The 144179-nt window shown below is 43.3% G+C and overlaps 1 protein-coding gene across 2 annotated transcripts; it reads right to left on the bottom strand.

Annotated features, from left to right (window-relative positions):
* Positions 1–53744: 53744 nt before the first annotated feature.
* Positions 53745–105149, bottom strand: DUSP10 (dual specificity phosphatase 10). 2 transcript variants are annotated; one of them, XM_083733583.1, is made up of 4 exons: positions 105114–105149; positions 101408–102247; positions 61760–62140; positions 53745–57179 (listed from the first exon to the last, which is right to left on the bottom strand). In XM_083733583.1, exons 2-4 carry the CDS (start codon positions 102204–102206, stop codon positions 56914–56916), a joined length of 1446 nt encoding a protein of 481 aa, XP_083589709.1. In that variant the 5' UTR covers positions 102207–102247; positions 105114–105149; the 3' UTR covers positions 53745–56913. The 2 variants fall into 2 exon arrangements, with proteins under 2 accessions (XP_083589709.1, XP_083589708.1); XM_083733582.1 differs by having other exon boundaries at positions 105003–105139.
* Positions 105150–144179: the final 39030 nt, after the last annotated feature.

Genomic DNA, 144179 nt, shown 5'->3' with positions numbered 1-144179 from the left:
GTCCTGTTCTGGGCACATTTTAAGAAGGGCATTGACAAGCTGGAATGTGTGCAGAGGAGACCTATTATGATTAATGGATCCATCTTAGTCATAGTGATTGTTTTCAATAGGTCTGCTTTGAGTAAAGGCTAGTTTAATATTACCCAGCGTTTGGATGGAATTGTCTGATTGTCTTGTGGCTTATGCCATGATACATTTCTTACTCTTTAAGGTGCCACAAGACTATTTCTGATATCTATCTAATGTCTCCATTGGCCTTAACTAGAAATACAATGGAAAAACATATCTCCTGGATTCATAACCACCCTGAAGTAAACTGAGAGCATTTTATGTTTCCACTATAGTCATTGAGAGAGTGTTAGTATCCCCCCCCCCCAAGCAAAGTAATCAAAAAGTGTCTATTTCCCTTTTCACATACATGTGCCTCATCTTGGCAGGATAAAACCTACTGATATTGCATTGGGCATTCAGAAGGGTTTTACGATGGTGCAATCACATATGTTTGCTCTGTTATGGGCTCTGCCATACCATGTGATCAAGGAATAAAGGTACTTGTGAAAAGAGGGACACCTACTGGCCATATTTCAGAACATACTTATTGCTATCTATCAGAGGCCACCAGATTCTCAAAATACAAGGTGACCTTGTCAGGGGAAGTGAGCACACTTGTTGGTGGAGGCCTGTTATTTTTTATGAGCCTTTTCAATAATTATCTGTGCTTGGCCATGAAACAGCAAAAGATTAGACCATGGCAAGCAGTCAGGGGCCTTCGGAGAGGTGGTGTCCCAGGTTCACTGGTCTAACCTCCTCTTGGCACCAGCTAAAGATCTTATTTTCTCAGGCTATTAAACCTGAAGGATAATATTTCAATGATGTTTTATTGGTATGCCTAGTGTACAGTTTCGTAACACTGTCCACCACCATAGAAAAATTGTAATAGTTCTATAGAAGGGTTGTCTACAAATTTGCCTTCCAACTTCCAAACAGACTACTTGCATGGGATATCCAAGAGACGCACACATATTTTTGAAAACTAGTTGGTTGCCTAGCATTCCTCCTGCAGGAATATTAAAGCAGCTCCCATCATCCTATCATCCTTGACCATCGGCCCTGCTGGCTGGGGCCGATGGGAATTGTAGTCCAACAACACCTGCCACAACACAGGTTGCCCATCCCTGTGTCAAAGCATACTGTTTCAAAGCATTCCCACAGAGAGAGAGAGAGAGAGACTTTCACTGCATTTGCTTCTCTGCTATCCATGCCCAAGGGCAGAGGGGCTAATAAGGAGTCTGTTTTGGAGCTGGGTGGGTTGCAGACCAAGGGAGGTTTTTGAACTGCTGGATACCAAACCTACCTCTTCCCCAACTTGCCCCTGGGGGGGGGGTACAAGTATACCAACCCTGAACCTGACATACTTACAGTGGTACCTCGGGTTCCAAACACTTCGGATTACAGACTCTGCTAAGCTGGAAGTAGTACCTCGGGTTAAGAACTTTACCTCAGAAGGAGAATAGAAATAGCGAGGCAGTGGGAGGCCCCATTAGCTAAAGTGGTACCTCAGGTTAAGAACAGTTTCAGGTTAACAACGGACCTCTGGAACGAATTAAGTTCATAACCATAGGTGCCACTGTATTTCACCTTCCAGGGGAAATAACACACCTCCAGGGTTAGACTGGTGTGAGAAAACACTTGCTGCCTATCTCCTCAGAAAATGGAGCCCTTCTGGAGCTTCTGTTGTAGTTATACACAAGGTTTACACCTCATAGTGCTTCCCTGATGAAAGCAGGCCTTCGTTGCTAAAGCATAACAGACAGGCATTGGTAGCTGCCTTGCCCTCCCTCCACAAAACTATTTTAAGCAGAACAGAGAAGAAATCTAGGAGGATGGCGTGAATTGCCGTGTGTCACACCCACCCCACCACCATCTTAGAAACAGCACTAGAAACAGAATCCACCCAGGGGAGCAGAATGGTTATATTTAAAACACAGCCACTTTCAAACCGTATTGTATCTCTCCCTACGTGCCAGAAATGGTAATGAGCTAATGACTTGCAGCCCCTTTCCACCACCAAGTAGTCGAGCTGATGCAGTTGGATGTGAATCCATTTGGACCCATGGAACGGGCTTTGCTCCAGCCAGTTTTCAGGTTAGCTAGCAGAAACCTAGAGATATAAATGTCAAACTCTCTTGCGGGGCAGGTATGTCATCGTATGTGTTTGTCCTCTTTGGTTTCTGTTAAATTAAATCAGAAAAAGACACTAAAAAGGAAGCAGAGAAGCTTATTGAAGTCTTCATGGAGGAGAGGGCTATTGATGGCTGCTTGCAACAATGGCTATGTTCTGCCTCCATAGTTGGAAGTAGTAATGCTTCTGAATACTAATTGCCAGGAACCACTGGAGGGAGAGAGTGCTCTTGTGCTCAGGTCTGGCTTCCGGCTTCCCCACAGGCATTTGAGACCAGGATGCTCGATTAGGTGGGCCATTGGCCTGATCCAGCAGACTCTTCTTATGTCAGGCACAACAGAGCTTTCTTTACTATATCAGTTAAAGATTTGTTGAATAACCCCGAAGGTATCATTGATGACTCTCTTAAATTGCCCAGATGTGACAAGCAGGCATTTGGGATAACATGGATTCTTTGCGAATTTTGCAAAAGAGGTTGAGAGTGATATCCAATCTGGGTGTCCCACTGGTGCATGAAGCTTTCACTCACACAAACGGGACTCTCCCTTCCTCTCTTCTCCCCTGCATCCCCCATCACCCATCACTTCTCCTCCAGAGGGCCAGAGATCTTCCGGAGCAGATTGATGTAAATAAAAATAAATAAATGAGAGAAGCTGACAGAATTAGCCTTTCTGCACTGACTTTATCAACACAGAAAACCCTGTAAAGTTGGCATTGGTGGTTCCATGTCAGGGCTGGATCTTGGTTTTTCTAATTTCAGTGGTGACCTTTGCAAGGCCAAAATTTGGCATCCCCCCAATTTCTGTTTTGCTCAATTCACTATGTAATAGTTGCAACACCCTGTCTCCCCGTGCCCCCAAGTACTGCCTATCACCTTCCTCCTCCTTTGTCTCTGTGTTTCCCTTGCAGAACTCAGCGAGGGGGAGAATGGGGATGAAACTTGAATTGATTGGCTCTGCTTGTCATTGTTTTTGGCTCCACCTGTCATTGACTCTGGCACCCCCTACTGTTGGTCTCCCTTCCTTCCACCTACCATTCCCAATGGGCACCAGCTCTAGGTTGTAGTAACCATTATATAGAAGCATGTCCCATTAGACATAATGGAAATTCTTTCCAAATGACGGCTACGGTTCAACACAGAGCTAAACATATTTGAGCTCCCTGACTGCATTGGGCTTCAGTGTGCCCAACTCTGTGTCAGATTTTAAGTGCAAGGGTCTCTTCTTCTTTTTTGGGGAAGATTTTGGAATACATTTGGCCTTGTATTGCCATCACTTTTATAACCCACCCAGCCAATTTCTCCAATTTCATCTTGGGGTGTTTCCTTTCATCTAAAGCTAAAGTCATCTAACCAAAAAGTATAAGGTTGCTCTTTGTGCATGGAAAAACCAACAGCTCCATGCGGTGAGCCCCGGGTAGCTGTCAATTATGATATAGCAAAAGCCTTGGCACTTAAGGAACACAGAAAAAAAACCGAGGCCATATTTAGCCTTGGCAAAGCGGGTGCCATTCCCAGTGGGAGTTATAGCTGCTGACTTTAGAACTGGATTTGGCTCATGCAACTCGCAGGGTGGTCGGGTAATTAAATTCAATGGCGGTTCAGTTTGTTTCTTGAACGCTTAGCAATGTGTCATTTGCTTCTTCCTCAAAGAAGAAATGTGTTGCGTAAACAAACTGGTGCATTTTTTTATTACCAAACCTTTTTTATGAGTCTGTGCATGTCTTGAAGCATCACTGATGCATCTGAAGCTGTTGGAGGGGACAGGCAATTGGAATTATTTGCTGCTTCCTCCTTATTAAACTGTACCTGTACACACACACACACACACACGCACACAGCCACTGTGGTCTCCCATTCAATGAATTCCATTGTAAATGCCCCAGTATAGCATAAACCTCCTTAAAACACATAAAATTATTGGCTTCCAAGACTAGTTTTAGTGAATGAGAACTCTGTCTTTTTAGTCTTTGCTTAAAACACAGGTATTTGGCTTGGAATCCAAACTCCCAACTCAATTTTAAAAGGCTAGGACCAAGGAAAGTTGACACGGGCCGTGTCATGTTAATTAAAGAAAGATTTTGCTCCTTTACAGCCAACAGGGGTATTGTAATGTTGACATACAGATGCTAAATAATTACGAGCCCATAAATAATATGGCATATTAGAATGTTTGGTCTGTGATGCCAGAGAACGGGGCAGCGGCGGGTGGGGTGGGGTGGGGAACCAGGGTAAGAGGCATGCCTCCAGGTCACCTCCACAATAGCAGGAGATAGTCTGGCAATTGCTGCCCACCACCTATCCAAATAGTTGAGGCTGGGTTGATTTGTACCCACAAACACTTGAAAGGAGGATGTCTGGAGTGATCCAGTTTTGACACGTTGGTATTTTATTTAGCCATAAATGGGGATCAACTTAAGAGTGCTTACTCTCCCTCGAGACTAGACCAAGGAAAATTAGACAGATGTGCATGGAAAAATGGCTTATTGATGAACTTGGGTTGAGCAAATACCGCACAGCCATATTTCCATGAATATTTGATCAAATGGAAAGAAAGAAAGAAAGAAAGAAAAGAAAAGAAAAGAAAAGAAAAGAAAAGAAAAGAAAAGAAAAGAAAAGAAAAGAATTTTCTTTGGAATTGTTTGCGGCCTTTTCAGATCACTGGCCATGAACATTCCAGTGGTAGAGTTTGTCACAACAAGCAAATCATGCACTTGGATGTTCCCACCAGATATGCCATATTGGGTACATAATTAAAAACACAAAAAGGGTCCTGCTGGATCCGGCCAAAGGCCCATCTAGTCCAACGATCTGTTCTCAAAGTGGCCAACCAGATATCTACAGGCAGTACTTATTTCTGTGGGGGACGCAGGGGGACGCATACCCCTAAACATTTTGTGAATCTAAGTTTGGCCTCATCAAGGGGCAGTATTTCAATATGAGTAGGGAAATGAAAGAACAGTGGTACCTCGGGTTAAGTACTTAACCTCAAGCACCACTTTAGCTAATGGGGCCTCCTGCTGCTGCCACTCCGCCGGAGCCCGATTTCTGTTCTTATCCTGAAGCAAAGTTCTTAACCTGAAGCACTATTTCTGGGTTAGCGGAGTCTGTAACCTGAAGCGTATGTAACCTGAAGCGTATGTAACCTGAGGTACCACTGTACCACCAAACTTTTTTTAAGCAAAAAGCACTGCCTATGGGAACCTTGTCCTTCTCTGGTTTTGTCCTCTTCTCCGAAACTGGCGTTCTCTGAACCTGGATGTTCTAGTTGGGGAGCGCAGACACACGGACATGTCATTAACAGACCCATCCTCTGTTAATTTGTCTAACCCCAACTCCACCCCTGCCTGCCTTTTGAGCGTGTCATGGAAACATAGCTTTATGCCTCCTCAGCTGAAATGTCTGATTTAAACAATGTTTGCTTTTATTATTTTTTAAAAAAAACTACAGCATGATATTTTGCTGTAGTTTTATTTACTACTTTCTTACTAATATTTTAAGCTTTCACTGTTGTTTTATATTTATATTTATAATATATTTTATATTTCTCATTCTGCTTTAAACTGTAGGTTATGAGTCGATGAAAAAACGAGAGAGAGATTATTCAATTAATATCCCACCCTTCCTCCCTAAAGGAGCCCAGGGTGGCAAACACATCATTAAAAATATCATTAAAATTGTTTTTTTTTTTTTAAAGAAAAGTTTAAAACATTCTAAAAAGCACCTTAATTCACATTCTGTAAACTAATGATGTCATATGGGACTCCTGGTTGCACAAGGAGGGATTGTTTTCGTGGTTTCCATGGACTCGCTTCCTGTGCCATATTCCAAACCATTCCCAGGCATCCTCCTGACCATCAGAATTGGCGGGATTGGATGGAGAGGGGCTCAGAAGGCTCAGAAGGAAGAAGGTGGCAAGAAAGCCCTGCTTCAGCAGAACCCAGTCCATAGTATTTGAATGAACATAAAACATTAAAAAGCCTGCTGGGTCAGGACAAAGACACATCTAGTCCAGCATCCTGTTCTCAGTGGCCAACCAGGTGCCTATGGGAAGCCCACAAGCAAGATCTGAGCACATAAGCACCCACTTAAGATTTCCAGCAACCTCCAATGCCAATTATTACTACTACTGCTGCCTGTTGTTCTTGTTTAGTCGTTTAGTCGTGTCCGACTCTGCGTGACCCCATGGACTCCATGGCACTCCAGGCACTCCTGTCTTCCACTGCCTCCCTCAGTTTGGTCAGACTCATGTTTGTAGCTTCGAGAACACAATCCAACCATCTTGTCCTCTGTCATCCCCTTCTCCTTGTGCCCTCCATCTTTCCCAACATCAGGGTCTTTTCCAGGGAGTCTTCTCTTCTCATGAGGTGGCCAAAGTTTTGGAGCCTCAGGTTCACGATCTGTCCTTCCAGTGAGCACTCAGGGCTGATTTCCTTCAGAATGGATAGGTTTGATCTTCTTGCAGTCCATGGGACTCTCAAGAGTCTCCTCCAGCACCATAATTCAAAAGCATCAATTCTTTGGCGATCAGCTTTCTTAATGGTCCAGCTCTCACTTCCATACATCACTACCATAGCTTTAACTATACGGATCTTTGTTGGTAAGGTGATGTCTCTGCTACTGATTCATAAACCGCCTTCTAAATGATATACTGTATAAAATTTTTATTTGGTTTTACATATTTAGGTTTACAAACATCCCACAACACATCCAAAGTTACAAGATTCCCCTGAATCTCTGAACTTCCCCCCTCCCCCTCCATGGGTTCTGTTATTAAACCTTTTCTACTGCATTTTTTTAAATAATCAAGTTTTTTATAACTCCATTGTAGCCATAGTTCTCCTTACATTACAAGTGTTATTGCAGTCCTGCTATTGTTTTCAACTGTTTACAGTGGTTTTTAAGATAAATGGTAAAATTTTCCCATTCCTTATTCAAGTTTTGGTCTTCCTGGTTCTGAGCTTTCCGGTCAGTTTTGCCATTTCGACATAGTCCAACAACTTCATTTGCCATTCTTCTCTGGCAGAGACTTTATCTTCTTTCCATCTCTGAGCTAACAGCACCTGTGCAGCTGTTGTCGCATACATAAAAAGTCTTTTCTTTTTATCCCTAATAGAAAAGCCTCTGCGTTTTTTAAAATAACAGTTATTTTAAACATTTTTTTTTAATTCATTGTATATCATTTCCCAGAATACTTTTATTACCTTACACGTCCACCACACATAAATCACCTTCTAAACCACTGTCTCAAGGTGATTTACACATAGTTTAATAAATAATATGTAGGGGTGTTATTGTGTTCAATTTGGTTGTGTACTTTTTAATGGTATGCTTATTGTTTATGACTACGTTTGTCATGTTTGTAGTTATGTAATTCTTTAAAAATTATACGTCACCTTGAGCATGGTTTTAACTCTGAAATGCAGCATACCAATAAAATGATTGCTTGCTTGCTTGCTTTTAGCTGAGAATCCTGCATTGCAGGGGATTGAACTAGATGACCTTTGAGGTCCCTTCCAATTCTACAATTCTATGATTGACTGAGTGATCTGCACTTAACTCTGCCTGGTATTTCAGCCCACATGTCTATTGGCCTTTGAATCACTTGCTTGTGACACAAACATTCTGTCTAAATTACTTTAATTTGCAGGAAAATATTCTGTTGAGAGAAGAGTTACATTCACCTTAACATATTTACTGGTGGTCTTGTACCTGGTGTTGGTCAGGAGAGAAAAAAAGTCAGTACAGTTTTGAAAGGGTCAGTCTGCAATCTTTTTTTGGGAAAAGTTTTTATTGTTAAAATAATTCAGCATTAATGCACACATATTGTGAATATACAAACATACAAACATACATTTCATACAATCCTTTAAAATGTTCAAACATACCTACACTCAATCCCACAGATAATTCCTTTTCCCATCACCATCCACCACCCCTCACCCCACCTTTGTGTTAGACTTCCAATCTACTCAATTGCAATTTCTTTCCACTTCTATTACTTTCTTTCACACACCTTTAACCTAATTTCATGCTTCTTTTTCTATTACACATTGTTATCCATCTTATTTAGTATTCCAGTATTTAAAACGGAACTTGTTTATTCTAATAGGAGTTCTAATTTTTCGATATGGTTTTGCAAGTATCATTTAAACACCTTCCAGTCCCTGTCTATCTTATCTTTTGAGATCCTTTGTTTTGGATATATTGTAGTACTCCAATAATTTGGCAAGCCACTCTATTTTTGTCGGTATCTGCCATCTTGATTCAACATGGCACCCAATTGTACCGAAGCACAGAAAACAACCTGCCCCTTGATCTCAGGAGCCACCATGCAAAATTTGGTTAAAACGTCTGAAGAGGTATCCAAATGCATAGAGAACACGACAGAGAAGCAACTTCGCTCTTCCCCAGAAGAATATGAATATCGTGGCATTCTGCATCTGAGTCACCAGTGTCTCTATTTCTTCACCAGTCTCTTATGCAAAAATCATTCTCGGCTCGAGAAGCAGCTGACGTTTCCCAGCCTGCTGTGTGTGGCCTGGCTCCCATACTTAGTCTCCAGAACCGTTTAATTACTGCGCCTCCAAGGGTCAATGCTTGGCTAATGAATCCTCAGCACCAAGGTATCCCTTGCCCTAATGAGCGGTAATAAAAAGCATTGAGTTGACAAATGCAACCTAAAACTCTGCATCATTTCACTGCATCTGCTTAATAAGGGCCCCATCTGAGATCAAGTTACCGCTTGCTCAGCCAAAGCGTTGGGTTTGCATGTGAGGTGGGAGTATCGAGAGCCATAATATGGAAATTCCTCGCTCATATTCCTTGCGATATTGTGCGATTACTTAATTCGTTTAGCTGAGCGAGGCCGATCACTCTGCCAACTGTTTTCAGAAAATATACCACGACGCTAAGCAACCGGCCCCCTCACAAGGGCGACGCAAACAGTATCGCTTTTCCTGTAACTGAGCTATTAACAGTTGCTTTGGGGATTTCAAAGAGAGCCCCAGATAATGTTACCCAGAGAGATGGCTTTGATACACACTTTGTCCCCAACAAATGAACACGATAGCCGAGTTCTGAATACCAGCATTTGTTCAAACGTGGTCGGAAGAGTGATGGAAGCAAGCATGGTTTTTCCTTCAAGTACCAGCAAGGCACGCTATATAATTTCCAGAGATGCTTCAGGTTGACCGCAACTCTATTAAATAGCTGGGTCTGATTCTCAATTTGGTTTTTTTTATTGGGGTATGGAAACCAGGCTATAAAATATGCACGCAGGGTTGGCTCCAGACGTTGGCAAGGCTAGGCATTTGCCTGGACCCTGAGATCTGCAGGGGGTCCACTGCCTTAACTATACTATCATTGCCACTTTGCACAGAGTACCTGGGAAAATAAGATGCAGCCTAAGAGAGTTCACAGCTTGGATGTCCTACTTCTAAGCACAGTGGCTATGCTTCTGAATAGCAGCAGGCTCTTCTGATGTGCCGATGTACCAAAAGCATAATTTCGAAAGGAGCTAAGGACCACAAGAGAGGGAAAAGAAACACAATTAGGCAGAGACTGAATGGAAGAAATTAGTCGTAACACATCACAGGAATTTTTTAAAGGGGGATAACTGAATTAATCTTGGCTAGCAAAGAGTTACACAGACAGGAAACAATAAGAGGAAGAAGTGAGTAGATGGGAAACCGAGGAAGAAATATGAGGCTTTACAAGCAGCAGAGAATGAGAGGAATGCAAAGACCGCAGGAGAAATTGGAGAAGAAAGATAAGCAGGAGGTAGAGAAGGCATATATTTTAAGGAAGGTAAGGAACAGGATCTAAAACTGGATGTGCAAAGCAACAGATAACTACTGAACAGCAGAGGTGCTGACAGGTTTTAGGGAGCTCTAGACCAGGGGTTTTCCAGCCCCTGCTTCGCCCCCAACCAGGCTACTCTATTTTTATTTTATTTTACTTTATTTAACAAAAAATTATATACCGCTCCAATGCAAAATCATCCAAGTGGATCGCCTAAAATAAAATATACATTAACATTATTGATAAAAGTCAGAGTTTAAAATGTGTTCACCTAAAAATAATACCAAAGTACACAGAAAACCAGCAGTTAAAAATATGCATTATGAAATAAAACTGCGCATTAAAATACGTAAACGCCAGCTTTACATATCTGAATGGACTTGCTTATGGACAATTCAAAGTGTTGGTGCTGACCTTTAAAGCCCTAATGGCCTTGTGCCCAGTATACCTGAAGGAGCATTTCCACCCCCATTGTTCAGCCAGGACACTGAGGTCCAGTGCTGAGAGCCTTCTGGTGCTGCGAGAAGTGAGGTTACAGGGAACCAGGCAGAGGGCCTTCTCGGTAGTGGCACCCTCCCCGTGGAACACCCTTCCTTCCAATGTCAAGGAAGTAAACAACTATCTGGCCTGAAGGCATCCCTATTTAGGGAAGTTTTTAATGTTCGATGTTTTATCGTGTTTTTAATATTCTGTCAGGAGATGCCCAGAGTGGCTGGGGAAACCCAGCCAGATGGGGGGGGGGGGGAAATAATAAATTATTATTATTATTATTAAGAAAGGTTTTAGTGAGCAGCAGAAACAGGAAAGCAGAGGCACCTGCTTAATGCCAAAGGGCAGGGAGTTCCAGAGTGTAACTGCTGCCACACCAAAAGACCAGTTCCTTATAAGTGAGGAACCAACGTTAGTAAGAGTGCAGATCAAGGTGGTCGAGTGAGCATATATGGGATAAGGTGATCCTTCAGACGCTACTCTTCTCCCTGCCTGCTGTCGAGGAAGGATGGGTGTGCTAGGAATTGTTGCCAAGCTCCATACAGTTGTGAGTGTGGGCCCCTCTGGACTGCACACATCACAGACCTGCAGCCACAATCCACCCCTCACGGCATCCTTGGTGAAGAAAAACTAAAAGTGGAGAAATAGGATCATATTTGCATGAAGATTATATATATATTCATTGGGGTACCCATATATATGGGGTATTCATATATATATATATATGAATGCAAAGCAGAAACAAGAGCCTTAAAGCTCAAATACATTCTACATTTTGTACAGTACCTGGCTAAATAAATGACAGCAGAATGAGAAGACTGAACAGACATACATTATTGCCAACAGCTATGAATCTCATGCAATCAAAAATATTGCCCTACTTTCTGTCTCTCCTTTGGCTACATACAACTGGAACAGTATTAGCCAATATTTCATATGAGTTACTTGCAGTCAAAATGGATTTATTGAAAATAAATCATGCCAGACCATTCTAGTTTCCTGATTAGATAAAGTGTCTGGCTTTGTAGACAAGGAAAATGGTCTTGATATATAGGCTTGAACAAAAGTATTGACCTACTGGCTTATGTCTGGCTCATAGATAGACTCCTTCCATGACTTGCTGACCACTGCCTCATGTGGTGAAGAGAGTAACTGCAGTCTCTTGGGGAAGAACCTTCTTGGTTCCACCTGCCAGTTTGGTCATTGGCCCCTTCTAAGTGGGAAGGGTCATAAGAGGACTTCTTGTCTCCTTAGTGCTTGAGCAACATGGTCTACCTATCTGGTATGTCTTGTGTTGGGGAAAGTTGTATCTCACTGGTAGAACATCTGCTTTGCGAACAGACAGTCCTAGGTTCAGTTCTCAGCCTCCCAAGGGACCCTTGTGTGAAGCCCTGGAAAGCTGCAACCAGTCAGCAGTGATGCCATGTGTTAGGTTGCCATATTTCAAAAAGTGAAAATCTGGACACAAAAGTTGGTGAGCTTTTTTTTTGGGGGGGGGTGGGATTTTTGAGCTTTTTTTTGGCAAAATCTAAAAAAAGAAGAATTTCTTTGAGCTATTTTTTTAGGAAATTCACCCCCTCCCAAAAAAATAACCAACACTTCTGACATGGGTTGCCCGGACATTTTTAATGATTTTTGAAAATTCCATCTGGACGCTATTTCCGATGGATGAATCCCGGATATGTCCAGGAAATTCCGGGTGTATGGCAGCCCTACCATGTGCCCTCTTTTTCCAGGACATGTCTTCGTTTTCAGAGGTAACGTTTCTGTCCGGGTGGATTTTTAAAATTTGCCAAAATGTCTCTGGCTACACTTTCTGGATGAGACATAGACATAAATGGTGGCTGAAGACTTGCTTTCCTCTTTTCTTCTCCTGCCCCCTCAGCAATATATCACAGCTTCTATAGCCTATGTATAGTAGGGGTATTTAAAATGAGAGTCCTCATAGCATCCTCTGTTTTGCTCTTGAAAATATGGCAACCCTAGATAGATGATACAGATCTTGGTGGGCCAACGATCTGACTTGGTATATAAAGGCATCTACCTATGTTCCTATGCAGGGCTTTTTTCCAGCCGGAACTTGGCAGAACTAAGTTCTGGCACCTCTCAGATTGGTGCCATGAGGGAGGTGTTCATGGTGAGTTCCAGCACCTCTTTTTCTAGAAAAATAGCATTGTCCCAATGTGTATCTGATCTTGCTCTTTGATCATGAATTCTCTGTTTTGGCCAACCCTTTTGCACCCTGATTCTGATTGCTCTTTAGTTTGGACTCCTTCCTTGTTCTGCCCCTGTCTTCTGGTTCATTCTCTGATCCTGACTGCTCTTTGGCCTGATTCCTGGTACCCAGTTCCTGACTTGCTCCAGACAGCTGCCCAGCCCTGATAATTGTTTTAGAGCAGTGAGCTGCAGTAGGTGGAGCTCAGGGGTCCTCCTAACTCTAGAATTCTGTGATGATGGAAATAGCTCTGAGCGTCAGCGACTATTTTCCAGAAACAGGAAGACGTTTCTCTCATGTGTAGAGCAAAGCTGGCAATCCTATTAAGACATAGCAGTAGAAAATAACTGAAACCAACCTATACAGCCCCTATATTCCTCACGGAGATATTTTATTACATGGATGAAAAATTGGTATATGGTGTTTCATTACCAATAACCCTGAACTTCTGGTGAGACCTTATTTTTCAGAATGACACATTTGTTTTTCTAGTAATACTTATTATGCTATGCTTCAAGGACTTTTCTTAGTCTAGTTTGTTTTCCAGTGCAGTAAAACTGTGAACTGCCACTTTCCAAATGCCTCTTAGAACTTTTCAGAAAGCTGGATGCAGAAGTCAAGCTAAGGCTGTGCACAGGCTGTAAGATCCCCCTTGCATCTCTTCCTGTGTCACTCTTTACTCTCTTCTGCTTCAACCTGCAAAATCTTTGGTCACACCAAAAATGGCCTGACTTCCCACACCCTTGGCAGGCCATTTTGAAGGGTGAGGAACGGCTGTGCAGACCAAATAGGGACCCTATTAGGCAGCGGGACAGAGGTTCCCCACGCCTAATTTGGAAGGTACAAAATGAGAAAGTGGTATCTGCAGAACTCATAGTATTTATACTGATGGCAGCTCATGGGGTGATAACTAAAAACTAGGAAACTGTAGAACTTTTGACTTTTTATTGCTACAGTAAGCTGTGGCATATATCCATTGCAGAGAAATTGACTTACCAACTTAAATTACCTACAGACAGAGCTGAAAAATTTGATTTTTATTTCGTGCAGCATGTTTTTTTATCTCAGAGACATATGCAGCCAAATTTATGAAAGCCATTCCTCACGTTATGGAAAATACATTAAAGTATAGAATAATGATTAAAGTGTGGTTTAATGATGACATATAAAGAAAATCCCCATAAGCATATATGCTTATGTGCCTGTAAAGAGGGGAAATATGTTAAAGACACCACCTTCTGTTAGTATTATATGATATAACGCTTTTTATTGGTTTTCATCTTGTTTGTTTTTGTATTGGGCGGAGAATTTTTTATTTTTATTTTTGCTTTAAAACTATGTAAGACTAACATAAGGATTTCCTTTTTCTAAACTGGCCGCTAGAAGCACCTTCAAATGGATCCATCTGCAATCTCATCCTTCACACCAGCCCTGGAGGCCCATGTCCCCTGCATCCACAGCAGTGTGCAAATTCCCCAGCCGCCCTCAGATAATCACTACCTAAAAAGCTGCATTATGGCTCCACCTCCTGGTCTCCAAATGCACACAGAACATTTCGGAAAATCCACAGAGCCTAGGAAACTGGGGTGGGGAAGCATGAGTATGGCACCAGTACACAGGGAAAAAGCAACCACCTTGAGAGATTGTAGAAAATGACAGGAGACGGGCCTGGCAGCAACAGGAAGCAGGACACAAATCTATTTGCTCCTTGGGCCAGCCATGCATCAGGCACAGCACAGCATCCAAGGGAGCCTTGTAGACCATGATGCAAAATCGTATGACAATCAGAAGATCTCTGGGGGGCTCTGGATGTTGTTGGACCCCAATTCCCATCAGGCCCAGCCAGCATGGCCAATGGTCAGGGATGATGGGAGTTGTAGTGCAGCAACATCTTAGATACTCCTACACTAGTGGTGCAGTAGTAAATAATATACCCTTTGTTCATGCAAGTCTATCCAAACTGACATGTGTTCTAATCTGTTTCTGACTTAATTGTTGGTTTTAATTTGATTTGAACTTTTAAAATACCTCTTCTTAACATTGTTTTTTCTTTTATTGACCGTTTTAACTTGCTGTGTGAACAGCTCAGAGGTTCCATTTACGGTACAGTGGTCTATAAATTCTGTTAAATAATAATAATAAAAACAATACATAAATCAACCTGGAGTTACAGATATCTATATAATTACATGTGTATAGAAAGCCACATGAATGGATTCCTGTCTTTCTATCTTGCATGGATTTTAGTTTGATGAATAAGTGTCACACACCTCCTGCTGACCTTTATATTTCATTAACTTTGGCCCACACTACGTACAAACTTTTTTGTTTCTTTCTACATATGTTGCGTGTGTGTCAATATAATCAAGAGGAGGCTGTTTCCCAGATCTGTTGGCATGGGCCCTGTTTCACAGAAGCTTATGCCACAAAGGAATGGTTGGTCTTTAAGGTACCACAGGTCTCTTTGTCTTTCAAATTAACACAGCTTCCCCTCTGAAATGTATTGTGTATTGCACTGTTACAAATTGCCCAGCAGGTGGTAATATTAGTCAAACCTTTTACAGACATCGCCTCCCGGAGCAGTGATACATTGCTTCTGATTTTTATTAAGCACTTCCATTGAAAACCAACATTGGGAAGTATTTGGTCACATTTGACCAATTGTCGCCCAGGTTTTCAAATCATTAATCTGCCCGCGGGGTTTTGGTGATGCTTGTTCTGCAGATGGAAGCAAGACCCATTGTCCTTATGAGGTCTTTCCAGTATATAACAGAGCCAGGAAAGATGCCAAAAGTAACTTCTGAATGAGAAAAGTTCTGAAAATTCAAACCTTTCCTTCGTCTTTTTCAAAGATGGATGCACACCAAAGTTGATGTGGGGTGTTTTTTTTGGGGGGGGTTTAATATTTATTGTGATCAGTAATACCATCTGCTGAAAGCTGAATGTCTTAAGTGTCATTGAAATGATTGAAATTTAAAGATACCCTTCACAGTTAAACTCATAAAGGCCTGTTTAGAGATGCCATTTTGCAACCTGTATATTTGGTTCATTTCCTTTAAAACAGCATTCCAGGCTGCAGTTGGGACAGTTCTCAACTAAAGAATTATGCTGGCAAAAATAAAAAAATAAACTTTTATCTGCACTATGTAACTTCCCTGACCTCTCCCCTCCCCACCTTCCCCATAAATCTGCTCCACAGATTCCTTCAAGTCTCCAGAGCAGATTTAGGGGCCACACAGGAGGCGAACAAGGAGAGGGGAGAGCAGGAAGTTACATTGCAGTTAGAAGTCACGGCTAGTGCAACTCCTAAGTTGAATTTACGCATTACAGTGGTACCTTGGGTTACATATGCTTCAGGATACATACGCTTCAGGTTACAGACTCCTCTAACCCAGAAAAAGTGCTTCAGGTTAAGAACTTTGCTTCAGGATGAGAACAAAAATAGTGCTCCAGCGGCACAGCAGCAGCAGGAGGCCCCATTAGCTAAAGTGGTGCTTCAGGTTAAGAACAGTTTCAGGTTAAGTATGGACCTCCGGAATGAATTAAGTACTTAACCCGAGGTACCACTGTATTAAATTTCTAGCCTGCTCTTCCCAGGGCAGCAAACACCAAAGTGACAAAATAATACAATTAAAAATACTTGTCAGCTGCCTCTTTAGTAGGTCTACCCAGGTTTGATATCTATGAGCCAAACTGGGAGAGGCAGCAGTTCTGCCTTCTTTTGCCTTTTCCCTCCGTTGTCTCCTCTGCCGCCACTCGCTGCCTCTTCCTCTGTGCCCGCCTGCCCCCTTTGCCATGGAATCTGCCTCCTCAGTGCCCGCCTGCTGCTTCATCCGCCTGCTCTGAACTAAGCAACAGGTGGGTGTGGCAGGTGGTGGTAGAGGAGGGGGGGTGAAATGGCCAGCAAGCATAGAAGGGGGTGGAGCAAAATTGGGCCACCCCTGCTTGATATAAACATGTGGGAAGTACAGTGGTACCTCAGGTTACATACGCTTCAGGTTACATACGCTTCAGGTTACAGACTCCGCTAACCCAGAAATAGTGCTTCAGGTTAAGAACTTTGCTTCAGGATGAGAACAGAAATCGTGCTCCGGCGGCATGGCAGCAGTGGGAGGCCCCATTAGCTAAAGTGGTGCTTCAGGTTACGAACAGTTTCAGGTTAAGTACGGACCTCCGGAACGAATTAAGTACTTAACCTGAGGTACCACTGTAGTAGGAGAATACAACTAACTACAAAGAATACAGTGAACTATGCATAACTATGCATAATAGGAGCCAAATCCACCAAATGAATATAGGCTAGAGCCACTATGTAAATAACAATACAGTTCTCGAAATAATATAGGACGAGTTCGAGAAGATTTTACCTTGTTTCATTGTTCTTAAAACACCAATTGACGAATATGCATGGGTGGTTGCTAATAACTCCCTATTGTCCCAATTATTCTTACTTGAGCTTTCTTCCATTTGGGAAAAATATCATTCCTGTAAATCCTGCTCAGATTCTGTAGCATACCACTAGGCATATAAGTCCAAAAATCAGGAGTTTTTCATTCCTAGAGGAGGGGTGAAAAGCAACTTCAGATGCTCTTCTCTGATTTCCCTACTCCAATCAAGTTGATGACCACTGTTTAGCTTCTCAGATCACCCTAGATTCCAAAACAAAGGCACATTTATTTTTTTTATGTGAGAGACCTTTCCCTAGTGATTCTCCTGGCTACCTTGCTTCTCCCATTCTCCTGCCACCGCCTTGTACTCTCACTCTCTCTTGCCTACACAACGTTTGCACATTCGACATAAAAAGACTGGCTTGTTTAGACAACTGACTTCAGTGTCTAAAGATGGGGAGTTGAATTATTTACTAGATGACTCAGTGCTTGATGACTAAATTGGTACTTGGTTCTGCACCTTAGGGATGGAAAAAGAACAAGAAATCTAATAGATATGGTGCCTTGCCATGCTCAGCTTGGGGACTGCATTATTGCAAGGCACATATAGTTCACTAATAAAGGAATGTGGAAAGCAGACGCATGTGGCTGATAGGATTACTGGAAGGCATTTTTGAAATAAATGCATAGGGTGGAAATTGGCCTATGCTGTAGATAGAACATTGCATGGCATAGTGGTTTATTAACTTCCTGGTTAATAAAGTTCCTGGTTCCTGAAACACTGCCATACCAGGGGAATGGAGGAGGAGGAGGAGGAGGAGGAGTGGATAATGCCAATGAGAGATCTGTTGCCTTTGCCTATTACCTTTGCTATGCTGTGACCTTCGGTCAGGTTCCATTGCTGGTCTAAGGGAAGCAACTGGTGTTTCTTTTTTATAGACTGGGGGAGAGGCATCCATCTTTTTTTTTGCACTCTGCCATCCCAGGGCTGCTGTGTTAGCCAAAGCAACCTTGTTTCCGAGGCTCTGAGCCACCACACATATATTCCCCATGTGTGAAGCAATCCTCAAGGCAGTGTGTCAGACAAGAGTACTCTAGCTTAGTGCAGTCAAGAAGGAGGCAAAATGTCTCATAAGCTTTTACACAGTTCACCAGTTTGGCAATCCTTATTCATGCCTGGCTACCCATCCACTCCTCGACCAGAGCTGCACAAGTTGGCCAAGCCTTCAGGGAATGGAGATGCCATTTTAAAAGGTCATTCAAAGGGCACAATGGCCATTTGAGTTCCTGTTGACTGTACTTCCTCCTGAGGTCAGAGCAGACAGATGGAAATATTGCTGGAACTATATTATTCTTTTTAAAACAGGGTGGGCATTTACAGATACCTAAACATTTGACCACTTGCTCCTTCGCTGTTCTCCCATTTCTGTTCTTAAGTTTTCTTCCTCTGTTTCTGATTTTCTTAATATATCAGGGACCTGATACAACCAGTATGGTACATTGGTACTTACTGCAGAAATAAAAGAATGTCAGGCAATACTGAAAACCTTGAATCTATGGCCAGTTTATTCTTTGCACCTCCCAAACAAGAGAGCTCTACAAGGACTAAACTGATCCACCAATAGACTTCTCATCTTCCAGATGATAGTAATAATAATGACTATTTATTTCATTTAGTAATATTTTAACAAGCTAAACACCCATTATTAATATGAAAAACATTTTAAAGCAATAACAGCATATGCAAAACATAAAAAAGATTATCACAACAACTCACTAGTCTTATGTGGAAATTATTAAGAATCATTCCAATTAAGCGCAGCTGCCAAGAACAAATAAAATGTTTACAAACCCATTCCTACTTTTGGAAACTATGCTTTTTACTGTTTCCAAATTTCCATTTTTAGTGTTTTCTCCTATTTTGGAATTGAATTTGTATCTCTGAAATCTCTCTCTTCTGCTCTGCAAGTTTGCAGTAGCTATCAGCTGAAAGTAATAAAAGTTTGCTGTACTGCTCTCTACTTCCCCTTCTGTGTTATCACTAGGTTTTGGTCCACTGTATTATGCAGACTGTGCGGCACAGAGATTCAATAGGTTAAGATCACTGTATGCAGCCCCTTTCCACAGCTAATGTAGCAGTCCATGGCAACCCCACCTAATAAGTCCCACCTGACCTTGGCTGAACCGTCTGACAGAAACAGTGTTCACCTCTGCCCGTAGATATCCATCCATCAGATACTTCTTCCATCTCTTGCAAAGGCACAGCAACAGCTAGCAAGTGACTTTGTGAAAAGAGATAAGCACTTCCCTTTCATTTGCTACAGAGGGGGCATGCATAATTCTCTGAACATTAAAAACAACAGCACACCAGAGTTACATCAGCCGTGCCTTTTGTAGGAAAGTCAAATACTTTGGCTAGTGGTTTGACTTCTGAGCCCTTTCTATCCTATTGATTTAGGTAATATGGAATATTTGAAGCAACTCAGCAGGGATTTTCCAAGCTCCCTTCTTGCTGTACTGAAACTTTGTTTTAAACTGACACACACACACACACATACACACACACACACACACACACAACCCCATGCCACCTCCTACCCACACCTCTGCCATTGTTTAAAATCACTTTTCCTCACCCCTTTTTCAAACCTCTGATGCTGTTTAAAATTGCCATTTTAAAACCTGCCTTCTTTTTTATGTTCCTCTTCCTCACCCTGACTTCTTGCAAATGCAGGATTTGTGATGCGACGCTACAAATCCTCCAATGGGGGGGGGGGAGACTATGTGTGATGACGGCCTTACATTTTTATGGCTATAGGAAGAAACAACTAGGTCACACCTCAGGCAAAGCCTTTTTAAACAAAAAAGGTAAACACCAGGTGCCTAGACACCATTATGCTAGGTGCCTGCGGAATTTTAGATGTCAGTTGATTCCAAAGGGCTCACACTGCAACACGAAAAGCATAATTGATTACCAAATATGTTCAGGAGGAAGTGTAACTGGAGCCCTTGCGCCTTCAGCAGTTTTCTGCAGGGTTTATGCACCTTCAGCAGGGTTTATGCACCCTGACACATTCCAGTACTTGCTTTCTGAAGCAGTTCAATAATGTCATTCTTATATTATACTTAATATTTATAGCTCTTTTTTCTATTAAAACAATGCTTAAGAGCAGATTACAATACAAAACAAGGAAGATACAATGTGAAACAACAAATACAAAATATAAAATACTAAAAATGATTCCACATTTTGGCATCATGGCTGTTGTCTTTTTGTGTGTGTTCCTTAACATCTCATTATGCTGATGGAATGGTTTTTCCTTCTAAGGTTATCAGCATCCAAGATGTCAAGGTCTCACATGACTGTCACTGGGAATCAGCAAAAAGCTCTAAGCAGCTTACACAAAACTGGCACGGGGTTGCGTCTTGCACTCCTCCTCCTCCTCCTTCTTCTTATCCCACCTTTCCCCACTCAAAGTGACTTATACAAATTAAAACAACACACATGAAATTCAGAAATCTAACAAGTTAAGGATAAAACGTAATTGAACTATAATAGAATTAAAACAATATGACAACAAATTATTAAAATACAGATAGTAAAAACAGCACAGCACTGTTAAAATCCCTTTCCTTAAAATACCCCGGACAGTTCCCCAAACCTTCAGTCGACTTACCGGTAAGTTAGCCATGCCTATTGATTTCAATGCACCTAACTCAGGGTGTGATTTAGTTGGATACAAACCTGAGATAATATAAAGAAGGCCTCTTAGAACTACAGATAGTAAAAATCAAAAGTACAAAGTCACTGTAACTAAGAGTTTACTTTTCCACCCTCCTCCTGTGCAATCATTATTTTTTTTTGTGAGGGAGGAGACTGTCTTTATAATGTGGTTTGGTGGCCTTTTTCAAATATGAAAAATAGAACAAATAAATAGGTTTTGGTACCTTTTTTTGAAGAGCACGAGCAAGATTTTCCTCCATACCAATGGTAATTCCCTTCTATTACATTAGTGTGGAATTATTATTATTATTTTGATACACATATGGAATCAGAGCAAGGAGAGTCCTAGGGGAAGATTCACTCCTATTCAATCATAATCACTGTTTTCTTTACAAATCCTAAAGGCGAAAAAGGTGCATTGTCCCTGAAATGCCACAAAGCCCACACCATGTTACTTCCTTCCCAGCTAGAAGAGATGTTTAAAAGAAGCAGAAAACCATATATATCACATAGAGAAATCTGCAATCTGGCCAAGACGGTAGCAGAGAGGAGAGACAAAGATCTATAGTCGACTGCATTCACCAGCACAGGGGAGAGATAGTGCCTCCTATTTGTGTCATCATTAAGCTTTCATGTGCAGTGGACCAATGAATGGAGAGCAGTGCCACAAACCCATCCGCCTCAGACACACCACTGATGTTTATCAAAGTCTTAGCCTTTTCCAAACACGGGTAATGAGACAGAGCAAAATAGTTCAAGCTGAAATGTTCTCTAGGACTAGCATTTGTTTAAACACACCCTTCCTCTCACACACATCACCAAATAAAAGAGGACCAAAAGTGATACCGATTTGCATATCATTTGCATGTGCAATTTCCATGTCTAAAATGCACACTTAGAAATAATTGCTAACTATTATTTCTATCATACAATATCTCTCGCTATACTGTGGAAGGTTGCTGGTCTTTGTAGCTGTTCAGTCAACTGAGCTACTTGTAATGGGCAATTTCAAGGTCCCTGAGATTCACACTTTCCATAGCTCTCTACTTTTAAGTAGAATCGTAGAATTGTAGAGTTGGAAAGGATACCAATGGTCATTTAGTTCACCCCCCCCCCCCGCTAAAGCATCCATGACAGATGCAGTCATCAAATAGAGGACTGTCCTCTGTAAAGGAGGATGCATGGTCCCTCAAAGTGTGTGTGGATATGTGCACCACATACGTATGGGTGGATAACGAAAACTTGCAACTGCTCGGTGAGAGGCTGGATTAAATGAAGCACAGCTTGCTCATTAACAGGCTGATGAACTTCTCGTCAAAAGCAGATCTGACCTATGGTTTTGCTGTCTGAGACTGAGCAACAAATGGCCCCTCTGCATGTCAATATACAGAGGTCTGTATCCAATACTGCCGATCCATTCACACAACAAGCTTCCTCTCCTTTCCCTGCAGCCCAACTGCATCATCAAAATTGGCTCCACAGAGTGGAGGGAAACAGTGGAACAGGTTTGGGGGCCTGTGGAGGAGAGAAGAGGAAAAGAAAGTCCCACTGCATGAGTAGAACTCCTCTTGTGCAGTGTAGGATACAACCTATAGTTCCCAAAGCCTTAGGCAGGTGCTTCATCTACCTAATGGTAGGGCCAGTCTTGTAATGGGCTTTCCCCCCTGCTGCTGAATATATTTACAGCTGCAGTTAGCTCACTCATGAAGACTGCAATAGCAAGTGGTGAACTTGTTTAGGGGAAGTTTTTAATGCTTGATGTTTTATTGTGCTTTTAATATTCTGTTGGGAGCCACCCAGAGTGGCTGGGGAAACCCAGGCAGATGGATGGGGTATTGTAATGGTTGTATGGGGCCACTCCTGGCTAGGTTGCCTGGTTAAACCTTTTCCTGGCTGGACAGCCCTTCACTTCGTGGCTGTTTCAGTCGCTAGCAGAATCTGTCAGTGGGCGTTTCTTGAACTTCTTCCAGTAAAGAAGTTCTTTGATGCCAAGTCTACGCCTACTTTCCCTGCGCGGAGGTCTTCTGCGCAGGGTGGGTGTGGGCAGCGGAGGACCCGTGCTCTCCTCCGCTGGTCTCCGGTGAGGAGTCCTGGAGCCCCCTCGCCAATTCCCCCATCTGCCCCCCTTTATCCCTGGTGTTACGCTGATTTCCTTCCCCAGCCGATGAGCTCCCTCTCTCCCTGCTGGGCCCTTCTCCAGCATCGCTTGGGAGCCTTGCCTCCACCTCTGGCTCCGATGTCAGTTCCCTGACAGGTATAATAAATAATAATAATAATAATAATAATAATAATTATTATTATTATTATTATTATTATTATTATTATTATTATTATTTACTACTACTACTATTACTACTACATTGATCCACAAACCACCCAGGGTCAAACACCACAGCTGGAACTTCTTTGTGACATCACATAGAAACTTTATTAATGGTCTGTCCATACATTCAGCTTTCTGTTATCAACTGAGTAACCAAGTTATAAAAACTCATGTGTGAACCACATTCAGTGCAACACCACTGAGAAAGCCGACTCTCACATCACTGCGCCATTCCTGGTCGCAGGACAATGGGAACTGTAGTTTTGTTAAGGGTTGTTGAAAGTTGTTCAGGCCCCTATTGTTCTCGCAGAGCTATAATTTCCAGAGATCCCTGCAAAGAGGGATTGATTGTTAAACCACTCTGGGAATAGGGTTCTCCTAACAACTCTCAGCACCCTGAACAAATGCCCAGAATTCTTTGCTGGAAACATGACTGATTAAGATAGTATCATAACACTGTTACGCGCCACCCGCAGCAGTGTGAGATTCTACGAGTTGTTGGCATGCTTACCAGGGTCTGTATTTACTTTTGGAAAAACAAGGCACAGCGGAGACCCTGTGGTGTCTTTAGATATATGGCGTATTTACACATATATACAACCTGAGCCTAGGATGGAAGGGTGCACAAGATTGTACCCCAAGAGCGCCCTTTGCTTCTCCAGTCGGCGCAACAGGCTTGGGTCTTCAAACAGAGAAATCAGCCACGTTCTCAGTGTCCCTTTGTCCCAGCCAAACCATGTGGTGCTCTGACCTCACTTCCTCCCACTTGCCAAACCAACCCGCCCCCCCCCCCCCAGCTTACTTCATCCACCCTGAAATCCTAACCTCATTTGGCCCCTGCCCACCAACACACAACTGGAGGAAAGGCTCCTCGCTCTTCGTCTGGTACCTCTCCGCCTTCTTGATGGCTTCCTTGATAGATAAACAACTGGCCATCACTGGCCTTTGTTCTTCCAGTGACTTCCATCCAGCTAGCTCTACCAAACTGGCCTGGCTCATTAACATAAACTAAACCCAGAGGTTTCCATGTTTGGCTCAGTGTAATCAAACCTTGATTAATTCTAAATTTTACTCATTCCGGGATTTATGGGTGACTTGCAGCCATAGACTCTGACCCCCAAATTAATCAAACCTTGATGAATTCTAACTTTTACTCATTCTTGGATTTATGGGTGACCTGCACCCACAGACTCTATCCCCCAAAACTTATAACAGTACTTTAAATATTTGGAGCGAATTGAGGCTAAGTAACACTTTTCTTTCATACACATATATTCAGATAGAGTCTCTTAGGAGGCATAGGAGACCCTGAGTGGCTCTTCTCATGCACTTAATTCCATATGACCAAAAATCAAGGATCTCATGAAGGAAATAATACTCAGCTGTGTTGCAATATATTTTAAAATACGGTCTGCTGGTGGTTATACAATCCTGAGCCTTTCTGCTTCTTGCAGCTTGCTGATGATGAATGCCCTACATTCTGAAGCTTCTCAGAGCCCTCGTCCAAAAAACGACTAATGCAATCATCTGTACAAAATGCACCTTTTCATCATCTGGCCGGGAGCCCCAGTAATTTTTGTCCTGATTCACAATGACAACTCAGAACAAGTGACCCATTTACAGGGGTTTTCTGAGGTTTACTGCCAGCAAGCAGATTGCTCTGGAAAGCATATGTGAACGTGGCGTGATGACATTTTGCTTCGCAACACAGAGCGGGGCTGAACCATCTGAAAGCAGGGCTGTTGAACTCCCTTGTTTCCCTCCACCGCATAAAGCAAAGATGGACTCCTTTGAAAGTCTATATTTACTCACAGTTACAAGAGCGGTGAGTGGAAGAATAGTTCTGTGATTCAAGCAAACTTCTCGTTAATATAAAAGGGCCTGTTTTCTTAGATTTCAAACAGTTGCTAGTCTTCAATAGCTTTATGGGAAATGATTACATTTTTAAAGAAATTGTAGCAGGAGCAATGTTCCAGTTGCTTCTTAATGGCTTTGCCTGCCATAATTGATTTTGGGAAAACTCGACTGTACCACCCCACCACCCCATTTCTCCTGGGTGAATTATTTTCAGCTTTATCTTACCTTGCTGGGGGTAGGAAAATAACTGCAGGAAACAGGCAGTGACAGAGGTAGGTGGAAGATGGCAGGAATCTTTCTTCTTCAGTATTATATTTTTAAGACATTTAGCCAATACAGAGGATTGAAGATAAGATGAGAGTTAGGAAACTGAATCGTATTGCAATAACCTTTCCTTCATCACTATTTGACCATGGCTGAGGAAACTGGTGGGCCTTCAGATGTTGTGGGACTCCAACTCCCACCAGCCCCAGCCAGCATGGCCAATGGTCAGGGATGATGGGGGCTGCAGTCCATCAACATCTGGAGGGCCACAGGTTCCCTATTTCTGGCTTTAACCACCTTCCTTGTACTGTCATAAAGGCCTTGAAGAGGCTTTTTTGGTGGCGGAGCATCAGAGAGGCTCAGAGAGGTGGTCTTTTATATTCCTGCCACCATGGCTACCATCTTTAGGGGCCTGTGATGAGAGCTCTGATGGATCAGGTCCACGGTCCATCTATTCCAGCCACTGAAAGGACTCTGACACATGACAGAAATTTGAATGAAATTCTTATCAATGAAATATTAAGGTGGCTGGTGGATGGGGGTCTTATCAGTACTGTACTTTATAGTGTACCCAGATGTGACGTACAAGCAAAGGATGCAATCATTTTTAAAAAGTTTTTTAAAAGGAAGGACAACAGATCCCGAGGCTGAAGCAAAGACCCAGGGTTGAGGCCTTGCCTTAATGCCCCTGAAAGTTATGATATAAAGCTGCCAAATAATTAAAACAAGTCACTGCAGCTTGTCTTTGCAAAAGGCCAAAGTAAACACACCATGAAAAATGTGTTACAAGGAATCCTTAGAGACCCTCTAAGAAACACCTGCCATTAATTTCAATAACTACCCAATTAGGAGTTTTGCAGATTGTTCATCAATCAAGCAGAGAAATGGGTCATTTCAAAATATATGGGCATGCACTAAATTTCAATAGTATTATAATTTATATCTGAGCAGTCCTGTGAGTTACTATTAATTTTAATTTCCTGTTCCTTTGCACTGTCAACAATGAAGTGGAGGGGTTTTTTTTGTCTCTCTAAGACCCCCTTTCATTTTTGAAATGGCTGAAAACCCAATACTGGGGTTATTTTAATTAAAATACAAAATAGATTGGGCATCTGCTGGCCATAGTATGCTCACTATACTTCAAAGTGTCTGGCAAATACAGTTTGCACTTGTGAGCGTTGATTAAAGTAATGGAAAAGAAGGTGCAATACTCTTGGTCACAGGCTGACACTTTTAGGGATGTATTAAGAGGTGGCTTGCCTGGACTCTGATGAGCCGTAGAGTTAAACTTGATAAAAAGCACATTGATGGCTGAAGCTCTGCCTCCACAGTGAGAGCAGAAATACAGTTGCTGGAAACTGCAAGAAGGAAGAAACTGTTGTGCTTGGGTCCTGGTTGGCCACTGTGAGAGAGGATGGTGGACTAGGTGAGTCATTGCCTGATCTAGTAGGTTCTTACGTTCTTTGGTCTGCATCACTATTTATTTTTGTGTTTTTTTAAAAAAAACTATTTATGAGAATGCAAATTTTAAGGGTTCCACGGGCTTACTTAGGACACTTCCAGACTGCTGCTACTTTGAGTGGGGTTCAGTCCTGGCAAATTCAGGTTGCGCAATTATCGTTGATCGGGGGTTGTATTCAACAAACTCACCTCCTTAAAGGAATATATATATATATATATATATATTTGCTTTCGTAGATTTTCACGGGTACAGGAATGCAGGTTTTGGTGTCCTCGGGTGTCTTCCCGTGTAAAAGTTGGGGTGTCTAGGCGACGTTTCGACGAGGTCTCACTCGTCATCTTCAGGCTGGTGCTTTCGGCTTCTTGTTACTGGAACAGAGCGGGATCTCAATGTTTGAGTTCCTATAAATACTGTAGAGGGGGTGTGGTGTCTAGCCTCCAATGTTCTGGGCAGAGAGGAAGTTCCCAGGCTAGTGTGCCTTTTCTTCTTTTGTTCCTTAATTACTTGAGAGATACCTTGAGTGATTTCTTGAGTGATATCCTGAGTACCACTTAGGTGGGTCATTAGGTGTGGATTAGTTGCTAAAGTCTTTGTGTCTTGACCTCTTGAACTTTGTGAAGAGTTTTCCTGAGAAGATGGCTGTATTGCACTTAGTTGTGCTTTGGCTTGGCTTCGTGTATAGGGGCGAGCTGTGGTTTTGTGGCTTGTGTCAGCCAGATCTGTGTAGGGATTGCAGGGGGGTGCAGCATCCGGAGGTGCCACCATGGATTGGCTACTGGATGGTGTCAGTAATTCATCTGTGGAGAGGGTCTGGGTTTGGGTCTGGTGTGGTTGATTGGTGTTGGCGTTCTGTGTGCCTCTGGATCTGGTGTCAGTTTTTGTGGGGAGGGCTAATTTCCAGATGTCTGGCAAGCGGGATGTGTCGTCACGCTTGTTCATGTTGTGAGGGTGTTTCTCTATCTCGATGGCTTCCATGATTATTCTCTTGTGGTGATGTTCCGTGTTAAAGAGCAATTTGGAATCTGCAAAATTAATTTCGTGTCCTGTTTCTTTCATGTGTTGGAAAAGAGAGGAAGTTTTTTCTTCTTTTTTGACGGCATTCTTGTGTTCTGCGATACGTGCATTTATTCGTCTGTTTGTTTGTCCAATGTACGTGGCTGGGCAGACTTTGAAATACCCTGCAAAGTCTGCCCAGCCACGTACATTGGACAAACAAACAGACGAATAAATGCACGTATCGCAGAACACAAGAATGCCGTCAAAAAAGAAGAAAAAACTTCCTCTCTTTTCCAACACATGAAAGAAACAGGACACGAAATTAATTTTGCAGATTCCAAATTGCTCTTTAACACGGAACATCACCACAAGAGAATAATCATGGAAGCCATCGAGATAGAGAAACACCCTCACAACATGAACAAGCGTGACGACACATCCCGCTTGCCAGACATCTGGAAATTAGCCCTCCCCACAAAAACTGACACCAGATCCAGAGGCACACAGAACGCCAACACCAATCAACCACACCAGACCCAAACCCAGACCCTCTCCACAGATGAATTACTGACACCATCCAGTAGCCAATCCATGGTGGCACCTCCGGATGCTGCACCCCCCTGCAATCCCTACACAGATCTGGCTGACACAAGCCACAAAACCACAGCTCGCCCCTATACACGAAGCCAAGCCAAAGCACAACTAAGTGCAATACAGCCATCTTCTCAGGAAAACTCTTCACAAAGTTCAAGAGGTCAAGACACAAAGACTTTAGCAACTAATCCACACCTAATGACCCACCTAAGTGGTACTCAGGATATCACTCAAGAAATCACTCAAGGTATCTCTCAAGTAATTAAGGAACAAAAGAAGAAAAGGCACACTAGCCTGGGAACTTCCTCTCTGCCCAGAACATTGGAGGCTAGACACCACACCCCCTCTACAGTATTTATAGGAACTCAAACATTGAGATCCCGCTCTGTTCCAGTAACAAGAAGCCGAAAGCACCAGCCTGAAGATGACGAGTGAGACCTCGTCGAAACGTCGCCTAGACACCCCAACTTTTACACGGGAAGACACCCGAGGACACCAAAACCTGCATATATATATATATATATATATATATATATATATAAATAATATATAGCAATAAGGAAAGTGGAAGGAAAATGCACTTGAAGATTTGGGAAAACTCTTGCTTTGATACCCCATTATCTAACCTCCCCACAAACAATCAGTATGAATGCTCATTGAATAACCCAAATCAACTGATCTCTCTAAAAACAAATGAGGAGGAATACTCAGTAAACTGGTTACTGAGAAACTATTTACTCTTCTAAAAAAAAAACTTTTTTTTAAAAAAAAGATCAAAATGTCTAGTTACTTCAAAAATAAATAAATCTGAGAATGCAAACTTGCACTGAAAAGCATTTACAATTTTATTTCCCATGTGCTCAAATCTGGAGTGATCCTTTCGGAGCTCTTTGCAACCCCCACCCTTTTTTAGTAAGTTTTTATCACTGTGTATAATTTAAACCAAATTACATCAGCAAACACTGCCCTTAGTTGAAAGCACAGAACAGCAGTCTGGATACCAATCCCAGAGAAGACTCCCCTTCTCACATCTTATATCACAACGATAATTCCTTCATGTGTGGATTGTGTAAAGAGAATATCATACAATTACTAAGGAGTAAGAGGAAGGACACGATGCAATTGCCTGTGCAGATGACTCCAGCCCCTAATAGCCACACATTAACATGGACACCAGCAGTGAAGAACCCAATGAGAGATAACAGGTCTCTTGGACACTTTGGCCAAAAGTGTCCCACCTCCCTGCCCCCCCCCCCCGGGGTCTTAAGCAGAGGTCTAACACATCACCTCCTCCCTAATCATTTAAACTGTGGATGGCAAGGATTGAACCCTTGGACCTTCTCTGGGTGAACCATATCCTGCTCTAGATTTTACTTCAAACTGAATTCAGTACTAGACAGGTTCCAAAGTCTCAACTGGAACATCTCCAGCATAAAGAAGGATGCAGACTTTTGCTTGCACTTACATTTTATGATTCCCTGGATGAGCCATAACATAACCTTTGCTGATTTAAACCAAAATAGACAGCAAATGACTACAGCATCCCCAGAAGTCTAAAACAGGTCATGCTATTATTATTATTCTTTATTGCAGATTTCAACTTCTACATTTCCAGGAACAGGTCTTTGGTTTTGGTTTTGGTTTTTTTTTTGTTTAAACTAGGGATGGAATCCAGCCCTAAATGTGCAGATAATGACCTGCCACATAAAAATAATCACTTGACTCGTTATGGCTGGAAATTTCATTTATGTAAAATGAGAAATAATTTAATTAAATCTGAACTGCGAGCCCCATATGTTTAATTGGATCCAAGCTGCATGTCTCTGGGTGGATTCTCAGGGCACTTCCTAGGGAGCATTTAGAAGAATAATTATTTGGCTGCAATGACATTCTGTGACAATGACCACATTCTTGAATATCGTTATAAATCCAAGGAACATGCTCTCATGAGGACAGACACATCAGATCTCAGCACTGCAAATATGTAGTCATTTCAAGAGAGTCCAAGTTTCAAGGTCTGTCTCTCAAATCCACACAGGCAATATTGTAATGTGGGATTATGCCTCTATTAATCCCACTTGTATATTGGCTTTCATTCAGGATTCGAAGGGTAGAATACATGCAGCTATTTTGTGTTATCCACACAACAACCCTGTGAGGTAGGTTTGGCCGTAAGGGCTCATCCAGACTTCCTTCCATGGGTAAATAAAAAATAAACAAATGGTGAGCCCTAAATTGGGCAAAGTCAGTTATGAAGCTTCGTAGATGAGTTGGGAATAGAAGAGAGCCTTAAATAGCATCTCATATCCTGAAAAGACAGAAGTTTGGTGGTATTGCTCAGTGACAGAGCATGTGCTTTCCATGCAGAAGGTCTCAAATTCAATCCCTGGGGTCTCCGGGTAAGGCTGAAGGAGACGCTTTCCTGAAATGCTGGAGAGCTGCTGCCGGTCAGTGCAAATGACACTGAGTTAGCTGAACCAATGGCATGACTTGGCATAAGGCTAAATGACCAAATAAACAAACAAATGATAGAGAGCCCCTGGTAGGGCAGGTTAATCATAGCTAATGAATGAATTGGTTGGGGTGGGATGAAGTGTTGCAAGGGTGGACTTGTGCTCATGGAAGAGAATGTCTCCTTCATCTACTTCCCCCTGCAGCCCCACTCCTCTGGGTGCCTCCAAAATATGCTTTGCAGAGTCCCCCCAAACCCCTGGGGCAAATTTCAAGGGCAGGTGGGGAGGAGAGGAAGGTGACAGCATTGCATACAACACTGGGAAAGGCCCTAGAGCAGGCTGCCTCAACCTCAGCCCTCCAGATGTTTTGGGACTACAACTCCCATCATCCCTGACCACTGGTTCTGCTAGCTAGGGATCATGGGAGTTGTAGGCCAAAAACATCTGGAGGGCTGAGGTTGAGGAAGCCTGCCCTAGAGCATGTGTGGGGAATCTTTGGTCCATCAGATGTTGCTGAACTACAACTTCCCTCAGCCCTGGCAAGCATGGCCAATGGCCAGGGATGATGTAAATTGTATTTCAGCAACATCTGGTGGGTCTGAGGTTTCCCATTCCTGGGAATAAAACTAGAGAGTGCCTGCCATTGAGCTGATGTAGACAATACTGAGTGAGATGGACCAATGGTCTGGTTCAGGTCCATTAAGGGGATTCAACTTTTACCAATTCCCCTCTATCCAGTCACCACATGGTTTCGCCCCGGTGACATGGGAGCCCACAGGAGAGCCTCTGGATCAGGGTTTCCCAAACTTGTGTCTCTAGCTGTTTTTTTGGACTACGGTTCCCATCATTCATGACTACTGGCCCCCCTAGCTAGGGATGATGGGAGTTGTAGTCTGAAAACAGCAAGAGAAGCAAGTTTGGGAAAACCTGCTCTGGATGATTCAGTGGCTTGGTCGGTTGATCAGTGACCCAAGAATTGGTTCTCAAGCCATGAAGACATCTGAATTCCCTTTCCCTCACATTCATTACAAAAGAGAACTTCAGTTTAGTAGTGCCTGAAGACACAATAAATGGAGGGACTGGGATTTAAATGTTTTGAACAACTTTTTAAAAAAAATAATTGTCGCTGTGCATGCAATGAATTGTGACCCTGAATGAATGTGAGGGAAAGGAATCCACATGGCAGGGGATAAATTCTTAGCCAGTTCCAACCCCTCTGGCATGTTCTCTCTTCTCAGAACTGCGGGAGCCACCATTTCCACTCCTGGGGCAGGTGGGTGGGGAAGAACTTGGCTGATAGCAGAGTTACACAATCATCACCTGCTGCTAGTAAATCTATATCATATTCTCCTGGCCGGTGACATTTTTTAAAAAAAACCTTCCTGGATAACAATAAAACTGTTTGGGGTATCGAAGCCAGGAACCAGTGCTTAAGGAGATGTAAGTTAGAAGGAACATCAGCAGCGTTGGCTTGCAGTTGAAATGAGATGTGAATATGGTGGCCATGTGCCCTACTTTACAAAGAGCAGTCCTCTATCTGAAGGTGCTTTCTGCTTGAAGGGCTGTCCAAGTGTGGTTTCAAGATAAAGAAATGTAAGAAGGGACAGCAGGAGGGGCCTTGAAGTTGTCCATCAGCAGTTACAACCTGGACAGCGGACTGAGCAGTAATACAAGTGACCACAGGTCAAAGCATAGGCATATTGTAAGAACCCCAGCTAAAATTATCCTAATTCTGCAAGCTACGGCTAGCTGGAACCAACTCTTTTTTGGCTTCCTCCCAAAATAGCACTTTTGGGGGGCAAGGTGCTCAAATACACACGTTTTTGAGAACCACACAAAATCATGGCCCCAAAATCACGCCGAAAAATCACACAAGATCATGGCAACCAAAATGGCTGCCGTTCTCTTCCAATAAAAAATGAAATGTCTTGGTTCTTCCCCTGATCAGCCTTCCTTTTTTTATTTCTCTTCACTAGCCTAGGCTCTTGGATAAGGCCTGAGAGCCTTATCCAAAGTGGAAGGCAAACAATACTGTAAACAAAGAGAGGTAGTGACTGATTTTCAAGGGAGCAGTAAATACTCAGAGTTCAACACCATTCAAACAATTATGCTTTTGTCTGCTGTGATGTGAAGCCTTCTCATGTAGAACATATTGTATCACGTGGCCTTGGCTGCTTATTCTTAGCTTCCACGACATGGAGATGATGCCTTCAGGGCAGCTCTTTTCAAAAAGAGAAGGTTGGATTTCATATGTAAAACTGTCAATCTGACCTTTGGGCTGTGGTAGTGAGCTGTGAGAAAACAAAACAGGACCTGTGTCCTGGGATGCATGTGAAAGTGAAAAGTGTATTGCTGGTCGGGGGCATCACAAGGAACATGTCTTGAAGCTACCCAATGATCAAGAATCTAGATGGCGGATCGCTGGCATCACCTACATATGTATAGGCAGCAGGTTTCCCTGTCTTCCAGCCTGAAGTGAAAGGCCAATGCAGGCACAAGATATGCCTTGAAACAGGCACCCTGGGCAACCAAGCTGAAAAAGGACCTGGAAACCAAGCCTTATGAGGAACAGTTGAGGGAGAAGAGAAGATTGAGAGATGACATGATAGCCAGGCAAAAATGTTTCTCTACAACCAGGCTTTTGGTTGATTGAACATTCAGTGGCCTTTTAAATGTCTTTGTCTTTAAATGTCTTTGCGGGGTTATTGGTTCACTTTTCTTGTTTTAGTATGCATTTTGTATTTTTATGTTGTGAAGCACCTTGGGATCTTCAGATACAAATTTAATCAACAACAGTCATCTTCAAATATCTGAAGGTCCTTCATATGGAAAATGGAGCTAAGAGCTAAATCTTAAATCTTATCATACTTCACGTGTGGTGTTTTCTGTGCTTTTGTTTTGCCCCCCACCCCAATGGGATTAAAAAAGCTTTGAGTAACGACAATAGAAAGAAAACACTTTTTTCTGAAGGTCTTCCTCTTGCAGCTCTTTATGGCTCATTCCTCTTATATAGCTTTGCAGCTTGAGTCTATTTTAAAAGTATTAGGATTGTGCACCAAATTCCTGAGGAGTTCCAGGAGTGGTTCATAGAATCATCTAGTACAACCCTTTGCAATGCAGGTATCTCAACTAAAGCATCCATTACAGATGGGCATCCCATCTCTCCTTAAAAACCTCCAAGGAAGGAGACTCCCCCACCTTCCAATGGAGTCTGTTCCACTATTGAAGTTCTTCCTGATGTTTAGTTGGAATCTCATTTCTTGTAACTTGAAGCCATTGGTTTGAGCCCTACCCTCCAGAACAGGAGAAAACAAGCCCATTAGATACTTGAAGATGGCTGTCACAGCTCCTCCCAGTCTCCTCTTTTCCAAGCTAAACATACCCAACTTCCTCAACTGTTCCTCATAAGGCTTAGGACAGCTTAACCGGTAAAGCAGGAAACTCTTAATATCAGGGTCATGGGTTCAAGCCCACGTTGGGCAAATGTTTCCTGAGTCGCAGGGGGTTTGACTAGATGACTACATGAACTCTATGGTTCTGTCATTGCCCTCCTCTGCACTCATTCCAGCTTGTCAATATGCTTCTTAAATTGTGGTGTCCAGAACTGGACATAGTACTCCAGATGTGGTCTGACCAAGGCAGAATACAGCAGAACTATTAATACCCTTGGTTGAGGCACTATGCTTCTGTTCATGTAGCTGCTTCCTTCTTGTAGTTTCCTGACCTTTAGCAGGCTTCTGTAGCACCACATCAGTTTCCTGAGTATCAGAGTGGTTAATTCCACCCTGCCTATCAAGATTAATAATGAGGGAGCTGTTACCTTCCTGTGGTCTTTCCATTGCCCACTATAGAAAACAAAATGCTAGACTGTTGGTTAGATCCAGCAGGACTCTTCCTATATTCTTGGAGGTCTTTCAAGCTGGTTCCTAACTCAGAAAAGTTTATTTTTCCCTACCTCTTCCGCTAACTTGACTCTGGCATATGGGTTGTCTTACACTGTTGGGGTTTCATGAAGGGTAGCAATGCAGCAGCTATTCTATTCCCTTGGTCATCTGTGACCTACTTATAAGAAGCCCAGATACAAGGCACTTGAAGCCCTTTCTACATGTATTCTATTTTTAGAGAGCGCTCACTTTATGCAGGCACTTCTGTCTGTCATCAACAGATCAATGGCCAACGTCTTATTTCTGCTACTGTACCGCGACACAATGTCAAGCCTAAAATTTCGGTGGTCCATTGAAGGTCAACACTTTTCTCGCATTTTGACAAGCACTGCAAGCTGATCAGAAAGAACTCCAGAACTTCATCGAGCCCAAACTTGCGGTGTAAAACAAGAGTGAATAATACCTACCATGCCAACAGCAGCTGTCTTGTTCACAACACAAAGAAGAAGGTGAAAGCCAAGGCGCTTTATGGCTGTGGTGTCCTTCAGAACAACAAAATCTGGAGAGAGAGATAGGCAGTTGCTTTCTACCAAGCCAGATCTATGCAGTTCAGTATTGTTTCCTCATATGGTTGGCTGCTGTGAGAAGAGGAGGCTGAACTAGATGAGCCATTGGCCTGATCTAGCAGGCTCTTCTTATGCTCAAACATCTCTGGCAGATCTTTCTCATTGTCCATTACCCGTTCTTTTTTAAAAACTGGATATTAGTGATGGGAGAGAAAGTTGATTCAATTTCCGTTAAGCTGAATTTGCGTGGCGAGTTCCCGCCTCCCCCCAGAGAAATAAAGACACAGGACACCAGAATTCAGGTTAATGGGTCGAGTTAGGCCACAACCTTATTGATTACAGGAATTGAGCGGTATTGGCCTTAGGCATTGGTCCTATCTAAAAGCCAGCTAAAAGCCGGAAGGGTTAATCACCAGTGGGAGGAGTCCTGTTGAGGCACGTCAACTAGGACCTCACCCACGTGTCACCGTGTGGGGGCATGCCATGGGCCCACACCTCTTTAGGATTAGGACAAGGCCACACACCCCAGAATCCTTTACCGCACTACCCTTGTTTGCATAACAATAGAACTGTACCCCCACCAATGCCTAACCGCCATACCGAGGAGTTGTGACGGTTTGCTACGAGGTAGGCGAAAACCAAATGGCCGGTGCCAATCTGCCAATTGGGAAAATTCCTACCAGGCCCCTTGACGGTGACCAACCGTAGTTCATAGCAACGTCAGGGAACCTAGCCAAAAGGGTGGGATGGGAGGGAAAAACCGGTCAGCTGTAGGGAAGAAAAGAGGAGGGGCCTCGGCTGCAGCCGGGTTAAATAGCCAAGGCCCTGCCCCCGGTGCCAGCCGATTGGCTGGCCCGGGTATGAGATGGACGGGGATTCCCTTGCTATCGCGGGGGCTGGAGCCAGCCCCTGCGCATGTGGGGGAGGGGCGTGGAGCCCGCAACCCCACCTCCTTGCCAGCTCGGAAGTGGCTTTACAAAATTTGCAGTTTCTGAGTGCTGCCGTGGCTGCATTTGATTTTTTTTTATAATAATATTTATTAAATTTTTGTTTAAACAATAAAAGATATGTATAATAACATAGTATTTTCCAATATCCACATTTCATTCTCATCTTTGGACTTCCTCACATCTCTTGTTCCTGCATTCTAAACTCATAAATTTTACTAGCAAATTATTAACTTGTTTCAATTCATATAATATATTTTTCCAATATTAAATCTCAAATTTTAGAATTTAAATCACTCTTTTGGAGACTTAATTATAACATACTATTTATCCAAAATTTATCTTTTCTTTCAGTTACATTTAGATTTGTATTCCTTATAACTAATTTGTTGGAGCCATTCTATTTCTAATCTTACATCTTTCTTAACATTCATACAATTTACAATATTTTTGTAGATAGTCCTTAAATTTCTTCCAGTCCTCCTCCACCAGTTCTTCTCCCAGGTCTCGTGGCCGCATTTGAGTGGCTAAACCCCGCCCCCAAGCCTCAACCTGATTGGTTGGCTGCCCGGGGGCGTGGCACGGCAGCCGGGATAGCTGGGCAGGGTCCGAAACACCCCCTGCCAATGCGGGAAATGGCTCCCGCTCACAACTGCTCCCCTCTGCAAGGAGCAGAGGCTTTTCTGAAACAAGATGAGAAACACTTCTCTGACCAAACAATTGCTGCATTGAGCAACCATATTGTCCTACCCTGGAAACTGACCCCCCTCCTGCCCCAGGCCGAGCCTATATTTGGCTATATCACATGCCTCAGGCCTTTTTGAGCATCATTTGTTTGTGCAAGCCCCCGACTCCAGCCTGTGCTGGAGCTTGGCCAAGATCTGACAGGTCTTTTTTGGCTTGTATTTGCTGCAGCTGAAGAGAGGAATAGGATCAGATTGTGAGTCTATTTATACTTTCCCTCATTCATCAGCTTGACTTCAGATACCTGATTATCTACTTACAGAAAAGACATTGTCATTTGCAATCCTCCGTCCAAGCGATCTTCCTACTACCATCGCTGTGGACTTTGTGCTTTTATACAATATGGCTGGGATAGCAGCTTTGTTTAGATTTGTGTTCTTTAGGTTGATGCACTCCTCATAACAAAGTTAACAGCTGGTGGATAGCATGGTTCTCATGGTGAAAATAACCCTGGGTTAAAAAAATGGCTGTTTTGTCCCATTTTAGGAAACAACACAGTCCCGTTTAGCCATGGCAATTATTTGTGTAGACAGAAGGTTTCTGGTGTCAGGATTGTGGGTGAGTGTATGGGCCAAAATGGGGATTAAAATATACTGTTTCCTGGATTCCAGCGTTAAGCATAATTTTAGCATGTCCATCCCTGTTGTGCAAATATAGTACAATCAAAATTCCTTATACTTATTATCAATGGACAGTTGGTTAGCAGCTTCATATAACTTTCTTGATTTAGTTTCTCATTAAAATCTTCCCAGGTAATCAGGGGCATCATATAAGTGTGGAGATACACAAGAGAAGCAAAATTGTTCTTTTGTTATTCATATCAAGAGAAACATTAAACTGTGCTTCATAGAATTGTAGAGTTAGAAGGAACCCTGAGGATCATCTAGTCGAACCCCCTTCAATGCAGGAATATGCAGCTGCCCCATATAGGGATTGAACCTTCAACCTTGCCATTATCAGCACTGCACTCTAACCAACTGAGCTATCCAGTGCTCAGTTAGAAGCAAACATTTGATGTCCACATCAAAATGGCAAGATACAATACACAGCAAAAGCCACACTGGACAGAAATGTCAAAATTGATCTAATGGTGGTGCATGTCTTATTTCTGGAGGAGGGCAGGTGCCACCACAGAAAAGGTCCTCTTCCTGGTTGTGGCCAGATGGATGTCTACAGGATGCTGCATAACCATGATCTTAATGATCTGCATAAGTAAGTCTGTATGGGAGAAGGTGTTCTCTCAGATATGTGGTACTTTTATAAGATTGTGTATAAAAATATAGTATAGGCATACTTTTAGTAGCATAGAATAGTGAATTGATGGAAAGTTTTGCTTGGTCATTGACAGGCAACAAAGACCTATGGATAAAGCCAGTATTCAGGCACAAAGAGTCAAGGCTGAATGATGATTCAAGGGAGAGGCTCAAGAAGCAAGTTAGAAGTCAGAATTAAAGGATAGCTAAGGATACTGAAATACACCATAGCTCAGGAAAACAACTTATACACCTTCCTGCCCATTCTCAGCTGGAATAGGGAGCACCAATGGCCACTCTGGGAGGACAGTCAATCCAGAGTTTAAGAGTATTCCATTGAGAAGTTGCCACCTACATTTGTGTAGCTTAGCACATGGGGCAGCTGCCCCCAGTTCCCAACTCTTTGATTCTGAAGACCCTCTAGGAATAGAGTTTTAAAAGAAACAAGCAAATTAATATCCTTGCCATTATGACCACTGCCACTGACTTCTAGCGGTAGACAATTGTGAGCGTAAAATACCTGTAAACAATAGCTTGTACTTTATTGTTCATCCGATAGAGCAAATACTTCCAAGGTTAGGTGTGTTATGCAATGTATTTTTGATGGTATCTGCATTCTGTTATCAACACTGAATGCTGACATTGCACCTGCTGTTTCTAAAAAGTGGCAGAGGAAATCCTATAATATACTCTGCGATTGCATTACAGATCCTGAGGCATGTAGCTAAGAGCTCCATAAAGCCCCCAATGACAGATTGCCGAGTTAAAAATAGACTGAAAACCCACATAACCTGTCCAACTTGTAGGTTGCAAATGAAAGACATTTATGAAGTTCGTGTCTATGATTGGTTTGGCTGATAGTGGATGTCTGGCTGACCTTGCCGACTCAGCTGCAACTTACTTTCAAGGAGTCAGCAGGCAAAGAAAACAAGCTAATAATGAACCAAAACCAGCAATCTTTTTACTCTGTTTGTCTTCACAGAAGCTCCTGAGCTGATGCCTCAGTGTGCAACCCAAGGTATATGAAAGAAGGGAAGATGTGTGCTGGGTTGCATGTGGATTTTATACACTTGGAATCCAAACAAGGACTTCCCATGTCCATCAAGAAAAGCCATTGAGAATCATGCCTTGTGTTTTCTGAGCCTCATATATGCTGGATCAATTAACTGGAGAAACACACCCTGCCCTGCAATAAAATAAATCCCAGTTGAATATGCCTTAATACTTGAGTTTCATGGCGTTTCCCCCTCAAAATCCGACCCAAGATAGCTAAAATGACCCCTTTTTTATAGGCTCCAAATGGGGGGCATATTTTCTCAACGATGGATAAAAGTGTAAGTCTACAAGTTGTATCAACCAAATTACACAATAGGCATGACTGCAGCAGGTAGGCCGAGAAGCAGAAAAACAGTCTAGATCAGCAATCCCCAACCTGCGGACCTCCAGATGTTTTGGCCTACAACTCCCATGATCCCTAGCTAACAGGATCAGTGGTCAGGGATGATAGGAATTGTAGTCCAAAACATATGGAGGGCCAAAGGAAATGGATAGAACACATGTGGGACTCACACAGTTGCTTTAGGATGGAGTGCTGCTGTTCAGAATCCAGACCACTCCGCTTGATTCCTCATGCCCCCCACCCATTTTCCATTCACCTCCTACACATAGTTAGCATCTGGTGCCACAGAGCATACTCAATCCTCATGAGAGTGTTTTTAGGGCTCCCTCCAAATTTAGGAATAGCTTTCTGATATTTTATTTTGTTTGCATTTCTGTAAAACTTGGAGTTCTACAATTTATCTACTGATAAATTTATTGTTCTAAGCGGTCTAGTCATGCTGGCCACATGACCCAGAAAAGTTGTCTGTGGACCAATGCTGGCTCCCTTTGTCTGAAAGTAGAGATGAGCGCCGTACCCCATGGTCGAATTCGACTGGACTTAACCATCATGGGATCCTTTCCCTTTCCCTTTTATCTACTGTTTGGGCTACAGAAACAATGTAACTCCTCCTGAACATCATCCTCATTCACAGCAGGTCTCAGGGCAGGTTACAACAATTTATAATTAAAAACAGTTAAAACAAATGACAGTCACAGGAATAGGGTGGGTCCTATACATCAGAAACACAGGGAACAATGAAGAACGTGACTCACGCTTCCTGTTTTCTGTGCGTCTTTGCAGCATCCACAGAGGAGCTCTAATTTCTTCCCCTGCGGTGAGACATCTGAATTGTTCACGCATTAGGACCTTGTGTACATCACCATCAGGGGAAGTTGCAAGATTTGCATGGATGTCAGATATTACAAAGAAGTACAGAGAACAGGAAGCACTTGCCACTCACGCACTCTTATTTCCATGCAGCCTTTATGTGGGGATGACAAACCGCAGATTCCTCACAACTAACATACAGATCCCTAGGAACCTCCCTTGGTCACCAAGCCTTATGTGACTTGATATCTGTGTCTCTTTCATTCCAGTCCTGGCCATGATAAATGATGTAATCCCATTACCTAAGTGATTTGTAAGTCGTTATTGTGCAGGCAGGATCTTGCTCCAGGGCAGGAAGCTGTACTAGAAAACCTTCAAGTCTCTTCTAGACCAGGATTCTGCCAGCCCCAGTTCTTATTGGACTCCACAGCCAAGATGGCTGCTCCCAAAGATTGGAGCTCCCTTCCTAGAGAAGTTAGACTGGCTCCTTCCTTATTGTCCTTTCACCGGCAGGTGGAGACGATTTTATTTCGAAAGGATTTTGGGAACTGAATGTTTTTGGGGGTTTTTAAGGAAAGGACTTTAATAGTGCTGCGCTGATTTTATTATCTGTGTTTTAAAAGATTCATTTTCATGCTGTTTTAATTCTATTACAGTTTATCCATTTATTTTATTTATTAAGCTGATATACCGCCCCTTCATCAGCAGATCAAAGGGCAGTTTACAGTAGGAATTACTTTCTATGGAGTTTAATTACCTTTTAACAACGATATATGATTACCTTTTATATATACTTCTCTTTTGTATTTTTCTCTCTTCTTTTAATTTGCATAAGGCACCTTGAGTCCTGGGCTAGGAAAAAGGCAGGATCTAAATAAATATAGTAACAACAACAACAACTTGGTCAATGGTCAGGGGTGATGCAAGTTGCCTTCCAAAATATTTGCAGGATGTTTCCAGTTGGAGAAAGCTACTCTGCTATAACATGATGGTTATCCAGAAACATTTGGTGAACTTCCACGTTCTTATTCTACTTCTTTTTCTATGATTACTGTATTTTTTGCTCTATAAGACTCACTTTTTCCCTCCTAAAAAGTAAGGGGAAATGTGTGGTCGTCTTATGGAGCGAATGTAGGCTGCACAGCTATCCCAGAAGGCAGAACAGCAAGAGGGATTGCTGCTTTCACTGCGCAGCGATCCCTCTTGCTGTTCTGGCTTCTGAGATTCAGAATTTTATTTTATTTTTGTTTTCCTCCCCCAAAAACTAGGTGCGTCTTATAGAGCGAAAAATACGGTACGTACCATTTCCCCTTATGACTATGGCTTTCACTCTCCTTCGTATCCAGCGCCCCTCTTGAATCATAGCTGACTTTTTCTCTGATGACACACTGGCTTTCTATAGCTGCCTATAAGGGAGGTGTCTGTGAGGAAGCCAGTTAAGGCCAGTCGAAACCCTTTGGAAAGCCTTGCCTCTCTTAACCTTTGACAGCAGAGAGAGTTCCTCTGATGATACAGGTTACTAAGTACAAGGAGGGCACTGTTGCTATGTATTACACAAGGGTCCATCTGGGGATAAGTAGACAACAGGTTACATTACAGCAGACCTTGGCCTTAAATCCCAGTGACTATACTTGAAAAGAGTTCGACTAATTTGCCAGACTGGCCCAGGAATGGAGCGTATTAATCCAATTACTTGACCTAGCTTCTCAAGCCAACACACAACCAATTGTCAGAAGAGTTTACACTCCCGCTGTTGGGATGAAAAGTTAGACTTTGTGTGTTTATGGCAGGCCTAAAAATACATGAGAAAGAATTCAGAGCACCTGACATCATTATGAGGCCCTTCTATTTCAACCAAGCCCAATTACGCATTTGCTAAAATTTGCAGTTTGTCAGTGGTGCAGGCCAGACTGTTTTAGCTCTCCCCAAGATTATATCAGACATGTTTTGCTCACTATGATGGAACAAGAATACATCCCCCCCACCCCAAATATTTACACTAGGGAGAGTGGGGGCAGGGGAGGATGTGGAGGTATTTCAGGTAGATATTGCAAGTGACCCATAATTCAGCACCTGCTATAGTTTCTTCTTCTTGATTCCCAGTGTCAACCTAAAAAAAAAAAATCAGGTTGTTTGTGATTTTCAGAGGGATAGGCAACTGGTGGCTAGAGTACTCTGAGATGCCAGGGGGTAAAAAAGAGTTCTTCTTTAACCCGGCCTTTCGCTGAGTGACAGCCAATGTCCTTTTTAAATGTGTTGGGGGTTTATTGGGTTGGTTTCGTTTTCATTTTTATTACTGTATTTTTTGCTGTATAAGACTCACTTTTTCCCTCCTAAAAAGTAAGGGGAAATGTGTGTGCGTCTTATGGAGCGAATGCAGGCTGCACAGCTATCCCAGAAGCCAGAACAGCAAGAGGGATTGCTGCTTTCACTGTGCAGCGATCCCTCTTGCTTTTCTGTCTTCTGAGATTCAGAATATTTTTTTTCTCGTTTTCCTCCTCCAAAAACTAGGTGCGTCTTGTGGTCTGGTGCGTCTTATAGAGCGAAAAATACGGTATGTATTTTGCGTTTTTATATTGTGATTTTATGTTTTAACCTCCCTGAGACCTGCGGGCATAGAACAGTATACAAATCTAATTAATTAATTAATTAATTAATTAATTAATTAATTAATTGAAATAATAGTATTGTTCTAGATCACAAGTGCATCTTTCTACCATCATGGACCTAAGTCATACACACTTTTAAACAGTGGTACCTCTAGTTACGAACTTAATTCGTTCCGGAGGTCCATTCTTAACCTGAAACTGTTCTTTATTAGAGACGTGCTTTTGCTAATGGGGCCTCTTGCTGCTGCTGCGCTGCTGGCACATGATTTCCATTCTCATCCTGGGGCAAAGTTCTCAACGCGAGGTAACTCTTTCAGGTTAGCAGAGTTTGTAACCTGAAGCGTTTGTAACTCGAGGTACCACTGTACACGCTTTCTGCAAAGCAATTTCCCCAATAGAATACATTTTATATGCTATTTTCACAAATATATACACGAATATATACTTTTTTACATACACTTTATTCCAGTACCTGCATTTTTGTGCATATCACTTTGGGCTGTAGAGATGCATCACAATATTCAGAAAAGGAGGGTTATTTCAAAGGAGGGCTGTGTTTCAGTTCATATATTGTTCTGGAAAGTGTGTGAATCACGTAGGTTTGCCTTTAGATGCAAATTGAATGGAATTCCTAGGGAAGGAGACCTTGGGAAATGCTGTTCAAAGTAAGAGCCACCCACCATTTTGTGTCCCTCAGTTCTGTCTATGGAGTCTTGTCTTTTTTTGTAGATGCCCATAGCATTACATTCACTGTTTTCAAAACATAGATCCATCTGTCTATGCTGAGAGCTGTTTGTTCTCAAGTGAGAACACAAACATTTAGAAAAGGGCCTGCGTTTGTCTGAAGTTTGTAACATCTCAATGGCTGAGATATACAGCATGATATCCTTCAGTCTGATGGAGCTATAAAAGTGAATTTTGTAAATTCCCATCTAATGAGCTAGCTGCTATTTTATAAGAAGCCCCCTCATGAGATCCTTGGGGACTATGTGGCAAAAAGAGGGGGAGCATTATAATCAGGAAACCAGAGTGATCTCATGCAGTAGAGTGGTACCTCGGGTTAAGTACTTAATTCGTTCCGGAGGTCCGTTCTTAACCTGAAGCACCACTTTAGCTAATGGGGCCTCCTGCTGCTGCCGCACCGCCGGAGCACAATTTCTGTTCTCATCATGAAGCAAAGTTCTTAACCTGAAGCACTATTTCTGGGTTAGCGGAATCTGTAACCTGAAGCGTATGTAACCTGAAGCGTATGTAACCTGAGGTACCACTGTAGTGTTTCAGGCATGCAGTTCCTTTTAACTACTAGTTATCATTCTTCCTTCCTTCTTGGATATACACAAATTTATATATTTATTGCCTACAGGGTCTACCTTTAGCTTGGAGAAAGGCCTGAACAATATAGTTAGCCAGGTCCTTCTTTTTTACTCAACCCTAATAAGTCTCAGTAGGAGAAATATCTACCACACCAAAAGCTGGCCAAGAAAATGAGCCTTAAACCAGGAGTGGGCAACCTGTGGACCTCCAGATGCTATAGGACTACAACTCCCATAATCCCCAGCTGTTGGCTATGCTGCCTGGGGATGATGGGAGTTGGGAGTCCAATGACATCTGTAGGGCCACAGGATCCTCATCCGTGACTTAATTGCAGCTAGAATCTCATCACATCTCAGTGAATTTCCACTGACAGTGGTGAGGGTGAAGGGAATCTAACTGCCATCAAATCAGCCACCTAAGAGAATAATTGTGTGGTGTAAATTGCTCTCATCTCTTGGCCAGGCCATTGACACCAGCTCTGCTGGTGATGTAGTGGGGAAAGTCCTTCTGGGACAGGGCTGCTCTTTGTCAAGAGCAAGAGAGCCAGAACCACCCCTGATCTTGGCAGGGAGTTGTTGCTTTGCTAGGCAGCCAGAATCTGCTGAAGAAAACTATATAATTGCACAGTAAGAACTGTAGCTTTAAGAATTTATGCTTGAGCTTGCTTTTTCCTCTTCCCTCCCATTCCATTTTTCTTGTGTGCCATGACTTGTTCAATTGTGAGCCTGAATGCAGGAAGCATCTTAAGTACTGATTTTTGAAAGCCATTCTGAGTACCTTTTGGCTAAGGGGCAGGGTATAAATGCACAAATTAAATAAACAAAGCTTTACACTTGCGCTTGTTCTGGCAGATTCCTGCTCACCTTTGTCAGAGAAAGGTGAATATATCCTCAGCCCTCTGTTCTGATATTTGCCATCTTCTCTTCTTCTTTCTTTTTTTGCCATTAAAAACTTAATATCAGCATGAAAAAACCCCTATGTGGAATTAATCAAAGGAAGGCAACCCCCACCCCATTTCCAAGTTATCATTCAGCCAAAACCACATATATAGTACTATGCATTTTTCATCGTCTTGCCTTTGTGTTGCTATTAAAAATGATGTGTGATGTTTTAATGTTGCTGGAATGATGCAGCGCCCTGTGAATGCTGCGAGCCTGCCAAAACTATTATTCATTCAAAACCAACCAGTCATAATAGTCCTAATGTGTGTGCATTAATGCATTAGCCTCTCTCTCTCTCTCTCTCTCTGTGTGTGTGTGTGCGTGTGTCAGAGGAATAAATGGACCCACACACAAGCCACATTCAGCCCCGATGCTGAGATCATCTAGAGTGGCCTCACAGGTGAACCCCCTCCCTCAATGATTACTATAACTTAAAAAGAAATGCAATACATCTCACCACAGTGGGGAAGACTGAACAAGTGACCTGGGTGCTTGCCGAGTCTGCTTGTTTAGGTGTTAATTCTTGATGGGTAACTTCAAGGCCCTTGCCATCCCTTCTCCTGGTTCTTTTATCTTTAATTCAGACAGCACATCAAATAGAGGGCTGTCCTCTGTACAGTAGGATGCATTGTCGCACTGTCGCACTGGTTTCACAGAGGATTTCTGCATGATTACAGCATGGCCATGATATATTGGATTTGAAAAATATATGGAATCCTGCACCCAAACATCCTCCGGAACAGAGAGAAAGCAGATGCCATCTATCAAAACTGTGCAGTGCAGTCAGCAGTTCATTCCATAATTGCTTTGTCAAGGCCAGGACTTAAGGAGGCCCCCATCTGATGCCCGTGTAATTCAGACTGCAACTGTCAGCCAGTCAAGGAGAAGTACTGCAGTTGGCACAAGTTTCTTCTCTCTAACAAAAGTTTGCTTGCAATGTGTTGACTGTTTACTCCAGAGAAGTCCTACTAACTGAAGGCAGCTGAAGAAGTGATTAGAACAAGCTCGTACCCAGACCCACAAAGATTGCACAGGTGAACCGGAAGGTGGTTATTTTGCAAATCACCATGTCTTTTTTTAAAAAAAAAATCATTGAAAGCATAGTTAGAATAGCAACAAATTGTGATTTCAGTGATGGCATAGGGTTTCCCTTTTCTTTGTTTTAAAAATGAAGCTCGCTTGAAAAGGAGAGTCCCAAGCTTAGAGGTGGAGCGTGCCCATTGGATGCAGAAGACCCCCCCCCCCCAGGTATCCTGATAGCTAGGGAAAACACTAATGGCAAGGTGTAGTCAGTGAAAGAGACTTGAATGATAACATGGAAAGCTATTTTGGCGCTTGAAAGGAACTTGAAAGGCAACCTATTGGCACATGGGAAAAAGGCTTCATTGCATGTGCTTTGAAATGAACGGTGTGGAATTATGTAGCTGATTATTTAAAACTGCAGCACAGACTGAGAGGGAAAATGGCAAAGACAGGTTATTTATTGGGACAGTATGATTTTTGCAGCTGATGTTAAAGTTGCAAAACACGGGACAGAACAATGGAGAATTTCTGAAACAACAATGGGATATTAGCTCTGCCCAAGGCATGATGGAGAACAGCAACAACCAGGAAAGATAGACATAACATTTTACAAGGACAGGAAGAAACATCATGGACAGAAAGACTGTCACACACAGGAAGAACAAAGACACAGTTTGAGTGCCTCACTTGTAGATTTATATATTATTTAATGTGTCAATATGAATGGAAGTTGTTAATGTTGCAGTTGTTGTATAAGGGATTGTTATTTTGACTGGAGTGTAATTGAAATTAATAAGATTCTGGAATGCAGAAATAAAGTAAATCATGAAACCATCAATTCTAGCATGCAGGCAGCCACCTAAATTATATAATTTGATATTTGAATGATTGGTATTAGTAATTGTATTATAATTTGGCACTATTATAATGAGGCATGTGGGTTAGAATGGAAACTGATACCTTACATCCCTAGTTATAACTCAACTAATATTCCTTGGACACTCACATTCCAGCAGTCATTTTTACCCACTTTTCTTCATTGTGTATCCTTTTCTATCAATCTCCAGTGTCTTTTTAGTTATGCCACTTATTGCCATTTGTGCCTAATTCCAAAGTCTCACAGAAATTCTCACCTTGTTTTAGTGACAGTTAACTCTACACAAAGAGCTCAGGGTCACAGAGTCCCCTCACAGAGTAACTAATTTATCCTGAAAAGGCATGATTGCTTTTAAGCACAGTATAGAAGCATAAAAGGTCTGAGGACACTAATGGTCATAACAGTGTGCTCTTGTGTTCTGACACCTGTCTGCTTGAGGCATAAAAAGTCCTTCATGGCAGTTTAAGAAATGGTGTATGTTTGTGAAGCCACTCTTACTGTGTTTTGGGGGTAGATCAGGGTCGGCAAGGTTTATCTCACCTGGGCTGATTCACTCCAGCGGAGATCCCTCTGTGGGCCACAATTTTTGGCATCTGTGTCTGCACAGACATAATTTTCGGTGCCTGAGCATGCGCAGATGTGATTTCCAGCACCGTGTAAGTGAGTCCCCACGCCGCGCCGGTTTAGCACAGGGTGAAAGGACTCGCCGAGCAGGCAGCTTGGTTCGGGGAAGCTCGGGGGCTGGTTAAACAACCCCTATGGGCCGCTTGTGGCCCATGGGCCTTAGGTTACCACCCCTGGGATAGATCAATCCCATATTTAAAAAGGTTGAAATGCTTATGTTTAAGGGCTTAATTAATTGTTTGCCAACAACTTTGGGCCAGTGGAGACATTTTGAATTTTGATAGTGCTGTAGGTGCTACTCACAAGATGGCCATCATGGGTTGTGTGGCCACAAAATGGCTGCCACATCTAAAAGAGCAGAAAAAGAGACAGGACTACAAAACGGTATAGGTAGGCCCCTACGTCTGCCACTGCAACAGCCGTTCACAGAGAGAAGCTCTTTGCACTTTTCCTCTGTTCAGAAGGGAAGGGAGGAAGTGCATCCTGGTATCCTATGAAATGTTGCCATGTTCAAGGGGACATGTCCAGTACAGGAGAGCTTGGACCTGGAACCAAACTGGAAGAGCAAACATTCATTCACACACTGGATTTCTGAGGGGGTACAGTATTTACGGAGACCTTTTGGGTGCACTGTAGCAGGTACTTGTGGGCATATTGGTACCTGCAGGCACCATGCTGACAAGCTCTGAATTATTCACGCTGGTGTAGCCTCACAAACTGTAGAAGCGCAATGCTGTCCAATGGGGTGGCAAGTCTTGCTCGAATTATCTTTCTCTGGCAGGGCACCTGGGATTTTATCAGCCATGTGGCAAGCAGAAAAGATCATCTCACACCAAGGAGGTGAAATGATGTAGGAATATAATCAATTCCTAGAGTAGTTTAACAATCTGGGAACTCTGGGAATTGTAGTCCTGGGGCGGGGATAGGGGTCTCCTGACAACTCTCAAGAGCCTAACTCCCAGAATTCTTGGGGGGGAAGCCATGGCTGTTTAAAGTGGCATCATAGTGCTTTAAATGTAGTGTGTGAATGTGGCCAGAGTTCCTGAAGGGGCTGCCATTGAAGTAACACAATAGTGGGCCTCGCCTTCCGACCTATTCAGTGCTGCTCGGAATTGGAATATGAGTTTGTGGCTCTCACATGCTTGTTTGCTTTCTGACAAAACAACATCTAATTTTGTGCCGTGTGTCCTGTTTTCCTCTCACTAAAGGGACCCTCTATTATAAGAAGGGAGAGAAGGGGCCAGGCAGCAGAATGAGCAGGTACACAAGATGTCACCTGGCCACAGTCTTGCCAGCCATGGGGAAGATGCATTCTCTTTTAGCTTAAATAACAGCCCTGATGTCTAAACTAGCATGTGCAAATTGTATGCAAATATATGTCTTCTTTTGCGCTCTCTCTCTCTCTCTCTCATGCCTGACTCTGCCTTTCCACGGCCATCTCTTGGAACACATGGAATGCGCACAGCCCTGAGCTACAGCCAGCCCAACACTTCAGAGGGGCGTTACGTGATTTATTTATTAGCAACAATGGATTCTTTTCATAATTCAAGTGTGTGCTCAATTATTTATTTCTCCTCTAAATAGGGAAAGGATCTTCAATATTTGATGGCCCCAGCTTCCCGAGCTCCCACAGCATTTACTAGGACTCTCCTTGTTCCTGGTACATTTCATGGACACTGGCAAACAGGAGCAGATCCACAGGAGCTGTAAAAAGCTTTAAAATCTGTTAAAAGAGGATTGGACAAATTCATGGAGGAGAGGGCTCTCAGTGGCTACTGGGAATGATGGCTTTGCTTTGCCTTGAGAGCCAGTAATGTTTCTTTTCAGGGAACTCTGGGAACTGTAGCTCTGTTAGGGGGTCTCTTAACAACTCTCAGCACCCTTAACAGACTCAGATTCCTTTGATGCAGTTGGGGGGAGAGCCATGACTAGGTAATCCATCCATCTCAAACCTTCATTGGCATATAGACAAAACTCCGAAAGGTTCAGTGCAGTAAAACCGCTCAGCAAAATCTACATCTAACAGTTAAAACACTGCTATATAATATTCACGAATCCGCATTGTGTGTTACAGGAACCTGGCTACTATCTCCATCTTATCCCCATCCTGAGGAACCCATTAGGAAGGTTACTTTACATTTGTCTAAACAAAAAAAATTCCTTCCAGTAGCACCTTAAAGACCAACTAAGTTAGTTCTTGGTATGAGCTTTCGTGTGCATGCACACGAAAGCTCATACCAAGAACTAACTTAGTTGGTCTTTAAGGTGCTACTGGAAGGAATTTTTTTTGTTTTGACTATGGCAGACCAACACGGCTACCTATCTGTAACTTTACATTTGTCTGAGAGCCACTCCCTTCTAACAACCAACTGATTAATGAACATAAATCAATTTTTGTGATACAAGAGGCAGTGCAAAAGAACATTCACGACTGGTTCTATACCATTCAGTCCATGAGGGCATAGTCTTTCTGTGAGGAGTATTTTCTGGACTCCTCCCTCTAGCATTGCTGAAGGTAGCGCATTCAGTCTCACTAGCATGTACAGCCTGGGTTGATTCAGGTTGGTCAAATGGGAGAGATAAGTTGCTGTTGGCTATTCACATTGCACCATTCCCAGACATGCACAGTCACTATTCCTGATTTGGCTACTAAGTTCTTGAAATTCGTTGTCTAACAATCTACATTTAATGATCTCAAATGCAGCCTTTTCTGATAACCAGTACAGGGAGTCTAGTGAGATTCCTATCGGTTTAATTTTGTTCTCAATCCCTCTTATCCCTCCTGATGATTGGCATTCAGCTAACATGGTCGCAACAAGATTCAGATCTGTAATGCAGCCGAAACTAGTCGGCATGATATTGTAGTGCTTTAAATGTCTAGGGTGAATGTGGTCAGGGTCTGTATGCTAAGGTGAGCCATTCCCATGGTTCTCTCATTCTTTTCTTTCTTTCTTAATTTTGTATTTTATTTTGACAAAGTAATAACCATAAATGAATAAGAATAAAAATGTGCACCCTACCACTGAGACCATTCCATTGTACCTATCCAATGTCCCCAAATTTCAATACCTCTTGTGATGGTTTGACCCCTTTCTGTTTTAACAGTACAAACACCCTCCGTATCTCCTCAAAATCATTTTTCCTGCATATTCCCCGTCTTACCTTAATAGCATGTTAATTTATCATTAATAGCTATATCCCACACTTCTTTATACCATTCTTCCATTTTATATCCTGCTTGCCCCTTCCACTTCCTAGCTATAATGTGTGCAGCTATCAATAAATTTGTGAGCAAGTCTATAGCCTGCAAACCTTCCATCCCATCGTAAATTGATAATAATCCTACCTCTGGACTTTCAGTCAGCTTTAACCCAGTGATTTCTGTTATCTCCTTAAACACCCTTCGCCAGAATTGTACATATTTACACCCCCACCACATGTGAACATAATTCCCTGTTTCCTGGCATCTCCTCCCAACATAACACCGAATATTCCTTAATTATTAGATTTAATCTGACTGGTGTTAAATACCACCTCCAAACTAATTTATAATAGTTTTCTTTTATTCTTATAGACAACATTATCAATGTATGTTTCACTACCTTCTCTCTCCACGCACTGCCACTGCTCCACCCTTTTTGCCTTGCACACACACATTTTAGTTTAGTTTAGTTTAGTTTAGTTTAGTTTATTGCATTCCCCTCTATTTCTCTCCCTCTGGGCTTCTTCCCCCAGCTGCTGAGAGACATAGGGACACAAAAATCATATGCTGTTGCCGTGGTTGCAGCATTGCTGGAAAGCCAGGGTTCAAATCCCCACTGAGCCGGTGACCTTGGGCCAGTCACTGTCTCTAAGCCTAACTTACCCTCACAGGATTGTCGTGAGGATAAAATGGTGAGGGGGGAGAACCATGAGCCTTGTGCTCCTTGGGGGGAAAGCCAGATATAAATGTGCAAATAAATAATATTATATAATTGGTTCCCAATCCCTAATTTAAATAAATGCATCCTGCTTTGAATTCTCTGCTGCTATTCTAGACTGTCTTTAGGAGCAGTCCAATTCTAGGAGCCTTATCTACAAGAGAAGCATGAAATTTGCTCCCTGCACATTAAAAGGTATTGGCCCAATAACTGTAGCAAAGACTGCAATACCCATTTGACCAGCAGTCCAACTCGAAAAAATGAATACAAATTTTTAAAAAGTGAACTTGTAAATCAGCAGATATTTAAGTAGTTATATCATCTATAGTGGAAGGAGTGTGGGGAGAAGAGGAGAGAAAAATAAAATATTTTGGTTTTCCCCTTTCTAACCCAGAGCATGGTTTGCTATCGTGTTCCAAAAGAAAGAAAAATAAAAGACATCTGCTAAATAATGTGGTTGGAAAAGATTCCTCTAAATAATGCAAACCTAAAGAGCACCGATGTATTTTCTTACGAAATGACATAAACCTCAGTGGGTGATGCACAGCCTGGACTATATATAAAGCCAGCTCAGTCAAGTAGAAGTCCCCTTGGGCCTGTGGTGGAAACTTGCCTTTCCCAAATACGTTGAACACACAAGCCCAAGGCTGAAATGCAGGATTGCTGAGATCAGGGCTATTCTGGTGCAGACAAGTTATGCACTGCTGATAGGGGAGGATTAATGAGCCAGTCTGCTCATCCGTTGCAATTAGAAACAACACACTGGAACTATTCTGGGGCTGTTTCTGCGCCGAGAACGACAGCTTATCAGAGCCCAGCCTCTTGTAGGCCTCCATGGAAAATGAGGCGAGTTATAAATATAGGGTAATCAAACTGGGAGCAAAATCATACATGCCGCTCTTTGTTTATCGAGGCAAAGGGCTGTTTCTTAGCAGTCACGGAACAGTGTTCATAAAGGATAGAATGAGGGAGCAGCCATAGCAGGATTTTTAGTCTCTCTTTATCAAGAAGCTCAGGTTGTCCGGGTATTGTTTACCCACAGAGGGTGTGCAACAGCTCACAGCTCAGAGGCAAGAGCAACAGATTCAGCTGAAGAAGGTCCCAGATTCAATTCCCAGCACTGACATGGAGAGGTCTGTGGCCTCAGAACCTGGAGGTTTCATATTGCCACCATGGCTAGAAGCATTTCCCTTCTTTATCTACAATCTCCTTTTAAATCCTCACAGAATCAGAGAATAGTAGTGTTGGAAGGGGCCCCAAGGGTCATCTAGCCCAACCCCAGCAGGAACTTCCTAAACTAGTATCACCACACCTTGTTGCAGTCGGTTCCATCAGTTAGCAATCTAGGAATCTGCCTTATACTGAGATAGACCATTGCTCCACCTAGCTCAAATTTGTCCACCCTGACAGAAACCGTCCTCATGAACTTCCCATGGTATTCAGAGTCTGCCAATGGATTAGAATTACATTTGGAAGATTCTGGAAATTTGCAACCTAAAAAATGCACACCACTGAGTGCTTAAGAAGTATGTGGTCCCTTAATATTGGCCAAGTTACATACATATAAAAAGACACTGTAAATATAACCATTGTGAAATTTGGAGAGCAGCAACAGAAACCCTTTCCTCTTTACGCTTTCCTGAAATTTAGTCTACGTGCTGTTAAGCATATGCTTAACAAATTGTTGAATGAAATGTGCGCTTTGTATTTTAGTTATTATGATATGGAGGCATGTGCTAAGTTTACTGGGTTGTGCCCAATGTTGGTCATACTCAGCAGAAACCCGCTGAAATTAATGGACATGACTAATATACGTGCATCAATTTCAGTGGGTCAAGTTCCAGTAGAATAGAACTTGATGCAGCCCAATATTTATAACTTTTTCAGGATGGGTGCAAAGAATTGGAGAAGCAGCCCTAGAAATTAGCCAGCTCATTTTAGTCAAATGTTCTCTCATCATTTTTTCCTGAAACTCAGGAGCCATCTACTTGTGGCCCTTCTTTGTATTAACAAAATTCCTTGAGGAGAAACAAAGCCCAGACAGAAAGTCTACTACTGTTCAGAGAAAGCAAAAATAATCAATCCTTGTATAAAAATAGTTTAATAAAGGCATAAAATTTCAAGAAAATATATGTATAGTAACAACATTGTTGAGTAAAAGTGCACAGCAATTTACACATCTGGGGTCAATATACACAGTGTTCTTTTGACACACCTCACTTCACTTTATTCTGCCTGTACAGAATTTGATCTGAAGCAGTGGGGTGGGGAGCCTTCACTGCAGTACAAAAATCCCACAAAAGTCATCTAACTGGAACATCTCTCTAATCATTCCAAATTCATACTAATAGGAGACACAATTCACTGGGACGTTCTTCAGCATGCTCCATTGAAATGAACGGAAACTGAATAAAAGCACTCATTTTAATGGCACGAGCAGCAGAACTTTACCATGGATTATATCCAAGCTTTGGACTGGCAAAGGGAGCAAAGACTAGTATATCTAAATGAGAGATCAGTGATAAATGCCCACTTTCTAAGCCGCATCTCACACTGATGTGACTATGCCAAAAAAATAAAATCAGGCTGGGTGGGCAAATGAAGTCAGCTATAGCTCAAACATGAAAAACTATTCAAAAGCACAAGGAGCTGGACACCAAAAGGCCTTTTCCATGTGGGTGTTAAAATTAGTCAGCGAACTAGTGGAGGAACGGGGAAAGCAAGGCTCTGCAGCATTTTCCACAGAATGGATTGTTACTGAGCCTCCATTCTGCTTCTATCTTGCTGTTTTCCCAATTGAAATTATAGCAAATGCAATTGAATCATCATTATTATTTTTTTAATGTGGAAAATGCTCTAAGTGGTGCAAAACAGTAACTGGTTAGCAGGCTGCTGACAGAGAGGAAATCTCCATAGTCCCTTCTCATGTTACTGATTCATCTCTTAATACTTAAAATGGAGGTATGGATACCTCCTAGGGTTGCCAGATTTTGAAGAGCAAAAAAGAGGATACTATGATGACTCTCATTTTAAATACCCCTACTATATGTAGGCTATAGAAGCTGTGATATACAGTATTGCTGAGGGGAACTGGAGAAGAGAAGAAGGAAGCAAGTCTTCAACCACCAGTTATGTTATGTCTCATCCAGAAAGTATACCTTCAACATTCAAGCATATGGACTATATGCTTTGAAATTCTTCCTTCAGGTATGTGGACAACTAGGGATCAGTGCATGTGCTTGGCAAGTGTTAGCAATGTGTGAAAAACCACCAGTTAAAAACCCTAGGTGGATGTAGCCTACAATAATCAATATTTTCCCTACCTAGCTATCTAATCAGCCCTTGCTCCACATATACTCATCACAAAAATAGCAGCTCTCTGGAAAATGCTGGAGTTGGCAGCTTGCAGAATAAACCTGCAGTGAAAAAGGAGAATGGGAGCAATATAAAATTGACCCAAAATGGGATTGGACATCTGTACTACAGAGTACTCAAGGCCTGTTTAAGACTGCATGGGAGCCACGAAAGCAGCATTCACCATGTGCCCTGTAGCTGCCATCTCATATGAGCATCTGGACACACATATGCAGTCTGGGCCAGGTGGATATGCTTGGGGTATGCCAATTCTGCATGCAGATCAACTTGTTGCCCAGGCCCCTTTCAGACAAGATGAACTTGGTCTGAATAAACCATGGTTTATCAGACTGAAAATGAGTTATATTAACATGCATCCTCTTCCCTTTCTGTTGTGCATCTAGGACTTTTCTTTAAAAAGCTGCCATTTCTTATTAAGTCTGAGAAACTGTCCTTTAAGAAACCCCAGAAGGCAGGGTTGGGGAACCTGTGGTCCTCCAGATGTTGCCAGCTCCACTGCCCATCGCTCTTGACCATTGGCCAAGCTGGCGAGAGTTGGACTCTGAACAACATTGGGAGGGCCACAGGTTCCCTATCCCTGAGAGAAAGGGAGAAGGAAGTGTGTGGGCATCATACTCATTCTTTGTCCAACAAACCATGGTTTCACTGGACCAAGGCCATAGTTACATGCATCTAGATGAGATAGGAGCCACATGGAACATCTGCATGGCAAGTACTCCCCCCGCCCCCTTGTGCCACAATCTGCCCTCCCACCACCGCACCATGCCCTGCTGCTTCTTGCAAGTGAAAAGCTAACTACACAGGAGCGCTCACGAAAGAAATAAGGGAAAGGAGGCACACGCACAATTTCTAAAACAGTTTTCATTTTTATAATCAAACTTTTTACATGAACAGAAAAACACACCAGTCTTTTGTGCGAAAAAATATTTTAAATAAACTTTGCTTGTTCTTGATCTTTGTACATTCTGATATACATATTTAACAAGGTGTATGGCACTATAACCAGAATCGGAAAAGGGGGAAAAAATAATTGCTTTTTTTGTTGTTGTATACCTTCTTCTAAATCAAGCCAGCCACCTTTATGCTATTTAAAAATATTATTAATATTATTAATGGGCAGCCAGCTGTAACTGGTTTGAACACTCAAAATAAAGAACTCTTTCCATTACTCAAAACTATTATTGCACAAGAAGCCAGTAAAGGCATATGGCGTAAAATGGTCAAGTCCCTTGGTGTTAGCCTACCCCCAACCCCCAAATAGAAAAATAGTACCAGAAGATGAAACACAGCAAATAAAAAGATTTTCTCTAGTCAAGAGGGCGAGAAGGGATTTGCAGATAGTTTTAAGCTGCTCTGATCTTCTTTGCACCAGCAAGCATTTTGCTTAGGGTTTCTTTAGCAAAGCCTTTGCAAACTCAAGGCCGCCCGTGGGTTTTAGTTGTCTTTTTGCTTTTTTATTTTGGCTGGTTGTATTTTATTTTTGGGGGAAAACATAGCTGTCTTCAGTCTATGAACCTGCACAGACTACTTAGTCATAATCTCTACAAGTAGCTGAATAACCAAAAAGGGAAGAAAAAAATATATAGTGTCCAGTTTCTCTCTTACACACATGGAGACTTTTAAAACTGGTTATTCAAAGCATCCCCACATCATCCACTTTTCAAGAAGGGACTTCCAAAGGTATCTTGCCCAACGCTTGTGAAGTCCTTGTATTTTTAAAACCTTTTCTTCAAAAAGGTTCTTGTCCAAAGTTTTGTCTTATAATAAACCCTTCTCAATAAAGCTAAAAAGGAAAAAAAATGGGGGAAACCCAAGCCTTCCAAGCCCATGTCAAGTGAAGAATACGAACTTCTTTTTTTAGTCACGTGCTTCTTTGCCATCACACGACAGTCTCTACCCCAATCAGCTTTGGTGTGAGAATTCGCGGCGTGACTCCGTTGTTCAGATCTTCCTCAAACTCCAATAACTGCCCCATAAAATTAAGATTAGGAGAAATGATTGGTCGCTTGCCTTTGACAAACTTATAGGCATCAGTCATGGTCATTCGCGTGTGCTTCATAAGGTAAGCGATGACAATGGTGGCAGAGCGGGACACACCAGCCTGGCAGTGGATGAGGAGGCCTTTTCCACACTGGTGAGCTTCCTCTGGAAAAAAGCACAGAAATAAAACGTAAACATTCACTTCAGTGAGTGAAAGCCAGAGGTCAAGAGACCTGAGCTCCTAATGCATTTCTCAAAATAAGCAGCAGCCAGAGATTCACTCACTTAAGAGTTGGGAAGCCTATAGCCCCTGCAGAGGTTACTGGGCTAGAACCTCACCTATGCACCTAATTTCTCTCATTTGCAACTCAGGAGTGGCCAAAAATCATTGTGCTCCTCTCCCTCCCTAGATCTGTAGATTATTCTTGCTATTACCAATTCCAGGCTAATGCATTTTTAAAATAATGCTCCCCAGAGAAATGCACGTTTCTATGGAGTCACACATTATATTACACAATTTGTACTTCTAACAATGTCGGACACGTAGAATATGCCACAAAACCAGCTCCTGACATCAGGGAGAATGTGCTCAAATGAACAGAATAAACAGCGGGTTTTGAAAACTAGGTGCATTGCCTCCAAATGATGTAAGGCTTTCACACCATAACAAGTGAACCCACAGATAGGACAAACTGGAGTATATGTTAGACATGCAATTGCCATCATTTGCAATATGCAAGTCCCACTTTTTTTATACCACTTTGTTCATGCACATTTTTGGGGTGGTGGCTGGACCATGGGCACAATGGCCTCTGTTAGTGCACATTCTTCATTCAACAACACAACACAACCATTGTGGAATGCCGGGGGGGGGGGTGAGCTTTAGATCTGGGAAACTGCAATTATATAATAAAACAAAAAGTGCTGATTTTATATTAAAACATAATGTCAAGGGGTGGAATGCATCTGTTCTGGGAGTATTTGTGTGTGTGCATCATAGGAGTCAACTCCTAGGGGTCGAATAAAATATGTGAGCCACCACCCTCCCAGTTGGTGGGCATTGTCATTCAAATAGTGTGCGTGTGCCAGGTCTTGTGATCAATTGTGTGGGGCAGGACTTGCCTCCCCCCCCCCCCAATATGTTATTCAAGTTGGCATCCTGGGTACACATTCACATTGATCTTCTCTTGAAACACAGGGGGAAAATTAAGTGCTGCCTTAAGGGAAGGGAAAATCATTATTAGATAAATTCTGGGTGGCAGATGTGGTTTATTCTACATGCCGCAGGTGACCCTCCCCACACAAGCTTTTCTCCCAATAGCCCTTCTGATATGGTAGGGGGAAAATATTCATCTTTTTTTTATACTCCAGGAAGTCATGTGTGCCTTTTATCCAAGCCTCACCTAAAGCCAGCTGAATTATGGAAACCACATAGAATCCAGAATTTTTGTTTCAAAACTGTTAAGTTTTTGTCATTCATGAGTTTTGCAAGGGCCAATTCACACATTAAGAGGCAGAAACCTGGGAATGCTGGGAAGCCACATTTCCCCTGCAGCAAACCTCCAGTTCCTAATGTGTTGAGCATGTGCTTCTCCACATTTGCATATATCTTTAGCTGCATAAAAGGTGATGTGAAAGTGACCTTCAAAGTGACCTAAGCCAGGTGGATTGGTGGCCTGATCCAGCATGGCTTGTCTTACGGAACCAGATTGTTTTTCAGGTTGATTCTTGGAAAAGACACACGTTGATTTTCCACAGGCCTGCTGCCTTTATTTCAGCCTTCATAAAACCCTGCTTTGGGAGCAGGGAGAAAATCTATTTAAGACACCCAGATCTTTGCAGATCCAATTTAAACTGTCCCTAGGGCAAAGCTAAGCTCTGACTAGTTACTTAACAGAATATTTATCCTACTAAAAAGTCAAGACAAAGAAATATATGCTCATCAAACATGCAGGCATAGCTCTAGGCTATAGTTACCCAAGTGAAAAGGGGTGGGATGTAAGAATTTAATTTAGATAGATAGATGATAGATGATAGATAGATAGAATTGCCCATCGTATAGCCTTAAGTGGTATTTAAGAGGCAGTCTGTAAAAGTATTGGTTAAAAAAGGACCAGTCAAGGGTAGACATTTTTTGCCCTCCATTTCATTGTCCTCCCATATTTATGACACAGTGGTAAAAGAAAGATGCAAAAAGGGACCAAGATTTCCAAAAAGACAACACTGGCTCTGCTTTCCGTTATTATGAACATCTGTCCTAAGCACAAGAAGGTATTAACGGTATGTTAAACAGAAAAAAATTCTGCGCCTCAAAACATTGAGCAAGCTTTTGAGTTCTCCAGAACTCTTCATCATTGTATTGTATGTCTATGCAAAGTCTATACTGTACAGGGTGTGGGTGGGAGAGGAAAAACAAACAAAAGAACTTTAAAAGTTTGCTCACTATTTTTGTGATGTTTTGGTTGATCCAAATAAAAGGTATTGCACAACTGTGGATTTCAGAACTCTGGCACCGAGTAAACATTTTTGTCATGTGGTGAGATCAGTGACTTCAAGAGAGAAAGGCTTGCAATCTCCTTTGGTTTTGGTTAAAAGCATTTAAATTTTCAAATGGGAAAAATCCTGTACAGTAGACATATCTCTTACTGTAGTAGAATTTAGAATTATTAATATCAGGTGGTACCTTTCTAGGAAGAAAGCCACAAAATGATTTTTCCCTGATTGCAAGGCTAGGAAAACTGACTAAGAGCCACAGCAGATCAGCCCAAAGGCATCCTCCTTCGTACAGTGACTAATCAGATGCCTCTGGGATGCCCCCAGGCACAACATGCATGGGGGCAACTGGCTTCTCTCACTGCTGATCATAACAAAAGGTTTTTAGAGGCCTAATGCCTCTGAAACCAAAGGTAGCATACAGTTAGGGATGGAGAAAGAAGTTGTTCAGTCTGCTTTTCACAGCGGACTGATGTGATCCACTGCTCCCAAAAGTGCAGGCAGGTCAGAATGTAATCCCCTGTCGATTATGTACTTTTCTAGATGTTGCAGTATAGCTTGTGTGCAGATTATGTGCACAAAAATGTAACTTTTGTGTGAGAGATACAAGCAAATTGCATAATTGGAAAAGCATTAAGTGTGCATTTTGCATACAAAATGCATAAAATTTAAATGCGGATTATATCTATCATCTATTGATCTATCTGTCATCTCCTTCACAGAACAAAATGAGCCTGTGTCTGAGCACCAGGAAGAATGAAATGAGAAAGATTTAGACTGGTCAATCCATCTCCTACTTATAGCTGCCATGACTAGCAGTCATTGATAACCTTATCTTCCACAAATTGGTATATTCCTTCTTTTTAGAAATATTCACATTGGTGGCCATCGCCACATCTTCTGGCAGCAAAATCCCCTATTTCTACCACCCCTTTAACCAATATTCTTACTCTGAAAGGTAAAGCCAAATGGGAATTTCATTGTATGCCCTAGAACACCCCACTGCTGTCACCTTCTGGGTACTGGGGTGTTCAAGCAAACTCCTCGCTGCCTATACTGTATGTCATACATGGAGGTGGAAGCAGGATCACACCCATTGGCCCCACTCATAATGTCCACATGCTCCTGGATTCCTCCCCACTAATATCCACACATTTAATGCAATGCACCAATGAGTTGCCAACAGATTAATGCACTGCAGGTGTGACTGTGGACATCTTCCAGCCACCAGTACCCAATGGCTTGGCTTTTATGTCAGCCTATGTTTCTCATTCCACCCTCCCTCTTGCAGCCACATTTCCTACCCCCAAAGCCTCAATATATAATTGAGGCTGCAGGGGGTTGCTGGGGGGCACTCGTTTCCATGGAATTTAATTCCAGGAAAAAGATCCATTTGCAGCCACCTTAACCAAGAAAATGATGGAAGTGAAGTGATGAAATTTGGGACGTTATACTGGCATACTGTTCTTTCCTGAAGAGAAGCACACGTGTGTGGAAAGGGCGTGGGAGGAGCAACATTGTCCAATGACATTTGTTCTTGTGTCACGCCATGGCCACTGTTGGGAATGATGTTTAGTGTGACATGCTGGTATATCCATCAAAACACTGCTACTCCACAACAGGTACTTCAGTGTGCAAGGTGCAGAAGTGCTAGCATTATAATCAGGAAAACAAACACAATATTCCCCATGTCCAAAGGCAGCCAAAGTGTGAATGTGAGAAACAGGTATTTTGCAAACATCTGGCTCATACGAGAATGGGCACTGTCAGCAGCTGCCCATCTAGCATGCCCCCTCCAGAAAACACAGGTGTGCTCCTGAAATCTTGCAAGTTTAAACACACATGCACATTGCAGAATCAGAGTTGGAAGGGACTGCCAAGGGTCATCTATTCCAACCCTCTGCAATGGGGGAATCTCTTGCCCATTGTGGGGCTTGAACCCACAACCCTGAGATTACAAGTCTCATTCTCTACCAACTGAGCCATCCCAGCAGTCATTATGCTGCATAATGTACAAAGAGGCCCAAAAAATGATAATAAAACACGGGAAGCGACCAGATTTCTTTGGCAGCACTGCCATAGGCTGACGTAAAGTTCTGCAAGTGCTGAAATGCTCAGACAACAACACAACATGATAAAGCTGCTTCCCACCCCCTTGGGCAAAGTTAATCAGTTCCACGCCTGTCAGCCCGGAACTAAATGCATTTGTGCCGCAAAAGCAGCCATGGCGGCCGTTTTGCTAGGATAGTTACCAATGAATTCGAAAGCCTCTTCGAAGTACTGCCTGAGATTCTGCTTGTTGCTGTCTGTGGCCGGCAGCCGCTTGTAGTTGAGCAAGCCTTTCTCGTAATGGTAGAGAGGGAGGTGAGTGGTGACGTTGATGACGTAGCCGATGTTCAGCCGCTGCATCTTCTCCAAGTCCTGAGCGTCGTGCTCATTGCCAAGAAACAGGAAGGGCAAGATGGGCGTGAGCTCGGCGTTCTCAATGTCTGGGGTGGTCGGGATGGACTGAGGTAGCGTGCAGGTCACAGCGGCAGCAGCACCGCTCCCTCCTCCGCCTTCGGGGCACTCTTGGAGTTGGAGGGAGTTGTCACAGAGGTTTTCGTGGTTCTGTTTAAAACTGCTGAGTCCACCTGCAGCACAGAGAGATTTTAAAAAGGAGAAGGTCAGGAACCTGAGATATTATTTAGTTAGTATCATCATTATTAATATTTATATCCCACCCCTCTACCCAAAGGAGCCCAGGCAGACAAGCACACAAATGATAAAATGTTGCAATTCCATTATTATTATTATTATTATTATTATTATTTATACCCTGCCCATCTGGCTGGGTTTACCCAGCCACTCTGGGCTGCTCCCAACAGAGTATTAAAAACACAATGAAACATCAAACATTAAAATCTTCCCTAAACAGGACTGCCTTCAGATGTCTTCTAAAAGTCAGATAGTGGTTTATTTCCTTGACATCTGATGGGAGAGCATTCCACAGGGCGGGCACCACTACTGAGAAGGCCCTCTGCCTGGTTCCCTGTAACTTCACTTCTCGCAGTGAGGGAACTGCCAGAAGGCCCTTGGAGCTGGATCTCAGTGTCCCGACTGAACAGTGGGAGTGGAGACACTCCTTCGGGTATACAGTGGTACCTCGGGTTACATACGCTTCAGGTTACATACGCTTCAGGTTACAGACTCCGCTAACCCAGAAATAGAACCTCGAGTTAAGAACTTTGCTTCAGGATGAGAACAGAAATCATGCTCCGGCGGCACAGCAGCAGTAGCAGGAGGCCCCATTAGCTAAAGTGGTGCTTCAGGTTAAGAACAGTTTCAGTTTAAGAACGGACCTCCGGAACGAATTAAGTACTTAACCCGAGGTACCACTGTACAGGGCCAAAGCCATTTATGGATTTAAAGGGCCAGCACCAACACTTTGAATTGTGCTTGGAAACGTACTGGGAGCCAATGTAGGACTTTCAGGACCAGTGTTATATGGTCTTGGCAGCCACTCCCAGTCATATAGATGCAGACTTGGAAATATCTCTACTTGAAAGGCTTCTTGGAAGACAATGGTCTTCAGTAGATGGTCTTCAGTGATGGCACCTATGTGATATTTAACAGAGCGGAAATTCCAAAGGGTAGGGGAGGTGCCTCAACACTAAAGTTCTGAGTTATACACTGTGTAGAGCCTGGATAGCTCCATTGGTTAGAGCATGGTACTGATGACACCAAGGTTGCAAGTTCGATCCCCGTATTGGACAGTTGCATATTCCTGCATTGCCGGGGCCTGGACTATAGATTATCCTCAAGGTCCCTTCTATGATTTACCCATTAGGTTTGTAGGTTTACTTTCAATCAAATTCTAGGATCTCCTAAAGGTATCTCCAGGAGGCCCTCAACTTCTGAGTGCATTGATTGATTGATTGATTGATTGATTGATTGATTGATTGATATAAGGGGTGAGATGAAAATGGCACACAGAAAAAGTGAAATAGTCCCAACAGTGTGAAAAGTAATTTCCCTCACTTACCTGGGAATTGTGGTTTGTTAAGGATGCTGAGAGTTGTTAGGAGTCCTCTATTCCCAGAGGGGTTTAACAACCATTCCCTCTTTCTAGAGAATTCTAGTTCTGTCTCCTAACGACAATTAGAACCCTGGACAAACTACATTTCCCAGGATTATTTGGTGAAAGCCATGCTTGTTTAAAATGGCCTGCTTTAAATTTTTAGTGCATACGCGGCCTCGCCTACATCCAATGATTTCAATGGGTCTAACTCTGAGTCTTACTAGCAGTTGATATCACCCAATATATTTTAAGCATGCCTATTTTGAGTGCACTCCAGTGACTGCTAAACTATTTTTCAAAACATAGTTTTTCAAACTTTAAACACACACACAGTTGTGTTACACAGGTATTTTATAATTTTTTCACTTCCCAGATAGCACTTTTTTTCAGATGCAGGAAAGGGGTAAATAAATAACGCCCCCCCTCTCTAAATCTCTCAAATCAGGGAGATGATCCATTTAGATTCCACAATAACATTTTTGTTTTGCCTGTGAAATGGTAACACTCCTTACGTAGTTCCATAATTGATTATTCTGCTTCATAAAAGATGATTTCTCAAAGAGAGGACACTTGAAGGGTGAGGGGGTTTCAACCAACGCACCCAAGACTGATACACTTTTTAAAAGAATATTGTCCTAACGTACTTTGGGATTTTCCAATCTGTTGTCTAATGCTGTTCCACAAAATCTGAAGAGAAAAACAGAGGCTTAAGAACTTTCTACACCTCGTTCTGAGATGACATCAGCTCAGGCTCCCCACCTGCCTGGTTTCCATGGCAATTACACAAAGACATACAATGACATCAGCTCGGCATGACATCAGCTCTTTGAGTGCAAACAATGCAAGAAGAGCTACTTTGTTTCAGGCCTTTTGGTACAAGTGTGTTCTTGGGAGCCAGTGATGTAATGCTAACAGGTGGTTGGAGCAGCATTTGCCTAACAGGGAGGAGGAAAAATACAGCTATATCCCTTGTGTACACATGGGTGATTATAGGTTAAGCTTTCACTAACGGCATGTGAAATAAGGCACTAATGCAAGAGAAATGTAGCTTTATGCAAGCTGACAAAGATAAGAGAAAATTGCAAGAACCAGAGACACCTTGTCTAAAAAGTGATGTAACTCTTGGAAAGAAGGTTGAAAAATAATAGTAATTGCTTTTGGTAAAAGGCAAAGGTTCAAACTATGGCAGCTCAGAGACCTTTTAGTAACAACTCTTTATATTCTGATCTTGTCTATAAGCCTATGTGCCAGAATAAAAACCTTTAGACATTCCAGCTAAGATCCCCCCAAACATAAGACACTTATATTTTATAACAACAACAACAACAACAACAACAATTTATTTGTACCCTGCCCATCTGGCTGGGTATCCTCAGCTACTCTGGGCGGCTTCCAACAAAGATTAAAAATACATTAAAATGTCACACATTAAAAAATTCCCTGATAACAGGGCTGCCTTCAGAGGTCTTCTAAATGTCAGGTAGTTGTTTATCTCTTTGACATCTGATGGGAGGGTGTTTCACTTTAATAGAGATGCTTTTAATAGAGATGTGAAATAATGAAACACCAACTGGTTATTTTAAGAGAGGAACACAAGGTAATAAGAACACAGGTAAAGAGGTGATGGACAGATTAGAGATCTGATTAACCTTTTGGCATTTTTGTTTGCTCGCTTATGAATCCGAAAAAGGCATTTTCGGAAAGTTTGGCGTAAGTGAGCTTATTTTGCTTTGGGCTGCATCCAAGGCCATTATGGTCCCTTCCCCCAATTCAGAGCAAAGGTAGCTGGATAACTATTTTTACCTATGTCTTCCCTTATTACACAAGAAAGGTTAGTAGCATCAATAGATCACAACTCTGGCTTTAACCACAGCTGCAAACATTTTTTCTACTAATTCTCAGTGCTTATTTAATCATACCCAATTGTTCTTTTTGGGGGAAGTAGGGTTGTCACTCCCCTCAACACACACTGGAAGCCGGTGCAGGCTGGTCCATTAATGCTAAAGGGGCACAGGCCCAGTAGCCTCAGTTTACCCTTAGTCCGCCTCAACCTACCTGCCTTCTTACTTAGAAGCAGCCTGACAGCTCCCTCCTCTTTAGTTTCAGTGCTGAAACAAACTTTGTAAGAGCTCATCAGGGAAGAGGGTGGGGGAGAAGATTAGAATTAGTTGGCTCTGCCTGTCATTGGCTCCGACTCCCTCTACCCTTGGTTTCTGCCCTACTAGTCCCAATGGGCACCAGCCCATCGGGACAGAAGCTCCATCTCTTTAACAGCTGCAGGATGGCAAATTTCAATCTGCACAGACTTTCTTATCTCTATACTGTACCTGATTCATTTCTCTTGCTATGCAGCTCCTAAAAAACACAGAGCCTCTGCCCAAAGAGAGGGAGCAACCTCTTCAGTACTTCCTAGAAATATAAGAGCATTTCCGACTTACAAAAATGTATTATTAGGGGAAATTTCTTGCAGAAAATTCTGTGTTATTTTCCCTAACATTTGCATTTTTTGTGCACAATACACACATTTCTCGCAAACCCAAAAGGAGTTTGATGGTTGCTGCAAGAGAGGAACTGCGAGGAACAACATGGGAGAGGTGTTTCTAGGACTAAGGTCAAACTGAAGCTCCCTTGTTCTTATTGCTTTAGGATGTTGCATGTTGTTTAAAGAATCTTGTTATATTTACAGTATAGAAATATGGTTTTGGGGTAGGTTGTCATATTTATGTTTTGCTATGTTATTATGAAATGGTTTTTGTAGTGTTTGAAGTGCATCCCTGCTTCTTTGTTGTGAGCCACTTTTAGCATGTTGTTTTCTTGTAGAAAATCTGCATACAAATAAAATGAATGAATAAAAGACAACTATGTTTCACATAGTTTTGAGAAGTGCAAATTAGGTAGGTTCACCTTAAATGCAAAGTGAAATCAAATTTCTCCTACCTCTCTACTAAAATGGCAAGCAAGCAAGGGAAAGTAGCCACCTTAAAAGGGATACCAGTATAAGAGGTAGTCAATAGTCAACCCTAACCCTATACAAAAACACCCTTTCCTAATTCCAAAAAGCAAAGGGCCAGGAAAGTCACCAGCAACCGTAATATGGGAGAGGGCAGGCGATTATGAACCATAGAAACTGATGAAGGGCAGCATATAAACATTTTAAATCAACAGTGCAGATTCCAAATTTCTATTTCAGGGAAGTGTACAACAGTAAATAGCAACAACATAAGCAGAAGTGAATAAAACAGAAATACAGAAGTACTATACACATTATTTTAAAAAAACCTGGGTAAATAAGAATGTCTCAGCTGCTGTCTAACAGGCCTCCTTTCCCCATACAGAGCAGGCCAGTCTTAAAAAACCCCTCAGGAAACCATACTGGTTGTTCAACGACCACCCCATTCTGACTTCCTACAAGGCAGAAGTGCACCTCCTGCGGCCTAACCCTCTGTAGAGTCCTCCCTTGTGTAATTCATGAGTTAAGAGACTGCCGTGTCCTTTAAACACTTCTGCTTTCCTGGACTCTTACCGTTTTTATTTTCGTTTCATTTCGTTTGGTACACCACTCTGTTTGATTTGAGATACACAGCTGCGTTTTATTTCCCTCTTGCTTTTAAGGAAATTTCACTGGCATGTATTGTTTTTATGCAAGCACTTTTTGCATAAATAAAAGTGAAAATCAATAAAATCAATAGAAATAGACATCTTTATTCTATTATTAAGGAGTATAACAATTGTATACCTAAAGCAAAACACTTGTGAACCAGGCATGTCTCTATAGGGAGGGTATCCTGCCTCGCTATGGAGACATTCCCGGTTCACAAGCATTTTGTTACTTTAGATTTCCTGAATCCTGGGAGGGCTTCTTAAGGAGTGATCTGACTACTGGCTTCTTTCAAGCAGGCAGGGACCATCCCCTCTCACAGGGAAGCATTAACCACCTCCCTGGTCCCAGCCGAGAGTGGCAAGAGTCCAGAGCACAAGGAGTCATCCTGAGTGATCCAAGCACCTTGCCTACATGCACAAACCTTACTAACTGAAACTCATCCGACACAACAGGACTAGAGAGTGCTCTGGACACCCCTTGAAATTAATCTGCTGTAGTAGCAGAGTCAGGATCCTGGGAGATGCAAACGATTTTCAAAATGCTTTGCGAACAAGCAAAAGATAAAACCTACCTGGTAAGGACTAAAGTTTATTTTTAAAATTGTTTTTATTAAAGATTTTCTTGGGTTACAAAATTATATACATTGTCTCTTTTCTGATGATAAAGTCTTTTTTTCAGACCATTCCTATTCAATATGAGACTGTGATACTGTATACAGTACAGTTGTACCTCGGAAGTCGAATGCCTTGCAGCTCAGACATTTCGGCTCCCGAACGCCGCAACCCTGGAAGTGATTGTTCCTGTTTGCGAACGTTCTTTGGAACCCGAATGTCCAATGCGGTTTCCGCAGCTTCCGATTAGATGCAGGAGCTTCCTGCAGCTAATCGGAAGTCGCACCTTTGTTTCCAAATGTTTTGGAAGTCAAATGGACTTATGGAACGAATTCTGTTCAATTTCCAAGGTATGACTGTATAAGATTGGGGAAGAGAAGTGGAGGGGGGGAGGGGGGTTGTAAACTACCATTCTTTTACATACAGTGGTACCTCTGGATGCGAACGGGATCTATTCCAGAGCCCCGTTCGCATCTTGAAGTGAACACAACCCATGTCTGCACATGCGCGGGTCACGATTCACCGCTTCCACACATGCGTGTGATGCTATTTTGAGCATCTGCGTGAGTGGCGAAACCTGGAATAATGTGCTCCGTTACTTCCGGGTCGCTGCGGAGTGCAACCCGAAAATGCTTAACCTGAAGCTACTTCAACCTGAGGTATGATTGTACTGTACATGTGAGGTTTTACAACAGTAAACAGGTTCACACAGTCCATGCTGAAAGCATGGAGGGGGAAATAGGAAAACTGGCTATAGGGTGTGTAAGTGTGTGTGTGTGCGCGCGCAGATACATAAAAGCTTACATTCAGCACATTCAGCATACATTTATTTATAAATGGAAAGATTAATGTTTTTGGAATCTGACTGCATCAGTAACAATATGTATTGAAGTCCCCGCCAAAACATGCACCTGGGAACTATTGGGTTGCATCTGATTAAGTCAAACTCAGAGTTGTCCCATTGAAAAATCAGCTCTTTCAGTTGATCTGCTCCAAGTATGACTTAAGATACAACCCACTGGTTGTAATTGAGTTCAGAGTATGTTGTTGTTTCTAAACATATCTGTGTCATCATGTTGTTAGCCAGAGAGTAAACCAAAATTATATCCTGCTTGGAGATTATTGCAAGCAAGCTCACAGAGACCACCCAGTTATCTGAAGCTATCTTTTGGATGTATCTATGCAGAATCAGAAAAAAGAAGTTATCAGATCCTTTCCGCTAGCAATGCCCCACAGCCCATCAACAACGATCATGGAATATGTGCTGCAAAGTTCACTAACATCTAGCGATGGCATTAAAATATAAGTTCCGAGTCTGAAAAACAAGCACTTGATATTCCAAAAAGTGTTGCCGTCCTTGCCTATGACAGTTGATGAACTTTATATTAAAAAAATGTATTTTCAGCATAGCCCATTCCTGAAGGCCTTGGGGCCTGTGCTGTGTAATGTTTTATAGCTCCATTGATTTATTTTAATTCACCCAAAAGCAAGTTAACCAACCACCAGAAAGCCCTTCTTCTGCCAAGGACTTTCTGCGACACACTCTGGTTTATACCAGTTCAGCTATGTCTTCCTTAGAATGTACCACTGAGGATAAAAGATCCTCACTAAAGCTAGTAAAATGATCACGATGATCAGTGACAAGTTGTGTTGGGGGATGACATAAAGACAGCTCAGTTTTTTGGGGGTGCAACCGATATTTCTCTCATGCTGCCTCCAACCTTTCTCTGTGTCCTATGCAAAGCAGATATGGTAATGCTCTTAGATATACAGTGGTACCTTGGGTTACAGACGCTTCAGGTTACAGACTCCCCTAACCCAGAAATAGTACCTCGGATTAAGAACTTTGCTTCAGGATGAGAACAGAAATCGCGTGGTGGCAGCGGGAGGCCCCATTAGCTAAAGTGGTACCTCAGGTTAAGAACAGTTTCAGGTTAAGAACGGACCTCCAGAATGAATTACTTAACCCGAGGTACCACTGTATTGGGTATTCTTTGTGTTTAGGTTGTAAACCACACTGTGAACTTTGGATGAAGAGCGGTATAAAAAATTAACAAATGATAACAATAATCTCACAAATGCCAGACCTCAGCCTGCCTCTGAACTTGGCTGGAATTATTGCAAAACAGTACCATTTTAAAGCAAGAAAGAAAAAAGTGCTATGCGGAATTATGGTATACAGGTAATTTATACTTATTTTATTGACATGATGGCAGCGAGTGGAATAAATAAATAAATGGAGAGAAGAGAAAACCCACTCATCATTTATTTACAGACACACACACCCCTCAACACACATACCTGCACAAAGCTGCAGTTGCAGACTTATCCAGCTTTGGGAAGGCAGCGTGAGGCTTGGCCTTTGGGAAGGAGGTACGAAGGCTCTGGCAGACTCCTAGTGCTTACTGGGCTTTGGGAAGGTAGTGGGAGGGCTCTGGAAACCTGTTACAGCCCTTGTGCCAGCTTTCAAAAGCCAGGCAAGCAGCCCTCCACCTTGCAAGGGGGCAGGATTCAGGGGTTCCTGGCTTTACGTGATTTTACTTATTCATACAACGGCCAGGAACATAACACCCCCCTGCATTCTAAATATGTTCAGGATTATTATTATTATTATTATTAAGTTTGGAAAACTATGCTATTTTGTTCATGCTCTCTACCTGAGGCAGGAGGCCATTTCGGAAGTTCGGAAGTTTCCCCAGCATCACCCTTTAAAAAAAAAAAAGCTGCAGAAAACATAGAACCGTTATCCTGACATTGGGTGGCGTTTATCCTCCCCACTCTCCGGAAATTCAGACCGGAGAGATCTTCTTGTGGCTCAAACAAAAAAGAGCTATCAATTTATATAACTCATATTAGTAGCCTCATAACGTCAGATCTGTTGCCTCCAGCAGTGAAGCTGCTGAACCTGACAGTTCATTTACAAACGCTTTGCTTAGTTCACTCTCAGAAGAGCCTCTGTCTGGACGGTCGGAGTGGTAGAGTGGCTGGTGTTGGACTTAACACAGGCAGGAACTGGGTTTATATGCCCATTCAGTTGGTAAGCTCACAGGCAGACTGACCTAGAGCAATAGGGTGGCCACTTGCACATTGTCAAAAAGACAGAGATTTGCACAAAAATTGCACATGCCAATTGATACTGTAAGTATAGATGCACATTTAGAAATAGCTGCTGTATTCTGCTGACAGCACACAGAATGCTCTAGTAGGATTCCCAAACCATGTCCACTCTCCACTAAGCAACAACAACAGCAACAACACCACAACCCTATAGCTTCGTGGAGTTTTGTGGGGGGAGGAGAATGAATGGCTATTAAACCAGTTTAACTCTTCAGTATAGATATACCTGCATGCATCAGTTTCAAAACTAAATGGACAACTTAACTTTGTGTGTGTTTGTGTGCGCGGATCCTGTCCTAATGCATCTTTTTCTCCCAGGTTTATTTTTTAGAGTCACATCACTGCACAAGATAGAAGTTCAGCTGCTGAGCAATATTAGATGATTGACAGAAGATGGTACAGATTGCATTAGTTCAGACAGTCTGGGGATTTAAAAGACGGTTATTTCCAAAACTGGTATCAAATAAGTAACACTGGGGCAGTAAATTTCAAAATGTAGGCATATAAATACGCACACACTGTTTTGAGTGCACACTTGTGAGGTCCTGCAAGTACAGCCTGTTTAAGAACTGTGACCTCATTTATTTATACTGCTGCAGAAAGCCTTGCCAGAGCAACAGCTGATGACAGCCTTATGTATTTTTCCACTAAGCCAACAATTAAATGGCTTCTGTGGTTTTAATGAGCAGAGGACATTATGTCAAAACTGATTCAAAGCATGAGATGGTTGAAGGATAAGGCAATGTCATTTAAAGTACAGAAAAACAAAACACACACAGCAGGAATATACTTTGAGCTTGGGACCTTTCCAGGATACTGATCTCTGTAAGAGTATAAAAATTGCTTAAGCCAATGTGGAAACACCCGCTGGTCCTTGCTTAATGGGCTAAAATTTGAAGTGTCATCACCGAACAAAAATGTTAAGGTGGGGAGATATGAAAAAAATGTTCTGTAATCCACTCATGTGTGCTGACTCTGCTCAGGCAATCAGTCCTATTGCATTCAGTGGGGTTCATTCCTAAGTATGCATTGCAGGGATGGGGAACCTTTGATCCTCCAGATGCTGCTAGACTACAACTCTCATCATTCCTGGCCATTAGCCATACTGGCTGGGGCTTGTGGGTGTTGGGAGTCCAGCAACATACAGGTTCTTTGACTTTTAGTGTATAGGACTGCAGCCCTACTTCTTCATTTGAAAGTGCATTTCCAGGCATAGGCACTAGGTATACAAAATTGTACTCACCAGAGGTGGTGAGAGAAAAGCAAAATATAGATGTCATTAACTGGCAGGATGATGGGGAGGAGGAAAAGGATCCTGGCGAGGTGTGTAGCTAGGGTTGGGACATGCTGAAGCAAGGAAGGGTTGGGGAAGGAAGCACAAACTGGGTGACTGAGGGGTGGCAAGGCGATGGAGGTCAAAGCACAGGAACCGGAGCAGGAGGACTCACCACCAGATCCAGAGAAGACCCTGTCTCCACAAACATGGCAGGCTCTAAGGCCTAGGGAGCAGCAGGAGGGGTGCTCTAAGAGGCTGAGGCCTACAGCCCAGCTTCCTACTGGCCAGGTAGGGGTTGCTAGCTCTGGGAGAAGGTGTGTAATTCCTCTGCTAAAGTAGGTTTGGAACAGGTGAGGGTCACTTGCCTCGTGATGCAACAATAAGCATGCAAAGTATGAAAGGGAAGCAGAGTTGAGGTGCTGTGTCTGCTCAACCTCCCCTGTTGGTGGACCTTGGCTTGGATTCTCCTGGACCTCTACATGACTGTGCTTCAGGTTTGACTCTGGACTGCATCCTGACTGCTGGACTTGGCTTACTTGGCCTGAACCTGGACAGTGTTTCCTGACTTTTGGTCTCTGGGCTTTGCTTGCTTGGATTGATGCTGGGACTCTGAACTTTGGACTTGACGTACTGACTTGCTACCAGGTAGGCCAGAGGTTTAGGACAGCAGAAGTCAGTGGTGCTGTCAGGGCAGGCCTTGGGGACTGAAGCCTAGGGCCCTTTCCCGCAGAACAAGCCTTTTTTTAAAAAAGGAGAACCATCATAATTCTTGGATTACAGTTGCTGAAGTTCTACCTGTTGGCTCTTGGATAGAAGCCAAGCGGACTATTATGCTTACCTTCCACATAACCTTTACAGATGATGCACAGTACAGGGCTATCAACCTGCAGGGCACAGGTTTCATTAGGCAGGTTGCCCCATGCATCAATTATAATTATGCACAAGGCAAGATGAAACGCTCCAGCAGAACTCCAAAAGGAAGACACACTCCCTTCTTGCTCAAGGCAAACTCAATTCAAGTGAGTCTTCATTACAGCCTCCACCAAACTTTAAAAGTAATTTCACCCACCGGCGTTAATCCATCAGTATCACCCAGGGAAGTCAAGGAGAGGTTTGCTCTAAGGAAATTCAGCCCTTGGGTTTTAACTAAGGCAAACCACTCTGTTACTGTCTTATTGTCTCTGGCAATATCAGAAAATGGAAAAAGTACTACATATATCTTTAGGGTTACCACTAATCCGGATTCCTCATTGTTCTTCTAATCAAGCCATCAGGCATTCTGGTCAAGGAGGTCAGGTCAGGGAGGTCAAACTATTCCATAAAGGGAGGGAATCCAGGTTTAGAATTTATGTTTGACTCACAGTGTTATTTTTTAACTAACGTTTGTACTTCCATTCTAGTTGTACAGTTTGCACTGAAGATCGGAACAAGGAATGGTTAGGTCAATGGAGGCTGAAGCAATGATAAAGGGTTGATTCTTGGCTTCTTGGCTGAACTTGTGGGAGGGGGAGAGAAATGGATCACCAATTATTATGTCCAGCATCACCCTACCTAGAATAAGCCTTTAGCCTTCCTATGATTCTTACAGCCAACAGGTCCAGAAATTTATTTTCCAGCTCACAGAACCCATCTCGCTACATCTTTTTTTTTCAGAATTCAAAGTTAAATTACCTTTTATCCTCCAAGAGAAAAAGGGGGAAGCTTGTTATCTTAGTTAACATCCTTCCACATACACACACTCTGAAAAACACACACAGGTTGTTCAGAAAGCAAAAGACATCCAGGCAGGGATCAAGGGAGCTGAGAACTCTAGATGTAATTATTTTCCCCAATACAGCCATTACTAATTTTGAGAGGTAGTAAAAGTGCAACATTGATAATAATGGAGTACATTTGTGCACCTATATCTGCATTGTATAATTATTCTAATCAAAGATTTGTGGCAGAATTTTATGGCCAAATCCTGCGCATATTTACTGATTTCAATGAGACTGGAAACACTAGAAATGTGTACAAGTTTTCAGCCTTAAAAGCAGCAACCTTTGCTTAATGATCAAAGAAAAGGAGCACCCTCACACACTTCAGCCTGTGTGTCATCATCTCTACATGTGGGGTGGGCAACAAGGGGCATGGTCAGGAACCACATGTCAGTGGGCATGGCCAGAATAGGCCATGGGTGGAGCATGGGCTGCAGATAGGTAAGGCCACGGATACTCATTCCTCTGTATGCTATCCAGCACCACAGGTAGACTCCACTCAGCTTGCAAAACAATGATTGGGCAAACTGGGGGAGTGAGATTTACCTGCAACACTCAGTGGGTGAGGATTCAGAAGTATGGGTGGGCTTGTAAGAGCATCTGGGGACCCAAGGTTGAAAAATGCTGCTCTAAAGCAATACTGTGATGACTCTAAACAAACTGTACTATAGAACTTACTCTATAGGAGGGATTGTGGTTTCATCGTTGGTTGCTTTTTTAAGATAAAGGAAGCTAACACTGAAAAGCTGGGGCGTGCAACCAGCAAAGAAAATCAAATGGCAGGCCTCTGCAATAAGAGGAAGTGGGTAACCTGATATGTTTCCACTCTTTTAAAAAGGCCTACAGGAATTGCATAACATGACAGCTCGAAGCCTATGGTGGAAGAATGCTCGAGATCTAAATAAGAGAAGAGACGTGTGTCAAGACAGCATGAGTAGAAGATAGTTGTTCATCACCACCACCAGTAATGTTACGGTCACTATCCAAGCATTGCTTTGGATTTTCACAGCTATGTTCTACTAGGGTTGCCATGCACCCAGAATTTCCCAGACATTGCCAGGATTCAGCCATCGGAAACAGTGTCTGGGCAGGAATTGCTTTAATTTCCGGGAAAATCCAGACTTATGGCAACCAAGTGTGTTTTAATAGATCTTGCAAAACTAAAAGAAGCTCAACGACTTTGGCCAAAAACAAAAAGCTCAACAATGTTTGTGTCCAGATTTCCACTTTTTGAAATACAGCAACCCTAGTTCTACACATGCTCCAAAAACCTAATGGAAACAGAGGCTGAAAAGCATAGGGTTCTGCCTGCTGTCAAATAATTGTTCTCTGGAGCCTTCAAAATGCACAGGGTTCTCCGCTGTGGCAGAAGCGCGGCATGGAACAGATATCTAGATTCTTTCCAGAGCAGAACACATGCATTTGTACCTTTCTTTAAAAAGTACAAAAGTACAAACTTCCACAGCCCATGCAACCAACAGACAAACATGGCAAAAAAACCTTGTGAGTATTTCTTAATTCTCCAATGGGGGTGGGACACTTGGGGCCCCCCCGAATCATTTCTGGACTCCAACTCACATCAGCCTCGGTCAGTGGCCAGGGATGATATGAATTGCACTCTAGCTATATCTTGGGGGGGGGTGTCACAGGTTGCCCACCCCATATACTCTGCAAATGTGGCAGCTAGCTGACAACCAGAAGAGTTCCTTGGAAGCCACATTTTTCCCGAGAGCTTCAAATGAGGAAAAAGGAAATTCCATTAGGACACTTCTTCCTCCTACCCAAGTGTCAGAAAAGTAAGCTCATAGGCTTACTCTTGAGTGCCTACTCAATTCCAATACTCAGGTTGTGCGTCATTTGCCACTAGCTGTGATGGCTATGGTCTGCCTCCGCTGTCGGAGGCAGTTTCCCTCCAAAGACCAGTTGCTGGAAATCACAGGCGGGAGTGTGAGCTGTGCTGCTTATGTTCCGCTTGTGAGTTTCCCATAGGCATCTCTGGTTGGCCACTGTGAGAACAGGATGCTGGACGAGATGGGCTTTTGGCCTGATCTGGCAGGATTCTTCTCTTCTCAACGATATAGCCAGTATTTATTAACAACTACCCAAATTACAATTCCTAGACACTGACACACACCCAACATTTCCACCATTAATACTTGAAATGCAACATTCCTCACTAAGCTTCCATTCTAGAAAGTTAGGGTTAACACCAAATGGATTTGTTTAGACATGGGTTTTATTTATAGCAAATGGGGGTGAAATTCCAGGATCATACACGACCTTATATACCATAGATAAATTTATTGTCATTGTCCGTATATACACAGTATACACAACAACGAAAATCAAACACCCAAGACCGGATTCACATACACATTCGCACGTATCTCCAACACTCTCATCCTATTCAGACATAATCTATTAGAACATAACATAATCCAGAATATAACATAACCTATTAGAAGCATAGCATAACCTAAAACCTATCTCATTCCTTACTACTCACTGCTTGCTATTTCTGCATAGTCTCTTTCTAAGTATAACTGTACTTGGGTACACATATATAAAAAAAGATTCAGGAACCACTGTGAATTTTCAAAAAGGGGAAAAGAGAGGACCCAAATAATTACCGCCCAGTCAGTCTGACATCAATACCAGGGAAGATTCTGGAGCAGATCATTAAGCAAACAGTCTGGGAGCACCTAGAAAGGAATGCTGTGATCACCAATAGTCAGCATGGATTTCTGAAAAATAAGTCATGTCAGACTAACCTGATCTCGTTTTTTGACAGAATTACAAGCCTGGTAGATGAAGGGAACGCAGTGGATGTAGCCTACCTTGATTTCAGCAAGGCATTTGACAAGGTGCCCCATTATATTCTTGTAAAGAAGCTGGTAAAATGCGGTCTTGACTATGCTACCACTCAGTGGATTTGTAACTGGCTGACTGACCGAACCCATAGGGTGCTCATCAATGGTTCCTCTTCATCCTGGAGAAGAGTGACTAGTGGGGTGCCACAGGGTTCTGTCTTGGGCCTGGTCTTATTCAACATCTTTATCAATGACTTGGATGATGGACTCAAGGGCATCCTGATCAAATTTGCAGATGACACCAAACTGGGAGGGGTGGCTAACACCCCAGAGGACAGGATCACACTTCAAAACGACCTTGACAGATTAGAGAACTGGGCCAAAACAAACAAGATGAATTTTAACAGGGAGAAATGTAAAGTATTGCACTTGGGCAAAAAAAAATGAGAGGCACAAATACAAGATGGGTGACACCTGGCTTGAGAGCAGTACATGTGAAAAGGATCTAGGAGTCTTGGTTGACCACAAACTTGACATGAGCCAACAATGTGACGCGGCAGCTAAAAAAGCCAATGCAATTCTGGGCTGCATCAATAGGAGTATAGCATCTAGATCAAGGGAAGTAATAGTGCCACTGTATTCTGCTCTGGTCAGACCTCACCTGGAGTACTGTGTCCAGTTCTGGGCACCACAGTTCAAGAAGGACACTGACAAACTGGAACGTGTCCAGAGGAGGGCAACCAAAATGGTCAAAGGCCTGGAAACGATGCCTTATGAGGAACGGCTAAGGGAGCTGGGCATGTTTAGCCTGGAGAAGAGGAGGTTAAGGGGTGATATGATAGCCATGTTCAAATATATAAAAGGATGTCACATAGAGGAGGGAGAAAGGTTGTTTTCTGCTGCTCCAGAGAAGCGGACACAGAGCAATGGATCCAAACTACAAGAAAGAGGATTCCACCTAAACATTAGGAAGAACTTCCTGACAGTAAGAGCTGTTCGACAGTGGAATTTGCTGCCAAGGAGTGTGGTGGAGTCCCCTTCTTTGGAGGTCTTTAAGCAGAGGCTTGACAACCATATGTCAGGAGTGCTCTGATGGTGTTTCCTGCTTGGCAGGGGGTTGGACTCGATGGCCCTTGTGGTCTCTTCCAACTCTATGATTCTATGATTCTATATGAACTTTCACTTCAGGTGCAGGTTGTGGATAGGTATGAAATTCCCCTGCAGCACGTTTCAGGTGCAGGAAGGAGACCAGAGGCACAAGAGGGGAGCTCGAATTGGGACTGGATACCAAGCTCTTACCTTACAATGACAGAGTGTCATTATAGGCTTGTTCACATGTTACTCTTGAACACAGGTACAAGCGATCTCTGCACAAGTGTTTCTATGATGTGCTGATGGGCGGGGTGTAAATAATATATTTTATTATTATTATTAAGCATGTGAACACCACTTATGTGATAAACATAGCATTGCTTTGGGGGCTTCAAAGGGGGTATGGAAACAACCAGACCTTAGCAGCTGGCTTCACCCACCTCACCTCCACCGCTCAACGTAACACCTCCAAAAAATTGACACTAATGCCCCGTGTTTTGCTTTTGAAATCAGGCTGTGAAACAGGGGGCATTTTGACTACGGCCCAGCCTGTATCAAATGTGTGAAGGAAGCACATGGATAATTAAATGTTCCTCCCTCCAGAAGCTGAGCACAATTCATGCCATTATCTACTCTGTCCACCATTTTGATGGTTTTATGCCATGAAACAGTCTATAAGCTTGGTTCATAATAACACACATTTTTCACTCAGAGGGGAGGAGGCAAGTGTGTATATTTTACGCATTTTATTTTTATTTATTATTACGTAATAAGAGAGGAGATTCCTGCTAAACACCAGGAAGAACTTTCTGACAGTAAGAGCTGTTTGACAATGGAACTCTCCCTCAAGAGGTTGCGGACTCTCCTTCCTTGGAGGTTTTTTAAGCAAAGGTTGGGTGGCCATCCGTCATGTAATGATCTAGTTAAGATCCCTACATTGCAGGGGTTGGACTAGATGACCGCTGGGTGCCTTCCAACTCTATGATTCTATGGCATTTATATCCCACCTTTTTTCCAAGGAGCTCCAAGTGGCATACACAGTCCCACCCCGTTAATATTACCCTCCAGTCCAACATCCTGATCTCACAGTGGCCAACCAGATGCCTGTGGAAAACCAGCAAGCAGGACACGAGCGCAAGAGGCCTTTCCCATCCTGTGGCTTTCCGTTCTTAACCTGAAACTGTTCTTAACCTGAGGTACCACTTCAGCTAATGGGGCCTCCTGCTACCGCCCCGCCCCCGAGGCACGATTTCTGTTCTCATCCTGAGGTAAAGTTCTTAACCCGAGGTACTATTTCTGGGTTAGTGGAGTCCGTAACCTGAAGAGTCTGTAACCCGAGGTACCACTGTATTCAGAAGCATTACTGCTGCATATGCTTTACTCACTCGAAATATTTTGCACATGTCACACAACCAGCCTCAGAAAAAAGAACTTCTGGAACTTTCTACAACACATGAAAGGCCACTTCATACAGGCATGGATGTCGCTCAGAATCTAGATGATTAACAACTGAACCTGTGAACCACACGCCAGAAGAGGAGACATTTGCCTGAGGTTTTCCCATCTGCAATTGGATTTACAAAGCCACTGGTCACTCAAATGTTTCAGTCACAGAGTGACTCGACAAACTTGCGAACCCTGACACACTTGTTTTTGGAAAGCAGCGATACATTACACAATGCTTCAAAATCAAGACTTCTCTACCTTCTAGAACAAGGGTCATTGTTGCTGTTGGGTCTACAGCCCCCTTCATCCATTAGTCCTGCAGGCTGAGGCAGGCTGGGAGTAAAATGGGACAGCGTTCTTCAACCATGGGTCTCCCATCATTCTTAGCTCACTTAGCCAGTGGTCAAGAAAGATGGGAGTTGTAGTTCAAAATCTGGGGACACAAGGTTGAAAAGAACCAATCCAGAGAGCCCCATATTAGCCACCCCTAGTCAGGCTCCCTTCTAACTGCAATTCTGAGATATTATCAGGCACTGAAATGCTAGATCCCAAGCGCTATACCTTTTCAGAATGTCTGAACCCATATTTACTAGCTAAGTTGGTAGAGGACTACACACTAAGGCTCTGTTTGGAGCACCCTCCAAGTGCCGTGCAGGGGACAATATCACCACCCTCTGCATGCCTTGGAATCCTTTGTACATGTGCTGAGAAGCTTAGCTGCACTAGCTTTCTCTGTGCTCATCTAAGATCAATTGAGGAATCCATTCTGTGTGCTGCAATCCACTCCAGAGTTTTGGTAGAACAACACTGGATTCCACTCTCCACCAAAAACTCCCCAAGCAAAATTGTTAGAGAGGAAGCCAGTTATCTAATCAGCCAAATATGTGCAGTTTGAACACGAGCGCCTATATTAGTTACACAGCGGCAACTAGAACACTGAGAGAAAAAGGGTAGGTGATGTTTGCACTGTGGGAAAGCACGCAACTCATATGAATCCGGTTTCTCTCCGTGCTCAGACAGCATGTGGCAGAGGGCAAAAGGGTCCGTTTCACTTTTCCATTTCTCAAAGGGGTTTGGAAAGAGGAGCCTTCTGCACGGCCCCTCCCGCTCCCAATCGCCAGCATTCAAGCACATCCACCCATCGAGTTAAGCTGTCAGGGTGAATAATTTGCAGCGCTCTGGAACAAATGAACTGGGAGCGTTCCATCCACTGGCAATTCCCCACCTCCATCCCCATTCCATTCGCTAGTTACCTGGAAAGGCAGGTTCATAAACAAACTCAGTCCTAAAGTAGATCATGACATAGCACTGCAGTCCCTTTTGCGTATTCGAAGCAGCTAGTTTATAAAGGATTCTCACCCCTGGGCATAGCCAGGATTTTTGATAGGGGGGCAGGCTTTTGTTAGGAGGGGGCAGAACCTCAGATTTGTATTGATTTTGATTGATTTGGGGGGGGCAGCTGCCCCCTGCCTCCCCGGCTACACCCATGTCCAGACCCTGCCCTTTCATCATTCTTCGCAGAGTGCCTTCTCTCCACAAAACTAGACTTGGGGTGGGGAAACATTGCCCTCAGATGCTGGAATCCCAACTTCACAGCCTTAGCCAGTGTCACCAATAATCATAGGCAGTGTTAGAAACCCAGATACATAATTTAATAGCCAAATGGTGTCTTAAACCTAGGTTATGGCCGCCATGTCTAGGCACCAACACCCCACCGTGGAGTTTATTGTTGTCATTTCTTTACCGTTTTGTATTTTAAAGAACTGATCTCAAAGTGGTTTACAACATTAAAACATCAAAATAAAACAAATTCAAGCTTCAAGCTTCAAGGAAAATATTTCAGGTCCTTCTCTAAGTGATATTTTGCTCCCCCCAGTCACCAGCCTGGCATCCAGAGATCTCTACGGGGTCACAATTGGACATGAGCTAGTCGCAAAATGCACCTGGCACCTGGCTAATTTCTAACACTGATCAAAGGTGGTGGGAGTTGTAAGTCCAGCGACGTCTGAAGGACCATAAACTCCCAATTCCTGATTTAGAATCATAGAATTGTAAGTTGGAAGGGACACACAGGGTCATTTGGTCCAACCCCATGCAATTCAGAAATCCTGCCCTCAGCTATCCCTGGGTGGGCTCAAACCACCAGCCTTCTGGTTAACAGCCAGATGGACGCACTGACCAATTAAGATCATCATTTTCTTTTACTCCCAAGTCTTCAGTATATGAATACAAAACAAGGTTCTATCAACTAGAAGTTGAAGGCGGGGTGGGGGTGTGGGATCAGGATGAATTGCTGGGTGGGAAAGAAAATATAAGATTTTCCCCCACTTTTGAGCTATTGCTATTCTTTAACTGTACTTCAGAATTTAGTTCTCTCTCCTTCTATCACAAAGGGACGCAGGTGGCGCTGTGGGTTAAAGCCTCAGCGCCTAGGACTTGCCGATCGAAAGGTCGGCGGTTCGAATCCCTGCGGCGGGGTGCGCTCCCGCTGCTCGGTCCCAGCGCCTGCCAACCTAGCAGTTCGAAAGCACCTCCGGGTGCAAGTAGATAAATAGGGACCGCTTACCAGCGGGAAGGTAAACGGCGTTTCCGTGTGCGGCTCTGGCTCGCCAGAGCAGCGATGTCACGCTGGCCACGTGACCCGGAAGTGTCTCCGGACAGCGCTGGCCCCTGGCCTCTTGAGTGAGATGGGCGCACAACCCCAGAGTCTGTCAAGACTGGCCCATACGGGCAGGGGTACCTTTACCTTTACCTTTACCTTCTATCACAAATGCATACATTAATTAAAATGTATATCCAGAGAGATATTTGTTTCTGCATGACAATGCTGAGGTCAAGATAACCATTTAAGACTAGATGAAAGCAAACATTCCCCCCTGTTTTCCCCCAATTAGCAAAACCTAAGAAACCTTAAGGCAATTCTGGGATGATGCAGAAGCCTGCAGCTATATCAACATGGGTATATTTGGAATGACTGTTTGAATAAAGCTAGGGCATTCATATTTCTAAAATACATAAATTAAATATGTGCTGTGTGTGCTAAATTGTACATAATACATGTTGATGTTTCTGTCTGCCGAAAAGCAGAGTTGCCTGTGTTGGTTTAAGGCTCAACCCTTGAACTCTAGCCCAACACAAGGCAACTTTTTCAGAAGATTGCCATTGCTCCAAGTTACCCAAGCATCTTCAGTCTCTAAAGCAGCGGGACCTGTGCTGTCCAATGGGGTCAATGAATCAGTTAGGTTTCACTGGGCTGGTACAAGCACTTACTGAAGCCATATTGCTGGTTCTTTTCATCGTAGTTTAGAACCACTGGCTATAGGGATTCCTCCATGGCGGAGAAATGGAAGAAATAAGGCAGAACAATTCCAGGAAATTTCTTGCACACAGAACAGGATGATGGATATTCTGGAGTAGCAGCAGTCTGAAATAATTTCCCCCAATAAAGCCCATGAATGCCCAACCTCATATTTTTAAGATGACGTTTTTATTCTGGAAGGTTAACAACCCCTCAACACTGTAAACTGATCTCAGTATGATTTTGTATTGTTTACAATGTTGAATATTAATGCTGGAGTTGTTATAGCTATATTAGTAATTTACTGTGTGGAGTATACAATGCTAAAAGTGCTTCGAATTAAAGAAAAGCAGGAGGAAATGTCTCTCTCATCTTAATCACAATATAGTGCTCTTTTTGTCTGACTACATATTCATTTCTTTCCAACCTCTGTTTACAGTCCCCCAAAAGTTTTTTGTGTGTGTGTAGACCTGCAATTCCTGATTAACATGTCAGATGAAGTGGGCTGTAGTCTACAAAAGCGTATGCCATAAAAATTTGGTAGGCTTCAAGTTGCTACCAGACCCTCTGCTATAGTTGGGCGGGGTGTGGGGAGAAACTTGGTTTGGTTTCCATTTTAATTCATTAATGGCTCTAATTCACACATCCTGTAAGAATGTGCAAACCAAATTGCATCAATCTTCACAATCCTCCAATTTTTGTGATGCAGTTCTCCCACTAATGTATATACACAGTGCATATTAGGGAAATGTGTATGTAAAAAAATGCATTTATTTGTGAAAAATCAAATATGCAAAAAAAGCAGTAAACCCGAGAAACTACCTGATCCTTGGGGTCCCTTCCAACTCTACATTCAAAAATGTGTCCTGTTAGGAGAAATACACACTAAAATAATGAATTCTCATTAAAGACTTAACAAACTGATGCAGAAAAATGGCGAACCAAATTCAAGATTTGAAAAATGATAAAAGTGAAGAAACTGACAGATCCTTCGATCCTGCTTGCAACAGCTGAACATGGTTGTCCCTCTGGAAGTCGTTACAGATTTGTTCCCCTCTCTTCAAGTCAGCAGATGCAACAAATATGTTAGCATGTAATATCTAACTAGGTCTCAGAAAACCCTTTCTCTAGATTAAAGGAGACCTCTCTTTCTAACTCGAGTCACTGTAGAGAACAACTAGATCTTTGTTTTTGTTTGTCCACTGGGCTGAAGGAACCCACAGGCTGATTAAAGCAACAGAGAACTAGAAATGCCACAGAATTTCCCCTGAAGCAAGACTGGAGCCAAATTTGGAGGCTCCTCTGAAATGAAGCATCTGTAGCAATTTCTGGGGAAAGATCTAATACTTCAGTTAAGATCAAAGGTATTTCCTGCCAGGTTCACACCCCTCCAAGCGAAACAAAATACTCTGCTGATAATAGAGCAATATTAGAGACTAGGACATTCCAACTTTACAACGTCAAATACTGAGTAGTACAGTGGTACCTCAGTTTAAGAACAGCCTTGTTTATGAACTATTCGGTATACGAACTCCAGAAAACCAGTTAGCAAACTTTACCTTGGTTTACGAACGGAAGCCGAATGGTGGAAGGGCACCGGCAGCAGGAGGCCTCATTAGGGAAAGTGTGCCTAAGATTAAGAACGGCTTTGGTTTAAGAACAGACTTCCGGAACAGATTAAGTTTGTAAACCGAGGTACCACTGTAGTACTCTAGTGTGCTAGAGAGGTGTCACCGCATCTTAAATCTGGACCACCAAATTAAAGAAATTGCTATCAGATGGAGAGAATTTCAGAGGAAAGGCAGTTCAGGGAGATTGATCTAATAAAAGTTTAACTAAGAGAAATGAAATGCAAGAAAAAAGATTGAGAATGCCCCCTTAATCAAGACAGACAACAAAATGCAGTGTGGAGTATTCCTGTTCAATGTTTTAGCCAGCCAGCCAGCCATGCCTTTTCCAAAAACACTCCTTTTGATTTCTACACCCTCCTAGTTTTTTGCTCCAGCAGCCAGCATTTTTCACTCACAGAGCATGCTCAGGCTAATTTTGGGTCATCCACCCTCCACACCCAACCCTTAGGATCCCCTCCCCAATGTTTTTCTGCTCCTGCAAATCCTAGGGTTCTCCCAAGCCTGCTGTTCCCATATGGCTAATAAGGATGGGAACTTTTGAGAATGTGTGCACTAGAATCTTGCAATATGCTTTACATGCAACTGCCTTTAGAGAGACCTCAAAAACTCCAAAATGGTACAAGAGTGCAGCAGGAAGAATGCTTGTGTGAGTCAAACATCAGAGCATATTGCTGTGGTTTTGACTACCAGCTCCCATATGCATCTGTGCAAACTCTACAACCAGTTTCCGAAGCCCTGCACTCTAGTCCATCAATAAAAGGGGGCTGGGGCTAATGAGTACAAGGCCTTTTTAACTGTGGCTCCATATTTATAGAATATATTTTCTCATGAAATGCATATGGCCCCATCATTAGTGACTTTTTAAGGAAGTCTCAACACATTTTAATTTTGATCCAGTTATTAACTGCCATGTCTTAATGGTATATTAATATTATATTGCTCATTTTTCCATTTTTGAACACAACACCTAGATCTGGTGTGTGGAACCTTTGGCCCTTCAGATGCTGCTGAGCTACAACTCCCATCATCCCTGGCCATTGACCATGCTGGCTGGGGATTATGGGAGTTGTGGTTCAACAACATCTTGAAAGCCAACAGTTCCCCACACCTGACTTAGAGGAAGAACTGCATTTCAAAATTCAGAGAGGTGCAGATTTCCAATGGTGGCTCTGTTTTGGCCCATGTATCATTTCCAGAAGTGCAAATCAAGTAGGTTCACCTTTAAATGTGAACATTTCCCCCCCCCTCTCACTACTTCTAGTGCACCTACATGGTGCCACATCTTCCTTCCATCAAATTCCTCCACAAGACCCGCCTTTCCCGTGGAGCCTGGGACCAGACTCCCCATAGCCATACAAACCAAGCGCAAGCATGTGGAAGTAAAATAAACGCATACAGGCACACAGGCCCCATTTACGCAGGTGTTACATTTCAAGGCACCACGTGCATCAGTGAAATCCTGTATATTTGAAAAGTCTGCAAAAAAAAACCCATTCTGTCTCTGCCCTGCCCCGTTCTGCCCCCCTTTTGGTGACATTTTTGGGTCACTTCCTGGTTTGGTACAATGTGTGTATGCGCAGTTGCACACATAAAAGGAGGGCTACCTGTATACTTACCTGTCTCCCTCCATCTTCTCCATGATGAATTTTAGACTGTGGCCAAGACCTGTCCTCTGGTTTGGAACAAACCAATAATGAGGCCATGTGGACATTCTTGGAGGAAGAACTCACAGCGGCTCATTTTGCCCACCATCCGTGATGAGGAGTGGGGCAGAAAATGGAGGGGCACCAACTGAATATACAGTATTAGACTTGGTGGCTTCAACGTTTCTAAGCTTTGTTTACAAAATGCATGCTAAACAAACATGCTAAACTAGGTCACTCTCCAGGGCATCAGGGTAAAAAAAAAACCCCTATGCAAATTAGCCTAATTTGCACAGGATTTTTCTCCCCAGAAAGGAAAACTTATATCACTGACAAAATTCTAATTCCTACTAAAGAGCTCTCTGCTGGATCAGAACAAAAGTCTATCTATTCCAGACCACATTTCCATAGTGATCAGCCAGATGTTCCTGGGAAGCCCAAAGAGGTAGGGACCAAGGACGATAGCCCTGTCCTGCTCTTCCTTTCTGCCCAGCTGTGACTTTCTGCCTAACTTTAGCAGGATTGGAGCCTATTCCCTGTAGAGTCAATCATTACAATGACGGAATGGCGGATTGAAACAGGGATTCCAATGTGGGGACCTCTGCATGATCTTTCACATGCTGAACAGAAGTACAGAAAGACTTGCCACCTCCATTGTGCTCACACCCTGAACCCTCTGCATCTGTTACCTTATTCCCTTTCGCCAAAGTGATTTCCCCCTCCATTGCAAAGGAGGACAAACCTGAGGATGCTGGATAGCTCAACTGGTTGAGTGTGAGACTCTTAACCTCAGGGTCGAGGGTTTGAGCCCCATGTTGGGAAAAAGTTCCCTGCATTGAAGGACCCTTGTGGTTGCTTCCAACTCTACGATTCTATGTGGCCCCTTCCAGTTGTCGTTGGGCTATAACTCACATTTCCCCCAACCATTGGCCATGCTGTCTGAGGGCGCTGGGAACTGTAGCCCCAAAACATTTGGAGGACCACAAGTCTACCATCTCTGCTTTGGAGCAGTTCTGCATGCAACCAAATTGTTCAAAGGCCTATGTATTTTGCAAAGGAAGCCCTGGGGCTTTTTGCCCATCGCTACATTTTCAGGATCCTTACCCTTTTCACAGAAATATACTTTCCTTGGATGATGGGGGAATGTAAAGGAATGGTCTCCCTCAGGAAGTTGTGAACTCTCTTTCCTTGGAGTTTTTTAAAGCAGAGGTCGGGTGGCCATCTGTCCTGGGTGCTTTAGTTGAGATCTCTGAATTGTAGCGGGTTGGACTAGATGACCCCTGGGATCTCCCTATTCTGTGATTCAAAAGCATATTCTCTGAAAATTACCTATACAGAACATAAATGTCTATGTGCTTCAACTCTGGAATATTTACATTAGACTCTGATTTGAAGTGAAACAGCGGAGAGGAAATGCAAAAGAGCAAGGCATTAAAGCACGTGCCTCCTTTTTTACATAAGCTGAAGGTGCTTTATCACTTTGCACAGACTTCGTCAGCACACGTGTCTGCACGGAGCACTCAGAAAGGGACTTGTATGAAATATTAATCTGCCCATTTGGGGATTTTAGTGCTGATTCGCTCCTTCATCCAGCCAGCCGGGTATTGGTATCTAATGCAACACTGACTGTTTGCCCTTCATTGCAGCCCTCGTTCCGAAACAAAATCAGCAGCTGGCGCTGTCATGTGGGGGATTATGTGAGCATTAAGACAACACAAAGGGCAACATTCAGCGATTTGGAAGAGGGGCGACGTAAGAATCTCCTTGGGTGGATTTAGAGATCTGAAACCCTGTGAAAGGTAGAGAATGCTCATTTTACTTAAGCCACAGGTTAAATGAAAAACAACCATGTTTACAACAACTGTGATGCAGAAGTCAGCTTTTTTTTTTACAGCAAGGAACAGAGCATCGCCACCTCCTAAAGTCCACAGATGAAGTACAAGAGCAGCGGCCGGCCAAAAGTTGGCAATCCCAAGTGTGCCCTTCCTTCAGCTGCAATGTTATCTGTGTTCTCCTTCTCCAGCATTTCTCAAAAGGCTTGTGACTAAAGCTGGGGAGGGGAAGAGAGTTACTTTGCCCATATAATAATTCTACCCTTTATTCATTATGTGGCCCTGGATCCCAGCCAACGCTAACACTAAAATGGAATTGTTGTTGTCTGGAAACAGGGCTGTCACCAGAGGGGAGGCAGGGCCCTTCAGGGATATTCCAGGCCCTCACCCTGGCTGCTCAGTTCTCAGCAGGAAGCCATCCCCTGGCTTCTTCACTCCTGGAGATATACCATAAGGAAAACCAAGCAGATGTTATTTGAACCTACTGCTCACTTAGTAGTTCTTAAGGAGCATTGATGTGTACTCCCCTACTCTCAGTCTGAAATAGTACAGTCCAAGGGCTATAGCCTGTGATTCCTCTGATCATCAATTTCAGTTTTAACTCCCAGACGTCCTACACTAAACAGCCTGTTTTTCTCAAGATGAGCATAAAAGGGGACCAAGTACGTATTCCATTTGAATAGTGAACCAAGCAGTGTTCGAAATTAGCCAGGTGCATTTTACACTTGGCTTTCGACCACTTGTGACCAAGTGAGTATGCCTGGGCTCCAGGATGGTGCCTGACATCTCCACCATCTGGAGGTGCCTGCCTGGGAACCACTGGATCTGGACTGTTTTCGCACACTAATACCCCATTCTGTAGAATTCTATCAGTTATCTTTTATCTGCACAACTGGAATGAATTTCTGGAACCAAAATGTTTTACTATGTTTTTATATATGCTGGAAGCCACCCAGAGTGGCTGGGGCAACCCAGTCAAGTGGGCGGGGTACAAATAATAAAATTATTATTATTATTATTATTATTATTATTATTATTATTATTATTATTATTATTATTTCTGCCTGTCAATCCTTTAATAGGCATAGCAAACCACGCATTATCAAACAAACACCATATACAAATTGTGCAAAACACGAATTCAGCATAACAAGGTTATTATTTCTGTGCAGCCTGAACAGGAGGCCGGAATAGGCCCGTAGATATGTGGACTGTCCCTTGGTCAAGTGACTTCTTCTTTAGAGTTCTTAACCTAGCTCAAGGTTGTCATCTGAACTAGCCAGATGTTAAACAGTCAGTCCATCATTTGAAAAATAAGACTTTAGAACTCTCTTGCCCCCAAATGGCAACTAGACATTCCGTTTTGGTGACTGCAACCTTGGTTTAAGGAGCCATTTGGTGCATGGCATATATATACAGTGGTACCTCGGGTTACAGACACTTCGGGTTGCGCACCACACCGAACCCAGAAGTACCGGAATGGGTTACTTCTGGGTTTCGGCGCTCGTGCAGAAGCGCTAAATTGCACTTTGTGCATGCGCAGAAGTGCCAAATCGCGACCCATGTATGTACAGACACAGCACTGTGGGTTGCAAATGCTGGGGGTTATGAACACGCCTCCTGCACGGATCACGTTCGCAACCCAAGGTTCCACTGTATCTGAGTTTCCAACACTGAAACCAAGGATGATAGAAATTCCTTCCAGTAGCACCTTAAAGACCAACTAAGTCAGTTCTTGGTATGAGCTTTCGTGTGCATGCACACTTCTTCAGATGAAGGGCCTTCTGAAGAAGTGTGCATGCACACGAAAGCTCATACCAAGAACTGACTTAGTTGGTCTTTAAGGTGCTACTGGAAGGAATTTTTTTTGTTTTGACTATGGCAGACCAACACGGCTACCTATCTGTAACAAGGATGATAGATACATTGATGGCTACCAGCTTGGATGGCATTAAAAAGGGGCCAGGCAAATTCATGGAGGATAAGACTATCAGTGGATACTAGCCATGAAGGCTCTACTCTGCCTCTATAGTCAGAGGCAGTAATGTTTCTGAATGACAATTGCTGGAAACCACAGGAGGGAAGAGTGCTCTTGTGCTTGGGTCCTGCTTACTAGTTTCCCACAAGCATCTGGTTGGCCACTGTGAGAACAGGATGCTGGCCTAGATGGGCCAGTGGCCTGATCCAGGAAGCTGTTCTTATGAAATGCCAAAAACAATGTAATCAGTTCTGACACACACAACAAATGGCCTTGCCCAAGTCAGGGGGACTGTCTTGATCTCTGCTTCTCAATCGTCACGTATTCTGAAAACATAATGAAGGTTTAAGAATCAAAATGGCACTCACACACCATTTTTAATTTCGAATGTGCATTTCAAAAGCCATTTCAAAAGTATAATTCATTTAAAATTGAAAGAAGCAATCAAATGTCAAGTGGAAGAAAACGAATGCTCCTGGCAAAGCTATTTATATGAACAAACCTGGCAGAGGCCTAAAAGCCGGAGAGAACAGCCAACAAGAACCTTGATGGAAAATCCTGGCAGGACATGAGAAAGCGCACGATAGAGCATGATGAGTGCTCTTGTGGGGAGGAACATGGCACATACATCCCCAAGATGCCTTTGTGTAAATACTGGCATCTCTTTAACTAGGAAGTAGCTCACCAAGTGATTACACGCTGAAGCAGTGAGTGGAGTTCTAGCCCATTTTACAGAGAATCCAAAATTTAGGGATGTAGAGAAAATAATTGACTGGATAGCTCAGTTGGTAGAACAGGAGATTCTTAATCTCAGGTTTGTGGGTTTGAGACCCATGGTGGGCAAAAGGTTCCTGCATTGCAGGAGTTTGATGACCCTCATAGTCCCTTCCAATTCTACAATTCTCTGATTCTCACTCAGGCTGACACTAGCAAGACTGTCCTGCAGAGAGCTCCTTACAGTAGCGTGGTCACCTTCTAGCATCCTTACAAGTAGCATGGACAGCTTTACTGCAGGGCAGATGTGGACAAGTTTTAAAGGGGTCATCAGGGCAGGCTCAGATAATGGCCTAACCCTGGTAATTAAGAACATAACAGGAGCCTGCTGGGTCAGGTCAGTTTCCCATCTAGTCCAGTCAACCAAGATGTCTATGGGAATCCTGCAAGCACGAAATGTGTTGGCTAACCAGTTCCATGGTTTAACTAGGTGCTGCATTCATGCCATGTGGCTCCTATAAGCAGGGACCATGGGACTATGGAACTTCAAAAGTTGCCTTATAGGTAAAAATGTGAAGGTAAAGGACCCCTGGACAGTTAAGTCCAGTCAAAGGTAACTATGGGGTTGTGGCTCATTGTGCTTTCAGGCTGAGGAAGCCAGTGTTTGTCCACAGACAGCTTTCCGAGTCATGTGGCCAGCATGACTTAACAGCTTCTGGTGCAGCGGGACACCATGGCAGAAACCAGAGTGCACGGAAACACAGTTTACCTTTCTGCCGCAGCAGTCCCTATTTATCTACAGTCGCATCTTGGGTTAAGATCTTAATTCGTTCTGGAGTTCTGTTCTTAACCTGAAACTGTTCTTAACCTAAGGTACCGCTTTAGCTAATGGGGCCTCCTGCTGCTGCCGCTGCACAATTTCTGTTCTCATCCTGAAGCAAAGTTCTTAACTCGAGGTACTATTTCTGGGTTAGCAGAGTCTGTAACCTCAAGCGTCTGTAACCCGAGGTACCACTGTACTTGCACTGGCATGCTTTCAAACTGCTAGGCTGGCAGGAGCTGGGAGAGAACAACAGGAGCTCACTCCGTCGCAGGGATTTGAACCAATGACCTTCCGATCAGCAAGCCCAAGAGGCTCAGTGCTTTAGACCACAGCGCCATCCGCATCCCAGGTCATCAATTCCTGTGTTGTCCCCACTGACTGATGGCAGCTCTCCAGGGTTTTAGACAACGTCTTCCCAGGTGCCTGGAATCGAACTAGGGACCTTCTGCATGCAGAGCACGAGCTCTACCACAGCCCTGCTCAGATTCTGTCAATGGGGGGGGGGAGCCTATGGTCACCTTTGCTTCTCCTCCACATCCATTGACATGCCATGCTGACTGCTGAGCCTTGCCTGCTGGATTCAGACTCTAGTAGTCAAGGTTCAACAGTAGCCTATCAGGCTGAGTGATAGCTCCTTGGCAGGGTTCTTCAGACAGGCCTCCTAGAAAAATGGGAGGACACCGCCTGGGCTGGATTTAAAGGGACAGTGCAGAGAACACTTAATATATTATCCATTCAGGGGCCCCTGAAATAGTAGCTATGTGTTACACAACAAGGTCTGCCAACACCTGTACCTGCCAGCTTCTAGGAAAGAGCATAACATAGATTATTTATGAGCTTTCCAGGACTTTTTCATCCATTATGCTTTCCATTCTCTCACAAAAAGACTGTGCCGTGTCTAGTAATTCGCAAGCTTCCCCTATGGAAATTCTGGAACCTTAGATTAAGAAGCTAGCCTTGCACAGGGCCCCTGCGTGTATAAAAACAGCCCCCTCCCAATCCATTAATACTATAATACTATAATTCCATTCTTTCTCTAAATGAGCAGAAGACTGCATGAGCAAACATTCTCCAGAACCCCGTAGCCAGAATTATTTGCCTCTCATTGCTCTGATCCTGCAACACCCCTCCAACATTGCCCCTTCCAGCACAAATGCCTCATTTCCTTCATTGCTCATTTTAACCCAATTTAACACCCACCCTAACCGTTGTAAAGGCATACAGTGGTACCTTGGGTTAAGGACTTAATTTGTTCCAAAGGTCCGTTCTTAACTTGAAACTGTTCTTAACCTGAAGCACCACTTTAGCTAATGGGGCCTCCTGCTGCCACCACGCCACCAGAACATGATTTCTGTTCTCATCATGAAGCAAAGCTCTTAACCCAAGGTAATATTTCTGGGTTAGGTTAACGGAGTTTGTAACCTGAAGCGTATGTAACCTGAAGCATATGTAACCCGAGGTACCACTGTACTGGGATGCCTCTTAATCAGGGTTTACAAAACCCAGGAAGCTACTTTATACAGTGGTACCTCGGGTTACATACGTTTCAGGTTACATACGCTTCAGGTTACAGACTCCGCTAACCCAGAAATAGTGCTTCAGGTTAAGAACTTTGCTTCAGGATAAGAACAGAAATTGTGCTCCGGCGGCGCAGAACGGACCTCCAGAACGAATTAAGTACTTAACCCGAGGTACCACTGTACAAGTTAGATTGGCAAACCTCAGTACTGCCAACACTGACTAGCAGCGCTTCTCCAGGTTCTCAGACAGTAGATATTCTAAGCCCTACCTGGAGCTGCCAGGGAATGAACTTGGGATCTTCTGCATGTAAAACAGCTTCCCTACCACTGAGAGCCCTACCCCAACCTAATTAAAGGCCAGCTCCAAGTTGTATTGGCCACAGATTAGCACTCATGCAAATGTTAAGCAATAACCACAGTTAAGGCTGACAAATGAAGAACGGCAAGTTTTGTCATCCGAGAGAGGAGTGCACCAGTCCCTTAACTGTGGTAAGAGATTAGCAAATATTACATCTGCATTGGACTAAAGGAGCAACTGCTTTTAGGCCAATACAGCTCTGAAAGCTTGTAGAACATGATCTCAGGAGTACAATCTCACTAAGCCACCCCAGTAACACCAAGTGTGAGTCATCTACTTGTCTTTGGGGATGACAACCCTTCCAAAATTTGCTAAGAAAGCAAAGCTTTGCTCAAAGAGAGTTGTCATTTTGCAAATATCGCACCATAGGCTGTTCTCAGTTCTGTATCAGGAGCTGCAGGAAGATAAACATGATGTTCAAAGAAAGGAATCCGCTCGAGAAATGGCTTTTGGGTTAGAAGAGTCACATGATAGGTATCTTCTTAAAGGGACCGAGGAGGAAGACTGCACACATCAAACTTAGAAGCCAAACGCAGGAGGAACGGCATGGAGCACAGCTGAGACCGCCCCAAATTGCAGCAGGCTAGCTTGGGACTCTCAACCACCATTCACTCTTCTGTTATGAAGGGGTCACTCTCTAGCAAAGCATGTGATTACAATTCAGAAAGAAAAAGTAACCACGGATTCAAACAAAACATTCCATAGCCAATGTCTCAGGAACGTTCCAAACGCCTTTGGAGTAAGAGAGAAAGGCTAAGCGTCAGGCGTGACAATGAAGAATTTCAGAGCAAGGTATACTGGAGGAGGGAGAGAGGGCTCACCTGAAAATATCAGCATAAATTATCCATTTGATAGGAAAGAGTGTGTCCATTTATAACACCTGTCCCAAGGTCACTGCCATTGTATTATAGTATAGCAGCTTTGTCCACCAGGTGCCCTACTGATATTTTGGTCTACAACTTCCATCATCCTTGACCACAGGTCATGTTGGTCGGGGCTGATGAAGTTGGAGTCCAACAGCAACTGGAAGGCACCATGTTGGGAAAGGTTCAGCCTCAAGACAAATATGTTATTTCTGTTTTAAGAAGCAGCGGTGAGCCATTCATGGTACTTGCAGTGGCCTACTGGTCAACACGTCACTTAACTCTTAAGAACTGCAGCCCGGCTGCAAGGAACACATGGCCCTGATGCTCCATGCTCTGCTAACTTCCAGACTGGATTATTGCAGTGCACTTTATGCAAGGCTGCCCTTGAAGACAACTCAGAAACATCACCTGGTCCAAAATGCAGTGGCCAGACTACTGGCTGGAGTTGCCTTTAGAACTCTCATAATCCCTGTTCTAAAGTAACTGCATTGGCTGCCGGTTCATTTCTAGGCCCAATTCAAAGTGCTTCTGTAGATTTTCAAAGCCCTAAATGACTTCGGTCCCAAAATATCTGAAATATCCCTTCTTCCCCTACAGTCCCTCTGGCATTAAGATCAGCAGAGGGGGTCCTCTTGATAGTTCTGCCTCCCTCCGAAGTTTGGGGTGGGAGGTGGCATTCTCTATGGCAGTCCCTGAGTTGTGGAATTCCCTCCCCATAGAGTTGAGTCTGGCTTCCTCATTACTGTGTGTGGCTTTCAGTGAATGATGATGAAGATATGGCCCTTTATTCTGTGACACGTGTGAGATATGTGTTTCAGGAAGACCCACCCTGTTCGTTATTTTAACTGTTTTTTTTAATTCTGAATTTTAAATTATTGTAACCCACCATACGATCATGAAGGTAATAAAAAAATACAACAACAAAGCAGATACCTATTAGCCCTTTTCGGTGCTGCATTTCACCCAGCAGAGGTGATGGGTAAACAGTGGTTCTCAGCTTTAGCAACAAAATCATCTCCTCTGCAGGCACAAGTCCCTTGCATAAACACAACTCCCTTGAATCAGGGCCACTTCATTTCTACTCATTATAACGCATGCACAAGCTGTTAATTTTGCAGAGTGCTTTAATGTATTTTTTCTCCTTCAAAACCCTGTTAGAAAGTCTCACTGTATAAAGCATGGGACCAGGGCTCCAGTTCATATTTAAAATGAGGAGCTCCAGATTCAAACGCCTGCTCAGTTATGGACTCTCTAGGAGGCAACCACTACCTCAAAGACTAACCTAGATCATCATATCACGGGAGAGAATTGGCTAACCTGCGATCCTTAGAGAAAGAGTAGCTAATCTAGTGGCCCTATGCATATTGCTAGGAATACAATTCCCATCAGCCAGCACACACCATACAGAGAGACACAGGGAGAACAAGCTAGAAATGTAATGAAACCGAACCAGTGTTTTCAAATCTATATTCCAGTGGACACATTTCAACTGTATTTTAACAAAAGGGCAGCCTGGCCTTCTATTGGAATTGTCACATTTCTGCACATCACAGAGCACCAGCAAAAAAAAGGGCACTAGACGTCTAGAACAGGAATATATATTTGATCGAGGTCACCAGCCAGAGCTGTAAATGAAGCCTGTAATTTAATCCCTAGGGGCCAGGGCCCTCTGATCAGTTTCTCCTCTGTGTGACACTGTACCACTGAAATGGCAACAGAGAGCTGCCTGCTTGACAGGCAGCACCAAACATGGAGAACATGGCACTGGATCAGTGGATGCGGGGAGGGGGGGGCGGGACAAACTTGGATGGGGCAGTTAGCAACCAATGTTTACAAACATAAACTGGGAAGATCAGATGGGCCAGCCATAAATTATGACTGGATCGCAGTCAAGGCAAGAGCCTCACTCAACATTAAAAGCAAGAGGGGCTTTAGAGCCCAGCTTCAGTTTTAGTTCAAACTCTAAAAACAAAAATTGCATCACATGCAGGACATTAAGAGCTACTGAAGCATGATGGAAAAAATTCCATCCGACAAGTGAAATTGAATAACAAACACCTCTCTGGCCACACTGCAAGCACAGATGCTGAAGCAGAGCCTTATTATGTCTCCTCGGTCCAGATCACACTTCCAAACAAGGCAGGGATGAGAAAGGGGCTTTTCCTTTGTTGTCCTCGCCTTTAAGCACTGCTGCTTTAAAAAGAACATATGGAGATGTGGCCATCGCTCCCTTTCCTGCTCACTCTTTTTTCTGGCCACCGTTAAGTAAAAAAACAAACCTGCAGCATTAATCCCTTGATCTCTACCCACAATTTTTCCTAGCTGGCAGAAGGGGAGGAAAAAATTAATCTTTTCTTCTAAAGCTTCTTTAGATCAAGCGGCTAAGTGCTTTTGGCTAATTTTAAAACTCCCAGCTTCAGAGCAGGGCCAGAACAGCGTTTGCTGGGTGACATTGTGAGGATTCTTTTCCCTCCCAAATGATGCAATCCAGGACTAAGAGGCAACCTAAGCCTTTGAAACTCTGGGGACTTCATTCCTAAAGACTACCTGTCATATTTCAGCCACACATATTCACTGTTCTATTGGATCCCAATTTTCTAATAGTTAAGGCAGAATTCCAGCAGTGCACTAAGTTATGGATTTTTGAATTTGTGTCTCTGTGTGTGTCCTTTCACAATTCCTATAGTCTCAAAATTGCTAGCAGAGACGGTAATTTGAGATGGATTATTTCTCTATAATCTCTGTTCTCAATAGATAGTCTTAGTGATTCACCATAAGCTAAAGGTGCACATAGGACAATAAACTGTTATTATTGTGCTACTCAGATGATATTCACATCTAAAACATATCTAAACTGGATCATTCCCAAGTAGCTTCACTCCAGATGTCTACCTGTGCAAAGGAGCCCATCCTGCTGGTGGCTCTGTGTTCCAGATCAAGTGCATAGAAGTCTTTATGCATATGGAATATGGATGCAAAGCCATGTCACTGAAGACAGTCACACTGTATGTATGGACACCAGGAGGAGGAGCTACTCGAGGGTGCGGCTACTCATTCCCCCTCTTCACATGTTGGTTTTATACACAAATACAGTAACTAACCATTTAAAAACATTCATGCACCACTTAATGCTTCAGAAACCTTTAAGTGGCATAGAGCCTAAAACACCAAACAATATATCATTATAACAGAAGCATAGCCTAAAAACAGGTCACCACTTTGAGTAGAATTTCCTTAGGTGATACAAAGGATTTCATGAGTCTGTACGAGGGCAGGAGGCCCAAATGGGGTGTTACTATAAGTTTCAGCAATTATCACTACAATTTACATTCCACATATACCTTCTTCATGTTGTTTATCTATTTAGTACATTTATACCCCACCTTTCTTCTGTCATGGAACTCAAGGTGGAAATGATGGGGACATAGTTCAGCCCCGACATGGAGGTCCAGCTCCGAGGGCCTTCTGGTGACTCCTTCACTGTGAGAAGCGAGGTTACAGGAAACCAGGTAGAGGGCCTTCTCACAGTGGTGCCTACCCTGTGGAACACCCTCCCTTCCGATGTCAAGGAAATAAATAATGATCTGACCTTTAGAAGACATCTGTAGGCAACCCTGTATTGGGAAGTTTTAAATGTCTAACATTTTTCATTTTTTATGTGCTTTAAGCCGCCCAGAGTGGCTAGGGAAACCCAGCCAGATGGGCTGGGTATAAATTAAAAAATCATTATTATATTATTTTAAATATCTGTGTGGTGGACTTAATTTGGCAGGTCTTCAGAACATAAGGAGAGTGGTGTTACTTGCAAAGTTTGCTGCTGGCTGTTAGACTATATTGTGTGCAAACACAAACCACAACTTAACAGTAAGTGCAACCATGTCCTCCAAGAGATTAAGCTGTCTGTTAAGCACCTGTTTATCACCACCCATTTATTAGCGCTTAAAGTGGTGCCGAACGCCATCCCACTTCTTTTCAGTGAATGCAACAGTCAGGCTTCATCTGTAACAAAGCCACGTCACCAGTTCTTCCCCGCACCCCTGCCTTCTTATGCTGAGCCTACGCATATTCCTCCAGAAGGCAGGGCAAGTAATTGAAAACTGGTCCATCTAGCTGAATATTGTCTGCTCTGCCTGGTTGCATCTCTCCAAGACCTCAGGCCAAGGTCTTCCCAAGGCCTACCTGGAAATGCCAGGGATTGGATGCCAGACCTTCTGCAAGCAAATCATGCACTTTACCACCAAGTAAAGTTCTTCCCCAGTGTGTGATGCAGCGCTCACATTACAGGGGAAATGATGCCACGCCCCCTACCTTTGTGATTGCCTAGTTCTACAGGTGGGCCTTCATACTGGAGATTGTGATTTTCATTAAAGGACCTATTACTTTTTCTCCCCATTAATGAATTAAAATAAATTATTATATTCAAATCCCAACTTTTCTGCTATGAAGTCAATGCACCAAACATGGTTCTGAGTGAGATGAGTCAGATCCTAAGATAGTGACTGGCCCAAGGTCACCCTGTAAGCATCATTACTGAGTGGGAATACTGTGCTCACAATTCATTGGTTCTCACAAGGATTATAACTCCAACTCCCATCAACCCCAGACAGCATGTGCAGCAGTCAGGGTTGGTGCATGTTGTAGCCCACAACATCTGCAGGACCACATGTTTCCCAACCCTGCTTTAGAGAGAGATGCTAGTGGTTGGATCTGGGACCTGCCTAGTGCCAACATGTGCTCTGCTAAGAAACTCTGGCTTCTCCCTAAAGAATGCTGAGACCATCGGGTGAATCAGATTTTCAGCCTTTAGTTTATTGGTTATCTAGTCCAGCAGTTGCCAACCTTTTTGGGGTTTGTGGACATATTCTGGAATTTAGAGAGGTGTGATATGGAAACTACCCCCTCTGGTTGATTCTCCCCCCCCCTTTCCATGGATCACACCCACCACCCTGACAAAAAGAGAGAAAGCCAACACACACACCTAGATTATTTGCTTTTCCCATGGAGCCTGGGTAAAGGCTGGATCCAGTAGAATTAAAATGGATTTTACAGAATTTGCATGAATTTATGGCAGGTCCTTCTAAACATCACCAAATTAAAGCTTACACTGGTAGACTGCTCTGTACAAAAATTTGCTTAGGTGCTTTCCAGCACCACAAATACATTGATACAAGGCACAGATCATGATTTGTACACAGGATGACAACAAAACCACCAAATCACAGAACACATCTGTGGACACAGATGTGACCTATGATTTGGCTCTAGCTTTGAGGGGAACCTTTGCAAAATTATGAGCATCATACCATCTGTGCCTCAAACCCATGTTTTCACATCATTCATTTAGGCTACTTATATACTGCTTAATTACCAAAGTCTGTATGGTGTACATAATTAAAAAATGTGTAATAGATAAGATCATTTAAAACAGACATAAAAATAAACATGGCAGTACTTCAGTCAAAAGACAGATATGATCTGATGCAGGGAGGAACCCTTTACAAATGATGCAATTTCATGAGGATCATGTGGTGGTATGTGTGTATGGGCCCCACCACAACCTTCTTTCTCTCTCCAGTCTGACTTCCAAATCTTGTGGCACCCTCTTCTTCCCGCTATCCTGTCTGCCCCCTTACTCACTATACTTTCTTTTCAGCTGCTCATATAACAATCTGAGTTTTGAGAAGCATATTGATCTGAAAGAGGAAGTAGAGAACATTTCTTCTTTAAACTTCCTCCTTCGGTTCCATGCACTTTTCAAAGGAAAGAAAAAGGTACCCTGCCCTCACCAGCTCATTACAAAGGGGTCAGCGAGGAGGGGCTCAGAGGCTTCAGAGGCAACAGGAGATGTCCTCAAAGGCACTGTTGCTCCCACAAGTACCACCCTATTGACCATAACTCTAGCCACTGGATCTATGATCACCTATTCCTGCAAATGACATTCTAGTGGTTAAGTTTCTCAATCACAATGACCTTGTTTTATTGCATGACATTTGTCTAAAACCATATTCTGTCAATAGATTAATGCAGTTCTCGGTTGCTGTATGCACACACAAAGTCATAGCTAACCTTCATGGCTCACTAAAGTAAAACATGGATGCTAATTAGTTCTAGTTAATACATGAACAACAACAAAAGGCACACAATTACTTTAATTACTGGTAACAGCTTCTGCAGTAGTTACCAGTGTTGTCCAACACAAAGCTAAGCCCACGAACAGGCAATCCTAAACACACACTCACAATTCCATTGCATTAATGAAGCTTCATAGCCATGTACTGTAAATGTGTTCAGGTTGCTGGGCCAATAAGATCAATAACCATTTCCATAAGAGGGCCATCTCAACTATATTACCTTTTAGGAACTCTATTCCATCATTCCATTTCAAAGTCACTCTATTTCATGTGTTACTAGAAAATGGCAAACAAAAGAGAGAACTGTAGCTGACTTGCACCACCTCCACAGCACAGTGAGCAGAACTCATCTTACTAGCTTCAAGACCCATGATCTCCATAAGCTACCTGGGCCCCATAGCTTTCAGAGCTTTCCACTTCCATGTTCAAAAGGAAACAAGGAAGCAGGAAGTTTCAGTCACTTGCTCTTCTTCCTCTTTGAGCTCATGCTGTGAAGCGGCTCACAAGAGACTCATCAGTCTTCAGTGTAGTTCTCCTCAAGGTCAAGCTCTAGTCCTGCCCCTAGATTCGCTGATGCTACCTAATTTGCCTTCTAATTATTTTGGACCTAGAACCAGTGGCGTAGCGTGGGTTGTCAGCACCCGGGGCAAGGCAAGTAATTTGCACCCCCTAACCCGTGGATTTGCGCCCCCCAACCCTAACCCCCAGATGTTGCACCCGGTGCGGCCGGCCCCCCCTGCACCCCCCACGCTACGCCACTGCCTAGAACATCTCCCAACATTCATCTCCAGCTTTGCTAACATGAAACCTATCGTGGTTTATTTTTGCAAGGGACCTGAGAGTTTAAGTGCCAAGGACAGTTGCTGATTCTTTAGGTTTTTTCTCATTTCCAAAAAGGATGTCCTCATTTGTTTCTGTAGGCTAATGTGCCTCCACATAACCCACCAGCTTTTGAAGAAGGCATGGTTCTAACAGTTACCACCATTAAGACTGAAAGAAAATATACAACAGGCTTAACCAAATGCCTCTCCAATCTCTATTAAGAAAATATCAAGCCCAGGATGAATCCCGCAAAACCTAGAAGTTTGCATACCACATTGTGAGCATTAATCCCAAGGAAAGAGACTCCGTCCACTAGCCTTTGGATTTACCTTAACCTCACAAACATATTAAGAAATGGGAAAAGGTACCAAGACCACATCCTTCCTTTTTCAAGTCCTCCTGCATCAAGAGATCATGAACTATCTCCACAAGAACATGCAGAGCTTTGCCTTCCCAGTGGCCCGGCAAATCGCTGCATCCCTAGAAAAGGCAGCAGAATATGGGTCATAAATACCTTTGAGAACCAGTGGCTCCTTGCCTTCTCGCTTGAGAGACTCCAGCACTATGTGCAATGGCTGCGAAGGTATGACTCTGCTTGGCTCATTGGTATTCTCGTCATAAACAACTATTTCTTTGGAAAAGATCCTCTTGAAGGAGTCCTTGCCTTCCCGGCAAGAGATCAAGTCCAAGACGGTAATCTTGCCCTGCTGAAGCCTTCGCCGGCTGATCTTGTCAGAGCAATTGATGTGGACAGCTCCTTGGATGTGGCTCTTGTTGTATTCCATGAAGGGCCGGCAATCGATGATGACCGGCCCTTGGTGGCTCTTGCTGCATTTGGTCATCTTCTTTGCCAGTTCATTGGGATAGATGATTTTGACACTAGGCAACTGCTTGGTTGGGCCCGAGACCGGGCTCCCCACACCGCTGGAGGGACTCAATGGGCCAGAATTCTCATTGTTGTTGACCATTTGGTTAGCAGGGCACGTGGTCGAGGTTCCTACGTTGGCAGAAGTGCTGCTGGTGCTGGCTTGAGTCTGGGCCTGATTGTCTTTGTCGTACGTTGCCACAGTGCAGCAACTGGCACTGCTGCATCCACAACTCAAGGAGCGAGCAGAGCCGTTGGATGAGGGCATATACGTCAGATTCGCAGCCTTGAGGGACACAACAGCTGTGCTGAGGAGACTCACGTGGCTCTCGCTGGCAGAAGAGGCAGAATCCAGATAGCTGGAATCTAAGCAAAGGTTGAGATCCTGAGGTCGGACGGGCCTGGAGAGTGCCACTACTACCCTGTCGTCTAGTGGAGATGGAGGCATGAGGAAGCTGAGAATGGCAAGTCAAAAGGAACTCAAGCTCTCTGTTAAAAGGGGGAGGGAAATAAAATAACAATAATAAAGTATCTCACAACACACAAGAGTTCCATCATTATTCCTGGATAGCAATGCTCTAAATATTGTTGATCAAATGCTTTGTTTTTCATAGAACAAGGGGAGAGCCATTCTAAAAGGCACACAGCCACCAAACATGGAATCATAAAACAGTAAGAAGTTGGGAAATTATCCATCCCAACCTTTATACCAGGGAAGAAACTGCCACACATTGGCTGCTTCCAACCCAGGATTGTGAGTCTGCTGCAGTTGTGGGGGTGCACAATAAATGCTTGAAAGAATTCAGCTTCAGCATCTCAGCCTGCACTTACATTAAAAAGCTATTTTACAGCCCTTATGATTGCTAAAAAAATATATTAAGGGCTATAAGTGGTCAGTTAAAAAAAAGCAGAGATGTTGCTAAATAAGCCTCCCAGAGAGTAGAGGGCTTCTGCACCCTGTAGGGAGGGCAGGATTTGGAAAAGTGGTAAAAGATGATATAATAAGTAATGGAAAAAATGGGAGATTGTGCAAATCCTAATTGGCATAATTTATGCAAATTTTAATTGATATGCATATTGAATCATTTTCTTCTGCTGCTGCAGAAATTAGATTAACTTGGTGCAAAATGTTGATGTTTTATCTATATTTTGAGAATATTCAGGCCTGATGAAGACTAACCTAAATAGTCCACATTACATAGGCCAAACACCAAAAGGTATTTGCAGAGCAGCTACCATCATGTACCCAAGGCTTTCTTGCTCCAAGGGAAGGAAGCTCGTTGTGGGAAAGGACCTGCCCTTACTTTATCCTCCCTTCTGCAAATTAAAAATAGACAGAAGCGACCAGTGTGATGTTAACAATTATCAATAATGCAGGGCAGCCAAATCTGGCCTGAGGTGATGTTCTAACTCCCTCCTAGCACACAGTTTTCAATACTTTTGGCTTCCTGTAAAAATCCACCAAAAAGGGGGGGGGGAGAGAGAGAGAGAAGTTTGGCAGTAATCTGAACACATACTGGAAAGAAATGAGAGATAAGAAACAGAGGCTGCCATGCAGCCCTTATGAGCAGAACCGCTATTCTGGAACTGCCATTTATTCAGATACTAGCACACTCCTCATAAAATGACAGGCCTGGAATATCAAAGAATTCAGGTCCCAACCTTCCTGCTCTTATACCTTAGTTATCACTACCATAACACAAAGAGGGACAGACTGAGATGATCCACTGTCCTAATATCAGAGTTCCCTGCAACTCCCACCCCCAAGCAAGTTCATAATATATATTGGTTTTATAGCATTCATTTAATGACCAATTACATTGACATTTGGCAGACTCCAATTGAGGTCAGTCAAATGACACTCACTTTTTTAAAAAAGTTATTACATCACCCTCTCAGTATCTTTTAAGGCTGAAAGCGTAAGCATACTTATCAAGAACTCCCATTTGGATCAAAAATGGATGTTGTTTTTTTTACTAAGCTTGCTTAAACTGGAAGAAGTACAGGATGACACAAAATTAAGGACAGTCATGTGGAAACGTGTGGTGCCTCCAGTCTAAGAAGAACAACCTACACAATTTAATCCAGTTCAAGAATACTTTTTAAAAATGTGAATTCCCTTCCCTAAATTCTACTTTCTGTCTCTATAATCTATGTCCCACCCCCTCAAAACCCCAATACACACACTTTCCATTAGGATGGGTCACTATCCTAGGATAAGAAACCAGAAAACATAAAAACCCATCTATCTCCTCCTGAGGAGGAATGGAGAGAGAGAGAGAAAGAAGTATTTGCAGAATGGGTTTAAATTGTGACCAGAGGAAATACCATTTATCAACTATGGGGAGTCAGAAAACATGAATTAAATAAAGGGAGAGGAAATGTAAAATACAGAAAACAAGTTTCCTTTCCCCACCTTCTATTTGTGAAGAGCAAACAAATAAAACAACACAACACCATGCATTCCTGAGAAATAAGAGAAGCAAAGATCGGGAGAAGGGAAATAGTACCCTTTTTCTTTTTTACAAAAAGAGAAAACAAGGGGTTAGTTTAGTAACCAAATCACGTGCGAGACCAGTAACGCTATGTTTGAGTTTGGTTTTTTAATGTTTGGATTTTTTAAAAAACAAAAAACTAATAAAGTATTTGGAGACCGGCTAAGGGAACCCTGTTTGCCTTAGGATGGCAAAGATATTTGGGGAGCTCTGCATCTCTGCAGCAGAGGTAATATATTTCCAGCCAAGCCATGAAGTCAGACTTGGGAGTTAAAAGAGCCCAGCCAAAATGAGGCACCTTTTCACGCTCACCGATCCGGAGCTGGTTCAGGACCTCACGGAGGGGGGAGGCGTTTTACAGAACAGGCGTAAAAAGGAGGGGGAGGAAGAGAAGCGCTACAAGAGATGCTGCTCCGGAGAGCCTCTTCTGCACTCCGATCCCCCCCCAACCCCCCTAGATACTGCAGCAATCCCGGACAAGAAAAGCCTCCGTTTCTGACAATCCAGTCGGTGAAACGCACGCAAGCGGCGGGCTCCAAGCGCAGACCGGCGCGGGGACGGATAACAGTGCTAGTACCTTATTTCCCACTGCTCCCCAACATTTTTTTTTCGCATTTCCCAGTTTGTTTCCAAACAGGCATCTCTCTCACTTCCCCAAGATAGGGCAGATTTATTCTAGGAGACGCTACGCGGTCGACCTACGCACCACAACCACTCCTCTCCGTAAGGAACCCAAGTCTCCCACTTACTTCATAAAGAAATATTTCCCTCCAGCACCCGGCGCTCGTCTGTGGCTATCGATTTACGCATTAAGCCCCCATTCACTCGGCTTCATTGATCTCCACCAGCAACATACTTACTTTCTCTTTTGCTACACAGTAAATGTAAGGTTCGAACAGGGCGTGGTCGGGGGAGGGATAGACAGCGCGCTCCCCCAATAGGGGCTCTCCGGGAGGAGCTGCTCGAGCCCCCCCTCGCGGGGATGCCCGGGATTGGCGGCGGGTGGGCAAGGGGGAGGAGCCACTCAACTCTTAAGGGATGGCTCGCCCGCCGCTGCTTCGGGTCCTGTGTCAGAAGCAGCGGAGGGAGTGATGTCATTGGCAGCCAATCAAAGACACGAGTGGGCCAGCCGGAGCCGGAGCAGAGCAGCTGCTCTCTATTTACATGTAAACTTAACCAGGAGGATGCGGTTAACTCTTCACTGCGCGCAGTTGTCAATGGAGCCTACTTTTAACTGCCTTCACCAAATGGTCTTTTTTTCCTCGCCCGGCACCTTCGCTTAAATGCATTTATTCGCTCTGCCGGTACTGTATTTCCCCAGCTTCGCTTTCTCGCCTCCTCTCCCTTTAAGATCCGCTCCCGCACATCCCGGCTTCAATGAATGAATGAATGAATCAATGAATGAATCTCACGTCCGCTGAATTCTTCTCACACAGCAGGCGACACACCAGAAGCTTGAATGGTGATTAGTTGCTGAGTTGGCCACCTGAGGACCACGCAGCGAAAAACAAAAACAACTCTCCGAAAACGATGCAGTTTTATACAATTTTCTTATTTACCTGCTATCGCTCAGAAACTGAAAATGGGGGGGGGGGAGTCGATAGGAGTTACGTGCCTAGATATGGTAACATCCCCCCCCCCCATCTGTTTCATAATGAATGCAAGGGAAGGGAGGGGACGGACCAGAGAGCAAACTGCATGCATAAGCCATTCATGGTAAATTCTTTGAATAAGAGACCCAAAATGATGGGCTGAGACTGCAGTCTTAGGTGTGCTTTAGTGGGAATAAGTGCCATTGAACTCAAGGAGACTTCTACCAAGACATGCATAAAATGGCCCAGTAAATCAAATATTCTGGATATCCCTGCATTTTAAATATCTCTGCAGAACCTTCATTTTGCGATAATCAGGCCTGCACCATCAGTGCTCAAATTGCAGAGGTTGGTGGACATATTGCTGCTGCAGCAGAAATGCATCGCACATGCATAAGAGGCCTGAGGTTTGTTCAAAATTTGTAGATGCTAATTTAAATGCACATTGAGAAATAATCATGGTAATTTAAATAAAAATAGAATGCATCTCATTATAGTGGTGGAAAGCGACCTGCTTGCCTGCCTGCTCTCTCTTGCTTTTCAGTTGCTAACCGCAAGTAGGCAAGCTCAATGCCCATCCTGCTCTCCCTTCCTAATGGTCTTTTATCATTAAATCAAACTCGGTCTGGACAGCCCATGGAAAAGAGGACTGCCCTCTGTAAACTAGGAGGTGCAAAGATGGAATCAAGCCCCCTTACCTGTGGTGTGGGCTTTTGAGAAGGCAGTTGTCAAGAGGCCTAGTTCTTCTGCTAGGCCTTGCCCTCCAAGGATGGTTCTAATGGGAGCTTGGACTTCTGGGTAAAGAACTGAGCTCATGAGGAAGCTGTTTCTTGCTTGGCTAATTGCCAAGTGCTCTCATGGCTTGCACCTGTGTGTTGTTTTGTCTTGGCTGAAGATGGCCAGTTAGCTAGTTGGGAAAATTCCACGGCTTTGTAGTCACATGTACACTCAGAGACTCTCAGTTCTGGAAAGTTACAGTCTAGATGACTAGTTGTTGAAAACCCGCACTGGTTGCTGAGCCACAAAGTTACCCATATTCACCTTTTGTTCCATACCTTCCTCACTGATACCTTTTGTCGTGTCTTTAATGGTTAACAATGTATTAGACTGGGTTAGCTTGCATCCTTAACCATATTTTCCTGTTCTTTCGCCTACTGGTAAACAGGTTCCATTCTATGCTGCTATCCTGTTTATTGTTAATAAAACCTACCTTTCCATTCTGATGTTTCCTTGGATTAAGCCTCAGTACTAAACCAGTCCCTTGGTCTTCTTGATCTAACCTGCTACTGTATAATTTGGTTTTCTGCTTGAGACCTCAGAAGCAGAGAGAGGTACTTTGAACTCTTGATTCTTGGGATCTTAAAGATGTTTGTTGTACAGCCTGAGATTCTCCTGGCTCTGATTGGGTGGGATGACAGGAGACGTGATGGCTTCTATGGGCAAGGGTTGGTTTTAACTCCTAGACTTTCTGGCACCATCTGAACCAACAAGAGCTCTGACCTGGATTTTGTGGGCCAGGTTCAAGACTGCAATAGTGGGAGATGATTTGCCAAAAATTGGGGTGTCAAGACATGTAGATTTCACCCCTACCTTCAAGATCTGTCAACAAGTATGGGGTTTTGTGAGTTCATTCTGCACTCCATGTCCATTCCTAGTTCAGCATTTGCCTCCCTACTGGTACCATCAAAGAGAGCAGTTGAAGCTAGTAGTGGACTAAGGTGGATTTTACAAGCCCTTGGGCTCCCTAACTTGCACTTTGATAGGGTTACCATGTCTTAAAGAGCAAAAAGAAAACAGCCTGAGCCACTGCCAGTCTGAGCTGGGGAAAGGGGTGTGTGGCTGCACAGGGTTGCTGCCGCACCTCTTTCCCTGGCAGCCCCAGCACAAAAAACCCAGAAATTTCCTTTAAATTGTAAAAATCTGCCCAGATGGGCATGTTGGCCCCAAAAAGAGGGCATGTCCGGGTTTTCCTGGACATATGGCAACCCCAACTTTGAGCATGGAAAGATAAGCACTGCACTGTCTGTTACATGATGGTCTGAGGACCTCACTGTCCTTGCTACATTAGAACATATTTCCTATAACTGTCAATCTCAGGTGGATACCCATGTCCACCATCTGGGTGGCTTGTATCAACTTGCATGTTTAATTTAAGATGAAAGTTCTGGTATCCTTAATTTGAACTGATGACATTATTTATTTATTCCCCCTCCTTTGCTTTTCCCCCCATTTTCTTTTCACCATTGTTAAATCTGCTAATGAAAAATTAATTAAAAGGAAAAGGTACCAGACTATATGAGGTATTGCTGTAAGTTGTTTTGAGAACTTATAAAGTGTGATAGAAATGCAATCAACAAGCGACAGATGAGCAGACATGGTATAAGAAGCTTTAGTTATTTTTGTCATAAGCGTGTTTTGGTTTTAGATTCTTTTTTGGACACACACATGTCACATTGGTCATATGAATAAACTAACTTCAGTCTAGTGGAATTACCGACAGTACATCATGATTATGATAATTAAAAACAGCATAGAGAGTTTGGAATACAAGGACAACATAATTAAACAACACAATAGCCATTTACAGTAATAGAGCTTTCTGCACCAGGTCCTTAATCTTAGCTAGCTACGGTAATTGGCAGCCAGTGCAATTTTTTCAGGAGTGCTGTGACATTGCTCCAAAAAAGAAAAGAAAAGAAAGACACAGTTGAGCCACTGCATTTTGTATTAGGTGCAGCTTCCAGGACAATAGACAAATGCAATGATTGCTTACACCGACTGTTCAGTTTGGCTGTTAAAAGGCTAGCTGTGTTATTTAATTATGAATTAACGTGCATCTTTCTCAGACTTTGCCACCAAGTGGAAAACACATGGACAATAATTTGGGAGGTAGCACTGTTAAAGAGGGATTTGAAGTGACTGCCAAAACAAAACAAAAAAAAAAAAACCCACAATGAAAACATAGGCTCAATTTTGGAAATCACTCTAGCAAGATTAGAGAAAAATGTGTGTGTGTGGGGGGGGAATACACTGTTTGTATATATTTGCATTAAGCTACTCGCTGGATGCAGTTTTGGTTTGAGTTCTTTGGTCTGGCCAGCTATTGAAATCTTGCTGAATTGTGCTGTGGTTTTAGAGAACTAATCTAGTTCTTTGCCTGCTAGACTCCAAGGGCAAAAATGATGACAGATCCCTGTTCACTGCACTGCAGGTATCCGAAATAGGGAAATGTAGATTTAACATAGGTGTGTCAAGGGATATTATTTGTCTATTTGTACTGTTCATAGGACACTCTGTCATGGAAATTCTCTGGGTGGTTTACAAGATAAAAACAAGTTAAAACAATCACAGTGACATTAAAGATAGAATAAAATGAAGCAAAGAAAATGCAACTATAGGACCAAAAAGACCACTTTAAATACAAAAGAGCAAAGGAAAAGATATATACACAAAGCAGAAGGATAAATATTTACAGAGGTAAAGCAAATTGCCCCATGTTTAAGACTGAAAAAAGTGGTTTTGTCTATTTATTTGCACTCCAGGCAAAGCTTCACTTGCTTACATTGACTGGGGAATTGAGTTACTAGCTTATAAAAGATGTGAAATGTTGCTGTGATCCAAAATTCATTCATGGAAAGCTAATCTGCTTCTCCTAATTGCCAATGACATTATTTCTTTATTCAGGTTTCCTAAATAAACCCCTCTGTTAAGACTTCACAGGATGAGATAGATCAGAGCACAAGCCAGCTATGGGCAGTTTGAGATGTGCCCTTGACATCTCTGAAGGCTGAAGTGCTGCTTCAAAGCCAGTTATCAGCAGCATGAAGAGTCTGCATATCGAGGAATAAAAGCCTACATTTATGAACAGACCTTGGTTTTTTATAATGATGATGTGCAATATTTCACGCCAATTTTCAGAAGGCGTGTAAGTTTTTAATCCCTTCTGTATGAACATGCCCAATAAATTAAAACACAATTAGCAAGAGAGTAGGCCAGTCCCTGATCTCAACTAAACCACAAAACATCATTGATTCCTGCCCCCCCCCCTTGCAAATAAACATCAGTGGCTCTGCATCTATGCATTTGTAAAGTCTCCTTCCCAGAGGCATATATCTGATTGCCCTTTCCTGGTGGCTGGTACTTTGTGAATAACAAAGTCCTCTGTGTTGGGTGTGAATTAGCCACTTCTGCAGCTGTCCTGCTTGTCAAGGTTTAAAAATAGGACCAAGGTTTTCAAGGCATGTATAGTCTGCTCCAGAAGATGCAATGATGGCACACAGAGCGCTCTTACACCAGAGGCTGGTTAGAAGGAAGATCTGGATCAACTGATCACTGGGGAACAATTTTTTTTTTCATTTTCTGTTGCATGAGATTTTTCAACTGTTGTTATATGTTCTTTCAATGCTGATTTCAAATCTGAAATCAATTTTCGTGTACATGCTATATGTAGTTATCTTTCAATTTCCAACTTTTGCCGATATGTTATATTTACACTGGGGATCAGTGGACACTGACACGTTAATCTACCCTAACCACATGGTTATTATTGTTTTGCAAACTTAATTTTTCTTTATTTTTATAGTTTTGTAACCTACATATTTGTATTTTTCAGATCAGACCATGGCGTCTTCAAGTAGACAAAAATGTGTAAATCTTGAGGTGATTTGCAGTAGATTGGCAAGGATTTGTGTCTCCCAGTCTATAGCAGAAATAAAACTCCCCTTTCCCCACCACCCTAAATTATACTGCTGAAATGAAGAAAGCTTGATGTTTTTGTGTATAAAGTCCATGGACTCCATTTGGCTCTGGTACTCAAAACTCAAAACAAATTCCTGGGCTCAACATTATTGGTGCCCGCCTTGTGGAATGCCCTCCCATCAGATGTCAAAGAAATAAAAAAACTATCTGACATTTAGAAGACATCTGAAGGCAGCCCTGTTTAGGGAAGTTTTTAATGACTGATGTTTTAATGTATTTTTAATCTCTTGTTGGAAGTCGCCCAGAGTGGCTGGGGAAACCCAGCCAGAGGAACGGGGTATAAGTAATAAATTATTATTATATATTATTATTATTTAATTCAAAGTGTCACTTTTAAAAACCTGGTTGAATAATAGAAGGATAGAGTTGCAAGGGACCCCATGGATCATGCAATGTAGAAATATCCATCCATACAGGGATCGAACCTGTGACCGTGGCATTATCAGCACCACGCTCTAACCAACTGAGCTAACTGGCAAGACAGGATGGTGATTCTCAAGGTTCTAGTTTAAAAAAACAAATCAAATTCCAAAAGCATAATGTCTACCCACCCTTATCATAGCAGCTCCTTCACAGCCTCTCTACACCAGGGTTACTTGTAGAGTAGCCCATGGAGTCAGCAGGCGATTATATATTGTTGATTCCACAATGCACATCTCCACTTATCTGGGCAATTTATCTTCTGACCACTGAGGCCACTGTCTGAGTGAATCCCTTTCTTTTCTGTCATAGAAACATGGAAGTGTAGAGTTGGAAGGGACCGCCTGAGGATCGTTTAGTCCAACCCTCAATGCAAGAATATGCAGCTTTCCCATACCAGGATTGAACCTGCAACCTTGGTGTTATCAGCACCCTGCTCTAACCAACCGAGCCAAGAGTGAATTCATGTTGTTCCTTTCTAAGGCCAGTACCAACTCTCTCCCTGGGTCCCTGCGATTTTTAGGCTTTCCACCCAACCCCATCATGCCAGCAGGCAATTTGTGTGTGTGAAAATTTAGTGGGGGGGGGGGAGTGACAAAGCCTGCAGAAGAATCAGCTTGCTGATTCCACCAGTGCATTATACAAGGAAAGGCAAAACACACACAGTATGTGCCGAGAATAAGATGCTGTTGCTATTAGCCGGGCTGCTATCTTTCCTTTGCAGATGTTTCAGGCAGCCTTGATTGAAAGGCCCTAAAATTACACTGAGTGCTTGTCCTAAGCGAACAGGTTAACAAATTTGTGTTCCCGTAGGAATTCTGCCTTGCAAAATTAAGGCTCATTTTGGTACTCAAAGCCCATCCATCCGCCCCCCCTCTGTTGTTTCTTTCTGTCATGCTGGGATGTCAGCATCTTTCCCCCAGTTAAAATAGTCTCAATATATCCCGTGGTGGAGGGTATTAGCAAGAATCATAAGAACCTGAAGCTTTAACTGCCCTGAGACCCCTGATTATAGGGCAGTATAATAATAATAATAATAATAATAATAATAATAATACAGTGGTACCTTGGGTTAAGAACTTAATTTGCTCTGGAGGTCCGTTCTTAACCTGAAACTGTTCTTAACCTGAGGTACCACTTTAGCTAATGGGGCCTCCCGCTACCACCACGCCGCCACCGCATGATTTCTGTTCTCATCCTGAAGCAAAGTTCTTAACCTGAGGTACTATTTCTGGGTTAGCAGAGTCTGTAATCTGAAGCGTCTGTAACCCGAGGTACCACTGTAGTAGTAGTAGTAATAATAATAATAATAATAATAATAATAATAATAATAATAATTAATAATATAAATATAAATAAATGAATAAATAAATAAAAAACAACAACAACAACATTTGAGATACATGAGGTCGTCCACATGGAGTATGGGGTGTGTGTCTTCCTTCTCCATCACATGAAGAGAAGCATTGCATAGGCAAGTTATGAACCTGAGGCTAGTCCTACTACAAGTCTGCCACAACCTGACTGGAAGATATTTTTCTGCCTCTCTCCATGGGTTGTGCACTGGGTGAGGAACAACTGAAACCAACTTAGGATAAGAAGGCTTTTCCGGACAAAAGCAGTCTCCATTTGCCATGGTGAATGATAGACTTTGCTCCTAGAGTTGTTGCTTGAGAGATGCAGAGATGGGTCCTGCAAATATCCTTCTGTTCTAGTTTATGCATCGGTGTCCCAGCCTTAAAATATTGCCATTGCCAGTCTAAGTGTGTGTTCTGTATATCCCTATAGGGAAGTCAAGCAGAGCGATCTGCTCTGAGCTGTGACAGAAGGCTGCACTGGGTTGTCACTGCGCCAATCATTCATGACACATAAGGAACAAGTCAGGGGTGCCCAAGCAGTCTATATACATGTCTGTTGTTAATATGAGTAATGCATCGGCTCCATATTAATCTGTTTAGCTATTTAGAAAATTGAACAAAAGCACTCCCGACATTCCCCCCTCTCTCAAGCACACACAAACACACAGCGTGATGCAAACTGTTATTTTTATGGAAGCTGCTGCTTTGCTAGAGTAGTCATCATAAAGCTTTCTTCCAATATTTCTTCCTCTGACACTGAGAAATTTACTTTCATTTCTTTTCTAAACACTGACTAAATTATTTCTGAGGGTTTTTTTCCCTCCTTATCTACTGAGGATTAAATTTGCATGTGATTTAGCTCAGCCAAGGCTCATGTTTTTAATCAACATTAATTAACTAATCCCCGGAGGGTCAGCATATAATTCCTGTTTAAAACATATAGAAGGAAAGGAAACAGAGGGAAATCAGTGGCAAAGCATGGGTAACCAGAGTCAGATATCGGGGGTTGAAGATTAGGAAGCTGCACTTTATTCTCCCACACCGATGATCATTTTATTAAGTAACACTGCATGGCACTGAAATGGTTAAATCCTATTAGCTAACGTGATAATGCCACTTCATATTCCAGCATCTAAAAAATGGATAACCATTATTTGTGTAGCCAAGTAATTGACAACAAGATGGCGGAAAGGCAACCAGGTTCCACACTATGCAAGTCTCATGGAGGAAAAATGAAACAACTCCTGCCTTGTGGCTTCTCTACACAGCAGGTTCATACCTTCCAATATTCCTCAGATATAAACAGGGACCTAGGGACATCAGTGACCCCCAATCCCACCCCACACCTCCTCCTCAGAGGCTGGTCCAGGGACACAGATGTAGCAGCTGAACGAAGCAAGCTAGAACCAAGTGACCATAGCAGCTGCTGTTCAACACCCATGACCCCTCAGCACCTCTCACAGCTATGGCAGTGACCTCACGGACAGGCCCTGCCCCCTTCACTCTCAAACCCACCACTTTCTTTATGGGAGACTGGCTGACTGAGGAGTGGGGAAACTGAAAAAGTTTCTTAGGGACATTGAATTGACCCAAACTCTCCCCCCCCATAAAAACAGGAAGTGACATCATATTGAGTGTTGGGTGGTGGTGGAAAGGAAGCAGGAAACATAGATCTAAGAAATATGTAAGAGGGATGCTTGGATCCGACCTTCTGACCTTGGATCTGACGTCGTGCTGAAGGGATGCTGTGCTGAAGGGAGTTTGGGATTCTGCATGGAAAAAGTGAGAAGCCATGATGGCTTAAGGGGTTTTGTGATGATCTTGGTATTTTCAGGGCAGTTGGAGGGTCTTAGAGGATTACTGTGAAGTGCAATTTGCCACTCAGAGGATGTACTAGCAGCTAGAGGAAGGGATTCTTGCAATTCTAACACGGGGAAGTCAACATGATGCTGCCCCATAATCCTTGCCCATTGGCCATGCTGGAGAGGGCCGATGGGAGTTGGAGTTCAACAACATTTGAAGGGCTCCATGTTGGCTCCCTCTACATAAGAACATTAAAGCCTGCCGTATCAGGCCAGTGGCCCAGCTGGTCCAGAATCCCGTTGTCACTGTGGCCACCTAGATGCCTTTGGGAAACCCACAAGCTAGACCTGAGCCCAAGAACACTCTCTCCTCCTTTGGTTTCCAGCAGCTGATGTTCAGAAGCACACTGCCTCCGACTACCCTTGATCTAGCGGAATACGTTGCATGATGTTATGTAAGAGATTGAGCTGTGCTAGCAAGCATCTTGACCTTCCCCAAGAGAGATGGTGCAAACAGAAGCACACCTGTGGATATCAGTTTTCTTTTGTGAGGATCTTCAAGTAAGTAAGAAAAAACTCCTTCTGTGGGTAAAATACACCTCCAGTTTGTGGAGGGACATCTCTGAATCTAATCCAGATGATACAGAGAATCTCCATGCTGCCATCAGCAGAAAACTTTGCCAGTGACGTGGAAGTTTTCCAAGTGCACTATATCTTATCCCTGTCATGTGGAGAAGCTGATATGCAGAAGCTGTTTCAATCAGTTGTCCTTGTGACTGACAAGACTGTAATGTGTGGTCCTTATGGACAGAGTGTGGTGGTAAAGCTATTTAAGAAGTGGTTGATTTCATGATGGGGGGGTGTCATTCATTAGCATGTATGTTTTGTTGAGAATAACTTTTCCCTTCCATTATTAGTACCTCACTTATTGCAGATGCTTTTAAAAGTGCCACAAGACCGAAGCTCTCGTAATAATTATTAATTCATGCGACCTGCTGTATACTAAACAGAGGTGAGAGTAATAGTGACAAGGCCAATACAATAAGAAAACCCACCAGGGCATTTTACTATCTGAGGCAAAGGGCAAGATGGCACTCCCCGCATTCACCATGCAGAAGACAACTAAACCACCAGCTGAATCTTTCTTCAACACTGGGGATTGGACAGTGTGCCTGAGAGCAGCAAGCTAGGTTGAGAGGCACTTAGTGGGTGGTGCGGCACAAATAGCTATATTCTCCAACAGAGGGAAGTTACAAGGGGGCTCGGGAAGAACATCCAGGGGGTCTGCCATTGCTGTCCACTCCTGGCACCCCCACCAGCATCCATTGCCTGAGAAGGTTGCCTCATGTTGTCTTATGGTATGTCTGGCCCTGATATTCACATGGTTCAGTCAATGTAGACATCACTATGTGAATACTCCAAGCATTAGGGGTAGGATTTGTTCTCTCAGTTGCAGCCCTTTCCATCTTGAATTGGAAAGAAGTATGTGTCGAAAACTCTTTCCATACACAGATCCCCTTTCCTGGTTTAGGATGTGCATGTTTATATCTCTACCCCAAAGCATATACAGCACTGCTCCTGTTGTTCTCAGGATTCAAAATGTCAGTCTTCTTCTGCTTCAGGTTCTGTGATGTCTGTGAAATGAAGTTCTCCAACAGCGGAGCAAAGAAAATGCTTGCAACCTCTTATCTCTTGTGCTGCTGCCAGCTGTTCTTGCTCTTGTATAAGAACTCTTGGTGTGGAAGATATCTCTATTCATCCTTAACACAGGCAAACCCAGGGTGGTGACATTCACCTCAAAATTGTTTCAGATCTTCAGAGACGAATCACCAAAGCTTCTCCAGCTCAGGAGTAGCACATAGTCCCACCACGCCTCCCCCCAAGTAACTGTTATAGCTGTTCTGATTACACACCAAGGTAGTCGCCACATTTCCTGCATGGTATTTCCATGTTGTGCTTTGCAGTTCTTACAATCCTTTTCCAAGAAGCAATCAGCCCAATGATAAATGGAACAAAATGTTCTGATGATACATAGATTTTAAGCTGATTCCCATCAGTTTCAATGGGCTTAATTGAACAAGTGATTGAGCTCAATGGCTGGTAGCCATTTCATTTCCCTTTGGGCTGATGTATTAATTGGAAACAAAGGAGCTCAGTGAAACTCAAAGTCTGAGATGAAATTTTGCAAAAGTGTTCACATTTAATAATTTGGTGTTTTCGATGGGCTGAACTCAATCAAGTTGTCCACTTGTGCAATGGGACTTTTCCATCTTTCCTCACCACATATTCTCCCCTCCCCCTAACCTGTTATCGAGAGGTAGGGAATCCTCAGAATAAATTTAGGGCCTGTGTTGGGCTCAAGGAAACAAGAAGAGGAAAGTCCGATTGTGTGTGTGTGTGTGTGTGTGTGTGTGTGTGTGTGTGTGTGTTTGTGTGTGGACCTCATTCCCCACATGCATACCCCACTTAGCAGTATATTAAATTCCACCAAATGTTTTCAATTAATTTTAAAATGTGGTTTGAGCACTAATTTTACCAATCACAATCACATGCCCAGTATCAGGTTGCTGATTTCAATACTTTTGTATTTTGATGATTTAGCTGTAACATTCTTAGTTATAGCAACATCTGTAACACGGAATATTGGGGTGGGAAAATGAATTAGAATACAGTGGTACCTCGGGTTAAGTACTTAATTCATTCCAGAGGTCCGTTCTTAACCTGAAACTGTTCTTAACCTGAAGCACCACTTTAGCTAATGGGGCCTCCGCTGCGCCGCCGCTGCCTGATTTCTGTTTTCATCCTGAAGCAAAGTTCTTAACCCGAGGTAATATTTCTGGGTTAGCGGAGTCTGTAACCTGAAGCGTATGTAACCCGAGGTACCGCTGTATAAATTTACAGTTTTTCAAAGAAATTGTAACCAGGCAAATCTTGGATTTGCCCCCTCTCATCCAAAGTCATTTCAGTGAGGAGTGGGGTTGATGCATTTGGATGGTTTAAAAATCAATTGCTTATTGGTACTCCAATAAGTATAGTTATCTTCTGCTGAGTCCACCACCCCTCACCTATCAACCTCCAACCTGGATTGGGACAGCTAAAGTTTAACCTAATGGTGCACCTGGTAGGTCATGGACTGGTAACCATAAAATCCCACCACCCTCAGTTTCATTGGTTTGCATGTTGGGCATCTGGATATTGGATTATTTGACTCTGCAAATAGTTTGTTTACAAATGCAGGGGGAGGTCAATGCAAAATATATGTGAATCAAAATAATCATATTATGTGTTCTATTAATGATTATTAACTCTACATCAACTGTTGACTGTAGACTCCTAAAACAGGAATAGGAAACCTTCCCTCTTGTAGACAACATTCCAGCACGACATGCCAGTGGTGGGCGGGACCAAAGATCAAAGTAAGTGGGGCCAAAGAGTGGGCAGGGCCAAAATCATTCTACAACACTATTCAAACACACATACACACCCCATCAAACTCACAGTTAATGTTCATAAAATACAAATTATTAAGGGGGCATATTTTTAAAATGCATGCAGATATAGCTTGTGCCTTTAAAAAGACGTGTTCTTCATCTGTTTCATTTGTAATCTTGAACATTTGTTGTTGACTCATAAAGAATTTAGTCATTTTTGTTATTGTTTATCAGAGAATGAAATGTACTCTCAGGTTAGGCTGTCTTTCAATACCTATCACAGTTTTGTTTTGTTTTTTTAAAAAGTTTTATTGCCTTTTCAGATGAACATAACAATGAGAACAAGACCAGATCATAACAATGTTGTCCACAAAGAAATTAAGCTCTGTTACTGTGCCCACATACCTGTGTGTCTTTCCACAACCGGGAATCTGTTGCAGGTGGTTGTCATTGTCTTTGTTTGAGACAATGTCCTCATGTTTGGTTTGAGTTCTCCATGCCTTTAATGTCTTGTCAGTTTCCCTATCAGAGTGGGACTCCAAATTTGCTGGTACCACTCCCCCAGCATGTTTATACTGAATGGTCTCCAGTGTCGGACTAGAAGAAGTTTAGCCACTACAAAATTTGTACACAAATGCCCTGGTCTCACCCTCATAAATTGATACCAATGCTATCTTGGGGTCCAACGGTACTGTTTGAGCAATGATCATGCCTGGTCCCTTGGCCACCATCACCCAGAATCTTCACACTACGTCACACACACACCACATGTGGGAATGTGCTTCTCCAGCGCAGTAGGCTAGCGTTTTTTGTTATCTTACTAAGGCCATAGCGAGAAAGGTACACACTATGTGTAGCCTTTATAGCTGTCTGTAGAGGAGTGGTGGGAGGCACCTGCTGGGAAACCCCCAAGGGAACCTCCAGGAGAAGAAGGCTCAGAGCCAGGGTACTGGTGGTGGGATAACAATGTGTGGTCAGAGAGAGAAGAGGGAGCAGGCTGGGAGAAGGAGGCGGTGTTGGAAGCTGAAGGGCAACAGGGTTTAGTGAGCAGGAAGAGGCTGTGGAAGAGAGCAGTCCAGAATCAGAGGCAGAAGCAGAGGGCAGTCAAGAGGCAGACAGCAAGCAGGGTGCTAAAGAACCCAGGGAATCTCCCCCTCCTGCTGTGACTAGCTCCTCTCCCCTTTGGTGTTCCAGAACACACAGAGAAATGAAGAGGGCAGAGGCTCAGGTTGCTGGGGAAGGACCCAGGGGAGAAGTCTTAGAGAGCTCTGGGAAGACAGGGACCTTCTTCCTCACTACTGCCTCACTTGGGCAAGGCCTATTAGGAAGATTCGCTGTGGTCACTAGGTCTGTACAGCTTTTGTTTCTTTGAATAAAGAGTTAAATTCACGGACACTGGGTGTTTTATTGCTGACCAGCCCCTAACTCTGGCTCCTGACAGCAGCATTTTCTCAGACCTGTGCTGACACTGATTTAAATCAGGGATGTTTCCCGCCATCTGTCCCAATGTTTTCTGTCAATTACACTTCCTAAGTCCTGCTCCCATGCTATTTTCAAATATTTCTGGGACCCCATCATTTCTTTCAAAAGTATTTTGTATAGCTGAGACATCTGTCCCTGTTCTGCCAAGCTCTTCTGAGAAATCAGGATCTCAATAGAAGTTAATGTCAGTTATAACCTAAGGTGTTCTAATGTTATTAATTCTGAATTTCTTGTCCTTATGAATAAAATGTAGAAGATTTTTCAGCCAACATTTTAGCTAATCTCTTTCCATCAATATTGGTATTTTTGTGAGGGGGAAGGAAATTTGTGGAGGATCAATTTTCTAGGGGTCAGTGCGGGAAGGGGGGAAGACCCCTGTGCTACAGGCGAATACAAAACATGCCAGGTAGTTTATCCATCTCTTCTTTGGAGCTGCAGTTGCTGGAAGACTCTGCCTCTGAGGAGTTCTGGTCCAAGGCCATGACAGCACTATGTTATCCCTAAGGTATTTGTTGTCTCCAGGTATTTGTCTGCTTTAGAAGCTTCTGGAGAAAAGTAGGAGAAACTAAAACTCAGTTGAATGAAGCTATCTGAGGTCACCAAGCATACTATCCCACTCCTCATATCTTACAAGTCTGAACTGCTGTGTTATTAATTTTAAGTGACAACTCCACTAGTGCGCAAATGAGTGTAGCTGAAGTCTTGTTCCAGATTTGTAGCCTGAGCTCCAATTTCAGCTGTCGCTCTTTCCTAGTGTGCATTGGGTCTTAATCCTCAGTACTGCAGGAGCTGTTGCTTTTAGGTTTTCTCTTCTTTTGGTGCCAGTCATAAGGATCTCTGGATCAATCCTCCTTGTTATCCTCTGCACCCGCTGTGCTGGTTCCAGTCTCTCCTTGTTCCAGCCTCAATGATTTTGGGGTTTTTCTTGTCTCTCAGCATGAGAAGACAGTTTCAGTTTTATTGTCACGGCTAATAATAAGCTGAAAGGGATAACCGCAATGTAGCAGATCCCCACCTTATTTTAACTGCTATGTGCAGGATTTGAATTCCCTCCAACTGCACGACATTTTAACACTTATACCCTGAAAGAGTAAAATTTAGGCTTCTCCACACTCTGATTTTTCCAGGGCCTTTGCTTTTTGTGTTATTGATTATTTCACAAAATATTTGGGAAATCTTGACATCATAACCTATGGCTTTCCAACGGGGGGAGGTCTTGGGTGGAGCGATCTATGCACCTGTTCTGCATCTCTCGATACCACGTTTAGATCAGGAAAAGCTCATTTATTCACTCCATTTATTTAACTGGTAAGTCATGGGTCCTAAAAGATTCCATGATGTCCTGATCCTTTAAATCCTGCATTTGAAAGTAGAGATCCATTTGTGATCTCATCAGAACTATTACGGCTATTTTGTGTTTGATCTTGATATGGAATTGTCAGGGCTGTCGATTTTGCAGACATATGACCACCATTGTGATTAGGCATTGATGGGACATGGGTGGCACTGTGGTCTAAACCACTGAGCCTCTTGGGCTTGCTGATCAGAAGGTCGCGGTTCGAATCCCTGCAACGGGGTGAACTCCCGTTGCTCAGTCCCTGCTCCTGCCAGCCTAGCAGTTTGAAAGCACGTCAAAGTGCAAGTAGATAAATAGGTACCGCTCCAGTGGGAAGGTAAACGGTGTTTCCATACGTTGCTCTGGTTCGCCAGAAGCATAGCTGTCAACTTTTCCCTTTTCTTGCAAGGAATCCTATTCAGAAAAAGGGAATTTCCCTTTAAAAAAAAGGAAATGTTGACAGCTATGGCCAGAAGAGTCGGACACTGAGGTCCAGCACCAAGGGCCTTCTGGCGGTTCCCTCACTGCGAGAAGCCAAGTTACAGGGAACCAGGCAGAGAGCCTTCTCGGTAGTGGCGCCCTCCCTGTGGAATGCCCTCCCACCAGATGTCAAAGAGAACAACAACTACCAGACTTTTAGAAGACATCTGAAGGCAACCCTGTTTAAGGAAGCTTTTAATGTTTGATGTATTACAGTATTTTAATATTTTTTGGGAAGCCGCCCAGGGTGGCTGAGGAAGCCCAGCCAGATGGGCGGGGTATAAATAATAAATTATTATTATTATTATTATTATTATTATTATTATTATTATTATTTAGTCATGCTGGCCACATGACCCAGAAACTGTACGCCAGCTCCCTCGGCCAGTAAAGCGAGATGAGCGCCGCAACCCTAGAGTCATCCGCAACTGGACCTAACGGTCAGGGGTCTCTTTACCTTTATCTACTGTGTTACAAAACGTAGGAATCTCAGGTCCTGTTCCTTTGGTCTCCAAAATCCTTGATTTTCCCCCTGCTTAATCCTGGAGACATGACTGTTTATAATGAGATATAATTAATTTTTGTGGGGATGAGCGCTAGATTAGCATGCCATGTTGGATTTATGATGTCATCACCCCATTCATCACTTTTTAAGATAAACAAACAACTGAATGAGTTTATAGGTGTGTCATCTTGACCGTAACATTTTTGGACTATCCTTGAATAAAATCTAGCATTAATCTGGTCCGAGGAGATTAATGATTACCAATATAATTTATTGGGCAAGGTACAACATTTGCAGGCTGATCTTCACTGAGAAAGAGAGAGAAAAACTGTGAAAGGGAAGGTGAGGGCAAAGAACCAACACACATACTTCACCACACTTCAAGCTTCAAGACCCTTGCTCTACCCTTTCCATCTTTACCCACCTCTCAGGAGCTTTAGTATATTATAGCAGTTAAACTTCAGAAGGCAGCTGTATGGGCAATCATAAAGGTAATATCTATTTAAATGTGACTAGAATAAAATGTGAGACTTGCTCATACTGGACAATATATCACACCATATGGCAGAGGTGGCCAAGATGGGGTACTGTTGAACTATAATAAAGGTAAAGGTACCCCTGCCCGTACGGGCCAGTCTTGCCAGACTCTGGGGTTGCGCGCTCATCTCACTTAAGAGGCCGGGAGCCAGCGCTGTCCGCAGACACTTCCGGGTCACGTGGCCAGCATGACAAGCTGCATCTGGCGAGCCAGCGCAGCACACAGAACACCGTTTACCTTCCCGCTGGTAAGCGGTCCCTATTTATCTACTTGCACCCGGAGGTGCTTTCAAACTGCTAGGTTGGCAGGCGCTGGGACCGAACGACGGGAGCGCACCCCGCCGCAGGGATTCAAACCGCCGACCATGCGATCGGCAAGTCCTAGGCGCTGAGGTTTTACCCACAGCGCCACCCGCGTCCCTTGAACTATAATACCCATGGTGTATATGGGGTGTTAGCAGAGGGGTAGTACCTCTGGTGGGGGACATGTAATGCTCATTCTACTGTAGTTTGTTCACCTTTGGTCCCCACCCTGCTCTCAGCTCTCAGCTGTGGCCCCTAGAAGCTGTCAGCATGTTACAGCGGCCACACTCCAGGAAACAGCTTCAAGTGGCTGGCTAAACCAGGTGAGGGTAGCCTATGAGTCTCAAATCCTTGGTGAATTAGGGACCTCCCCTGCATGTGAAGATAGGCTCCAGTGAATTGAGTGGACAAGACCAAGAGTGAGTCCAATGGTCAAGAAGGCAGTTTCTGCAAGATATGGCTTGTCAACCTGAGAAGGTAGCCTATCTTGGAGAAAGAAAACTCTGATCCTAAGCCTCCCCTGCCTTGAGGTATAAAGCTAAGGAGTAAACCCAACACAAATCTGGAGCAGATAGTGCCTTACACACCTCCTTCCGGCAACTCCTGGAGCTGAGCTGGTGCCAAACATATTGCTCTGCTTTCCTTTGGACCATATCTGTAAGGCTGAGAGGGGGGTTTTGTCATCTGAGCAGCCCAGCACCTCCATACACACTGTCTGGGCTTGTGTCCCGGGGAGGTCAATTTGGCGCTGCTAATGCAGTGGTTTGACTTCACCCCTGGAAGTGCACTCCATTATTTCTTGAGACAAATGGATAGCAACCAACAACATAATTCTCATCATTGCTGACTATTGGCAATGCTGACTGGGGCTGATGGGAACTGGAGTCCAACAACATCAGGAGGGTGGGATGTTGGCTAATTCCTGCTCTGTGGGAATTTTGGTGACCTACTCCTAAGACTATATATATATATATAAAATCTTCAAATCAGCTACTCTATTCTTCCTAGGATCTCTAACTGCAACATATGGTCTGGTCATTATTTTCTGCCAATGCAACACATAGCTTACTCTTATTCATGTTTCCTCAGAAGTAAGACCACACAATTTCAATGGGCCTTACTCCAAGATAAATGTGGATAGGATTCATTTTTTAAAAAATCTCTAAACTTTTAATGAGCTGCTATATTCCTGCTAGAACATTCACCCCACACCCACTTACTCTCCTGCTGTTCTTTCCTGATCTTTAAAACATTTTTTTTAATTGACCAGTTTATATTTGTCAACCGAGCTCTGTCTTGAAATGTGTTGCTTCTGCATTCACCTTAGCAATTTGTAATGTGTCAGAATATTTAGTGCCCTGTTCTCCATGAGGAAGAAAGAGATGAATATTTTGGATCTAGCTGCAGTCCCCAGCAGAAGTGAGGTCCCAGTTGCCCTCACCCGGGCACTAGCTGGCAGCTACAGCAAATGTTCTCCTCCTGCTCTGTGCAGCGAGAGGATCTCAGGAGAAAGGAAAGGACATTGGCATTTCCCCATTGCAATTCTCAGCTGGCACTGTAGTCCTGGAGGGATCATCTCCAGCTGTCATAAATTAGTGCTGCCCTAAGGAACTTGCAGTGAAGCAGCAGGGCTTCTTGCTGGAGCATTCAGAAAGCGCATTATGATTTGTTGGCATTCCTTGGTTTCTCCCTTGATGAAGCAAGAGGGAAGGACTGGGCTAAATGAATGGAGCTAGCAACGGAATTAGACATTTGCTAAATCAGTGCAAATTCACACCTGCTGCCCTTAAGTCCTAAGGCATCAGCATGGTCTGGACATCCACTTAGGTCTACAAACAACAGTAATTTGGCTTTGGATCCATTTCAGTCTGGCTTCCGTCCTGGTTATGGGACTGAGACGGCTCTGGTCGCCCTAACAGAAGGGCTCCGTAGACAGCTGGATTGAGGTGGGTCGGGACAGCTGATTCTTTTAGATTTGTCAGCAGCCTTCGACATGGTCGACCATGAACTTTGGGACCACTGCCTTACTGACGTGGGGATTCAGGGCACAGTCTTACAATGGCTGCGCTTTTTCCTTTCAGGTCGGGGACAGAGGGTGGCACTAGGAGAGAAGTTGTCGCCACCGTGGCACCCCTTGGAATGTGGAGTGCCACAGGGCGCAATCCTCTCCTTGATGCTTTTTAACATTTTTATGCGTCCCCTTGCCCAGCTTGTCCGGAATTTTGGGCTGGGTTGCCATCAAAATGCTGATGGCACCCAGCTTTATCTGTTGATGGTCAGCCATCCTGACTCGGCCCCGGATACCCTGACCAGATGCTTGGAAGCTGTGGCTGGATGGCTGCGTGGGAGCTGGTTGAAGTTAAATCCTTCGAAGACAGAGGTCCTTTGGCTGGGTCGGGATGACATAGGGTTGGGGGGCCAACTCCCATCTCTTGTGGGGACTGAGTGCCAGCGCCTTTCGTCAGGAGTTTGGGTGTAACCTTTGATGCCTCCCTCTCTATGGAGGCGCAGGTTGCAGCTACAGCAAAAGGAATTTTTCCACTTTCACTGTGCTAAGCACCTGATCTAGCCACAGTGATCCATGTGATAGTCACCTCCAGGCTCGATTGTTGTAACTCGCTCTACGCGGGGCTGCCCTTGAAGCTGACCCAGAAACTCCAGCGGGTGTAGGATGCTGCTGCGAGGCTCCTTATAGGGTCCTTGCTGTAGGACGACATTCATCCAGTGCTATACCAGCTGCACTGACTCCCGGTGGAGCACAGGGTCAGGTTTAAGGTGCTGGTTTTAACCTTTAAAGCCCTATACGGCCTAGGACCCTCGTACTTATGGGACCGCCTCTCCTGGTATGCCCCGCGGAGGACCTTACGGTCCACAAATAATAATATCTTGGAGGTCCCAGGCCTCATGGAGGTTAAACTGGCCTCAACCAGGGCCAAGGCCTTTTCTGCTTTGGCCCCAGCCTGGTGGAACGCTCTATGGCAGGAGACCAGGGCTCTGCGGGATTTGACAACCTTCCGCAGGGCTTGCAAGATAGAGCTGTTGTACCTATCCTCTGGTCCGGGCCCAGTTTTACCCCTCTCTATGGGACCCTGTAAGTTACCTCTTTGGCCCTTTTATCGGCTTATGTGGGATCAACATGGGAAGCTGGCCCTGATTAATACTTGAGGTTGCCGACCCCTATGGTTATAATTCATGGGCAGTCATTTAATTTTATCCTGATTCTAATTTTTATGCTGTATTTTAATCAATAGTTTGATTGTGTTTTAATGTGTTTGATATTTGATGTTAGCCGCACTGAGCTCAGTCTTGGCCGGGGAGGGCAGGGTATAAATTAAAATTTACTTACTTTACTTACTTACTTACTAATTTAATCCCACATTAATTTTGGCAGTGAAATAATCCACTTCTTTCGCTTTTAAATATATCTATATCTGTAGGATCGCTTCATAGAATCATAGAATCATAGAGTTGGAAGAGACCACAAGGGCCACTGAGTCCAACCCCCTGCCAAGCAGGAAACACCATCAGAGCACTCCTGACATATGGTTGTCAAGCCTCTGCTTAAAGACCTCCAAAGAAGGAGACTCCACCACACTCCTTGGCAGCAAATTCCACTGTCGAACAGCTCTTACTGTCAGGAAGTTCTTCCTAATGTTTAGGTGGAATCTTCTTTCTTGTAGTTTGGATCCATTGCTCCGTGTCCGCTTCTCTGGAGCAGCAGAAAACAACCTTTCTATAGAATCATAGAATACTTCTCAGCCTGAGAAATTTTTTTAAAAGAATATTGGAAATCTTGTTAATGTTCCTAATTTGAAATTCACTCTCTGTGATATCTGAACTTTGCCTTTGCCTTTACTTCAGTTTCACACATGTAGACATGTTTGATCTTTAATGATGTGTTGATACTGACCAACCTCAGGTTGATTGGCGTGGTTGTTTGGCTCATAGCAGACAGAAACAGCATGTGTAAACCATACAGAAGAAAATTACTTATTTAATCTTTGTTAGAAGTGGTTTTACAACATTTTCATTTTCTAAACAGCCAAGAATATATTCTAGAATGTCAAGAATATGGTTGATATTTTATTCATTCATTTATATGTGTATTTAGAGAGTCCTTTTCAACCTTCCTAATGGTACACACACACACACAAAAATAAATCTGTAGATCTCATGCTACAGATGGAGATCTCATAGTACAGATGGGAGAAAAATTTGATTTGGTTCACATTTAAAGGGCAACCTGTCCAATTCACACTTTCTGAAATAACACATGCATCAAAACACACCCATCCTTCAAAATTTGCAATTGTCTGAATTTTGCAATGTAGTTCTCCAGCCAAGTAATGTATACAAAAGTGCATATTATAGGGTAAAGTGTGTATAAAAATGCACATATTAGTGAAAATAACATACATTATGTTAGGGAACACTGCTTTGCAAAAGTATGGTTACTGGAGAAAATTGTGTGCAAGTAAGTGCATATTTGGAGAAATGTGCACTTGGATGCTGATGAATTTTCATGAGCACTTAAAAAAAAAATCACAAGCAGATGTGGAAATGCGGAGGTCTGAACTTAAGAATGGAAAAATGAAGAATGGAAAGAAGCCAACATTGACAGAGTCACCCATGATAGATTCACCTATCTCTATCTTGTAGTTCATAACAGACTTATCGAAGATTCAGTTTCATAGATGAATTTTGCATTATCAGTTCAGTCAGTGGCTTTTTTGCGGGGTGGGACTACAACATGAGCCTATGTCACATGTGTTTTTATAAATTACTGTGGGATATTATAGAGCTATTTCCATTAATAACATCCATGTTTCTCGTATTATTCACAGCCCCCATTAACTTTGTCTGTTTTTGGCCTGCTTATGTAGGTGCATGTAAGGATTCAGGCACGATATCTGATCTGGCCCAAATTAAGTGCCTCCTAGCATCACACCTAAACTTGTGGATCCAGCCTCATCCCCATATAGCAAGTTGCCAAGCCGTAAGGAATGCATATGCCACTGTTGTAGGCTTACATGAAAATAAACCATTCTTCTATATACAGAGGGCCTTTACTGATCTGGATCTAGTCACTGAGATTCATTCCAGTTGTTCTGCTAGTGAGTGGAAACAATTCCCTTTCCCTTCTGTGCTTCTCATGTTTGGCTTCTGGTGAAGAACTCTAAGCCCCAAGCAAGACATTGTCTGTCTCTCCTCTTCTGGTTTTCAGTACAGAACAATGAAGTTCAATGGGCCTAAATGCTGGAGATTACATTCCTAATTATTATTAGGGAAGTCAGGCATCATATCCACTCCAGCGCTTTTGCCACGGCCAAGGCTCGGTCAGATTATTAAAAGGCATTAATGAGAAGGCAAGCCATAACTTTTCAACACTGCTGTCATTCCTTTGCTGCTTACTGCATTCAGATCAAAGTCATGAGGCCAGCAGCGGCTAGTGGGACTGTGCAGCTCTCCTGTATGGGGCAGGTGGGAGCTGTGGCAGAGCCAATCCAATGCTCCTGACACTGTATCCATGCTGTGGTTGTGCCACACTGAGCTCCTGCTGCCTTTGTTGGGGTTGTTGGGTGTATGCACTGCAGAGGTTTAGTCAGGTGGTTAAGCTCACCACAGAAAACAGCCATTTGGTAGAGTTATCTTTATTAGGCCAACACCACCGTACACTGCATTTCATACATATGCACGCTATTTACAGATGGTACAAGTAGTCTTCTCTTTCTGAGCCCAGGTAAGGTTCATTGTTTCAAAGTCCTTGCAGTCCACAGCCAAGTCATTAGTTCTGTTGCCTGCAAAGTCCTGCTACTGATAGAGTCCTACTCTGAGCTCTGAAGTCTGGCAATTTTCCAGGGATTCTTCAGCAGTGAATTCTGCTTTGCAGGGAGTTGGACTAGATGACTCTAACTCAACACCTTTAAACCCTGGTTTTGGTTTGAACTATTTTAACCTTGTGAATTTTACATCTACATTTTTCCATCTACGGGCAACCAACGCCGACAAAGAAAGCAACCTGTTCCTTGGTTTTCATCTCGTTACTCTTAGTGCTTTTTCATTTCCTTTTTCCTGCTTTCACTCTCAGTTGACCTCATTTGGTTCACCTTTTATTTCTGCTATTGTTGTTGTTGTTCAGTCGTTTAGTCGTGTCTGACTCTTCGTGATCCCATGGACCAGAGCACGCCAGGCACTCCTGTCTTCCACTGCCTCCCGCAGTTTGGTCAAACTCATGCTGGTAGTTTTGAGAACACTATCCAACCATCTCGTCCTCTGTCATCCCCTTCTCCTTATGCCCTCCATCTTCCCCAACATCAGGGTCTTTTCCAGGGAGTCTTCTCTTCTCATGAGGTGGCCAAAGTATTGGAGCCTCAGCTTCAGGATCTGTCCTTCCAGTGAGGACTCAGGGCTGATTTCCTTAAGAATGGAGAGGTTTGATCTTCTTGCAGTCCATGGGACTCTCAAGAGTCGCCTCCAGCACCATAATTCAAAAGCATCAATTCTTTGGTGATCAGCCTTCTTTATGGTCCAGCTCTCACTTCCATACATCACTACTGGGGAAAACTATTTCTGCTATAGTTCACCAAAAACATTCAGAAATGACACACAAGAGATTCAGGGGTATGTCTTACTGTGCTTTAAATTATTGGAAGCCACCTAGATTGGCTGGGGTATAGTGATGGTGATGATGTCCAGCATCCTGTTCTCACAGTGACCAGCCAGATGCCTACTGAAATCTCACAAGCAGGACCCATGTGCAGCAGCAGCACTCTCCCTAGATGTGATTCCCATAAACTAGTATTCTGGCAGTGAAGGTGAGACATAGCCAGCATAGTTAGTGGCTGGTAACCATTTCCCCAAGGGCTTGAGGGCATATGTACAATATTCTCTTTCCTTTGTTATTCTTTGGTGCTATAGATGCTGCCATATCAGTGTTTCCCCCCTCTCTCAGGCTCACATTACTTCTTCTCTTTTTTATTAATATCATGATTGATCTCACCAAAACAAGAGTAACACCCTGAAAAGGATGGTGTCATAAGGCTATGCATATTTGGTCACCGAGGACAAGTAAAGACAGTTGCATGTGAAGGTAAATGATGGCAACATGAAGGCAGAATGGAACATTTTTCCAAAGACGCCCCCCCCCCCAATCACTGGAAATGGGAAATATTCACCAACACACACACACACACACACACACACACACACACACACACACTCCCTGGTAAGTAGTTTCAGCTCCAGCACAGAATAATTCAGGTGCTGCAGAGAAAACCCCCCCCCCCAGAAGATCTTGAGGTTTCATTGTCCCTCATACAGATCTGTAAAGAAGATGCAAAGCAATAATAAATCTATACGAGTCAACAGTTCAGGCTATCTATGATTTATATGTCATATTTATAATTATATTAAAGATTATTGGTTGCATTTATAAAGTACTGCACTTGTGGTTGGCTTTCTAATTGATGTTTACTTTGAATTGCCTGTCTCCTTGCGCTAGTTTTACAACCAGGTACAGCCAACTGGCAAAAACGTGCAAATCATTTGTCCTTCATGCCTCAATTCACAGCAGCCTTTCATTAAGGCATTCATTCGCGCACATCCAGGTAAGCACAGATCAGCAACTGCTCTGTTTGTTTTAGGTGTGAACAGTTCACAGAATATGGAAACGATTATCGCTCCCCTGCCCTATCTTCTGTCATGCTTGTCCACAACTTAAAATAGAGAGAGGTTTTCTCTAGGCACCAGGAACCCTTGATCCTTGGGCAATATTCCTGAGTGTCTGAATGCCTGTTTCTAAAAGATTTGCCACTTCAAATGGAAAGTCAGGCCAGCCCAATATATTTTGCTGCCTGTGGCGGTAAGTATTGACGTCTCTCCCTTCCACATACAAACTGAACTGCCAACTGAGTCTTACTTCAACACTGGCAAAGGGATATTGTCCTCCACTTAGGGAAGCAGACTAGCCTAGGGAGTACAGGGTAGGCCACATGGCACACACTGCTCTGTCCTCCATCATGGACATATGTCATGAATGTTCTAGTTGAAATTCCTACATTGCAGGGAGCTGGGCTGCATGATCTTCAGGGTTCCTTCCAACTCTACAATTCTAACATTCTAAGATTGGAATAGTAGGAATAGAGGAAGCTATCTTCTACTGAGATAGGCCATGGGCCCATCTAGCTCAGTAGTGCTAACACTGAGTGATAGTAGCTACCTAGGCTTTGAGACAGATGCCGCTCCTAGTTCTATCTGGAGATACCAGGGATTGAACTCAGGACCTTCTGCATGCAAGGAAAGATGCTCTGCCACTGAGCTATGGACCTTCCATGGTGGGCAAAGGTTACAAGACAACCCAGAACTTTCTTGGCTCTTAGGATTTTCTCCCAATCTGCAGTCAATTGAGCTAGGTTCAAGTTAGGGTTCAGTCCTATTGGAGCATCATCAGGATGTTAGAGAGATGGTTTTCTCCATCTCTCATAAATACCAAAATAAGGACAAATGCAAAATGCTTGTGGGGTTTCTCTTGAAGGCAGCATACCCTAGACAACATGATGCATTGTTTAAAGGCAATATATGTATGCATATTAATACATGCTATTATACAATAAGATTATGTATTGAGTGTTAGGGGAGGGGTTTATGCAATTTAGTTTATAGTTTAGCTTATTAGACTTGTTCATTGCTTCCCACATTGAAAGGAGTCCTGAAGCAACTTACAAAAATACAGAAATACCACTGATAACAAAATATTCATTAAAACAATCCTGTTGTTGTTGTTGTTTAGTCGTTTAGTCGTGTCCGACTCTTCGTGACCCCATGGACCAGAGAACGCCAGGCACCTCTGTCCTCCACTGCCTCCCGCAGTTTGCTCAAACTCATGCTGGTAACCTCGAAAACACTATCCAACCATCTCGTCCTCTGCCGTCCCCTTCTCCTTGTGCCCTCCATCTTTCCCAACATCAGGGTCTTCTCCAGGGAGTCTTCTCTTCTCATGAGGTGGCCAAAGTACTGGAGCCTCAGCTTCACAATCTGTCCTTCCAGTGAGCACTCAGGGTTGATTTCCTTCAGTATGGAGAGGTTTGATCTTCTTGCAGTCCATGGGACTCTCAAGAGTCTCCTCCAGCACCATAATTCAAAAGCATCAATTCTTCGGCGATCAGCCTTCTTTATGGTCCAGCTCTCACTTCCATACATCACTACTGGGAAAACCATAGCTTTAACTATACGAACCTTTGTTGGCAAGGTGATGTCTCTACTTCTCAAGATGCTGTCTAGGCCTGTCATTGCCCTTCTCCCAAGAAGCAGGCGTCTTTTAATTTCGTGGCTGCTGTCACCATCTGCAGTGATCATTGAGCCCAAGAAAGTAAAATCTCTCACTACCTCCATTTCTTCCCCTTCTATTTGCCAGGAGGTGATGGGACCAGTGGCCATGATCTTCGTTTTTTTGATGTTGAGCTTCAGACCATATTTTGCGCTCTCCTCTTTCACCCTCATTAAAAGGTTCTTTAATTCCTCCTCACTTTCTGCCATCAAGGTTGTGTCATCTGCATATCTGAGGTTGTTGATATTTCTTCCGGCAATCTTAATTCCGGCTAGGGATTCATCCAGCCCAGCCTTTCGCATGATGAATTCTGCATATAAGTTAAATAAGCAGGGAGACAAAATACAGCCTTGTCGTACTCCTTTCCCAATTTTGAACCAATCAGTTGTTCCATATCCAGTTCTAACTGTAGCTTCTTGTCCCACATAGAGATTTCTCAGGAGACAGATGAGGTGATCTGGCACTCCCATTTCTTTAAGAACTTGCCATAGTTTGCCGTGGTCGACACAGTCAAAAGCTTTTGCATAGTCAATGAAGCAGAAGTAGATGTCTTTCTGGAACTCTCTAGCTTTCTCCATAATCCAGCGCATGTTTGCAATTTGGTCTCTGGTTCCTCTGCCTCTTCTAAATCCAGCTTGCACTTCTGGGAGTTCTCGGTCCACATACTGCTTGAGCCTTCCTTGTAGAATTTGAAGCATAACCTTGCTAGCGTGTGAAATGAGTGCAATTGTGCGGTAGTTGGAGCATTCTTTGGCACTGCCCTTCTTTGGGATTGGGATGTAGACTGATCTTCTCCAATCCTCTGGCCACTGCTGAGTTTTCCAAACTTGCTGGCATATTGAGTGTAGCACCTTAACAGCATCATCTTTTAAAATTTTAAATAGTTCAGCTGGAATGCCATCACTTCCACTGGCCTTGTTATTTGCAGTGCTTTCTAAGGCCCATTTGACTTCACTTTCCAGGATGTCTGGCTCAAGGTCAGCAACCACACTACCTGGGGTATACGAGACATCCATTTCTTTCTGGTATAATTCCTCTGTGTATTCTTGCCACCTCTTCTTGATGTCTTCTGCTTCTGTTAGGTCCTTTCCACTTTTGTCCTTTATTGTGGAAATCTTTGTACGAAATGTTCCTTTCATATCTCCAATTTTCTTGAACAGATCTCTGGTTCTTCCCATTCTATTGCTTTCCTCTATTTCTTTGCATTGCTCGTTTAAGAAGGTCTTCTTGTCTCTCCTTGCTATTCTTTGGAAATCTGCATTCAATTCCCTGTATCTTTCACCATCTCCCTCGCATTTTGCTTGCCTTCTCTCCCTCGCTATTTGTAAGGCCTCATTGGACAGCCACTTTGCTTTCTTGCATTTCCTTTTCATTGGGATGGTTTTCGTTGCTGCCTCCTGTATAATGTTACGAGCCTCCATCCATAGTTCTTCAGGCATTCTGTCCACCAAATCTAAATCCTTAAACCTGTTCCTCACTTCCACTGTGTATTCATAAGGGATTTGACTTAGATTGTATCTTACCGGCCCAGTGGTTTTTCCTACTTTCTTCAGTTTAAGCTTGAATTTTGCTATAAGAAGCTGATGATCTGAGCCACAGTCAGCTCCAGGTCTTGTTTTTGCTGACTGTATAGAGCTTCTCCATCTTTGGCTGCAGAGAATATAATCAATCTGATTTCGATGCTGCCCATCTGGTGATGTCCATGTGTAGAGTCGTCTCTTGTGTTGTTGGAAAAGCGTGTTTGTGATGACCAGCTTGTTCTCTTGACAGAACTCTATTAGCCTTTGCCCTGCTTCGTTTTGATCTCCAAGGCCAAACTTGCCAGTTGTTCCTTTTATCTCTTGACTCCCTACTTTAGCATTCCAATCCCCTATAATGAGAAGAACATCCTTCTTTGGTGTCACTTCTATAAGGTCTTGTAAGTCTTCATAGAATTGGTCAATTTCAGTTTCTTCAGCACAAGTAGTTGGTGCATAAACTTGGATTACTGTGATGTTAAAAGGTCTGCCTTGGATTCGTATCGAGATCATTCTATCATTTTTGAGATTGCATCCCAGTACAGCTTTCGCCACTCTTTTGTTGACTATGAGGGCCACTCCATTTCTTTTATGGGTTTCTTGCCCACAGTAGTAGATATGATGGTCATCCGAACTGAATTCACCCATTCCCGTCCATTTTAGTTCACTGATGCCCAGGATGTCAATATTTATTCTTGCCATCTCATTTTTGACCACCTCCAACTTACCCAGGTTCATGGTTCTTACATTCCAGGTTCCTATGCAATATTTTTCTTTACAGCATTGGACTTTCCTTTCGCTTCCAGGCATATCCGCAACTGAGCGTCCTTTCGGCTTTGGCCCAGCCGCTTCATCAGCTCTGGATCTACTTGTACTTGCCCTCCGCTCTTCCCCAGTAGCATGTTGGACGCCTTCCGACCTGAGGGGCTCATCTTCCAGCGTCATATCTTTTATATGCCTGTTGTCTTTGTCCATGGAGTTTTCTTGGCAGGGATACTGGAGTGGCTTGCCGGTTCCTCCTCCAGGTGGATCACGTTTGGTCAAAACTCTCCACTATGACCTGTTCATCTTGGGTGCCCTGCTCGGCATAGTTCATAGCTTCTCTGAGTTCTTCAAGCCCCTTCGCCACGGCAAGGCAGTGATCCATGAAGGGGAAAACAATCCTAGTATACAAAAAAATGCTCATCCGGAGCAATCTCTGACTTTTTTTCTTTTCTTGTTCTGCTTGTTTCTCTGCAAAAGCCACAGCCGCATAAACTGAATCTCTCTTCTGATCTTTATGCATGAGGCAAAACATAAGGCGGCAGGAAACAACTGTCATTTACTGTATCAAGTATCAGAGCACGACAATGGTGTATAAATGTTGCCTTTTTTTTTTATTACAGACTCTCTGCAAAACTTTGGCAACAAGAAATAGCTGCAGTTTGTGAAACCCTTCTCTTTGGCCTCCCACCAAAGTGACAGATTTCTCAATTGTGGAGACTGTGAGTGAAGTGCAGAATGCGTTTCGGAATAGCAAAACAAATACACCAATTCTGTTTATAATGACACAGTAAGCCAGTCGCCGGCGGGAGGAGAGTGCAGCTGTTTTGTATGGATAACAAATGGCCAACTGTAAGAGAACACAGCAAACTATCAGGGAAAACAGCGATGAGGAACCATAAGTCATTTTCTTTACAGTCTTCTATACGTGGTTAAAGGCTGTAAGGAAATAGGGAACAGGAAGCCAAAACTCTGCTTCATGACTGGCACTTAACTCTGTTATTTTGTCTAGCTTGTATCCTTCATAACACTGAAAATTGCCTTGCAAGGTTTATATTACATGGCTCCTGTATTTTTAAAATATGTATAACTGTAATCTGGCTTGCTATATAGCCATTGTTCTGTTGTTTCATTTTTACCTTATTCCATTCAGACTTCTAAACTGCCTTGATGAGAAGACTTGGTTGCATACAAAAATCCATATACAATTCAGAGTAAATTAAACATATGCTAAATAAGGCCCCACAAACACTACATAGTTAATGCACTATAATACCACTTTATGGCTTCATGACTCCCCCCAGAGAATCATGGGAAGTGCCATTTGTGAAGGGCACTGAAAGGTGTTAGGAGACCTCTATTCCTCTCACAGAGTTACAATTCCCAGAGTTCCCTGGGAAGAGGGATCAATTGTTAAGCCACTCTAGGAATTGTACCTCTCTGAGGGAAATAAGGGTCTCCTAACATCTCTCGGCACCCTTCACAAATGATAGCTCTCAAGTTTTTTCCTGACATGACTTCTTGCCTTCATCCGATTCCTCCTTGCTGTACCACCTGAATGGAGTTGCTTCTCCCTGTTGCCTGGAAGTGCTGGCCCCATGTTGAAAGCTCAGGATTTCTTGAATCAATCACTGGACAAAGCAGAGCTGCCATATGTCCAGGGGGAGTTACTGGGATTTCAAAGGCGGAATTGACGTCCAGGGGGAATTTCTGAAAGGTGGGCTTAGGCAAGTCAGTTGAAAAAGCTCAACAATTTCAGTGGTTTCCTGGTTTTTACTTTTTGAAATATGGCACCCCTAGGATAAAGCCTAGCTGATGAATGAGTGAACGACAGTTGTGTTAGTTATAGAATGGCAATTTGAACAAGTGAGTTTTGTGTCTGTGGCCCTCTAGATGTTGCTGCTCCAACTCCCTTCCTCCCTGACCATTGGCCAGGCTGTCTGTGGCTGATGAGAGCTGGGAGATGTTTTCTTCTAAGTCCAAGGCCTGTGCTACACTTGGATAACCTTGTGTTGTTTCTGCCAGGGTTCATTGCATGTCAGATGCTTCAAGAGTAGGGGGTTCTTGGGAGTATGCTCGTGGTGAATGGGACTGAATTCATGGGGTGAGGTGAGTGATCTACTTCATGGTGGATCTGAGGTGCTATGTTCTTGGGACCTGAAGGTCCAACATGCTTGAGACTGTAAAGGAAAGGAAGTGGGGGAAGACTTTGGTACTCATGGATCATTTTCAGGTTCAAGATCACTACTGAGACCTGTTTCATCTGGGGTAACTCTGTAGATTCCTATCTTCTGATATTAGTGTAGGTGTGGGGGGCTTTGGGCTCACCAGGTATTGCTGAACTTTGACTCCTGTCAGCCCCAGCAAGCATGGCAAAATACCTGTGTCCATGCCTGTTGAGGGGCTTCCCAGAGCCAGTCCTACCATAGCAGTTGCTGAGGATGAGGAGTGGCAGTGAAGCAAAGCAGAGCTTTGTATGCCACACAGCCTGCTCCCCCTAAGCTAGTCTGCTGCAAGGCAGGAATGCCATCAAGGCTCAGTATTGTCTTCCAGGCACCATGCTTGGGGGGGGGGGCTAACAAGAGACCCTGGAACAGCTGCAGCAAGGAAGTTGACTCATAGAGTCTTGTTCAAGGACCCTCCAAAAACTGGAGTCAACATTGAGTGGAGGACACAATTCCTTTGACAGTGTTGCAATAAGACTCAAGTGCCGGTGTGCTTGGCTTCTCAACAGGGATGGAACTCGAGGTATGGGGAGAACTATCTCATCCTTCCCCCTCAGGCAGCAAAATGTCCTGGGCTGGCTCTGGACCTGCTTCATAACACTAACAGGTCATCAGATCTTCTGTGGAGCCTCATCACACAAGAAGAGGGCAATTTCCTCGTGCACTTTATCATTTCCTCTGCATCATTTCTGCTGGATGTTTTCGAGCACATGCAACCCCTTGCTTGTCGCTGTATTAGATTGTCACTGGACCATCTGTCTTCGCGGACAAATAGTCTTGCCCACCACTGGTAGGAATGCACTTGTTGGCTACCCTGAAAGAAGAAATATGGAGGGGGAACAAGCAAATGAACCGTAGGGGGTTGGGAGTTGTTGTTTCACAAGCAACGTTGAGTTGCTGCTTACTGCCAGTTGTACATATTTGGGTGATTTCGAATTAAGTCAGTTGCAGGATCACGTTTCAAACAAAAAGCCACTTCCTTTCTGGTATGTTGCTACAAGCGTTTGCCACAGTTTTATCAGCATCTGTATCAGCACATCGACATCAAAACCTCAAATGTCAAACTACGCCAAAGTGATTTTCGTAGTCCCTTGTGTGTGTCACTAAATGTGTCATCCAAAAGCATGTCAGCGATTTTTGATTCTTCAGTACCCAGGCATGAAGACCGCAGCACAAGGGGAAGGGAGGCTTAACCTTTTCCTTCCCAGTCGTGATCCCAGTGAGAACCCCCCCCCCAAAAAAAAATAACTGGTTTGGACACCAATGGCAGCTCTGGCCCCCTTCCCCTTAGCAATGGCTAAGAGCAGCACTGAGAGGGGAGAGAATTTTCATCAGAATTGTGGCTGGGGAAGGAAGGGTTAAACCTCTCCATGCGGTGCAGTCCAGATGAAAATCGGAGTCTCATGCCTATTGTTCAATAATTTTTAAAAACTGACATGCTTTCTGATGGTGCATTTAGTGTCACGTGTAATTTGTCCCTAGACTGCTCGATACACGAAACAATTGCTAGATTAAACACTAGTCAAGAAAGGCACTTGTGTATAGTTTACATGGGAAGATGCCTCCTTATTGGTGGTGCAGTGGAGGGAGAATGCAGGGGAGTGTGGCTCCGGGACTGGTTTCAAAGCAAAAGCAATGACGTCATCTCCCAGAGCACCGCCAGGGTAGTTGACAGACCCTCCTTGCTCTGCGGAGTGAACGAGGTGAGGAGGAGGCTAACCAGTTTGTTTGTGTCACTTTAGCATAGCAGGGAATGAGGAAAATAATCAGACTGGCTATTTCTTCCCTTCCCTTTGAGGGTGTAGCTATTGGATGTGAGCAGTGTACAAATCAAAACAAAACTACATGTAACTCCTTGATATGGTATTCTATCAATGATAATAAAAATATAACAAAGATTTATTGCACCACATGACAAAATTTGACTTCCTCACATTATTCCTGTTTGTGGAATGCTGTCCCCAGGAAGGTTTGGCTGGCGCTTTCACTATACACCTTTAGGCACCTTGGGCTGATTGACATCTGATGTCCTTTTAATTGAGTTGTGGAAGGAGGAGATTATTAGGTGGTCTTTGTTCTTATTTTTATTGTGTATTTTGTGTTTTTTATATTGTAATCTTAAGTTGTGAACTGCCCTAAAATCTACACCTATAGGGCGGTATACAAATTTAATTAATAAATAATAAAAATAATAATAATATTTTGATCTATGTTAGTAGGAGGCCCCTTGTTTTGCTGGGAATAAGTAATAAAAAAGACCAGAAAAAATGGGAGGTGCATGTGTAGTGGAGTGTAAGGAAGTCTAACCAAGTTTTGATTCTCCCCCCCCCCCCCATGATGACTGCATTGCAGCGGAAGGGAATAGATGAACTTTTTTTGTCCCTTCTCAATCTACAATTCTATGACTATTTTGAAGTTCTTTTTGAAATATCAAATGTCACCCTCCCCCTCCCCCAAAACACCGGTCAATTTTTTAATGCCCCTCCTTTGCTGGTGCCCTAAACACAAGCTTGGTCTGCCTATTGCGTAATCTAACAATGGACCCCTGAGAATACTCGGGTTAATGCATGCAAGTACCAGATGTATTGTTTTGGTAGCACCATCTCAATTTTTTATTTTCAGAACCATGAGGCGCAGACCCGGCACATCATTGAGGCTTGGGTAAGAATTCAAGTGGCGTTTGGAAAGCTACTGCAGATGCCCAGGGCATCACTACACTAGTCAGAAAGTTGGGCATGTATCTACTCTTTTTTACTGTTTTTAATAAAGATTTTCTTGGGTTACATAAATACATACAGTGTTTCTGCTTTCAGTTCACAGACCCCTTTCTACAGCTCAGTTATAGTCAATGTGAGCCACTAATGTTTTAGACAATACTCTTGTGTTTCTTTCTCTTATTCTCAGATTCGTGAGTTTTACTCATCGCTAGCGCAGCCACCTTGTAATTAGCCGACCACTTAAAAACTCATTTAAATAAGATTTTATGGAACCATTTTTTCAATCACTTAAGGTAATTGCTTTGTGGCTAATTTAAGTTTCCCTGGGAGCAGTTTTGATTCCCCCCACTGAACTTTATCTAAAAGGGACTGATGTATAGTCTCATGATATTGTCTGGATGTCTATCTGCAAGCTCTGTTATTCAAAAGGCTTGAGAAAGAGTTAAGGCAGAACTGTGGGAAATGTGACAAAGACTTTATTGAGATACAGATAGGAAGCATTTCCAGTTGAATGTGTTCAACTGAAACATACATTTCCCTCTTCAAGCGACGTATGTGTACATGGTCAGGTGGAACAACGCAATGCCAGCAGCAGATGCGCTAGTAATATCTTGTGGTTGCCTGGCAACATTCAGAAGATGTGATAAAGCAGTGGTCATGAATGGACGAGTGAGTGAATGAATGAATGGGAGAATGAATGAATGATGGCTGTTTAATATAATAAACCAGCAAGTTATTGCTTGGAAAAATTATTCATGTGGGTAAAGCAATATAGTCATTTATGCTCTGCTATGTTACTAAGAGAGCCAGTATAATATAGTGGTTAGAGTGCTGGACCTGGGTTCAAATCCCCACTTGGCCATGAAGCTGACTGGGTGACCCTGGGCCAGCCATTGCCTCTCAGCCTACCCTACTTTGTTTGGGGGATTAAATGAGGAGAGGGAGAACCGTGTACACCACCTTGGAGAAAGGGAGGGGGGCTATAAATCCAATAAATAAATAAAAATATCCTAGGGCTTATTAAATTCTCCCTTCCATTATGCATTTGCATTTTAAAGACTTGGTTATGTTACATGCCACCCCAATCTCCGCTGAGCAGTGCAATATTCCAGAGGTACCAAGCACGCTTACAAGGGTCTGTGTTTCCCTTTGGACAATGAGGCACAGAGGAGACTGTGGTGTCTTTATGATATGTGGTTTATTTGCACATATATACAATCTGATTCTAGATGGACAGAGTTCAGAGCATTCACATTCCAAGAGAACATCTTGCTTCTCCCAGAGGCGCAGCAAACTTGGGGTCTCAGAACAGAGAAATCAGCCATGGTCATTCAAAATGCTGGCTTTGAACTATAAAGCCTTAAACAGCTCAGGACCACAATTTCATTAAAAAGAAAAGTCAAAGCAGTCTGCAACAATTATATACATATAATAAAAACTAAAAACACAGATCACCAGCTAACTATTACAGAAAGATATGCCCCCCTTAATTGTCTGCACAACCTGGAAGCATAAAAAAGTGTTCAGCAAACATTTAGAAGTAAGCACAGAATACACCTGGTGAATCTTTATTGGGAGTGCATTCCACTTTGCTGGGCTGATGACCCTGGAGGCTCAGATTCTTGTTGACATCAGATTAGCCTCACCAATCTGGGGGGCAACCAGTGATGTTCCTACAGATGATCTATGTGATCGAGCTGGGGAATTAGGATTTGGGTCTCTTCACTCACTTTCCTAGGGCTCCAAGTGCCTTTCCCCCCCTTCCATCTTTTTTGTTATACTCTGAAATCCATTCCCTCTCTGCTTCTTGGTTCTTCCACTCAGGGTTTCCCGCTGCCTCTCATCTCTCCACCACCTGCTCCTTGTTTGTGTCCAGCTAGCCTCTCCCTCTGTCCTTCTTCTCTAGTAATCCCATTCACAAACTCTGTGGTCTCTCCTTTTCCTTTCCCTTCTCCTCTCTCCCACCTCTATGTCACCCCTCTCGTCTGCCTTTCCTTCTCGATAGGCCTCTCTTATATCTTGAGCCCAATTGCAAACTGATGTGGAAATGGGGAGAACCAAAGATTGGAAAACGAGATACTGAGAAAAAATAAGAGATATAATGACCATCCCAAGTGAATACTCACTTAGCATTATGGCTTAGCATTATTGCACCATAGACAAGGGTGCCTGGCCATTCAAATACCTGCATTAGAGCCACTGACGAAAGAGCAACAGGGCTGGTCGAAGACTGGCTGTGCTTAAGACAAAGGACAAGATGGCTCACACATCAGCGCCATTTCCACACATGGATGTCAACTGAACTGGCAGCTGACTCTTACATCAGCACTGGCAATGGAACAGCATCCTTCACTGCACCTGAAGGTCTGTAGGACACACCCAGCTCTGTCCCCCAACCTTGTTGCTGCTCCCTGCCCCCCCCCCCAGCCTGAGGCAGCTGCCTTACTCTTCCAGGGCTGGCCTGGGAATGCAGCTCTCATGCAGCTGGGGTAACATTTAAAGGGCATCTGACTCTAGCCTCCTTCAGCCACATATGGCCATATAGTTGAATGAGTCATTGAGATAATTGCTGGTTATTGCTGGGTCTTCTTCACCCAGCTCTTAATGCGTATGTGTGTTTTGCATTTAATCTTTTTTGGCTATCTTTGTTTTTAAGTGGCCCTGCTGGATGTCTGTATTTTTAGCAAGTGCCCTGGAGGCGCTTGGCATAAAGGGCATCCCACAAATATACAGGTTGATTGATTGACCTTTTTGGAGACGCTGATGTTAATAGCGCTCATTGGCAAGTCACCAAGAGACATAGAGCAAATGCCATCTATGTCCTTCCCCCAGAGACTAAACCACCTTTCTCATGCTTTCAGCCTTAGCATGACTGCAAATGCCAAGGACATGGCCTCGTTCGCATCTCTGTCCCTATGAGTACTGGTTAACTTTTTCCTCTGAATCATGGTGCAGAGGATGACCAAGTAAATGTGATCAGCCGTTCTCATACATGCATCTCAAGGTTACTGTAAACAAGTCCCAGTTTCTCAAAATAAAGAAGGTGCATTTTGACTTATAACAGAGATTGCCTTCTCTATACCATTCAAGCAAAACTTGGATATTCGTAGGGCCATGGCAATAGTTTGCTCGCTGCAGTAGTGCTTCAGCCTCAGCACACTTCCCTGGAATGAAGTCTCTTGAAATTATCCAGGTTTCCTTCTGCTGAAACATGGCTCTGTTCAGGATTTCAGGATCTGCGTGGCTCAGATCCAAAGCACCTACCTCAGAGAAGGTGCAAGGGTCCGAGCCCAGGTGGCAGCAACAACCTTTCTCCCAGTGTGCAGCTGCCAGCCCAGCCAAGCACCTGCTACTGCTGCTGCTTGCCCAGTTCCATGAAAAGGCAGTGAGCAAGGTTAGGTCCCCGAAGGGCATGAAGTGAAGCAGGAAGCAGGAAGCAGGAAGCAATGCCATATTGAGTAGGGGGGCGGGAGGCATAGGTCTAAGAAATGTGGTCAAGGGGTGCACTGACCTGAACTTTCAGTAACTTGTTGAAATGCTGTACTGAAGGGAAGACTCCTTGGGAAATTGGGACTCACTGTGAGAAGCTGTGGTGGTTTTTTGGGAGGATCCCAGCATTTTCAGGGCAGTTGGAAGGTATGTGGTGGTATGGAAGGCACATACTATCACATGCCTAGGAGGGCCCTTCCTGAGCTGAGGGCAAGCCCAAATTCTCCATCTCTGCAGCAAAGACAACAGAACAGAAATGGGTCCCCAGCTTTGCCAGTTGCTGACAGCCTTTGGGTACAGAACTTTGATTCTCCATTTTCATCTTTCTTTACAGGAATATCAGTCAAACTGGCTAGAAGTCTGATAAGAATGACCAAGGAAGGAACCACAGGGCTTTCAGGTGTCCCATTGGTATTAGAAGGGAAGCAGATTTTTTTCAAGAATGAGACCACGCTCTTCTTGAAGGGCAGACAAAACTTGCTGCTGGAGACATTTGCTCCCACATTAAGCATCTCAGCTAATTCCAAGGGAAAGATTGTTCACTCAGAGTGCAGGTTATACTGCTTTGAACAATTGCAGCCTTTGGGAGGAGAGCTATTTTGACACACACAGGTGTACGATGATTAGGGCAAGGTTATGAAAAACAAGTTGAGCTGCATTGCATCCAGAAAAAAAACATTCTACAACATGCTTAGTTCTAAAACCAGACAAGATGACTTCAGAACTTTCAGAACTCCTTTGGTGTTAGCTTGGCTATCTCCTCCTGCCAACTTGTCCCTATCTTACATTTACAGTCACTGCTCCTTTGGAAAAGGGTCTGTCACATTCATTAGGGCTTGATACTGACGAATGTTCCTTTATCTCCCTGGTAAGATGAAGGAATCGAAGGGCAGCCTTTGCAACTAGCCTAATATGAACAGACTTTGTGAGAAGGTATCACTTCTAAAAAAATATCCAGACAAATCAGTTGTGGGTAATGTTCTGGGCTCCAAAAGGATGACATTCAGAGGAAGACTTTAGCTTGAATTTTGGGAGCTTGGGACTTGAATATCGGTGGCGCAACAGATTTCCACAATTACATGGGATGTGTTCGTTAAGTTTTCAGAAAGCCTAAGGAATCCTTTTGGGCTACCTACTCACACAGACCCTCAGTCAAGATAAACCATGACCCTAAGTTCAGGTTGGGGGGGTGAGGGCCACTGTGAGAATGGGATGCTGGACTAGATGGGCCATTGGCCTGATCCAGCGGGCTCTTCTTATCTTCTAACATTCTTATACAGTAGTAAGCAAGGATTCAAACCCAAGATTTTCGCTTTCCAAATCCAACTCTCATTGAACTGCTTAGCACACGGGCGCTCATGCCCTGTGCTGAAGAAATGGCCATACCAGCTATTTTTATCTGTAACTTGTCATAGCTCCTTGCTGCTTTCCCCGTTGTGTTTCTTTTTCCTCCTATCTCCGCTGATGCTAACCTTCAGTGGTGTGAGATTTTGTCTTCTGGCATTTTCAGTCTTCTTTCTCAATAGTCAGGTTTCGTCACCTGTCAACAGGCAGGGTGCACAGGTTGCAGAGGGCTTGCTTTAGGCAAAGCCCCCTTTGGTGTGGAAGAAATGCCTTCAGCTTCACTGGCCCAGCCCACATTCCGCCTTATTTCAGTTTCACCTCTCTGCTCACTAATTCAGAAGAAGAAGCTTGCCTCTCTTGTTCTGCTTCTGTTTCTATTTCAGGAGCCTCAGCATGGGGCTCTTTGTGTCTCTTTATTTTTCCTCATACAGGTTTTATTTATTTATTTCATTTCTTGTGTTTATATCCCACCTTCGACTCCAAGGAGCTCAAGGTGATGTGCATGGCTCTCCCACTACTCATTAAATCCCCCACAATAACCGT

This window comes from Podarcis gaigeae (assembly GCF_964106915.1).
Source record: "Podarcis gaigeae genome assembly, chromosome: 3".
Lineage (NCBI taxonomy): Eukaryota > Metazoa > Chordata > Lepidosauria > Squamata > Lacertidae > Podarcis > Podarcis gaigeae.
Note: the sequence above shows the minus strand (reverse complement) of the source record. Positions and strands in the feature narration are given on the sequence as shown.

Excerpts from the sequence above, each read along its gene's own strand:
- DUSP10 (XM_083733583.1), bottom strand. The coding sequence starts at position 102,206 with ATGCCTCCATCTCCACTAGACGACAGGGTAGTAGTGGCACTCTCCAGG. Across the intron at positions 62,141-101,407 it reads GGAGCCACTGGTTCTCAAAG|GTGGACTCAGCAGTTTTAAA; the intron begins GTATTTATGACC and ends TCTGTGCTGCAG. Across the intron at positions 57,180-61,759 it reads AGAGGCTTTCGAATTCATTG|AGGAAGCTCACCAGTGTGGA; the intron begins GTAACTATCCTA and ends GCTTTTTTCCAG.